The sequence below is a fragment of the Chiloscyllium punctatum genome, chromosome 32, assembly GCF_047496795.1.
Source record: "Chiloscyllium punctatum isolate Juve2018m chromosome 32, sChiPun1.3, whole genome shotgun sequence".
Classification (NCBI taxonomy): domain Eukaryota; kingdom Metazoa; phylum Chordata; class Chondrichthyes; order Orectolobiformes; family Hemiscylliidae; genus Chiloscyllium; species Chiloscyllium punctatum.
Genome location: NC_092770.1, coordinates 10,900,612 through 11,044,790, shown reverse-complemented (window position 1 = coordinate 11,044,790; position 144,179 = coordinate 10,900,612). Strand labels below are relative to the sequence as shown.

The 144,179-nt window shown below is 40.2% G+C and overlaps 1 long non-coding RNA gene and 1 other non-coding gene across 3 annotated transcripts; one reads left to right on the top strand and one right to left on the bottom strand.

Moving 5' to 3' along the window:
• Window positions 1-59,605: 59,605 nt before the first annotated feature.
• Window positions 59,606-122,910, bottom strand: LOC140457892 (uncharacterized). Of its 2 annotated transcripts, none has more exons than XR_011953405.1 (3): window positions 122,525-122,910; window positions 112,598-112,727; window positions 59,606-60,350 (listed from the first exon to the last, which is right to left on the bottom strand). It is a non-coding gene; the product is annotated as an uncharacterized lncRNA (long non-coding RNA). The 2 variants fall into 2 exon arrangements; XR_011953406.1 differs by lacking the exon at window positions 59,606-60,350 and adding an exon at window positions 85,881-86,074.
• Window positions 101,397-101,469, top strand: trnam-cau (transfer RNA methionine (anticodon CAU)). Its single transcript has one exon. It is a non-coding gene; the product is annotated as a tRNA-Met (tRNA).
• Window positions 122,911-144,179: the final 21,269 nt, after the last annotated feature.

Sequence of the window (144,179 nt, the reverse complement as noted above, 5' to 3'; positions counted from 1 at the left end):
TCAACACTTCAGCTCCCCCTCCCACTCCACCAAGGACATGCAGGTCCTTGGACTCCTCCATCGCCAGACCATAGCAACATGACGGCTGGAGGAAGAGCGCCTCATCTTCCGCCTAGGAACCCTCCAACCACAAGGGATGAACTCCGATTTCTCCGGTTTCCTCATTTCCCCTCCCCCCACTATGTCTCACTCCCAACCCTCAAACTCAGCACCACCTTCCTAACCTGCAATCTTCTTCCTGACCTCTCTGCCCCCACCCCCACTCGGCCTATCACCCTCACCTTAACCTCCTTCCACCTATCGTATTTCCAACTCCCCTCCTCCCTACCTTTTATCTTAGCCTGCTTGGCACACTCTCCTCATTCCTGAAGAAGGGCTCATACCTGAAACGTCGATTCTCCTGCTCCTTGGATGCTGCCTGACCTGCTGCGCTTTTCCAGCAACACATTTTCAGCTCTGATCTCCAGCATCTGCAGTCCTCACTTTCTCCTGAATGCAATAAAATGCTATAATCATCAAGGAGAGTGCCCTGGGGTTTTAGATCAGCAGAGAAGGAATTATGCTCAATGTTGAAGGTCATTGAACTCAGTGGAGATTTCAAATAATCCAATATCACATCCACTACAGGCAATCTTGGCTGTGAGCAGACAAAAGGAAGAACAGTAACCCCCAATGAAATTGAAATATCCTCTCAGAGCAGGGACTAAAACAGGAAGTATAAAGCAAGTTACAAAGAAATATTAGTGCTGATTAGTGGAGTAGGTAGCACTGACAGCTCTGTACACTGGAAGACCAGCAGGTTTTTTTGCAGACTAAAGAGCCCCTTTCACTAAATCAATGGTCCTCTCGCAGTATTTGATATTTGGTTTGGTCTGCATCCCCGCAAACAGTACATTGAGAACAGAGTCTTGCATTACAGAACTGCTCAGAATGAAATTTGACAAAACATACTACATCACGTTCCAAACCTTCTGTGCATTGATTTCAGTTCTGAGTTTACTGGGGAGGACTCCAACAGCATGCATCATGTAGGAGTATATTAGCTACGGCAGCAACTTTGGGGTGTACACCGTAACTTGCAAACTACAGAGGTTGCTTTCAGATTTCCTTCATTAAACAAACAAGCAGCGACAAAATTCATGTAGGCTCCAAACAATAGATGTCAGCAGGGTTGGGGTCCCAGATGAGGGGTCACAGACTCAGAATAAAAGGTAGGTCATTTAGGACTGAAAGAAGAAACAGTATCTTCATTCCAGGGCAGGAGATGAATCCTTGGGATTCTCTGTCATGGAATGTGGAGATTCAGTCATGGAATAAATTCAAGACAAGAGATCAATCAAGTTCTTGCTATTAAAGAGACATTAGGGGATATTGGACTAGTGCAGGAAAATGGCATTCAGATATTTCCAGCCAGAATATCAGCCATTAGTTACATTACCGATTGCAGAGCAAGCTTGAGGGGCCAAAAGGATTCTTCCTGCTTCCATTTCTTACACGTGCATGGCAAATGTTGAAAGGCTAACAGTTATTCTCACCATAAAAACTGGGCACTTTTTCTTCATTCTTTTATTTGTATTTGGGCAATGGTACAACATTTCCCATAGGAGACACTGTAATCACTGATCACAGTAAGTGTTGCAACACCAGAATAGTCTAATGTCAATTGACAGTTCTTTGATTTGGATAACATTGGAGTTCTTTTTAAAAGGCATTGCAGTGAATGACATTGTTTCGATTATATTAATCTCTATCATATATTTTTTCTTTGTTGTAGCATGTTGGAAAGAAAACTGAAAAATCCTGCTCATGTTATGTCAGGGTCAGTTTCATTGTTTTCATATTTGAGCACAACTTAGAGGGTGTGGCTGAGAAATTCTAAGACTTTCTCCCAGTCTTCAGCTGAAACATGGAAACATAGAAAATAGGTGCAGAAGTAGGCCATTTGGCCCTTCAAGCCCACACTATCATTCATGGCTGATCAAGCAATTTCACTATCCTATTCCCGCTTTCTCTCCAAACCTTTTGATCCCTTTAGCCGCAAGGCCCACGTCCAGCTCCCTTTTGAACATATCGAACAAAGTGGCCCCAACAGCTTCCTGTGGGAGACAATTCCACAGATTCGCAACTCTCTGAGTGAAGAAATTCCTCCTCGTTGCTGTCCTGGCTGGCTTATCCCTTATTCTTAGACTGTGACCCCCTACTTCTGGATTTCCCTGACATCAGGAATATTCTTCCCATATCTAGTCTGTCCAGTCCCGTCAGGATTTTATATGTTTCCATGAAACTCCCCACTCATTCTTCTAAGTTCTAGTGAGTACAAGCCCAGTCAATCCGGTCTTTCCTCATATGTCAGTCCTGCCATCCCGGGGATCAGTCGGGTGAACCTTCGCTGGACTCCCTCAATAGCAAGAATTTCCTTCCTCGGAGTAGGAGACCAAAACTGCACGCAATATTCACCAAGGCCCTGTATAACTGCAGGAAGCTATCCCTACTCCGATACTCAGATCCTCTCACTATGAAGGCCCACGTGCCATTACCTTTCCTCATAGCCTGCTGCACCTACATGCCAACCTTCAGCAACTGTTCCACCATGACATCCAGGTCTTGCTGTACCTCACCTTTTCCTAAACCACCAACAGTCAGATAATAAGCTGTCTTCCTGTTCTTGTGACCAAAGTGGATGACCTCACACTTATTCACATTACATTGCATTAGCCAAGTATTTGTACATTAAGCAGCCTTCCCAAATCACCCTGCAGCCTCTTAACATCTTCCTACCAACACACACTGCCACCCAGCTTCATGTCATCTCAAAATTTGGAGATATTGCATTCAATTTCTGTATATTGTGAACAGCTAGGGGTCCTAGCACTGAACCCTGCAATACCCTACTCGTCATTGCCTGCCACTGTCTACCTCCTGAGTGCCAGCCACTTCTGTGTCCATGTCAATGCGTTACATCCTACACCATAAACTTTAATTTTCCTCACTAATGTCTGTGTAGGACCTTGCCAAAAGCCGTTTGAAAGTCCAGATGCATAACATCCACTGATTCACCTTTGTCCACTCTACTGGTCACACCCTCAAAAAATTCCAAAAGATTTGTCAAGCATGATTTCCCTTTAGTGAATCAATGCTGACCAAGACCAATTCTGTCACTGCTTTCCAAATGCTTAGTTATTACATCCTTAATGATTGACTCCAGCATTTTCCCCAATACTGATGTCAGGCTAACAGGCCTATAATTCCCTGTTTTTTCTCTCTGTCCTTTATTTTAGAAAGTAAGATTACATTAGCTACCCTGCAGTCCATTGGAACTCTTCCAAGTCTATAGAATTCTGGAAAATGATCACTATTGTGTCCTCTATTTCTAGGGCTACTTCTTAAATACTCTGGGAAGCAGAGCATCAGTACCCTGGAGACTTATTGGGTTTTAATCCCATCAATTTCCCCAATACCATTTTTTGACTAATGAGGATTTACTTCAGTTCTTCCTTCCTCTGTCCCTTAGCATTTCCTGAAGGTTTATCTATGTCCTCCTTCGTGAAGACAGATCCAAACCATTTGTTCAATCAGACCGTCATTCCTTTGTTGTCCATTATGAATTCACCTGATAATATCATTGAAATGTTGTTAGAGTCCATAAGACCACAGGCTGTAGGAGCACAAGTGTGCTGTTCATCCCATTGAGACTGCTCTGTCATTCAGTGAGATCATGGCCAATCTGATAATCTTCAACTTCATTTTTTTTTAGAAAAATACAGCACAGTACAGGCCCTTCGGCCCTCGATGTTGCGCCGACCGAAGTCTACCTAACCTACACTAGCCCAATAACCTCCATATGCTTATCCAATGCCCGCTTGAATGACCATAAAGAGGGAGAGTCCACCACTGATACTGGCAGGGCATTCCATGAACTCTCAACCCGCTGAGTAAAGAATCTACCCCTAACATCTGTCCTATAGCTACCACCCCTTAATTTAAAGCTGTGTCCCCTAGTAACAGCTGACTCCATACACGGAAAAAGGTTCTCACTGTCAACCCTATCTAAACCCCTAATCATCTTGTACACCTCGATCAAATCTCCCCTAAACCTTCTTTTCTCCAATGAAAACAGCCCCAAGTGCCTCAGCCTTTCCTCATATGATCTTCCTACCATGCCAGGCAACATCCTGGTAAACCTCCTCTGCACCCGTTCCAGTGCCTCCACATCCTTCCTATAGTATGGCGACCAAAACTGTACACAATACTCCAGATAAGGCCGCACGAGAGTCTTATACAACTGCAACATGACCTCAGGACTCCGGAACTCAATTCCTCTACCAATAAAGCCCAGTATGCCATATGCCTTCTTCACAGCACTATTTACCTGGGTAGCAACCTTCAGAGATCTGTGTACATGGACACCAAGATCCCTCTGCTCATCCACACTACCAAGTAGCCTACCATTAGCCCAGTAATCCATCTTCTTGTTACTCCTACCAAAGTGAATGACTTCACACTTAGCTACATTGAACTCCATTTGCCACCTTTCTGCCCAGCTCTGCAACTTATCTATATCCCGCTGTAACTTGCCACATCCTTCTTCGCTGTCCACCACTCCACCGACTTTCGTATCATCCGCAAACTTGCTCACCCAGCATTCAAGCTCCTCCTCCAGGTCATTTATAAAAATGACAAACAGCAATGGTCCCAAAACAGATCCTTGTGGAACACCGCTAGTAACTGCACTCCAAGATGAACCTTTACCATCAACTACTACCTTCTATCTCCTTCCAGCCAGCCAATTCCTAATCCAAACCTCTGATGCACCCTCAATGCCATACCTCCGTAATTTTTGCAGTAGCCTACCATGGGGTACCTTATCAAACGCCTTGCTAAAATCCATATACACCACATCTACTGCTTTACCCTCGTCCACTTCCTTGGTCACCTTCTCAAAGAATAAATTTTCTTGCCTATTCCTCCAAACCATTGATTCCCTTACTGATTAAAAATGTTTCCAACTCAGCATTGAATATACGTAATGCCACAACATCATCAGCTCCCTCAGTAAATAATTCCACAAATTCCTACTCTATGAGAATTTAAATTCATCCTCATTTGTTTTATGCGTGCAACCCTTTATTCTGATATAATGCCCTCTGGTCCCAGACTTTTGCAAGGAGAAACAACCTTTCCAAATCAATTCTGTCAAATACACTAAAAATCTTGTATGTTTCAATAAAGTCACCTCTTATTCTTCTAAATTCCAGTGAGTACAGGTTCAATCTACCCAGCCTCACATCATAAAACAGTCCATCCATAACTGGTATCAGTCTAGTGAACTTCCTCTGGACTATCTCTAATGCTTGTATTTGGGGCCCCAAATTGTGCAGTGTTCCAGCAATGGTCTGACTCGTACCTTGTACAGCCTCCCGATTTTTCTACCACATTTTCTTTGAAATAAAGGTCAACATTCCACTTCACTTCCCTATTACCTACTCAACTTGGACGCTAGCTTTCTGTGATTCTTGAACAAGGATTCCCAAATCCCTCTATTCCACTGCTTTCTCCATTTCTCCATTTTAATAATATTCAGGTCTCCTATTCTAACTGCTAAAGTGCATAACTTCATAGTTTTCCACATTATATCCTGTCTTCCAAGTTGTTACCTATTTGTGTAAACTGTCTGGATCCCTCTGCAGACTCTTTGCGTCATCTTACAGCTTGCCTTCCTATTTAGTTTTGTGTATTCTGCAAACTTGCCTGTAGGTACATTCATTATCCTATCCATCACCTGTAAATACATATATCATTTGCCTTTCTACTTGTTTGCTGCACTATATACTAGCATTTGATGATTCATGAACAAGAACATCCAGATCTCTTTGGTCACCCACATTTCCCAAACTTTTGCCATTTAAGAAATATTCTGCTGTTCTTTTTCTTTCTGTCAAAGTGATTAACTCCACAGCTGTTTACATAACATTTCATCTGCCTTACTCTAGCCCATTCACACAGCTTGCCCAAATCCTCTAGAAAATTCCTTGCACCATTCTCACAAAGTATACTTCCACTTATTAGCAAATTTGAAAGCTGTATATTCGTGTAGATTGTGAACACTAATCTCAACTCATAAAAAGGTGATCATTCTGCGAATGATTAGTTTAATATTATTTTCTGATATCTGTCTACTACCTCATTCTCAAACCATACTACTGTATTTACCAGCCGTCCCCCAGCCCTAACTCATCGGATGTGCTCTGGTTTTATTTACTAACTTCCTGAATGGGACCTTATCAAAAGCTTTCTGAAAATTCAAATACACAGCCGTATGTTTTATCTATATTACAAGTAACATCTGTCAAACGTTACTTTCCTTTTCATAAATCCACGTTGACTCTACCCAATTTTGCCATTTTTTTGTAAATGGTTAAAAATCACACAACACTACATTATAGTCCAACAGGATTAATTGGAAGCACTAGCTTTCGAAGTGCTGCTCCTTAATCAGGCGGTTGTGGAGGACACAATTGTAAATTTTGTAAATGTTTATTTATCACATCCCTTATTATAGATACTAGCCACTTTCCTCCATTTTCTCCATTATCCCTCTTGCTCCTTTCTTAAATAGTGTTCTTATATTCGCTATTTTTCAGTCAACAAGAACCTTTCCAGGATTTATTCAATTATGCATAATATGCATTATTATTTCTATTGCTACTTCCTTCAACCCTCAGTGATGAAGCTCATCTGGTTCAGGAAATGTGTTAAACTTCAATCAAATTAATCTTTCAAGAACTATCGCTTTATCAGTATGTATTTTATTTTATTTTAGTTTTTTAATTATACATGCCCCTTAGATTCCAAATTTTACTGATACATTTTCTGTGACGTCAGATGAAAATTAGCAGTTTAGTTTTTCTGCCATTTCTCTGTTCTCCACTAAAAAGTCTCCCAGCTCCACCAGTTATAGAATTGCAATTATCCTTGCTAATCTTTTTCTTTTTGCATATTAATAGGAGCTTTTGCAGTCCACCTTAATGCTCTTTGCCAGCCTTCAAGTAGATTGAAGACTACCTCTGAAGAATGGAGGAGATTAAAATTTTTGATTATGTCATTTATTCGATCAAATATTAAACAATATTTTGTTGAGTTTAATTTCAATGCTATGTTTAGAACACCATAATTTGATGTTACTGGGGCAAATTTCATTTTTAGTAACAATGTAAAATAGATAATATCAGATGTATCACTTATCACATGCCTCTTCGAATTTTCTGTTCCCTGTTTTCGGATTTCACAAAAAATTAGTTATAAGACCATAAGACCATAAGACATAGGAGTGGAAGTAAGGCCATTCGGCCCATCGAGTCCACTCCGCCATTCAATCATGGCTGATGCGCATTTCAGCTCCACTTGCCAGCGTTCTCCCCGTAGCCCTTAATTCCTCTAGACAACAAGAACCTATCAATCTCGGCCTTGAAGACATTTAGCGTCCCGGCTTCCACTGCACTCCGTGGCAATGAATTCCACAGGCCCACCACTCTCTGGCTGAAGAAATGTCTCCGCATTTCCGTTCTGAAATGACCCCCTCTAATTCTAAGGCTGTGTCCACGGGTCCTAGTCTCCTCGCCTAACAGAAACAATTTTCTAGCATCCACCTTTTCAAAGCCATGTATTATTTTGTACGTCTCTATTAGATCTCCCCTTAATCTTCTAAACTCCAACGAATACAATCCCAGTATCCTCAGCCGTTCCTCATATGCTAGACCTGTCATTCCAGGGATCATCCGTGTGAATCTCCGCTGGACACGTTCCAGTGCCAGTATGTCCTTCCTGAGGTGTGGGGACCAAAACTGGACACAGTACTCCAAATGGGGCCTAACCAGAGCTTTATAAAGTCTCAGTAGTACATCTCTGCTTTTATATTCCAACCCTCTTGAGATAAGAGACAACATTGCATTCGCTTTCTTAATCACAGACTCAACCTGCATGTTTACCTTTAGAGAATCCTCGACTAGCACTCCCAGATCCCTTTGTGCTTTGGCTTTATTAAGTTTCTCACCATTTAGAAAGTAGTCCATTCCTATATTCTTTTTGCCAAAGTGCAAGACCTCGCACTTGCTCACTTGCGCACTTATTCACACTATATTAATTCAGACTTGCCTCCACCTTGCAGAATCTTAAAGATGAATGTATTAGCCTGCACAAAGCAAACATTTAATCCATTGAAAAATTATAAATAATGCTGTCAGTACAATTATTTACAATGTATATCAATGACTTGGATGCTGGAAGTGAATGTACTATCACCAAGTTTGGGGGTGACACAAATATAGGTGGGAAGACAAGTAGTGAGGATGACACAGGTACCTATAGAGGGATACAATAAACACAGGTTATGTAAATGGGTGAAAATTAGCAGATGGAGCATGCTGGGAAAGGGTTATATCTGAATGGGTGCTAATGGGAAGTGTAAATAGTTGAAAATGTGTTGGCTATGTTGGGAGCAATGTATACAGAACAGACCTGGCGGTGTGGGGGTGGATAATGAACATGTAGGAAGGTATAAAATGTAGGAAATAGTTTAACCTAATGTTAAGGGATGTAAGGTATTGAGAGGGAAGATGAGGTATTGCTGAGCCTCTCCAGTACAAAACATAAACTACCATGCTGTTCTTAAGAATAACGATTGTTTATCATAAATTAGTAAATTTTAATCACAAGTAAACAGCGATGAACTATCAACATATGACTCTAATAGTTAAAATTCACAACCACATAAGGTGGAAGAGGACAACTCACTCCCGAGTAGGGTGATGAAACGTCCCAAAATGAACCTTCCAGCACAGCGAGCAAACCTACATCCAGAACTTTCCATTGTGCTGGAAATAAAACTATGCAAAGGCAAGGAAATAGCTGTGACCACATCTGCAGTGGATGGAGCAAGGTAACTTGATCTATGGAGGGGAGGAGTGGGTGCAGGCTCTGAGGGGCTGATGTGAGGCCATTTAGTCTGGAACCTGAGGCTGCTGAACCTGGTCAGGCTGATAGTCGCATGCTTCAGACAGCTATACTTTATTAAATATATGTAGTGAGTTGTCCTCCTCCACCTTATGTGGTTACAAATTTCACAAGTTTAACACTGAGTGAAAGAAATTCTTCTCATCTTAGTCCTGAATCATCTACCACATATTATGAAATCCTGACACCTAGCCAGAGAAGCATCATCCCTGCATTGAATCTATTCAGCCTCGTCAGAGTTTTAGAAATTTCATTCTCATTCTTCAAATTTCCAGTGAATTTAGGCCTGGATGACTAAATCTCTCTCAAATAAATGTATCAATCCAGGATGTCATTCAGGTCATTCTCTCTTTGGGGCAGCACAATGGCTCAGTGGTCAGCACTGCTGCTTCACCATGCCAGGGACCTGGGTTTGATTCCAGCCTCAGGTGACCGTCTGTGTGGAGTTTGCACGTTCTCCCTGTGTCTGCGTGGGTTTCCTCTAGATACTCAAGTTTCCTCCCATGGTCTAAAGATGTGCAGGTTAGGTGAATTGGCCATGCTAAATAGCCCATGGTGTTAGGTCCATTAGTCAGAGGGAAATGGGTCTGGGTGGCCTACTCTTCGGGGGGGTCAGTATGGATTTGTGGGGCTGAAGGGCCTGTTTCCACAGTGTCAGGAATCTAATCTATTTTTCTTTGAAAATGAAAAACAAATCTGTACACAATTATCACCAGGGCCCTGTACAGCTGGAGTAAAGCATTTTTTCCTCCTGTACTCAAATCCTCTTACAATGAAGGCTAATATACCTGTTACCTTCCCAACTCCTTGCTGCACCTGCATACTTGGCTTTCAATCTCTTTGTACATCAGCACTTCACAATCTCTCACCAATCATATAATACTCGAGCAAGCTGATTCTTCTACTGAAATAAACAACTTCACGCTAATCCATGCTATACTACACCCATTCATTCAACTTGGATAAGCTAGTTTGAAAGCTCAGTATCTCTTCCTCAGCATTTACAGTTTCTCCTTAGTTTTGTGTCATCAACAAACTTGAAATATCACCTTTGATTCCCTCATCCAAATTGTTGAGATATATTGCTAATAGCTGGGGCCAAACACAGGTTGCTATGGACCTCACTAGTCACTGGCTTTGACTCCAAAGAAGACTCATTTATTCTTACTCTCTAATACCTGCCTGCTAATCAATTTTCAATCCATCCAGTTTATTACTTCCAATCCTATATGCTTTTATCTTGTATGCTCACCTCCAATGCAGGATTTTATGAAAAGCTTTCTGAAAAATCCAAATACACCATGTCCACCAGTTCTCTCTTTTTAATTCTAATAATTTTTCCTCAAAAACCTGCAATGGGTTTGTTCAACATGGTTTCACTTGCATAAATCCATATCTAATCCCATTGATTATTTCTAAGTGTCCTGTTGTTATATTTATTAGACTAGACTGCAAAATTTTAATGCCTACTAATATTAGGTTAGCCAGTTTGTAATTGCCTATTTATTCCTTTCCTCATTTTATTTTGATAGTGGGGTTATATTTGTCATCCACCAGTCCTCCATTATTATTCCAGAATCTAAACGATTTTGGAAAATGACAACCAACATCTCCATTATATCCGTGGTCACCCTTCTTTCATACTTATGGATATTGATTATCAGGACTTTTATTTGCCTACATTAATTTTTTTACACATTTACTAACATTTTTACAAACCACTTCTATGTTTCTTGCAACTTTATTCTCATACTCCATTTCTCCCCCATTCAATCTCTTGGTCCTTCTTCGATAAATTCTAAGTTACTCCACTTAGCTCTAATTGTATCCTTAATTTTTTTTTAGCAATAGTTCAACTACTTTGCACTAGAGATAAATGTGTAACAGTTGCAATGCAAACATTCATTTCTTAAATATTATTCATTTCTTATCCACTGTCATGTCTTCTAATGGATTTCTCTAATCTATCTCAGTTAACTCATGCCTCATATCTTCGTAGATTCCTTAGTTTAGAGTTGAATCTGAGTTTTGGATTGAACCACTTGACTTTCTAACCCAACAAAGAATTCTCTCATGTTATGGTCACTTTCCTCAAAAGGACTTCATGCAACACAATTTTTAATTGTTATTTAAATTTTATTATTAAATGTTATTAAAAATTTTCATTGCATAATATTAAGCCTAGGATAGCCTATGCCCTAGTTGGTTCTTCAATGCACTCATCTAATAAACCATCCTGGAAACAAGCTAGGAATTTATCTGCCATCATACTATTGCTAATATGGTTTGTCCAATCTATATCAGCCTAAAATCACATATAATTACAATAGAATCCCTGTTATAATACCTGTTTTTGCTGTAGAATTTGAGAACAAGCATCTGAGAGAAAATATCCAGATTTTATCCCTCTTGCTACCCTCTCTCACCAACCCAGCTTGTTCGCTAACTCTACCAACTGTGACTATCCAGGTAGACACCTGTTGTGGGCAAAGTCATCTGAAAAAAATTCAACCTAGCACCATTGAATCTAGAAGAGCCATCAAATCAAGAATCTACATCTTTAAATCAAAGGCGTCAGGATCACAGTGGAAAACCCCAGGAAAACCAAATGTCGCCTGACACCGGCTAAGTCACTAACCTGCAAAAGTATATATTCATTTAGCTTTTTATGGACTCTAATTTAACCAACCTATCCTTCGCCACTCTGTAATCTGTTTCAAGTGTCAATAGCCATGTGTGTGTGTTATGTGTGTGTGTGTGTGTGAGAATCGAGTGGCTAAATGTCAATGTATTTATTACTTATTTTACTTGCATCAGTTTAAATATAATAAAGCTAACATATTTTATTGTATAGCTTGAGAAAACCTGACAATAAAGAAGAAAAACTGACAATTGGTGATATGATTATAATGTATAAACAGATAAGTATTCATTAAACTGTAACCTGTTTGAAATTAAAAGAACTCATTGCAGTCAAATGAGGAACAGGAAACAGTAGGGTGCCATTCATTTCCCCCAACCCTGAACATTACAATATTAATTAGCATTTCAAAGCACTTAAAATTGCAGTTTCAACCTTGATGTGGACTCACATGATGAAGGAGCAGCACTCCAAAAAGCCTGTGATTTCAAATAAACCTGTTGTACTATAACCTGGTGTTGTGTGACTTCTGACTTAATTACAACCTTCATTGTGGTAATACTGTTACCCACAAACATTGATTTTGAAATAGAAACTAAGTAAGTGCTGGAGAAACTCATTAGATCTGGCAGAAGCTTCAGGAGATTCTTCTTTTTCTGAGTTTCTCCGGTATGTGCAGTATTTTGCTTTCCAATGACCTTCCATCTAGATAATAAAGAGCTTACTGGGGTTTGCATCAACAGCAAGTTACCACCAGATGCAGATGCACACTTCTCATGTTGCAAACCTTGATGTTCCCTGGAGCTCTTGGTATCCCCGATCACAACCAACAAAAGTTTGGAATGTGATTATAAACAGAAGATGTGAACATAGGCAATTTGTCAGGCTTGCCAGCACATGGCTTAGAATGGTAGTGTTATTTCCAGACTTTTTATTTCTGGTGGTAAGGATAGCCAGGTAACCCACAAAACGCATCTACATAGTCTTTTTATTTGACACCATTTTTAACTGCAATGAAACTGCTGAAAAAAGGTTTTGACATTGAATGAAATATTAGCAAGGCATGCTTTGTCTTTATTAAGCTTAAGGCAACTTGTTAGTATGAATTACCAAAAATCTGATGACAATAAAGACAAAATTGAGGAAGAAAGCCTTAACCTTTATAAATCATTATTTAGTTTGCTGTATATTGTTCTGCCAAAATAAATGTTTCAGAACCCCTTAAACCTTTGGACATTTATCTGTGTTATGGTCTTTCTTGTCTTTTTGAGAAGTACTGTGATGTATTGCTGACACATTAAAAAAGCATTCTTATTTAACTGATAGCTTTTTTTGTTAATAAGACATTTTAATGTATTATTGAAATAGACATTTCATCGTGTTTAATTTAGTGATGAGAACTAATGTTTAACGACCATTAATTTTAAAAATACCAAAAATGGCATTTTAACAAATCAAATGTAATTCTGTATTTGATGGTGAAATAAAACATTCCATCATGTCTCAGAAAGGAGATTGCTGTATTGTATTTTAATGCTGTTTTAGGTAGACAGAACAATGCATTTGACAATAGTTAGCTTTGACAGGCACAAAGGATTCAATTTGAACTCTGCATAAGTGAATGAATTTTATATAGATTTAAATCTTGCCCTCAGCATTATTTGGCCCTAAAATAATGAGAAAAATGCCTGAAAGAGGGCAAAAAGCAATATTTATGTCCAGGGGAAGTTGCAAATTCCATTGTGTTTCATTTCGTTTGCTGTGCTTCTTTATGTATTTGTCATGCAGGGCAGGCAATAAATGCATCTGCCAGCTCTCTCATTCTATCAGCTCCTCCCCCTCAACCTCCACACCATCCACCCACACACATCAAGGGAAATCACAGTTTAACAAGGCCTCAGTGCAACTTGACAAAATGAGATTACAATTTATAACACTGGCCCACTCAGAAGCAAAAAATGAACTTATTCCTTACTTATATTCAACCATGGAAGATCTTTCTAAAGTAATGATCTGTTATCATGCCAATATCAGTCCATGGATCATACAAACACAGTTAAACAGCTTTTGCAGGAACACAAAAGCATTAAAAAAAACATTGGAGGCAGGATATGCCATACTGGGGTTTTAAGAGGTTCATATTGTCCTTTCTTTTTTGGAGAGGTTTTGAGCCATAAGTGTTGAGCTACCTCTTCCAAGCCAGTAAAGTAAATAATTTGTGAGTCCTTTTTTTTTAAAGTTGGAACAATAGAAGCAGCATGAATGGGTAGATTCAGGCTCCCACAGAACCAGGATTTTAGTTTAGCTTTCATTCCTTGTTGGAGTTTTGAAGTTGGCTGTGGAAGCTGCTATACCTCTACCTCTACTAAAATTTTCTCTCAATGTTCTTCCTTCCTGGATTGGAGAAACATTACACATGAGACAATCTATTTTACTGAATTTGCTTTTGCCAAGGGTGTGTTTCTGGGATATAATAATATTGGAACAGATGCTGTTTGGTAGTTAAATAATCTATTATTCCATTATGTTTTCCAATAGAGTTAAAGTTATACAAATTCTTCTTTCTTTTGTTTGTATTTTAGCCATAGAGAAGAATAAGTGTGTTTCACTTAAAGGTGAGTGGTGTAATTATCAAATTATATCTGGAACACGACACCATACACTTGTCTTTAAATAAGATAAATGTTAGGGTCGATGCTATCTCCTTGATAGATTTGACAATGTTTTGGATTGGTCCATAACACATCTGCAATTGTTTCATCATTCAATAATATCATGGCTCTTTTAATTATGGCTTCAACTTCATTTTCTTTATAATACTTAAAACTCTCAGTTCTATTGTAGATCAAAAATCTGTCAAACCCAGTCTTGGATGTATTCAATGACTCAAGCCCCACTTCTCTCTGGGGTGGAGAATTCCAATGACAAATGTTTCTCTGAAGGAAGAAATTTCTCCTCATCTCTGCCTTAAATGGAAAACTTCTAAATCTGAAGCTATGGGGTTTTTATGACTAGATTCCCTTAAAGGGAAACATTCTCTCAGCCCCTAGCTCCCTCAGAATTTTGTATGTTTCAAGAAGGTTACCTCTTTTACTTCCAACTCCTTTGAGTATAAACTTAATCTGCTCAACCTTTCCCCATAATGCAACCTCTCCAACCTAATCCATGTACTGTGCCTTCTTAAAAATATCTTCAGTGTACAGGGGAGGGACCAAAACTGTGGTAGTATGCTAATTGTGATCTCACTCATGCACTGGAGTAAGATTCCCTTACTTTTGTGTACCATTCTTGGTCCTATAAAGACTTATTTCATTTGCTCAGTTAAATACGTACTGGACTGCATGCTAATTTTACAGTAATTTGTGAATATAGACACCTAAATCCTCTAGACCATATCAGTCTTTCTCTATTTAAATATTTCTCTGTTTGTGCAACCAAAATGGATAACCTTGCATTTTGCCATCTTATACGATATCTGTCTTTTTTTTCTCGCAGACATAATTTGGCTGCAATCTAATGCAATTCTTCGTGTCTTCTTCAGAAGTCTTTCTGATGTACCTTTGTACTTCCACAATGCACTCAGTCCCTTCATCTAAGTCTTTATAATGATTTTCAAATAGTTGAGACCCCAGAGTTGATTTTTATGGTATTCTACTAGCTACATTATACCATCTATCCATGCAAGTATAGTTATTCTAAGACCATCAGTTCTTTTGTTGTAAGCTTTCCTGTGACACCTTGTTAACTGTGGGGAATTGTCTATCTTAGTTGGCTGCATGGCTTTCTTGTGATGTAGCGTGACTCCAATATTGTGGGTTCAATTCCTGTACTCACTGAGGTTGCATTTAGGGTTGTGTTTGTATGAGGTATGGTGAGCATCAAGTAAAGGCACCACTAGTTCTCTCTCTCTTCTTTAATTGGGGAGCAGTCCTATGGTCCAGTAGGACTGTGACAACTTTACGTTTATTGACTGTCTTTTCAAAATCCAAATGCACCAAAGTTACAGCTTCTTTTTTGTTCATCCCTGTTTGTTATGTTCTCAAAGTTATCAACAGAACTAGAACATTCAGCCCTTGGACCTGACCTGCCATTTGATTAGATTTTGATTGATCATCCACCTCAATGCTGCTTCCTTACACTCTCTCTCTTTCCCTTAATGGCCTTAGCCTCCAGAAATATATCGATTTCTGTCTTGAACATGCCTAATGATTGAGCCCTTTCCAAAGTTTCACACACTCACTGAGAGAAGAAATTCCTCCACATCTCAGTCTTTAATGATTATCCCTTACCCTCAGGTTCGGTTCACTGGGTTTTGCAGCTGGCAAACACGTGCAATACATCCACCTGACACGTCCTGTGAGGATTTTTGTTTTTAAGTTGCAATGAGGTCATCCCTCATTTTGTGAACTCTAGGGAATATGGAACCAGTTGCCTCAATCTCTCTTCATAAGGCAATCTCACTATTCCAAAAGAAAACAGTCTCAGAAAGCTATCACAGAAAGTGAAAGCAGAAAAATTTGTAGGCACATTGCTGAGAGGTAACAAGCAATAGGACAACAATAATAGAAAATTTTAACAATTCTAATGTGAACTTGGACAAATCAAAATAAAAAGTATTGCACACAGAATTCTTAAATAGCATCCAGGAAAAGATTGCTTTAGCCAGAACATGGCAATATAGAAGGGGCAATTAGATTAGATTAGATTAGATTACTTACAGTGTGGAAACAGGCCCTTCGGCCCAACAAGTCCACACCGCCCCGCCGAAGCGTAACCCACCCATACCCCTACATTTACCCCTTACCTAACACCACGGGCAATTTAGCATGGTCAATTCACCTGACGTGCACATCTTTGGACTGTGGGAGGAAACCGGAGCACCCGGAGGAAACCCACGCAGACACGGGGAGAACGTGCAAACTCCACACAGTCAGTCGCCTGAGTCGGGAATTGAACCCAGGTCTCTGGCGCTGTGAGGCAGCAGTGCTAACCACTGTGCCACCGTGCCGCCCATTCTGAACATAGTTTGAAGGAATGAAGCTGAGCTGTATCGTGATCATGGATCATATTCCTGGATCATCAACAGACATATCAAACTTCTAATTTCAACGTGTTTTTCTTTGAAAAAGAGAGCTGCTACAGACAAACAAATGAAAGCACAGAGGCTCAGTGGTTAGCATTACTGCCCCACAGTGCCAGGGACCCGGGTTTGATTCCACCCTCGAACGACTGTCTGTGTGGAGTTTGCAAATTCTCTCCATGTCTGTGTGGGTTTCCTCTGGGTGCTCTGGTTTCCTCCTTCAGTCCAAAGATGTGCAGGTTAAGTGGATTGGTCATGCTAAATAGTCCATAGTGTCCAGGGATGTGTAGACAAGGTGGATTAGCCATGGGAAATGCAGGATTACAATGGTAGGGTAGGGGAATGTGCCTGCATGGACTGCACTTCGGAGGGGTCTGTGTGTACTCAAAGGCCTGCTTCCACAATGTGAAGATTCTATGACCGTGAATATAAATTCAATGACTGTTTGGAGAAAGAGACCCTGGAATGTCATGTCTGATGAGTTGTCAAGGAAGCTTCAAAGGGATGGGGGGGCGGGGGGAGTCCATTTCAAACAGAACTGTAATCTCCCAAGTATTATCTTAAACTGTGCTCATGATGGGAGAAGAAACAGTAGTTTGGCTTCTTGCAAAAATACACAAGAGCATAGATTAAAAGCTAGATCAATCCTGGTCTGAATGCATTAATGAAAGGATATGTGTTAGGGAATTGATGTACTCATACAAGCCAGAGGGCAGAGGTAGTTGTGTGTTCTAGCCTCAGTTTGAACACTAATATAGTGTGAAGGGCACAGTTGAAGAACCACCCCCTAGTCACTATAAAACTCGAAGAGCTATATGCCAGCTAGCCAGCAAGCTAGCCACAAGGAAGTCGGACAAAAGAATTTCAGTCAACTTGCAAAGCCAAGAATCTAAATGTTGACTACTTGACAATCGGTGCTTCACTCTCTATTCTTCACAAATGACTTGGCGATTGAGGCAAATATCTCTTAACTTTTTTGTGTTTTTGATTCATTTCTCAATTCCATTACATGTATATGTTGCATTATTAGTTTTTCTTGTGTTTCGTGATTAATAAACTCACTTGTTAGTAATTACTATTCATTCACAAAAGCCTGATTAAAATGACTCATTTTAAAACATAAATTAACTTGTCTGTGAGAAAGGCAAATACAAAGAAAAACATTCTTTGTAAAATTAACCATCTAAGGGATGAATAAAGATGAGGACCTGATTCATTCCTGCTTATCTGATAATTTGGTAATTTAGAGAATCCTATCTGGGACTATAAAATCTTATGAAAACTCACCTGAATCTTGTCAAAACAGCAGATGGAAATATGTTTCAGGAGGGCCTTATTTAAATGGTGAATCATGATTTACTTAAGTATAGCATAATTATGGCACTCCATGAATAGACCAAGGCCTGTCTTGGGTGTTTTTGTCAAGATGAGTCTTGATTTGACAAAAGTTAATTGGTAACAATTACTCGAAGGAAATGAAGGAGGCGATAGAGATGGATCAGAACAAACATGTTCAGGTATTAGTGAATGCTTGCATCTTTTAAAAAGGACCATTGTGTTGTTTAAAAATTAATTGAATTCAGAATGGTTCTCTCAGTGATTGATACTGAGATAACTTACCAATCTGTCTGCCTTTGGCTGGCAACGAATCAACAGGGAATGGCGCCTGACATCATTTTTATATGCTGTACCTATTGTTTAAAAAGTCAATAAACCTACTTTTGAAAATATACAGTATTACAATTAAATGATCATTACAGAGCTCAAGAACAAATGTTAGCAAGTATATTCGAAGAAAAACCAAAGATGTTTAATAAGTACACTAAATTAAGGGCAAAGTTATAACCAAGGAAAGTGTAAGCTATTGGACACCAAAAAAGATACTTGTGTGCAGAGGAAATTGATTTTGCTAAGGGTATTAATGAGTTTTTCTTCTGTCTTCACAAAGAAACAGCATAGTTAAGAAAGGGTTTCTAGAATATCCAATCAAGTAACCATGGTGAGAGAGGAAATATGAGGGATTCGTACATGTGAATGCAGATAAATTGGAGGACTCAGAAGTACTGTATTCCAAATTGGTAAGTGAATCACAAAGGAGGAAAAAGTAAAAATTCCAACAATAATTTTCTGAATACACCATGATGCCATTGGACTGGAGAACAGCAAAAAATGAACCATTGTGCTTTTTTATAATATTCACTCATGGGTGTTGCTGGCTGGCCAGCATTTATTGCCAGACTCTAGCTGACGGTGAAGTAAGTGGCCATTTCAGAGAGCAGTTGAGAGTCAACCACAGTGACGCGGACCTGAAATCTCATGTAGGTCAGACCAGGTGTAAAAAGAGATTGTGTAAAAAAGGAAAGATGCAGGGACAGTCAAGCAATTTGCTACTTTCTCCCCACCCCCACCCTCCTCTAGCTTATCTCTCCACGCTTCAGGCCCACTGCCTTTATTCCTGAGGAAGGGCTTTTGCCCGAAACGTCGATTTCGAAGCTACTTGGATGCTGCCTGAACTCCTGTGCTCTTCCAGCACCACTAATCCAGAATCTGGTTTCCAGCATCTGCAGTCATTGTTTTTACCAAGCAATTATTGTCCAGTCAGCTGAACCTTCGTGGTAAGCAAGCATTTGGAAAAATCTCTGAGGGACAGAATACATCATTTTAATAGAAAGACACAAAATTATCAGTGACAATCAACATGGATTTATTAAGAGAGGGTTGGCTGTGACTGACAACTGAATTTTTTAGAGGCAGTAACAAGGAGTGTCAATTAAGCTAGCAAATTTAATGCAGACTAAATAAGCCTTAGCAAGGCTTTTATAAAGGTTCCAAATGGCAGACAGGTGAACATAGAACACAGAACCTTACAGGCCCTTTGGCCCTTGATGTTGCGGCGACCTTTGAAACCAATCTAAAACCCATCTAACCGACACCATTCGAATATCATCCATATTTTTATCCAATGACCATTTAAATGCCCATAATGTTGGCGAGTCCACTACCATTGCAGGCAGGGTATTCCACACTTTTACTACTCTCTGAGTAAAGAACCAATTTCTGACATCTGTCCTATATCTATCAGCCCTCAATTTAAAGTTATGTCCCCTCATGCTAGCCATCGCCTTCCGAGGAAAAAGGCTCTCACTGTCCACCCTATCTAATCTTCTGATCATTTTGTATGCCTCTATTAAGTCACCTCTTAACCTTCACCTCTGTAATGAAAACAACCTCAAGTCCCTCAGCCTTTCCTCATTAGACCTTCCCTCCATACCAGACAGCATCCTGGTAAATCTCTGCACCCTTTCGAATGCTTCCATATCCTTCCTATAATGCGGCGACCAGAAATGGATGCAATACTCCAAGTGTGGCCACACTTGAGTTTTATACAGCTGCAACATAACCTCATGACTCCAAAACTCAATCTTTCCACCAATAAAAGTTAACACACTGCCTTCTTAACAACCCTATCAACCTCGGTGGCAACTTACAAGGATCTACACACATGGACACCGAGTTCACTTTGTTCATCCACGCTACCAAGAATCTTACCATTAGTTAAATACTCTGTATTGCTGTTACTCCTTCCAAAGTGAATCACCCCTCACACTTTTCCACGTTAAACTCCATTTGCCACCTCCTAGCCCAGCTTTGCAGCTTATCTATGTCCCTCTTAACCTACAACATCCTTCCGCACTGTCCACAATTCCATTGACTTCAGTGTCATTTGCAAATTTACTAACCCTTCCTTCTATGCCCACATCCAGACCATTTATAAAAGTGACAAACAGGAGTGGCCCCAAAACCGATCCTTGCGGTACACCACTAGTAACTGAACTCCAAGATGAGCATCTCCCATTCATCACCATCCTCTGTGTTCTTACGGCTAGCCAATGTCTGATCCAAATGGCTAAATCACACCCAATCCCATGCCTCCATATTTTCTGCAATAGCCTACTGTGGAGAACCTTACCAGATGCTTTACTAAAATACATGTACACCACATTAACTGCTTTACCTTCATTCACCTTTTTGGTCACCTTCTCAAAGAACTCAACAATGTTTGTGTGGCAAAACCTACCCTTCACAAACTTGTGTTGACTATCCCTAGTCAAATTATTCCTTTCTAAATGATTATAAATCATATCTATTATAATCATTTCCAAAACTTTGTCCACAACCAAAGTAAGGCTCACTAGTCTACAGTTACCAGGGTTGTCTCTACTATCTTTCTTGAACAAGGGGACAACATTTACGATCCTCCAGTCTTCTGGCACTATTCTTGTAAACAATGTTGACATAAAGATCAAAGCTAAATTCTCTGCAATCTCCTCCCTGGCTTCCCAGAGAATCCTAGGATAAATCCGATCTGGCCCAGGTGATTTATCTATTTACACACTTTCCAGAATTGCTAATACCTCCATCTTATTAACCTCAATCCCTTCTAGTCTAATCTATCTCAGTATTCTCCTTCACACCATTGTCTTTCTCCTGTGTGAATACTAATGCAAAATATTCTTTTAGTGCTCCTCCAATCTCTTTGAACTCCATGCATAACTTCCCACCACTGTCCTTGACTGGCCCTAATCTTACCCTCATCATTCTTTTATTCCTGACATAGTCATAGAGTCATAGAGAAGTACAGCACAGAAACAGACCCTTCAGTGCATCTCGTCCATGCTGACCAGATATCCCAATACAATCTAAACCCATCTGCCAGCACCTGGCCCATATCTCTCCAAACCCTTCCTATACCCATTCAGATGCCTTGTAAATATTGCAATTGTACCAGCCGCCGCCATTTCCTCTGGCAGCTCATTCCATACACGTACCACCCCCTGCATGAAAACATTGCTCCTTAGGTCTCTTTTATATCTTCCCCTCTTGCCCTAAACCTATGCCCTCTAGTCCTGCACTAGTCTTTCTGTCTATTTATCCTATTTATCCTATCCATGACCCTCATGATTTTATAAACCTCTATAAAGTCACCCCTCAGCCTCCGACACTCCAGGGAAAACAGCCCTAGTCTAGTCAACTCTCCCTATAGCTCAAATCCTCCAACTCTAGCAACATCCTTGTAAATATTTTCTGAACCCTTTCAAGTTTCACAACATCTTTCCGATAAAAGAAGGAAACCAAAATTGCATGCGATATTCCAACATTGGCCTAACCAATCAATGTCCTGTACAGCCGCAACATGACCTCCCAACTCCTGTACTCAATACTTTGATCAATAAAGGGAAGCATACCAAACAACTTCTTCACTATCCTACCTACCTCTGATACCATTTTCAAGGAGTTATGAATGTGCACTCCAAGGTCTCTTTGTTCAGCAACACTCCCAAGGACCTTACAATTAAGTGTATAAGTCCTGCTAGGATTTGCTTTCCCAAAATGCAGCACCTCGCATTTATCTAAATTAAAATTCGTCTGGCACTTCTCAGTTCATTGGCCTATATGATCAAGATCCTGTTGGAACCTAAGGTAACCTTCTTCGCTATCCACTACACCTCCAATTTTGGTGTCATCTGCAAACTTACTAACTATACCTCTCCTGCTTGCCTCCAAATCATTTATATAAATGATGAAAAGTAGAGGACCCAGCACCAATCCTTATGGCACTCCATTGGTCACAGGCCTTCATTGTGAAAAACAACCCTCCACCACCACCCTCTGTCTTCTACCTTTGAGCGAGTTCTGTATCCAAATGACAAGTTCTCCCTGTATTCCATAAGATCTAACCTTGTTAATCAGTCTCCCATGGGGAACCTTGCCGAACGCCTTACTGAAATCCATAGAGATCACATCTGCCATTCTGCCCTCATCAATCCTCTTTGTTAGTTCTTCAAAAAACTCAATCAAGTTTGTGAGACATGATTTCCCACACGTAAAGCCATGGTGACTATCCCTAATCAGTCCTTGCCTTTCCAAGTACATGTACATCCTGTCCCTCAGGATTCCCTCCAACAACTTGCCCACAACCAATGTCAGGCTCACTGGTCTATAGTTCCCTTGCTTGTCCTTACCACCCTTCTTAAACAGTGGCACCACGTTAACCAAATTCCAGTCTTCCGGCACTTCACCTGTGACTATCGATGATAGAAATATTTCAGCAAGGGGCCCAGCAATCACTTCCCTAGCCTCCCACAGAGGTCTAGGGTACACCTGATCAGGTCCTGGGGATTTATTCACTTTTATGCATTTCAAGACATCCAGCACTTCCTCCTCTGTAATATGGATATTTTTCATGATGTCACCATCTATTTCCCTGCAGTCCATATCTTCCATATCCTTTTCCACAGTAAATACTGATGCTAAATACTCATTGAGCATCTCCACCATCTCCAATGGGTTCCTCACAAAAGCCGCCTTGCTGATCTTTGAGGGGCCCTATTGTCTTCCTAGTTGCCCTTTTGACCTTAATGTATTTGTAAAAACCCTTTGGATTCTCCTTAACTCTATTTGCCAAAGCTATCCCATGTCCCTTTTTTGCCATCCTGATTTCTCTCTTAAGTATATTCCTACTACCTTTATACTCTTCTAAGAATTCGTTCGATCTCTGCTGTCTATACCTGACATATGCTTCCTTCTTTTTCTTAACCAAAACCTCAATTTCTCTCGTCATCCAGCATTCCCTATAGCTACCAGCCTTTCCTTTCACCTTTACAGGAATATACTTTCTCTGGACTCTCGTTATCTCATTTCTGAAGGCTTCCCATTTTCCAGCCATCCCTTGACTTGTGAACATCTGCCCCCAATCAGCTTTTGAAAGTTCTTGCCTAATACAGTCAAAATTGGCCTTTCTCCAATTTAGAACTTCAACTTTTAGATCTGTTCTATCCTTTTCCATCACTATTTTAAATCTAATAGAATTATGGTCGCTGGCTCCAAAGTGCTCCCCCGCTGACACCTCAGTCATCTGCCCTGCCTTATTTCCCAAGAGTAGGTCAAGATTTGCACCTTCTCTAGTAGGTACATCCACATACTGAATCAAAAAATTGTCTTGTACACACTTAACAAATTCCTCTTCATCTAAACCCCTAACACCATGGCAGTCCCAGTCTATGTTTGGAAAATTAAAATCCCCAATCATAACCACCCTATTATTCTTACAAACAGCTGAGATCTCCTTACAAGTTTGTTTCTCAATTTCCCTCCGACTATTAGGGGGTCTATAATACAATCCCAATAAGGTGATCATCCCTTTCTCATTTCTCAGTTCTACGCAAATATCTTCCCTGGATGTATTTCCAGGAATATCCTCTCTCAGTACAGCTGTAATGCTATCCTTTATCAAAAATGCCACTCCCCCTCCTCTCTTGCTTCCCTTTCTGTCCTCCCTGTAGCGTTTGTATCCTGGAACATTAAGCTGCCAGTCCTGTCCATCCCTGGGCCATATTTCTGTAATTGCTATGATATCACAGTCCCATGATCCTAACTATGCCCTGAATTCATCTGCCTTCCCTGTTAGACCTCTTGCATTGAAATAAATGCAATGTAATTTACCGGTCACATGCCTCTAGAAAGCTTTAGGGTTTTCCTTGATCCTACCTGCCAAAGACTTCTCATGTCTCCCCCTGGCTCTTCTCTCTTTAGGTCCTTCCTGGCTAACTTGTAACTCTCAAGCACCCGAACTGAGCTTTCACACCTCATCTTTATATAAGCTTCTTTCTTCCTCTTGACAAGAGAATCAACTCCTTTAGTAAACCATGGTTCCCTTGTTCGACCATTCCCTCCCTGCTTGACAGGTACGTACTTATCAAGGACATGCAGTAGATCTTTTTGAACAAGCACCTTATTGGGATTGTATTATAGACCCCCCAAGCTCCACATTTCAATTGTGCTCATCCCCTAAACTTTCCTTCTCCATCGTATGCATCCTAAATCTTGCTGAATTGCATCATAATTTCCTTACACCCAGCTGTAACTCTTGCCCGACGGTATATACCTATGCCTTTCCATCTCTAACATAAACGTAACTGAATTGTGGTCACTCTCACCAAAGTGCTCACCTACCTCCAAATCTAACACCTGGTCGGGTTCATTACCCCGTATAAATCCAATGTGGCCTTGCCTCTTGTTGGTCTGTCTACATACTGTGTCATGAAACCCTCCTGCACATATTGGACAAAAACTGACCCATCTAAATACCAGTGAGGAAAGTGAGAGCCCATGGGACCCAAGGAAGAGTGGCAGGCTACGTCTCAGTTTAATAAGCAAAGGGTAATTGACATATGTTTTTGTGACAGTAAAACTATTTCTAATGGTTTCCCAGAATTTGAAAGTGATCCTTTGCTATATGTGGTATAAACTGGACTGTACATGGCACAATAAAGAACCTTACCAGTGGTACAAAAAACTGGTCATCTGGTTGGTGGTGAAGGAGAAATCTGCATAGGGCAGAAAGTCAGAATTGGACTAGTCAAGTGGCAACTATAACTCAGTTCAGAGAAATATGAGGTAATAGCGCTGAAATTCTGATGACCAGATCGACTTTTCTGCAGTTTAGATGGGAGTTACATGTCGGGACCATACCAAAGTCCTGACATAGCAGAGGCTGAGGGAATTGCCTAGGAAATTGAAAATTCTGATGAGTAGCTCCACTGTTTCTGGAACTGTTTGCAAAAGTCCTTCCAAGTCATAGAATTCAGTTGTTTCTGACTCACTAAGACTAAAGTTATCTGGGAAAGATTAGAGGATTAACAACCTGGTCTAACTCCTAGGTGACAAGTAAACTGACCCCTACTCACCACTGACCTACCCCACCCCCTCAATAATAAGGCCCCAACTCCTGCCACCACCATCGATCTGCCCCACCCTGACCCACCACTCCCTGACACCCACACCTTGACCAGCCTACTGCTGACCCAAACTGACAACCAGACTTGACTCCATCTCTGACCCTACCAATCACAACCCAATTTAACAAACCCATCTCCCTGACAGACCCCATCTGATCAGATATGGAACAGTCCCAAACCCAGCCTGACCTGAAAAACACCAGCTCACAATCTGGCCCAAAATGCCCCCAGTGACCCGACAGCAGCCCCTGCCTCAACTCTCTGATCGATTCTAAGGCATCATCCATTTACCTAGCAATCTGTATATTCCCCAACTGGAATCATTGTTCGTTACCTACCCGCCTCCATAATCCTTAATCCAACTAAATCTCATCCTATCCCATATGCACCTTACATCTTAACATTTAAATTGGGAAACGTGGCACTAATGCTGAAAAGTAGGGTGTGATTTGACAATGCTCATGTCCATAATTAGATTACAGGATTCCTGGCCAGCTCCATAAGAGAGGGTCCTTGTCTAGGAATCATCAGTGCACAAGTCATCAAAAGGTAAGTTGGATGTTTTAAAAATGTGATCAGACCAGCAGCAGGTTTTCAGAAATGGAGTATGCAAAGAAGGCAAGGAAATACTTTAAAAAGTCTTGGCTAATGAAAAATGTATAAGAACATGGGTCCAGAGATCCCTGAAGCTTGTCGGATACTAGATAAGGTGGTTAAGGAATAGTCAAAACTTCCTCTGATTAGTTGAGGTTTGAATTGTGAAAGCAGGAAGCATTTGCTGTTAGTCAATAGTTAGGCTACAGTTAGAGAACAGTGTACAGTTCTGTTCACTGATTCTACTGAAGAGGATGTAGAAGTGAGGTTTTGTGTTGAAAAGAGAGAGGAATATGGTTTTCAGTTTCTTTTTAGATTTGTTCTGTGAGTGGTAATATTTTCAATGATTGATTACCATGGTAAACAAATAGCAAAAGAAAACAAGTTGAGGTTCCATAAAGCCAGAGTTAATTATGAAATCTCATTGTCCAGCATTTCCATCAGTTGAGATCATACAAGAAATGACTTGAAGTGGAATATTTTAGCTATGAGGAAAGAACAGATAGGCTGGGGTTGTTTTGTTTGGAATGGAGGAGGCTGAAGAGAGGTGATAGGTTCACTTGAAGTGTTTGAAATCACATGGGACCAAGTTCAAGTCGATGGGAAGGACTATTTCTATTAGCAGAGCAGGAAATCAGGGGGTGTAGGGCGAGGGAAGATTTAAAGCAAATGGCAAAAGAATTAGAGAGGAATTGAGAAGAATGTTTTTTCAGTCACATGTTAGTAGGGTCTGGAACTCATTGCCTGAAAGGGTGGCACAAGCAGAAACCTTCATTTCTTTTCAGAAGTACTTGGATGTGCAATCTAAGTACAAAGCCAGGAAATACAAATGAGAAAGTGGGCTTAGAATGTATGGTTATTTTTCAATTGACTCAGACACAACATCATAAATTTCCCATGTATCTATGGCATGATAAAAGTTGGGATGATATTTTTTGCAACCCATCTTCGGTATCCCAAAAATGCCATATAAACTGTTTCTCTTCCTGAAATTTGTTTTGACTGCCTACTTCCATGCTGAGATGAAAAAGAGGGCTCCATGGAATTACTGCTCACATATTTTGCCAGACCCCAGTTAACAATTCTGCAAAGCATTACAAAGCATTTGGTACACTTATTGTTTTTGGAGAAACTGAAATATTGTGTAATGCAAGCTTTGTGCTAGTAGTTGCTGCTTGTGTGTTTTCTGCTTCTGAGTATTCACATCACACACAAACTTGCCAGTTTCGGTTTGTAGAGGTGCCAATATGCTTTATGCAAAGCATCTTTCTGCAGTGAACATGAACAGAGTCTATGAATAGAAAGTTTTCCCTGAATAGTATCTTAATTATCAAATAATAATCTGCTAATTGTACAATTAATCATTAGTTATATTTTTGCCACTTTCATAGCATTGCATTGCAGATCCTTAACCAGCTAAGTATTACAGATGGTTGGTTTGCTGATTACAGCTCAAATTGACTCACAATAATACCCAAGTTGTTCTATGCTCCTGTGTACAATTACCATTAATGGCTTCTATCCAGGGCTAATGTCCAAGGCTCAATATTACTAGAGTTTCAAATGCTGAAAATTACACACTCCTTTTCCGTACTTAAAATAGAGAAAGGATACATTTAAATTGGATTGAAAGTTTAGTATTGCGTTATCTTTAACAACCAAAGTGATGGAGGATGCACATGGATGGAATCCATTACTACAAATTGCAAGCCTTAAGTCAGGAAGGGGTTACCTTTCCTACAGTGGATTCATTAATCTTAATACAAAAATAAATGTGAGTAAAGAATGAAATCGTCGTTTTATAATCGTGCTCATTCTCTTCACTGAAATTTAGCAAATGGAGAAAAATAGACCTCATATTGCATCATGATCCAATAATTAACAATGTAATTGCACACAGATTTTAAAATTACATTCTTAATCTGCAATGAACATTGCTAAAGATCTATCGAGTTTATTTTTCCAGCATAAGTAATTACATTTGCTAATATTTTCAATCACAGCTCAAATCAGGTATTTTTCCAATATCCCCATATGATACAGAGGTCTGCACTGGCAAAGTCACAATATTTAGTCATGAAAGCAGCAGAATGCCAAGGCAAGTCCTCAATTAGCCATTCACATAGTTTTTCTTCAGGATCTTTCTTATCTATCGCCAGCTGGCTCAGTAATTTCTCAGTCCATGGAGCAAATTAGAAATATGACCTTTACAACAGTCTGCTGTGTTATTACTGTAATCATGATAACAAACAAGGGAAATGTGAGTCAGCAGGAAAATTATTTATTCAATAGGTTAAACACCAGCTGCAGTATTGTCGCCTATTCCAGACATCATATATTCAGAATGATGTCAAAGTCTTGGGGAGGGTGTATAGGAGGTTTACTCAAATGCTATCTGGGGTGAAGAATTTCAATTTATGTACCAAAGGCAAAAGAGGCTAAGGGGAGATTTGATAGATTAAATCAGTGGAGATGAGTCTGTAACCAGAGGATACCAATTTAATGGAACTGACAATGCAACCACTGCTGACTTAAAGTGGGGAAAAAATACAGAACAGGTTATGGTTATCTGGAATGCACCATCTAAAAGGATGAGTCTGTGGTTATCTACAAAGGGAAATTGGAAAAATACTTGGAGGGGCAAAATTTACAGCTTACTTAGGAAAAGATAGAGGAGTGGAATTGATTAAATTCGTTGGAATATTAGCAAATGTATTGGAAAGAACGGCATCTCCTTTTGTGCTCCCTCATGCAGTGATTCAATTGCACAATCGAATGCTCTAATTTTCATGATAAGACTGAAATAGAGGTGTGTCTATGTGAGGACAGTGATATGTGTGTGTGTCTATGTGAGGACAGTGATATGTGTGTGTGTCTATGTGAGGACAGTGATATGTGTGTGTGTCTATGTGAGGACAGTGATATGTGTGTGTCTATGTGAGGACAGTGATATGTGTGTGTGTCTATGTGAGGACAGTGATATGTGTATATGTCTGTATGAGAACAGTGATATGTGTATGTGTGTCTAAGTGAGGACAGTGATGTGTGTGTGTGTCTATGTGAGGACAGTGATGTGTGTGTGTGTCTATGTGAGGACAGTGATATGTGTATGTGAGGACAGTGATATGTGTGTGTCAGGACAGTGATATGTGTGTGTGTGTCTGTGTGAGGACAGTGATATGTGTATATGTCTATGTGAGAACAGTGATATGTGTATGTGAGGACAGTGATATGTGTGTGTCTATGTGAGGACAGTGATGTGTGTGTGTGTCTATGTGAGGACAGTGATATGTGTGTGTCTATGTGAGGACAGTGGTGTGTGTGTGTGTCTATGTGAGGACAGTGATATGTGTATATGTCTATGTGAGAACAGTGACATGTGTATGTGAGGACAGTGATGTGTGTGTGTGTCTATGTGAGGACAGTGATATGTGTGTGTCTAAGTGAGGACAGTGATGTGTGTGTGTGTCTATGTGAGGACAGTGGTGTGTGTGTGTGTCTATGTGAGGACAGTGATGTGTGTGTGTCTATGTGAGGACAGTGATGTGTGCGTGTGTGTGTGTCTATGTGAGGACAGTGGTGTGTGTGTGTCTACGTGAGGACAGTGGTGTGTGTGTGTCTACGTGAGGACAGTGGTATGTGTGTGTATGTGTGTCTATGTGAGGACAGTGATATGTGTATGTGTGTGTCTATGTGAGGACAGTGGTGCGTGTGTGTGTCTATGTGAGGACAGTGGTGTGTGTGTCTATGTGAGGACAGTGGTGTGTGTGTCTATGAGAGGACAGTGATGTGTGTGTGTGTGTGTGTGTTTGTGTGTGGTCAGTAATGAAATTTAATCTATTCATTAAGTACAAATTTCAAGTTAAGGTTGTGAAATACGTAGTAAAATTTAGTATGTAGCTATTAAAATGGGTGGAGGGGAACAATGTTGCAATTCTTGCCAATTGACTTGGCACAGAAATTGTTATGGTGGCACATACTCAGTAATTACACTCTAGACTTGCATTAAAAATGATTGAAAACACCTCAGGACTGGGTGATTCGTTTTGCAACTTAATGATTGGTAATTACTATTGAACAACTTTTCTTGTCCTGAAAAGTTAATCATACGAGCCTGAAACCTCATTCCTTTAGAAGAAATTGTGCAGGTTTTATTTTATTTTTTCCTGATTTCTCCTTTATGTCTTGCCCTTCATTCTATCTATTTCTCAATTTTTGCATAACTTCCTGTACAATAATTTGTGTGTGATTTGTACTGTTTCCAGTATCAGTCTGCACGTTTTAGTTTGGTCAACTGCAAAAAGTCAGTTTGGTTATAAATTCAACTAAGAATGCATTCAACAAAGCAAAGATGACTTATTTGCCTGCTCTGTGGGACAAGGTCAGTTGAATTTAAACAGGTGAATGTTCACGCTTAGTTGGATTTTCCTGTGCTTGGAACCACAAGTTTGTTCTGAAGTTCAGCATTGTGGTTGCTCCTTGGACTAATTTGTTGAAGAAAGACAGAAAGTTTTCATAGATGTCACAGTGTCAAAATGCCTTTGAAAATGTGAACACTGTGCTGACAACTGTAACAGTTTTAATGATGCTGTATTATGCAAAGCTATTCAAATTTGCCTTTGATGCCAGAAACACTGGTGTGGGAGCTGTTTGATGTGATATACATTTATGACTTATTTACTTTTATGTCACTTGCTTTATGTTTGGGTATTGAATTATTGATTAGTATCATATAGGTTTTCTTTGTGTCTGAAGTTAAGAATAGACTTGCAAGAATTTATGTACCCATGGTGATTTCATTTACAACAGTTTGCAAGAGTTTCTTCAGCAGGTTTTGTTTACTTATGACCTGAAAAGGTAGACGTTTGTACCACAAAGCTTTTTTCTTCCATATTTCTGCACTTAGGATTTTTTTTAGGTTTAGGGGAAACACCTATAGTTCAGAAAGAGAGGTTGCTGTTGTTTTTTACATTTGCTTAGGCAGTTGTTTGAAGTCCTTCTATGGAGATATGTGCATAAAGCAGCATTTCTGAGAAGGGTATATATTGAGGGAAAAAAAGATTACCCAGCAGAAAGCATTAGTCATAGTGCCAGAGTGGCAGTCTTGGGATAACACTTTGAAGAGAATTTGAAGCAGAGAATGTTTAAATTTGGGTGCATAATAGCTCCAGGAATAAGCTCTCGGAGGTCTTAGAGTTCAAGTGACAGTTACCTTAAACCTATCAAGGTGTGAGATAAATGGATTCTGGTGTATAAGATTTATTGCTTTCAAAAATCTGTTTTACTGACTTTTACTGTGTTCGCAACTCTGAATTTGTGCTATGACTAAATGGATACATTATTCTATTCTGCTTTATCTTCATTTCCTTTGCTTAATAGACTTTTGTTTTATTTCTGAAATTAAATCTGCCACACAGTGTGCTTTTGACTCAGTGACAGAGTACCTTGATAAAACCAAAACAAAGCAAAATATGACTTTTTTTATTCAGTCATAGGACATGGACATCATGGTTGGCTAAGAATTATTTCCTCGTTGTCCTTGAGAACATGAAGAGGCGCTACTTTTTTAAATAATAAGACTGAACATTTTCAGTCCATCTATGAGGCCAAATTTCAGTCTGAGAGCTAACTTTTTCAGTAATGACACCAGTTGAGATCATAACAGTTTGGGCTCTTGACACGATTATGAATCAATGGATTTAAGAGGGATCCATATCTTTCTTGTGAAATGAATGGCTATTTGATGGTTCCACATATAAAGTAGCCATGTTGTAGTGATGATTATGGCATGGAATTTAAAGAATGCTTTGGATGTTGCTAACAGCTTTCTGGATGCAAGAAATATATTAGTGGATTATTTAAAATCTTTGACTGGGGCTAAACTGGAAGAGTTTACATATGGTATAAAGGTAGATACGGAAACAGGATTTCAGGAGGATGGGGTATTTCAAGTGATCAAATGACATTTAGGAATGGAAAAATCAGCAAAACAGAGGAAATTACATACAGTAGAGAGAGAAAGGTACAAGCAGGAGGCTGGAAGAACACTCAGTCTGGTTGGCTGTCTTCTTCCAGCTTCCTGCTTGTCTATCTTGGATGTTAGATCTGCAGTTTTTATTGTCTCTAGTAGAGAGAGAAAAGCAGACAGAAATGCAAAAGATGACATATTTCAAAAAAACCTCAACTACAGTTAGAGAAATTAAAGACCATGAGTTGGGCATAAAACAATATAGTGAAAGGAGGAATGCAAAATTTGGAAAGAGATAAAGTAGTAGTTATGCAGAACAAATAGAAGGATACGTAAATCAAGTAATGAAGAAGAAAGATTGAACAAAAAGTAACGTAAAGAAATTGACATGCTCAAGAGAGTCAAGAACATTATTTTATTTGAATACTGACAAGGAACATGAAATTGTTTGAAATTTTGAGTAAATTATCGGAAAAACAGAGGTAGTTTTTTATGATTCAAAATAAGCAAGTAAATCAATTAAGCATGAGAAAGAGACACTAGAGCAAGTCAGTCACTGATATTAGCTTCTGATACTATTGTCTCCAGAAAGGTCAATGAAAGAGAAAGTATCACTTTAAGGTTTACTGAGGGTTACAAACCCATCAGATTATACACTGTTGGGTTAAAAAGAGACTTGATAAATAGGGATATAGTTGGATTGGTGAAACAAATTCCAATAAAAGGAATGACTTTATTTTGAGACATTAGTCAGCAAGTTCATGAATACTGACTTAACCAAGCATTGTAAGATAATCAATGAGATACAAGAAACTGAAATGTTACAGAAGGAATATTGTTTCCTGACAGTGTTGTGACTAGATCTCACGTCCACAGAAATAGACAGGAAGAGAAGAATTCCATGAAACAGGAAGATAATTTTGAAATTCAGTTATAAGATTTAAGTTTATGAAAATTTAACTTAAAAAGGGTGAAGTCAAAGAAAATAAGGCTGCAATGTTTAGCCATTCTTTTTAATAGAAATTCAACAAACCGATTTAGAGTTGAAGGATAATTTTAAAAAACGACAACACAGAAATTGTATCAAGATTAGTATCAAAATGTTATTATTTGAAAGACAAAGTACTAATGAGGTTGGAGACTACCTAAAATAGCAGCCAGTAAAGAATGGGCAGTGACTCATCAGGTGGTAGTTCCAGCTGAGTATTATGATGAAAGTTAATCAGTGTTTCATAAATTCCAATGGCAGTTCAGTTAGATATTTGGAAAACTCAGACTAAAATATTAAAACATTTTATTGAGCAAGATTACATAAAGTAGTAGTCAAGTTTTGCCCTTATACCATAAATATCAACCATAGGGAAAGCCCCATGAAGCAAATCTGCACATTTAATACTTTATTAGCTTTGAAGTACAATTTACCAGGATCTTAATAGTCTACATAGGACCACCACCTGAAATCAGGAATGGAACCAATACTTTTCAATGATTTTGGATGTTTCTAAAATACTTCCTGAAACAGCACCTTTAGGAAAAATCCATGCAAAAGTAATAGTGAAACATTAATTTGTTTTAATAGTATATGGATTACTCAAAGAAATACCATCGGATCAAGGATGATACTTTATGTCAAAATGTTTAAATAATGTCTTGTCATGTTGTGGATGTAGGGGATGCATTATCTGGAAAATAACAATCCAGAAAGATTAGCTCAGGGAAGGTTATCAAAGTTCTGTATTGATTATTGCAAAATCAACAGAGTGGTGAAAGTGGACATCATATGCCTTCTTAACAACCCTATCAACTGTGTGACAACTTTCAGGGATTTATGCGCCTGGATACTGAGATAACTCTGTTCATCTACAGTGCCAAGAATTTTACCATTAGCCCAGTACTCTGCATTCCTGTTATTTCTTTCAAAGTGAATTACCTCATACTATTCCACATTAAACTCTATTTGCCACTTCTCAGCCCAGCTCTGCATCTTATCTTTGTCCGTCTGTAATCCATAACATCCATCAGTACCATCCACAACTCTGCCTACATTAGTGTCGTCTGCAAATTTACTAACCCATCCTTCTACGCCCACATCCAGATCATTCATAAAAATGACAAACAGCAGTGGCCCAAAAACAGATCCTTGCAGCACACAACTGGTAACTGAGCTCCAGGATAAACATTTCCCATCAACCACCACCATCTGTCAGCTAGCCAATTTTTGATCCAATTTGCTAAATCACCTTCAATCCTGAAACTCCGTATTTTGTGCAATAACCTACAGTGTGGAACCTTATCAAATACCTTACTAAAGTCCATATACACCACATCAACCACTTTACTGTCATCTACCTGTTATGTCACCTTCTCAAAAAACTCAATAAGGTTAGTGCGGCACGACCTACCCTTCACAAAACCATGTTGACTATCTCTTATCAAATTATTCCTTTCCAGATGGTTATAAATCCTATCTTTTATAGCCTTTTCCAACACCTTACCTACAATTGAAGTAAGGCTCACTGGCCTATAATTACCAGGGCTATCTCGACTCCATTCGTAAACAAGTGAACAATATTTGCTATCCTCCAGTCTTCAAGCACTACTCCTGTTGACAGTGATGACATAAAGATCAAAACCAAAGGCTCTGCAATCTCCTTCCTGGCTTCCCAGAGAATCTTAGGATAAATCCCATCCGGCCCAGGGGTCTTATATATTTTCAGATCTTCCATATTTTCTATAACCGCCTCATTGTTAACCACAATCCCATCTAATCTAGTCGCCTGTATTCTCACTAAAGTTTCCCTTTTCCAATATGAATACTGATGAAACGTATTCATTAAACACTTTCCCTATGTCTGCAGATTCCCTGCACAGCTTTACACAACTATCTTTGATTGGCCCTAATTTTACTCTAGTCATCCCTTTATTCCTGATGTACCTATAGAAGGCCTTACGGTTTTCCTTGATCCTATCCACCAACAACTTCTCATGTCCCATCCTGGCTCTTCTTAGCCCTTTCTTTAGATCTTTTCTGGCTAACCTATAACTCTCAAGTCCCCTAAACTGAGCCTTCATTTCTCATCATCACATAAGCCGCCTTCTTCCTCTTGACAAGAGCTTCAACTTGTTTCGTAAACCATGGGTCCTTCTCTCAACAACTACCTCCCAACCTGATAGGTATATACTTATCAAGGATCTGCAATAGCTGTTCCTTGAATAAGCTCCACATTTCAAGTTTGTCCATCCCCTGCAGTTTCTTTCCCCAGCCTATGCACCCTAAATCTTGCCTAATAGCATCATAATTACCTTTCTCCCAGTTATACACGTTTACCTGCGGTATATACCTACCCCTGTCCATTGCTGTTGTAAACAGAATGGAATTGTGGTCAGTATTGCCAAAGTGCTCACCTACCTCTAAATCTAACACCTGGCTGGGTTCATTCCCTAGTACCAAATCCAATATAGTATCGTCCCTTTTTGGCCTGTCTACATGCTGTGTCAGCAAAGCCTCCTGCTTATACTGAATGAAAACTGACCCATCTAAGCTGCTTGGACTGTAGTATTCTCAATGTTGGGAAAGTTCCGATTCTGATTCAATTCAATTCCCTACAGTGTGGAAACAGGCCCTTCGGCCCAACAAGTCCACATCGACCCTCCAAAGAGCAACCCACCCAGACCCATTTACCCCTGACTAACGTATCTAACACTATGAGCAATTTAGCATGGCCAATTCACCTAGCCTGCACATTTTTGGTTTGTGGGAGGAAACTGGAGCACCCGGAGGAAACCCACGTGGACACGTGGAGAATGTACAAACTCCACACAGACAGTCAACCAAAGTGGGAATTGAACCCAGGTCCTTGGCAATGTGAGTCAGCAGTGCTAACCACTTACTCCTATTGAGAATCATCTTTGCTATCCTTTCCTCCATAACCCTAGAACAATTCAGAAGCCTATAGAAAACTCCCAACAGGGTGACATCTTCTTTCCTGTTTCTAACCTCAGTCCAAACCACCTCAATGGATGAATCCTCACATGTTAACTCAGTTGCTGTAATACTTCCCTTGATTAACAATGCCACACCCACTCCCTTTTACCATTTTCTCTGTTCTTACTGAAACATCTAAATCCCGGAATCTGCAACAACCATCCCTGTCCCACCTCCAGCCATGTCTCTGAAATGGCCACAACATCAAAATCACAGGTACCACCCATGCTGCAAGTTCAACCACCTTATTCCAGTTGCTCTTGACATTAAAGTACACACATTTCAAACCAACATCCTGATTGCCAGTGTCTTCTCGCGGCCTTGTAAACCTATCCCTGACCTCACTACCCTCAACCTCCTGTACACTGGAACTACAATTTAGGTTCCCATCCCGCTGATGCATTCGTTTAACCCCCCTCCCCCCCTGCCCTGCCGAAGTTAGGGGTACTGGGTGGTAGTCATTGAGACATGCTGCATGAGCCTTCTTAGGCACAGGGATGGCTCTCTTGAAGCTGACAGGGACAGTAGCCTGCTGCAGGGAGAGATTGAAGGTGTCCGAGATGATCTCTGCCAGTTGATTTGCGCATGCCTGGTACTTGGTCTAGTCCCATCACTTGCCTTGGATTCACATGAAGGAAAACTGATCTGACCTCTGATGCAGTGACTGTTGGGTTAGGTTCGTCAGGACTTGTCGAAATAGATGTTATCTCTCCACCGAAATACTGCTTAAGGCGAGCATAGAAGGCGTTGTGACGATCTGGGAGGGATGTGTCATTGTCTGCTATCTTACACTGTCTCTTTCTAGAACCTGTGATGTCATTCAGTCCTTGCCATAGTTGCTGGGTGTCTGTCTGGGTCTCTAGTTTGAATCGGTATTGGTCCTTGGCTATCTTAATGGCGCCATGAAGGTCATATTTGGATTCCTTATATTTTAATAGGTCTCCTGATCTGAAGGCCGCACACCTGGTTTTTAGCAGGTTCTGTATGTCCTGATTCATCCAGGATTTCCTGTTGGGCAACACCTCAATTGAATTTCTCAGTATGCAGTCACCCACACACTTGCTGACAAGTCTTTGACAGTGCCGGCGTACACGTCCAAGGTACCTGCAGACTATGTGGACTATGACTTGGGGCTGCTCCCCTCCCCCTCAAAGATTCCATAAACATGATCAGAGACATCACAAACCCTGGCACCTCAGAGGAAACACATCTCAGCAACACAATCTCTCTTGTTCCCACAAAACCTCCTATCTGTCCCCCAGCGGTGGAGTTTCCAATAACTAAATCTCTGCTGTTCTTCCCCCTTTCATTCTGAGCAGCAGGGCGACTCTGCACCAGAGATCTGCCTCATTGCTTACCCCTGGTAAAACTCACCCCACCACCCCAACACCCAACAGTATCCAAAACAGTATACTTGTTGAGGAGAACCACCACTGGAGATCCCTGTACTGCCTGCTGGTTCCCTTTCCTATCCCTGTCGGGAACCCATCTATCTTCTTCATGTGGCTATGGAGTAACTACGTCCTAGTAGCTCCTCTCAATAATCCCCTCTGCCTCCCGAATGATCCAAAGTTCATCCGGCTTCAGCTCCAGCTCCCTAACATGGTTCTCGAGGAGCTGGAGTAGGGTGCCTTTCCTACAAATGAGGTCAGCAGGGACACTAGAGGTGACCCTAACTTCCCATATACTGCAGCAGGAACATTCAACTGCCCTAACCTCCATTTCCACTATTCTAAATTCCCAATTAAGCCACTGAAAAATGAAACATGAAACAAAACACTTGTCACTTTACCAACCGATGTTCAGAACTTGTTTTCGATTAGAGGAGAATGGGTGGGATACACTATCCAAGTAGTTTGTTGTAGTTTCTTTGGCAGTCTAATGGATATTTGTTTACTTTAGAGCTTTAGGATATAGCAGAGCAGACATTTATAACTCAGTTTTCTGTTAGAAACATCTAGACATAGATAAAATGTTTTAAGTTGAGGAGAAACACTTAGCTTAGAGGGAAAAATGTTTCTATTATTTTTTCTTTGCTTTAGGTAGTTGTGTGAAATAACTGCATGAGGATGAATGCCTAAAGAAGTGCTCCTGAAGAAGGGACAATATACTGAAATTAGATAAACTTAGAGTAAGGAGTTATTGAAAGTCCCAGACTGGAATTGTTCAGGAAAACCCCAAAGAAGAATGGAAGTTGAGTCTGTTTGAACTCAGGTATATGATAGCTCCAGGAATAAGCTATCAGAGGCTCCAAGCTCAAAGTTAAAGCAACAGGCATCTTAAATATATTGAGCTGTTGCAGAAAGCGTTCTGGCATGACTACTGTACATAGGTGGCTATTAGGTGCTGTGTGCAAAAAGGGGATAGTTTTATTTTTGAATTAATTAATTAATTTCACTTTTAATGTATGTTTCAAACTCTTTAATTTAGGCTATGAGCATGTTGATTTGCTTGTTCTATTTAATCTTCATTTCTTTTCAGAACAATAACTTTAGTTGTTTTGGTGGAGTTTAATTCTCCAGCAGCATTGTTTAAAGTCATGCATGTGCCTAGAAAAGAAAATATGTTTTATAAAGCTCAGTTGAAGGACATCAGTGCCTATGAACTGAAATAAAATTTGGTTTATGTGTAGCTCATTGTCTGTTCAATGTCATTACGTTGCTACTCTTACTGTGATGTAGAGATATTGTTAAGATAGTTTTTGGTGAATAATGAAAATGTCATTTAAAGATACATTTTCATTTTTCTTTAGGAATGTGTGATTAATATAATTTAATATAATTTATATTGGATTTTTGCATTTTGAACTAGCGGCATATGGTTTTCAATGCGTCTGTAGTGTATTAATGATTTACTTAGACGTATTTATTGAGTCATAGAGTCATAGAGATGTACAGCATGGAAGCAGACCCTTCGGTCCAACCCGTCCATGCTGACCAGATATCCCAACCCAATCTAGTCCCACCTGCCAACACCCGGCCCACATCCCAAACCCTTCCTATCCATATACCCATTCAAATGCCTTTTAAATGTTGCAATTGTACCAGCCTCCACCACTTCCTCTGGCAGCTCATTCCATATACTTACCACCCTCTGTGTGAAAAAGTTGCCCCATAGGTCCCTCTTATATGTTTCCCCTCTCACCCTAAATCTATCCCCTTTGGTTCTGGACTCCCCGACCTCAGGGAAAAGACTTTGTCTATTTATCCTATCCATACCCTTCTATAAGGTCACCCCTCAGCCTCCAACACTCCAGGAAAAACAGCCCCAGCCTGTTCAGCCTCTCCCTACAGCTCAGATCCTCCAACCCTAGCACGTTTTCGTAAATCTTTTCTGAACCCTTTCAAATTTCACAACTTCTTTCCGATAGAAAGGAGATCAGAAGTGCAGGTAATATTCCAACAGTGGTTTAATCAATGTCCTGTACACCCACAACATGACCTCCAACTCCTGTACTCAATACTCAGACCAATAAAGGAAAGCATACCAAACACCTTCTTCACTATTCTATCTACCTGCGACTCCACTTTCAAAGAGTTATGAACCTGCAAAGGTCTCTTTGTTCAGTAACACTCCTGAGGACCTTACCATTTAGTGTATAAGTCCTGCTAAGATTTGCTTTCCCAAAATGCAGCACCTCATATTTATCTAAATTAAACTCCATCTGCCACTTCTCAGCCCATTGACCTATCTGATCAAGATCCTATTGTAATCTGAGGTAACCTTCTTCGCTGTCCACTACACCTCCAATTTTGGTCTTATCTGCAAACTTACTAACTCTACCTCTTATGCTTGCATCCAAATCATTTATATAAATGACAAAAGTAGAGGACTCAGCACCAATCCTTGTGTCACTCCACTGGTCACAGGCCTCCAGTCTGAAAAACAACCCTCTACCACCATTCGCTGTCTTCTACCTTTGAGCCAGTTCTGTATCCAAATGGCAAGTTCTCCCCATATTTCATGAGATTTAGCCTTGTTAACCAGTCTCCCATGGGGAACCTTGTCGAACACTTTGCTGGAGTCCATATAGATCACATCTGCCGCTCTTCCCTCATCAATCCTCTTTGTTAGTTCTTCAAAAAACTCAATCAAGTTTGTGAGCCATGATTTCCTTCACATAAAGCCGTGTTGACTATCCCTAATCAGTTCTTGCTTTTCCAAATATATGTACATCCTGTCCCTCAGGATTCCTTCCAACACTTGCCCATCACCAACGTCAGGATCACTGGTCTATAGTTCCCTGGCTTGTCCTTACTACCTTTCTAAAACAGTGGCACCATGTTAGCCAACACCCAGTCTTCTGGCACCTCACCTGTGACTATCAATGATACAAATATCTCAGCAAAAAACCCGGCAATCACTTCTATAGCTTCCCACAGAGCTCTAGAGTACACAGAGTTCTAGGGTACACCTGATCAGGTCCTGGATATTTCACTTCCAAAAAACAATCTGAGCAAGAGATTTCAGGGAGACTACTGCGAATTTGTTTTCATTGTGGAGTTTTTAATGAGTGAACAAAGTAAACAGTTGCACGTTAGATTTGGAGATAGAAGATTCAGGATCTCTTTCAGGGTCGGATAAATGTCCACTGCTTGGAGAAAAGCTTTTTAGTTTATCATTTAGGGATTGCAGAAGATTTGGCTGAAGCTGGATGTGTAAAACCTGAGAAAGAGAAATAGTGTAAGACTATTAGTTAGAAAAGTTACCTCATTCTAAGGAGATTAATTTAAACGTTTCAGGCCCCAAGTGTTTGGTTACAACACTGAATAGGTTATTTGAAGCTGAGAAAGTCTAAGCTCAGTTGTGCGTAGGTTCCAGGAAGAGGTAAGCAGATTTTCAAGACTTGAAGAATTGAAGCTACAGTTAAATTGAGTTCTATAGATGTGAAAGAGGAGGAAGTTCTCCTGGGTGTGAGTACCCTACAAGAGTATATTTTGAGATTAATGGGAGTCTCTTTATTGTATTTTGTAATGATTGTATTATTATTATATATAAATAGATTTATTTTATTTTAATTTTATCTTCATCTATTTTGTATACTGAAATTTTATTTTATCATTAAACATAAATCTGAAGCAGTGCATTTTTGTGTTCTAATGAAAGACCATTTTGATAAAACTAAAATAATAAAACAAAACATAATCAATCATGCTAGATTTCAGTCTGGATTCTGACTTGTCCAGTAATAACATCAGCTGAGATCATAACATAGTCCAAAATTATATTAAAAGCCATATTCTGACTTTCTTTTTTGATTTTCATTCATGGGATTTTTCGCCAGCTAGGCCAATATTTATTACCCACATTGCCTTAGTGAGTTACAATCTTGAGATGCAGTTGTATATTTGGTTACATTTATTAATGAATCTCTATTACATTGTTCACAATTTTTGTTCAAATGTATTTAGTCTATTTTCATTTCTCTAATTTGATTTTTTTTATGACAATAATTAGGCAGCGTTATTGCATGATGTGTAATTATTACTTGCATGGACACAGTTTAACAATAAGCAACAGAAAGGAAAAAGGCTTGAATGTGTTTAGTGCTTTTCATGACCTCAGAATGTCCCAGAGTAGCTTACTACTTCCTTTAGTATGGAGACTGCTGTAATATTTAAACATAGCAGTCAATTCATACATAGCAAGCTTCCACAAAGAACACTGTAGTAGTTACCAAATAATTTGTTTTGTAATGTCAAATGATTGATAAATATTATCCAGGATACTGGAGAGATGGTCACTGTTCTTTCTCCAGGAAAATGCTATGCGATCTTCCATTTTAACTGATGCAGGCATATGGAACCTTGGTTTAATGTGTCATCCAAAATATGCCACTTCCAACAGTGTACCAATTCTCCCAATACTGCACTAGAGTCAGCATTAACCTTTGTGCCAAGAAGTCTTTGGATTGAAAGTTAAAACCAGGGTCTTCTGATTCAATGACAAATGGGTACTAACTGAACCACAACATTATCACAATTTATTGTTCTAATTATATATTATGAAATGAAGCCTTAAAATTCTGTACATATAGTGTGGACTTGCTTCTGATGGAGATTAACCTGCCCTTCTGCCCAAAGTTTTATGCAGATGGCTTAAACAAACGTTGTTAACCAATTTGAGGCAGATGGTTCCATTTGTGGAAGTCACACAAGTATGCCAAGTATGCCAATAAAATGTACAAGATATAGATTAAGCTCAGCTAAATAAGAACTTTAATAAATCTAAAATATTTATCAGTAATTAACAGAACAAAAGAAAACACTCAAAATGAGATACTCTCACAGTAGTGAGAGACTTGTGCTGTGCTGAGAGTTTTCTGAATCCTTACAAACAGTCAGTGAAGAGGGTCAGTAACCTAAACATTTTGAGGAAGTCGTTTCCTATAATAACAGAAAACAATGTTTAGTTCAGACATTTTACAAGGAAATGTGAACTTTGAATGGGTCACTGTTAGGATAACTTCTTCAAGCCCAGACATTACAAACTTCATTTGTATTGTTCCTCAAAGAACAGGCTATACGCAGTGGAAGTAAAATCTGAGAGCGTAACATCTAGTGTATTACTTGAATTGATGTACAAGTCACAGCAATAACCAATGACAAACTACTGTGTAAGTCACATCTCAGATTTTTAGATCATTAAAAACCTGCCTAACGGTATTTGTTGTGCGCTGGTATTTACCAGTAATCCCTGTTTGAGAAAATAATTTTTCATATGCTGGTAAAGTAAAGCAATTAATGATTAGATTTTGTGAAAATACTGCCCAAGTACTTATTAATACCCCTATATTTAATCAGACATGTAGTAGTCTCTTTTTACTTTTAGATGAGAAAAGAAAAAGGTTTTTATTATTATTCCATGTTTAACAGCTACAGGAGAATCATATACAAATGCTGTTGTGGATTAATTCAAGATTTCTCTTTGCACTGCAATAGACCTCACTTTTAATTAATATTGTAAAACTCGAAACAGCAAATAACCTGAGTTATAGTTTCAATCCATTCTCAACTTGACCAAACTATATTGCTAAGTTTATTTCCAAGGTTAAATCATTGACGTATGTTAAGTTAGCTGATCTTAGCCTGGATAACAATAAAATACCACATTTAGATTGACATGACTAAAACTCAGAAGTAGAATGAGTTCTGAGGAAGGGTCACTCGACCCAAAATGTTCACTCTGATTTCTCTCCACAGATGCTGCCAGACCTGCTGAGCTTTCCCCGCCATTTGGCCCATTTAACTATTCAATGAGGGCATGACTGATCCAATTGTGCTCTGGTATGCACTTTCCCATTTGCCCTCGTAGTCCTTGACTTTTTTTAAATCAAAAATCTATCAATCTCTGCATTTAATAAAATCAATCACACAACTTCTATTGCTTTCTGGGGAAGAGAATTCCATAGATTAACAACCACTGGAGAGAAAATAAAATCTCCTTATCTCCTTAAAAAGGAGTTCTTTTATTCTTAAACTGTGTCCCCGAATTGAGGAAACATCTTCCCAGTATCAGTCCTATAAAGTACCCAAGAGTCTTATATATTTCAAAATGGAGCAAATCAAAAATCAGCTAATATTACTATTTATTATCTAGTGGACATCTCTCCCAACCTACACCTGCACAGAGTCCCTTCTCCCCACCCACCCCTACTCAACACCACTCAGCAGCTGCCATTTCATTTGGTCACACACACGCGATTATTAAAGAATTATCCTTGACTGTTATTGTCCTGCCAGGTCAAATAGACTGTTAACATAATTCAGACTATCTGATGAAGAAACTGCTATCTTTTGGCACTCATGGATCCAAACTCAAGGTGAGCCACTGCCTTCAGTATAGATCAAGGCAGCAAAATACCACTTTACAGTTGTCATTGAAAATGAGTGTTTATTTGAGCTATTTAAAAAGCATTAGAGACAAAAAAGTCTGCAGATCCTGGAATCCAAGGTGAACAAGCAGGAGGCTGGAAGAACACAGCAAACCAGGCAGCATCAGGAGGTGAGGAAGTCTATGTTTCAGGTGTAACCTTCTTCAGGACTGGCAATGGGAATATGTATTGACACATCGGGCTGATACTCACTGGAAATCAGATAAGACTTTTGGTGAGTTTCATGGAGGGCTTCTCTCTGCAAGGCCCAGAGACTGTTCTCTTACTATCATCATAGACTTGCCTCATGAATGATGCACCAAGCCCCTATGACAGTCCATTTGTCCTAGTCTCTACTCACCATATATGGAAGGACTCTCCACTGCCAGGTTCTCTGGGGATTCCTGGCCCCAGTGTTATAAGTAAAAGGCAATTGTGTACCTGGTCAATGGCTGTCACCCCAGAGCTGCATTAGGGAGTTCCCAACCTTTACCTTGAACATGGCAATTAAGGGAAAATTGACAGTCTCCAAGGGAAAGAGAAATACCCAGTAATACCTGAGAAGGTCAATGACTAAGACATTACTGGGATTTCTCTTTCCCTTAGAGACGTGCTAGCCCAGGTGACAGCCTGAGACCAGGCTGTAATGTACTGGCGTCGTGCTTTCTCCCCCAATTCTGGGGAAGTAGACATCCCCCTCTACATCTAACAGAACTTCCAGGTCTCTGTCTGCACAACAAGGTGCAATTTTCCCTTAACTGCAATGTTCAGGGTAAAGGTTGGGGACTGCTGAACGCAGCTCTGGGGTGATAGCCATTGATCAGGTACACAATTGCCTTTTAAGTATAACTCTGGGGCCAGGAATTCCCAGAGCTTCTGGCAGTGGAGAGTCCTTCCATCTATAGCGAGTGGGAGACTAGGACAAGACTAGGCCTCTGCTCTCTCATGGTAAATACTGCCATCCTCTCTCTGCAACATTGCACTCATTCCATCTCTGTGACTGTGTCCACTTTCCACAAAGGTTCATGACCTATCAGTATCACTAGTGCATGCAAATTCATCCATCATTTACACTTACCCACTCCAAACCCCACCTACTAGCCCTGCATGGCCTCTGTTCTTTCCTTCACTCGGGACACCACAACAACTTTCAATACCTGCACCAGCATGAATAGCTGTGCCACCCACTTTCATTTCACTTAATCCTTCCCTTTATCTCAATTCAGGAGAAATGGCACACAACAGAGTGGAGGGAGCCAGGATTGGCAGCAGAGAGCCTGACATTTATCTCCACATGCCAATGAAAGGATGATCTTGGCTGGTGAGAATCAGGACTGATTCTGTAGAGATGCCAAAACCTACATGGTCCAGCAACCAAACGAGAAGTGTTGCTGACTGCTGTGCCACTCTCCTGTTTCCTGTTGCCTTCACTGTGAACATATCCCTGACCTGCCAGAACTGTGACCTTTTTTTCACAACATGCTCTGTTTAAAGTATGAGCAGCATCAGCACCAGCCAAGAGGCAATATAATGCAGTTGAATGCCCTTCAATCTACCAAGCCTTGGTATTCCTGATCATTGATGATACCACTGCCCTATTTCCAACCAATCCACACACACACACACTCCCCTGTATTACCACATTCCCTTCAAAAGTCCGTTGCCTCCCCATCTTTACATGTTGGACTGCCCCTCCACAATTGTTATCTCCACTGCATCCTGGCATTCTGCCTCTAGTACCCAACAGTGTTCGTGCTTCGCTCCTGCAGCAGTTCTCCTGATAACTATCTGCTTGGCTTTTAATGGACTGATACTTAGGACTAATTGACTGACCTAGACAGACATCTCTAAATGATGACTGACCAAATCCCTGACTAAATATCTGTATAGTTCCTCGACAATCCCCACACGACTGACTATGGCCCACTCCCTGGGCTAGAATTACTGACTCCCTGATCCTGAACCTGACCATCCCAAGCAGTTGACTGACCTTGTTCAAGTCCCTGGTTTAATATTGGTAACTACCGTTGCCACATTGTACCAAAACACCCCTGACTGAAGGGTGTCTCCCTGGATGTGGCTGAAGGCTGCTCTGCTTAGACTTTGAGACATGGCCGTTTGGCTGGAGCACATATAGTGTGTTTGCCTCATACATTGCTGTCACATGGTGCAGATGTGAGATTGACATAGCATGGTGGTATACACCAAGATGACCGTCCTGTTGATTGACAACTGCTGGTAAACATGGCAAGCTGCCTGTCTTTGTGACTGCACTAAAAGTCAAGGAAAGATAGAAGTACTGTGAGCCTTTCAGCTCTGACTTAGGAGGCAAACATTAAAAGGTAAGGCAACATAGAGAAGTTGTGAGCATCCAGGTTAGCACAAAGCGAATGAGTACTATGAATCCAGCAAACAGTTCTGAGATGCAGCCTGGGTCCAATCCATGACATAGATGCCCATCCATGCCCACAAAGTGTCCTGACAGCAATGTTGCAGTGAAAAGTGCCGTGCACTGATTGCACTATCAGTGAACAGAAATGTACCATAGTGATATAGTCAGGTTCGATATACATGAGGTGCCAATGTCCATGGACAGGGTTGTGCATGGAGTCACTGCCCACTGCCCATTTGTCCTGACATGTTGCTGCCCAGTGTCTATGATGGAGGTGCAGATGGGCAAGCGGTGAACTGAATTGTCAGGTAATGTCTCTGACTTTCATCTCAGGAATACTTGGCTTCTATCCAGCTGGTGGCAGAAGCGGAAACTACATCTTAATGAGGTGAGATTAGACAATAATAAATAGGTAATACATGCTAATATATTCAAATAGACTTCTCACCACTCACTGGTAAGAATCTTGCAGTTCAACACGTCTTTGGAACATCTCATTGAGTGTCGAGATGTTTCTCACAGTCTCATGCATTTTCCCCAACTTTCTTTCCATGAACACATTATTCTGCGGTTGGGAAATTTCAGTTGATTGTGTTACCTCATGAAGACAGATGTATTGTTAAGTATATTATCAAAAGAAGTAACAATCTGAAATAATACTGGACCTTATGGTAGGTTGGACAGGTAAAAATATGCAAACTGTATCACGAGACTTGTTAGATGAATATTAGATGACCTGTACATTACATGAATACTTCAGTAATGAATAATTACACCAGGAATCATAGAAGTAGGTTCCAGATATAAGCAAATGTTTCAGATATGCTCAATTTGATTCAATTTGTTTTTTCTCTCTTGTGTGATTATTTTTAATAATCTTCATTCAATCTGTTTTCCTGTACCAGAAGTCTGGTATCAGATTTCTGTAGGAGGCCCTTATTGCCTGACAGTTAATATGTACACTGGCAGTGTAGCAGGTACAAGCTCCGTTACTGTCTGCTAAAACTTTAACTAATTGCATAACACAGGGCACAATTGATCTGAAGATTGTAAAGGTGAAAACCTACCTTGATGTTGTCTACTCAATTTTGTTGGCATGTCACCAACCCATCACATGCAGGAGACTAAAGGTTTACTGATGGTAGGTAGGTGGTCTTATGAGATCATCAAACAGCTGGATGCTTCAAGCTGTCACCAAGGGGAATTGTCTTCTTAGTTAATTAGTGTACTTCAAATGATTGATCACCTGGCTCCATCACCTAGGAATTTTCCACTGACACTGATTATCAAAACTTCAAGTTTCTGCATGCATGTGTACTGTTGATCAGGAGCAGGGGTGGTTGATGAGTCTAATGTTCAGCTTTATTGAACAAGACAAGCAATGCCATGGTACAGTGAAAGTGGAAAGGATGTAAGGGTCAACACATCAAAACATGGTGACATGGGAGTACAGCAGAAGATTAATGGTATAAAGCAGTGAAATGGAGGCATTTTAAAGAGAATAAATATTCTCTCTTTATCCCAAACCATAGGCTTTCTGAAGCCATCAAAGTTGAAATGCTCAAAATCAGCACCATATGATTAATGCCTAATATAGACTGTCGAAGGCAATAATTTTTGTGGCAGGAGAGGATGGCTGAATAAACTTAATACTTTGAGATGCTTTATAACAAAAGCCACTCATTCAAGGTATCTTATCCAATTTCTGGAAACTGAAGACTTATTTTATCCAACAGCAACTACACTGATCTCCCACTAAAATATTTAACATTTTTAATCTCATTTGAAAAAAAACAAATAGGAAGTCGTTTGTCATGTGAACTATGCTTATTTGTAAAGATTGAAACAGCCAACAGACTAAACAGGCACATTTTCCCCTCCCAGGTTCAGGGACTTAATGTCAATTATAGCCAGTTGTGTCACAGTCAATGGCTCGGATTGTCCGATGGTCAAATCGTTGCTTCTAAACTGTAGGTTGGACTTGCACATGGGGATCTTGCAGAAGTGCTGATATAGCAGACTCTGAAAGAATCACCCAGGAAATTGAAGATTTCTATCATGGAACCCTCTGAAAGTAACCATTTAAATTGGAGAATTTGGAATGTTTCTCTTGCAGTTAGATAAATAATTGCCCATGAAATCTTGGACTACTAAAAGCCAAACCTAATTCTTGGGTAATGAGTAAACACTCCCAACTATAAATCCCCCAGATTGTTGACAACTTCCAGGCAGAAGGGGATGGTTGAGAAGAGGAGACAAGAATGAGATGCAAAGCAGAAGTTCATGGTCACACCATCTACAACTTGTATTTCATTGAGTCATAGAATTTTATTGTACAGAAGGAGGCCATTTGACCCATAATTTCTGTACTAGCTCCGGAAAGAGCTATCCAGCTAATCCCATTCTCCAACACTATCTCCTCAGTCTTCTGAATTCATATATATTTTCAAACATACATATCCAATACAGCATGAAGGTGAAATGGAATTTGAGAAGATACATAAGATAGATTCCTACTGTCATTCTGAATGACTCTGAATGCAGCCACCTCACTGACTTACAGTATGCAGACTTCACCCCTAAAGCAATCAGAAAGTGCAGGTAAGCATGTCAATCATTAGTTTTTTAATGCTCCTTGTGGTAATATGTGACTGTGTATTGTAATCTGTGTTGGGCTGTGTCTCCTATGGCTAACTAGCTAGAAGACAGAATAGCTAGTCTAGTGTTGACCATCTGTCCATTGGCGATTGCTGTTAAAACTCATTTGGTTCACTAAAGTTCTTTTGTGAAGGAAATCTGACATCCTTACCTAACCTGACCTATAGGAAACTTGAGCGATAACTAGTCAGTATTGCACACATTCCATGCTAGAATGATTTTAAGAATGGATGTAGGTTGCTCGCTGAGCTGGAAGGTTCATTTCCAGACATTGTGCATGTATGTGGAGGACAGTTAGAGGTTGACAGCATTGAATACATGAGCATGAGGCTGAACATCTGATTTTTTTTTTAAAGTTAGTTACTGTTATGTGGGTGACACTGACTGCCCAGTTGTATTGCCTATTCCTAGTTGCCTTCTTGAATGACTGTAGTCTACTTGCTGTTATTGACCCACAAAGATTTTGACCCAGCAACAGAGAAGGTACAAGAATATACTTCCAAATCAAGATGGTGAGTGGCTTGGAGGAGAATTTGCAAATGGTAATGTGCCCATATATAACAACCACCTTATTCTTCTGGATGGTTGTGGTCATGGGTTTGCAAACAGCTGTCGAAGGAGTCTTGGTGAATTTCTATAGTACATCTTGTATATGTAGACACTGCTGCTACTGAACATTATGGGTGGAGAGAATAAATATTTGTGGATGTGACTCCAATCAAGTCAGCTGCATTGTCTTGTATGGTGTCAAGCTTCTTGAGTGCTGTTGAAGCTGTAATCATCCAGGAAGGTGAGGAATATTCCATCACAATCCCTGATTTATGCCTTGAAAATAGAAGTGAGGCTCTAGGGAGTTAGGAGGGGAGTTACTTGCTGTAGAATTCCTAGCTTCTGACCTGCTTACGTAGCCACTGTACTGAAAAGGTAAGTCCATTTCAATTTCTGGTCAATGATAACTTACAGGATGGTGATCATGGGGGACTGAGCTATGATAATACCAGATGATGATCAATTAGATTCTCTTTTGTTGGAGATAGCCATTGCCTGGCACTTGTGTAGTGTGAACGTTTATTCCTATCAGTCCAAGCATGGACACTGTCCAGAACATGTTGCACTTGGACATGGATTGTTTCAGTTCCTGAGGAGTTGCAAATGGTGCTGAATATTGTGCAATCATCAATGAACATGTTCACTTATGACTTTTTGATGGAAGGAAGATCATTGTTGAAACAATTGAGGGTGGTTAGGCCTCAGAGAGCAACCCTGAATAACCTCTTTAGAGACGTCGTGGAACTAAAATGTCTGACCTTCAACACCTAGCCAGGTGCATCTCCAACCAGCGGAGGGAGAGTTTTCCCTTTGATTTCCATCCAGTCAGATTTTATTGGGGCACTTTGATGCCATACTCCACAGAATGTGGACTTGATGTCTGGGTAGTCATTGTCATGTCATCTCAGGAATTCAGCTCCTTTGTTTATGTTTGATCTAAGGCTTCATGAGGTCAGTAGTAGAATGGCGCTGACAGAATTCAACCTGGGATTCAATGAACATGTTACTGCTAAGCAAATGCGGCTGATAGCATTATCAATCACCCCTTCCATCACTTTATTAATGATGGAGAGTAGACTAATTGGGGTGGTAATTGTCCATATTTGGCCAGTCCTGCTCTTTATCTACAGGACATACCTGGGCAATTTTATACTTTGTTGGACAGAAGTCAGTGTTGTAGCTGTACTGGAACAGCTTGACTATCTGTGTGGCCAATTTGGAGCTCAAGTTTTCAGTACTGATGCTGGAATGTTGACAGGACTCTTATGCTTTGTGGTATTCACAGTCTCCAGATATGTCTTAATGTCATGGGAATGAAATTGGCAGAAGACTGACATCTGTCATGCTGGAGATGTCAGAGCAAGGGGGAAATGGATTGTTGAATTGGTATTCTGACAGATAATTTTTTCCAAACAAATGGTCCCCATCATTGAAGATGCGGAAACTAGTAGATCTTCCTCCTCCATCGAGTTATTTAATTGTCACTACTCATGACTAGACGTGGCAGGCCTGCAGAGCCTAGAGCTAATCACTTGCTGCTTATGCTGTTTATTACACAAATATTTCTGTTTTGTAACTTCACCAAGTTGACATCTTATTTCATTCTGCTGTTGCCCCTGGTATGCCTTCCTGTATTCTTCATTGAACCATGCTTGATCTCTTGACTTGATGATATTGGTAGAGTGGGGGATATAACAATCCATGATGTTGCAGAGTATGTTGTAGTACAATTTGACTACTGCTGAAAGCCCACAGTGCCTTGTGGTTGCCCAGTTTTGAGATAATTGATCTGCTTTAAGTCTATCTGATTTAACATATTGATAGTGCTAACAACACAACAGAGAGTGCTCTGAATATGAAGACAGGAATTTATGTACTGGGTCGCTCTTATTTTGATACAGTCATGGGCAGATTGATGAGGATGAGATCAATTATGTTTCTCCCTCTTGTTGATTTCCTCCACAGAGGGAGCTATGTCTTTAGGACTCCATTATCTCAGTCAGTAGTTGCTCCTGTTGAGCCACTGTTGGTGGAGGATCTTGAATTCACCCACTTCGAGTACATTCTGCGCCCTTGCCCGCAATCGATGAGGGTCCCTCTGACAGTCTATCCCCATGCCACCACGTCTGCCAGGGATGGTGATGGTGTTGTCCAGAGTATTGTGTAAGGTATGATACAATCAGTATGACTATGTCAGGCTGTTATTAACTAGCCTGTGAGATAGCTGTCCCACTTTTAATACTTACCCCCAGGTTTTGGTAACAACAACTTTGTAGGGTCAATAGGTTTGGAATTGCCATTGTCATTTCCAGTGCCAGTCTGTCCTCAGCATGCATGCCTTGCCTCACCCTGCTCTGCCTTGCATTGGCAATGGCTACAATCAGACATCCAGATAGGAGGTTGTGCTGTGCAGTAGGCTTTAACCAAGGCTGTGTACATCTTGTCATACATCAAGGTGCCACAATACCGGCACCATGAGACCTCAGTATACACACCAAACGCTATCTACAGCAAGCAGTGGAATATGTCTGAATATTTTAGGGCAGGAATGAACAATGTGGTACATGGGGCCAGCTGTCAGTTGGTCGGGGCATCCAGCATGGTTATGTAAGGGCACCTTCTCATAGCAGCCTCGGGCTTGGCTATGGTCAGATGTCCACTCAGGGTGACATTGCATGGGGGAAACAGCTCTCCAGGGAGTGGATCATGGTCAGTCCTTTGCCTGTATAGGGGCTAGCTCAGAATGGAAGTCTGTGAGCTCAGGACCACGTGAGTTCACTAGCCAGGGGCCTGAGCAGGTGAGGGCCATTACTGGGAGGCCGGGTCACACAAAGTATATGGCTCTTTTGTCTCTTCCATACACAGAAATTAAAGGTGTAATGGGCTGGGGAAAAGGGGAGCCATGATATAGGAGGGCTGGGGTGAGGGAAGTACAGGCAAATATATAATATGGGTGAAGAGCTGGGGATCGCAAAGCCTGTGAGGTTAATGAAAGCCACATGCAGAGGACCACTCACTGTTATGCCAATCATAAAGCACATGGATAGAGAGCATTGTTAAGAAGGAACTCCTATTGAGTCGTACGGCATGGAAACAGATCCTTTGGTTCAACTCATCCAAATGACCAGGTTTCCCAAACAAGTCCCATTTGACTACTTTTGGCCCATATCGCTCTAAACCTTTTTTATTCATGTACTTGTCCAAATGTGTTTTAAATGGTGAGACTGTACCTACATCTACCACTTCTGGCAGTTGATTCTACATACACACCACCTTCAGTTGCCCCTCATGTTCCTTTTAAATCTTGCCCCTCTCACTTTAAACCTGTGCCCCCTAGTTTTGGACTCCCCACCCAAGGGAAAAAAACCTATGACATTCATCCTATCCATGCCCCTCATTTTATAAACCTCTATAAGCTCACCCCTCAATCTCTTGTACTCCAGTCAAACAAGTCCCAGCCTATCCAGCCTCTCCTCATAACTTAAACCCTCTAGTTCCAGCAACATCCTTGTAAAGCTTTTCTGAACCCCCTCCAATTTGGGAAGATCCTTTCTATAACAGGATGACCAGAACTCTTTTCTCTGGAAGGCCACTAGGTTTTCAGCAGCAGAAGGGATTATTTTACTGAGTTGATGGTCCTCCAGCAGCAGTTGATATTTGTCTTGGTGTGAGTCTCTGAGAACCGCCTAAAGAGTACAGAGAGCTGCCTAGGATCAGCCATGACAAAAACCACTACGTCTCTTCAGATACCTGTATTGAAAAGACACATTACAGAAGGAGTTGAGCAGCAGTCTCTTTCCCTCCAGAGCCACATCAAAGGCAGCATACAATGGGACTGAGATTCTGGGGTTGCATGAAGGGTATGTCTGGAAGGTCTCTGTTCACTACTGCCCAAACTATGTCTTGATGTTTATTTGAAAATTCTAGCCATGTGGCATTCCACCAAATTTCTGAGACAGTTTCTCAAGGAAGTATCCAAATGGATCTGCCATTTGCTCAAGGCAGTAGTGAGAGTGGCTGAGCATGATCCTTGGTGACAGGTGTGTACAATAGCAGAAACAGAGTGAGTGCAATGTCACAGAGAGAAGCATATGGCACTTACTCTGACAACACGAAAATTGACATTGACCATCTTGTGGGATTGCTAGTCGCTCCTCCACACCGTGGAGACTACGCTAACCTGGGTGACCATCAACCAGGGTCTGGCCATGTGGCCTTCTCTGCCAGACCAGTGGGAGACAATGCCCCTCTTCTGAACCCACACGTCCACCAGGACCTTCTGGTCGCAACATCGTGAGCCATCATCCCCTTCTCCAACACCTTCTGAATAGATATCTGTAAGTGAGCAGGGCAGCTCCACAATGCCAGTCACCTTGTCGGGTGTACAAAGGGCTTTTAAATACAGCACAGATGCCAGAGATGCTGGTCTGCCATTGGTTTCTGGTCAGTGACAGGTTTTTTCGGGCATGCCTTGTAGTAAGATGGGGCTACAATTAAATGCAAGGAGAGCCATAGAGATGGATTCGCTACTTAATGAGGTGAGTTTGGTTAAGATACAGTGAAAGGCTTTGCTAGGCATTGCAGTGAAAATCCCTCCAAGTATCTTGATGAAACTAGCTCTGAGCCTAAAGAATTAAAATCCAGTTAATCATATTCACAATGTAACAACTTTCCCAGTTTTCTGACAAACAGAAGGTGTGCGAAATTCCCTTGAAAGCAGCTCAAAGCACCGCACATAGTTTGAGTCACTCGTAAGAGCAGTTACGTTTGTTGTGGAGGTACATTTTGTTCTGCTATTGTGAATTAAATGAACAATCTGTTTTTTTTTGGTTCTGAAAATTTGAAGAACTGTTGACCAGGTAAAATGAAGAGAATACTTCATTGGTAACGAAATTTTGGCAGTGCATACATCAAGCAGCCAATAGGACCACAGTTATTTTATGCCACTAAGCATTTTGAAAGTCATTGGGGCATAACTTGCTCACTCAAAGGCAAAAGTGCTACCAACTGAATCAAACTGACATGTGCTGATATTATAACAGTTTACAGCTGTGTTAATGAAGGCACTGTATGTTGACAATCAGTTAAAACGTAGTCATCTGGGTGTCAATCTGCTTTCACTTGCCTTAAACTGTACCAGCAATTCGCAAATTGCAGCAATGCTTTGTATGTCACACAAAAAATTGTGCCAACGAAACATCTACGAAATCTGTTCTCTATGACTGAAATATTTAGTGCCAAAGGTATGTGCCTGTGAGGTTTAACTTTTGAGTAAGTTATTTTGGCCAGTACTGAAGGAGCCAGCACTTTACTCTGGTTCATTTTACACATTATCAGGTCAAACCAAATTACTGACGTGAACCTCAAGATGCACATAACTGATGGCATCCAAAAGAGGGTTTGAGTAAAAGTAAGAACTTTCATAGGCAGCAGATAGATGAAGGGGAAACCAGATTGTCATGGCACTGATTGAGTTGAAACCAGAAGAAAATTTGCTACAACTTTCATGCTGTGACTGCATAAGGAGATGAAGTGTGAGAAGGTAAACACTGATGTTCCTACTGAAACTGAAACCACATTTCTCCAGCTATTGTTGCAAATGAAATAATTCTCAGCTTTACTTACATCTGCTTAAAGTCAACTGTAGTTCATTTAGTTCAGGGCAACATCGGTGGAAAGCTGAACACAACAATGTCAATATTCTCGACATTCTGAGCAAAATACAAAGAAAAGCACAGAATGTTCTCACAATTCCCCTTTCACATTCTTTTCAGTCTTTCAACACGATCTGTGTGCCATATTGTGGCTTCTTAATCGCTAACCTAATGGTAACCCTTAGAAGCACCAAAACTATCCCACATCCAGTGTGAATGGACCTCACAGCAACCTCATTAGGTGCCAGTCATCTCAATGGATGAATTGACATTGTTGGGGCAAATAAAGCAGTTGCACACAGAAAGAAAAACCTGAGACAATCAATAGCAAGAAAGGAAAATAAAATTGATTGCCATGGAACAGCAAGGAAGAGATAGAGCAATAAAGGGCGATGGTTAACAATAGAAGGGTGGAGACATTGGGAGGGTAAAGGCCATGTTAGGAAAGGTGTATGTTTACAGCTTAAGTTGCAATGCTCATGTAATGTTTTGGCTTCTGTAGAGACTGTATCTTCTTATGTTTCTGTGCTTTTGATTGTGGAGTGAAATGGGAAAAGGACTGTTTTAAAAAACAAGGACATGGAAAGGATTACAGCGCTTTTTAAAATCAGATTACTGGTACTCATTGTAAGTTCTGTTTTCATGATGTTTTCTCAAGCATTGGAGGAGGTGGGTTTTGAGTGGTGGGGGAGGGCATGCTTAGTTGCTTCATTATATGTTGACAGTTTGTAATTGTTTACCTGTAGCTACAATCTATTTATTTGGGAAAAGTAGTAATTGTTCCTGTTCTCTGTTAAGCTGGGGCTAAAAGATAGGTATAAATTGAGGAATTTTGTGTACTTTGATAAAACGTTTAACTTTTATGATGAATACGGGAATAATGGGGCCTGATTTCCAGTATAGCCCAGTGAGGCATAACATTTTATATGTCACAATATTATAATCAAACCATTCTACCCATGTCACCGTTTTAGGGGGCTATGTGAGTACTTTTGGTGCTGTAGAGAACTGGTCATCCTTATAGGTACATTTGCATAAAATTTACACATATACAAAGTTAGACTTAACAGTGCTTTGCATAGGATCAGGTAAGTACTCAAGCAGTTTCTGCCCAACAGATTTATTTTTCTTTGAGCTAAGTAACAAAAATGTCATCAGTTTCCGATGAGTCCAAATGCCGTGGTTCACAATTGTCAATGGAATAATATAGAATTCTTCTTCCACACTATCTTTCATTGTCTTTGTTGTTTCATGCATTCCTCCCTAAGTTCTTCTGAACTTCCTCCTCTTGTTATTACAAAGGCCAAACTACTCTATCCACACATTTCTTTTCCTTTTACATTTGCTTTCAAAATATGTCGAAATCTAAGCCGATTATACCAATTAATAATTTCACTCTTTGCTACATTGGGCCTTTAAACTTACAAACTTCTTAACCAACCTTTGCGCCACCCCTCATCCTTTCCTCAAATAGGCTTTAAAAATCTAAGTTTTAACATTACCTAGGAACAGTTTTTGACATCATTTCTCCTATCCTTTTCAATGTTGGTACTGTCCTGCACTGTCAATAGATGGCATTTGACTTTTATCTCTCAATTTTAAAAGGTCTCAGGTCATTAAAGCTGCAGCTTCTACATATCTTATAAAAGAAGAAGGATGGAACAAGCTGGCATCCTGAAGAATGGTAACAGATCCAATATTACTCCTGGCAGATCACCAACTTTCAAGCTTAGCACAAATGCTTCCAACTTACATTGCATCATTTTTCTTTTTGCAATGAAAGGTTGTATTTAGCATCTCCGAGCCCCAGGGATTATAGTTATTACCTCTTCAAATTGAGTTTGAACTTCTTTTTTTTTTCTGAAGCAAAGGCACTGTTATCCCAAAGGTATACTTTCTGGAAGAGGTGATGTGAATGGAATGTTTGCTGACAGAAAATAAGGGAAATTGTAACTGCTTTATGCAAGCATGCATTAAAATACAATTAGAAAGGTTTTGGATTATGGTGGTAGGAGAGATAGAGAAATAAATACATTGCTCAAAACTTACAAATTATTTCATCATGCTGAGTTAGGAGAGAGGTTATATAAACATCCAAGTCACTGGAGTTACCTATGGCCTCTATTAGTCTTAATCATAAACCTTTTCTGAAGTGTCTCCACTTGGAATAGGGAGATCGATCCAATGCCTCCAGCTGTACATTGTCTGTGACAGTGTTAATCCATTATGAAAACATTCCTATGCATTTCACTCCATAACAGGCAGATTTTTAAAAAAACATTCCAAATTAACCATGAGCTGAGGTGTGAGTGGAAACTGACAAATAAAATTACTGTCACTTTTCCCATTGTATTTTGTACATCTGTTTCTATAAAGCAAGCTAGGTGACTAAATTTGGGGAAAAGAAAAGTTGTTGTAATCTCCAGCTGCATGGGAACGCAGAATGGGTCCTCAAGGGAAATCAGTCATTAGTTTCCATCATGTCATTTGACACGTGTTTAACCTTTCTGATGGAATGTCCCCAGTATCCCAGTCAGGTTTTAATAGCCACAATAAGAGCTTCTTTTTGATCTCAGAAGCAGGAACACATTGTCTCTGGCATTATGATATCCAAAGCTAGCACCTCCTTGACTCGTCTTTGCAAAGCAGTCATGGATAACGCACAGGTCATTGCTGTCTGAGTGCCAGGCTTGCTTTCTGATCCATTGCAGCTGCTAGTAAGCTTGAATTGTACATATGCTGAACAAGGACATTCATCAATTACCATTTCCTTAGAATTCAGCTTTGGATAATACCAGCATATCATTTAGACAAATAAAACTGACATAAAAATATGTTTTTTGGCCAAGGAGTAAAAGCAAAAAACACTAGAAGAGCATTTCTAGCACTATCATTGGTGGATCACTGAACAATGATGTTAGTTATTTATACCATGTAGTCTAACAAAGCCTTCAACTGACAAGTATAAAATAGCACCTGTACTATAAATCTACCGTATGTGGCTATCTATTACAAAGAAATCACAAATTACTTTCAGTTTTGTGGGCAGTGACTGAAAGGTCCACTATGCCAATTTTGAAATATCCAATGTTGTCATCGATGCTAGTGAAATGTAAATATACTTCAATCAGCAGACAATCTATCCATTCAAGAAAGATCAATAATTATCCTAATCAGTCACATTTTAAACACTATAAATTAATACATTAACATAAAGTGGTACCATTTAGAGGCTTGTCTTAGTTGAAAATCCTAGTTTACTGCTGAAATGAAAAATGAGAAAAGGAATTTTTGAAGTTCTTATGAAACTGAAGCAGTTCTTGGTGTCCATTTCACTTACTGTTTGAATGATGGATCAGTACTTGTGTTGAAAAGTTATTTAGTCTTTAATGACAATGTAAAAACAAAAATTCAGTCTTTTTTAATCAGTTGTTAACCATATTGTCAATAGTCTCCTGCTTTATTCTGGATAGATTTTCCAAACTGATGGTGGCAGGTTAGGGCAGGTTAGGGGGCAGGGGATGCCATGAAAATCAAGGTCAAAATAAAATTGGTACAGTTGCATTTTTACCATTGAGACAGCTTCTAGGGACGACCTCAGAAATCCTAAATGGAGACAAGCCATCAATTATGCATCTACAACTCAAATTAAGGACAGTTTTGTGGCAGTGCCAATGTTTTCCCAGCAGTGAAGTGGCAGAACAAGCCCTGGCCATGTTCAGAGACGGTCAGCTTCAAGGGTGTGGCTTTCTGAAGAGGGAAAACTCAGTAAAGGCCCCCAATGCAACAAGTGGAGGTGTTTCCTGGAACTTATGTGGCACACATGTTATTTGCCACTTAAAAGCCAAAGACTGAATGTTGGTCTGAATGGGTTGCTTCAGTACCTAAGCAGTTGCAAATGGTGCGGAACATTTGCAGTCATCAGTAAATATCCCCACCTACGACCTTATGATATAGGGAAGATTATTGATGAAGCAGTGAAGATGGTGGGCCATGAACATGACCTTGAGAAACTCTTGTAGTGATGTCCTGTGGCTAAACTGGATGAAACTAAAAATTACACACACCATATTATAGTCCAACAGGTTTATTTGGAAGTACTAGCTTTCAAAGCGCTGCTCCTTCATCAGGAAACCAGTGGGGCAGGATCATAAGAGACAGAATTTACAGCAAAAGATCAGTGTCATGCAATGAAGATAATATTTTGAATAAACCTAGATTGCTGTTAAGTCTTTCATTTTTTAGAAGGGGTTGCAGGTTTTGGTTCATTAATATGTAAATCATCAAAGTCACATTCTTGATATAAGAAGGTTTTATTAAAAAAGGTGACATCTCAGCTCAGACAATGCATCAAAGGTGTGAGGTTAGAGGCTGTCTGTATTCCAATCTTGAGTCAGACTGGTTCTATTTTCAAAGTAAAAATTTATAAAATGTTATATGGATTGACTGCCTGGATTGTTTTCATACAGATTGTGTGCTTTTTGAGCAAAAATATAATGTATCTGTAAATACAATTCTGCAAATGCAAATTGACCTCATAGACTTATATATGTGTGAGTGTGTGAGTGTGCGCGCGCGCGCGCGTGCATATGTAAGGGAGAGAGAAAGAGAGAGAGAGAGTGTGGATGTGTGTATGTGAGTGTGTGTAAGTGTGAGTGTATATGAGAGAGTGTGTGTTTGTGTGCTTGGAAGATAAGCCTGTGAGAGGGTGTGTGCATGGATGTGAATGTAGGGTGTGTATGTGTGTGTCTGAGAGAGAGCGTGTGTATGAGAGAGGGTCTGTGTGAGTACGTGAGTATGAAAGAGTGTGTGTGTGTGTGTGTGTGTGTGTGCTTGTGTGCGAGAGACTATAGAGTAGCGGGGTCACCTGTTGTGTGACATGAACCCAAGGTCCCCGTTGAGGCCATCCTCATGGGTACTGAACTTGGCTATCAGCCTTTTCTTGGCCACTTTGCATTGTTGGCTGTCCTGAGTTCCACCTTGGAGGATGGCCACCCGAAAATCCAAGGCCAAATGTCCTTGACTGCTGAAGTGTTCTCTGAGTGGGAGGGAACATCCCTGTCTGGCGATTGTTGTGCAGTGTCCATTCATCAGTTGTCGTAACGTCTGCTTGATCTCGCCAATGTACCATGTTTTGGGGCATCCTTTCCTGCAGTGTATGAGATAGACAATGTTGGCTGAGTTCCACCATTGACACTCATCTTTCGATATGACATAGTAGTGGAAAGTATCCGCCCCCAACCCCCAGTTCTCATTGATTTCAGTTTTGCAAGGCTGCTTGATGTACACTTGGACAAATGCTGCCCTGTTATCAAATGTTGTCACCCTCACTTCCCTTTGAGTTCAGCCTTTTTGTCCATGTTTTGACCAAATTTGTAATGAGATTACAAGCTGAATGGGGCCAGCAACCCAAACTGAGCATTAGAGAGCAGGTTCTTTTGGAATATATGTATGACAGCACTGGCAACAACATCTTCCATCACTTTGTTGATGATTGAAACTAGATTGAAAGGGTGATAATAGGCCGTCTTGAATGTTTCTGCTTTTTGTGCACAGGATACACTGGGGTCATTTTCTAAATTACTGGGTACATGCCAGTGTTGTAGCTGTGCTGGAACAGTTTCTCCAAGGGCATATCTAGTTCTGAAGCACAAGTCTGTAGTACAGTTGGAATATTGTCAGGGACTGTATGTTTTTCAATCCCAGTGCCTTCAGCTGTTTCTAGAGATCACATGGAGTAAACTGAATTAGTTGAAGTCTGGCATCTGTGATGCTGTAATCCTTGGAGGAAGCCAGGATGGATCATCCACTTGGCAATTTTGGCTGAAAATGGATATAATTACTTCTGTTTAGTCCTGATGTGTTGAGCTCCCTGACAAATGAGGGGAAGGACATTTATGGATCCTCCATCTACTGTTAGTTATTAATCGTCTATCGCCAATCATAACTGATGTGGCAGACTGCAGAGCTTAGATCTGATTCTTTGGTTTTCAGATTGTTTAGCTCTGTCTGGACTCACTAATCCATTAACTGAACATTCCACCATCTTTAATCGGATAGCATGGACAGGAGAAAATGATCAGGAAGGTGCTCCTGGAATGATTGATTGTTCAGACAGTGTCTCTCTTATCAACTTCATTCTGACATCACAAAAAATAAGTTAAAATAAACGAGGAAAGAAAGAGATCTGGATGTTCTCATACATGGATCACTAAATCTCATGTAAACGTCTTAAAGCAATAGTTAGAAATAAATTGGATATTAGGGTGTATTTATTAGAATAATTCACCCCAGGACTGATTAAAACCTGCACTGGTACAATGGGATTTATGGCAGTAAACAGATATAATTGCTTTCCTTTACTGTTAATGAATAAACATTTTTGCGGCATGACTGCCTTAGGATATACTTCAAAACCAAAGACTAATCTCCTAAGTTTTATTTTCATATTTTATTCAGATCTTTCATAAGTAACTCATATCTGAAATTTCATCTGTTAGTTTGGTAAAATGTGATATGAAAGATTAATGATTCCTGAAATAAAGAATAATAGTGAATTGCTGAAATTAAACTCTGAAATCCTTTCTTCAAAGGAAAGCAAATGTAATGGAAAACATTGCTTGAGAGTAGTCACAGAATGGATTTTACAATCAACTTAAGGTATTTTACACAAATAGAATCAAGATGAATTGCCACGTCAAAAGCAGTCACCATCTAAGCCAAAATCCGTTTCTAAGAAACTGTAAAGAATCATATTTTAAACTATTGTGTTTATGGTATGTTCTTCATGTAGTTTTTGTTCCAGTCATCACTGGTAATTGTGACCCATGTTTTGTAAATAATAAAAGTAATTTCAAAAACGTTTCATTTTATGGAAATACCAGCTTGATTTGATCTCACTGTTTTCATGAAGGTATTGGATCTTATCATTATCATAATAAATGTCTTCAGATTTGTTTTAGTTCTGTGGGTAAGTTCCTTTCAATTTAACTACAGGTCACAAAGATTTTTTTTTAAATCTAGATACAGTTGAAAATTTGTTTCATGTTTAACTTGATACAAGTGTTGCTAGTTATTTTTTTGTCGACAAAGCTTGATGGAGAAGATTAGCTACTTTGGAACAAATATGTACGGGGTTGTTTAAATACATGCACAACAGCCAGTTACTTTCAAATTTGATTAACAATGATGTAAAACCAGGAAAAGTATCTTCTGAGGGCTGCTTAAGGACCAGCAGTGGAATCTAAGAGGCTGTAGAATTTCCAGGATATGTAGTTCAGACTAGCAAAAAATTCCACTGGTAAAATGTACCAGAAACTAAACAAAATGTAACATTTTGTATAAGTTATTTACAAAAAAAATTTGCTTCGCATTCAGATTGCAAATTTCCATTGCTTTGTTTTTGAGGAACAGGTAGATTTATACTGTAAATGTAAATATATCATGTGATTTCGCTTTGTTTCTTCACCTTTTTTGTAAATAATTTCACTTAATAAGGTTACACAAAAAATCAGTGCTGAAAGTTATGATGATTTACAGTTTGGGAAAGAAAGCATTTTAAGGTATAAGGTAAATCTGGTAGCCACTGCAATAAAGGCAAGTTTGTTAGCATTTCTAGATATGCTATTGAAAACCTAGACATAAATATTTTATTTCTCTTATATATTGGAACTAGAGCTTTAAAATGAAAATAATAATAAAATTAAAATCATCAGAGTAAAAGGAACCAAAATATTTACCATGCACAAAATGTGCATGCATAATGCATTTTTAGATGCTACTGACAGGCTATAAAGTCCAAAATGGTTTCTGAGGTACATGCACATAACTCTGCTGAGAGTTTTGTTGGATGTTGCTTTTGGTGAGGGAATAGGATGAGGGATTTCAAGGCTAGGGGGCAATTTTTAAGGTGAGAGGAAAGAGATTTTAAAAGACACGAGGGGCTCTTTTTTGCACAGAGGGTACTTCACATGTGGAATGAACTTCCTGAGGAAGTGGTGGATGTGGATACAATTACAACATTTAAAAGATGTTTGTTTAAGTGCATGAATAAGAAAGCTTTGGAAGGATATGTGCCAGGAGCAGGCAGTTGGGACTAGTTTAGTGTGGGATTATGCTCGGCATGGACTGGTTGGATTGAAGGGTCTGTTTAGAACATAGAACATAGAACATTGCAGCGCAGTACACGCCCTTCAACCCTCGATATTGCGCCGACCTGTCCTACCAATCTGAAGCCTATCTAACCTACACTATTCCATGTACGGCTATATGCTTGTCCAATGACGACTTAAATGTACTTAAAGTTGGCGAATCTACTACCGTAGCAGGCAAAGCATTCCATACCCTTACTACTCTCTGAGTAAAGAAACTACCTCTGACATCTGTCCTATATCTGTCACCCCTCAATTTAAAGCTATGCCCCCTCGTGCTCACCGTCACCCATACTTGGAAAAAGGCTCTCCCTCTCCACCCTATCTAACCCTCTGATTATCTTATATGTCTCTATTAAGTCACCTCTCAACCTTCTTCTCTCTAACGAAAACAGCCTCAAGTCCCTCAGTCTTTCCTTGTAAGACCTTCCCTCCATACCAGGCAATGTCCTAGTAAATCTCCTCTGCACCTTTTCCAAAGCATCCACATCCTTCTTATAATGTGGTGACCAGAACTGTACACAATACTCCAAGTGCAGCTGCACCAGAGTTTTGTACAGCTGTAGCATAACCTCATGGTTCCGGAACTCGATCCCTCTATTAATAAAAGCTAAAACACTGTGTGCCTTCCTAACAACCCTGTTAACCTGGGTGGCAACTTTCAAGGATCTGTGTACATGGACACCGAGATCTCTCTGCTCATCTACACTACCAAGAATCTTACCATTAGGCCAGTACTTCGCATTCTGGTTACTCCGATCAAAGTGAATCACCTCACACTTGTCCACTTAAACTCCATTTGCCACGTCTCTGCCCAGCTCTGCAGCTTATCTATGTCTCTCTGTAACCTACAACATCCTTCATCACTATCCATAATTCCACCGACCTTAGTGTCATCTGCAAATTTACTAACCCACCCTTCTACGCCCTCATCCAGGTCATTTATAAAAATGACGAACAGCAGTGGACCCAACAGCGACCCTTGCAGTACACCATTGGTAACTGGACTCCAGGATGAACATTTCCCATCAACTTCCACCCTCTGTCTTCTTTCAGCAAGCCAATTACTGATCCAAACTGCTACATCTCCCACAATCCCATTCTTCTGCATTTTGTACAATAGCCTACTGTGGGGAACCTTATTGAAAGCCTTGCTGAAATCCATATACACCACTTCAACCAGTTTACTCTCATCTACCTGTTTGGTCACCTTCTCAAAGAACTCAATAAGGTTTGTGAGACAGGACCTACCCTCTACAAAACTGTGCTGACTATCCCTAATCAAATTATTCTTTTCTAGATGATTATAAATCCTATCTCTTATAACTTTTTCCAACACTTTATCTGTGCTGTATGGCTCTATGACTTGATTAGTGGGTGAAATGTGTTGCCTCTTACAGCCACAACTGCAACCAAGCTGCAACATGAAAGCTACATTATTATTGCATTAATGGTGACTATGACCATAAACGTTTATGTGTCAAGCTTCATCTCAGCTGGAACTCGAGCTAGTTGCAACGTCTCACTGTTTGTCATCCACTGTTTTAAAGAGGAAGCCACTATTGGCAGAGTGGTGACTAACTGTCCCTATCCTTTGCCAGACAGCAGCAGATAGAGTGGGAAGTATGCCATTAACTGCATGTTTGTTGCTTTGCACATGCAGCATGACAAGTCTGTCATTGAGATAACTGAGAGAGGTTTCACGTCCTCAAAACCCAAATGGTATGTAGCCTTCGACAGCAAATTGTTGAATTCATTACTCGATATTCCTAGAGTAGTCATGATGCCTTCATGTTGCGGCAGTTTGCTGTGTCTATGGTGTTTCAGCTACCATGAGAGACTAAAAGCTGTCTGTTGTGGTACATGGGCTATCCTCTGACCATGTGGCTGATGGCTGCAATGCAATATCTATGCACAAGGGCAGTAGGCATAGTATGAAAATCCTGCTGACATATGAAATTGACACACCTGACCATTGGCTGACAAGATAATGGTGAAAACTTCCACTCTTGAGTATAGTAAGTTCAGTAGCATGCACAAAAGTGAGCAACAGTTTCACTTGGGGGGGGTGACTCAGATTTTGTCATTACATTATTGTCAGCTCATTAAGTATGCACACACAAAAGGTCACTCCATGGGGAGGAAGAAGCATCAGTAACTCACTTCAGCAATTACGGTATTTCACCTCGTATATGCACTTTCATTAAGCCATAGCTGGAGGATTGTATGCAGTTTTGGTCACCGCACTATAGGATGCACTGGAGAGGGTGCAGAGGATGTTGGCTGGGAGGGAGCATTTCAGCTATGAAGATAGGCTGAATAAGCTTATGCTTCATTTCTTTGGAGCAGTGAAGGGTGGGGGGTTGGTAGAAATCTGGTGCCTATAGCATTGTAAGTGGCATGGACAGAATGAGTAGAAAGCACCTATTCCCCTTAATTGAAGAGTCAATAACAAGGGGATATATTTTAAAAGCAGGAGGTTTAGAGGAGATTTGAGGAAAAGTGTTTTCATCCAAAGAGTGGTGGTGATCTGGAATGCACTGCTGGGAGAGCAGTTGACATGGAAAACCTCATAACTTTCACAAAGTACTTGGATGAGTACTGAAGTGTCAATACATCCAATGCTATGGGCCTTGCGTGGCAAAGTGGGACTGGTGTAAGTCTTAGTAGATTTTTGGTGATACCGACTTGGTAGGCCGAAGGGCCTCTTCTGTATGATTGTCTGATTTCCTGTAGTCAAGAATTGCGAGACTTATCATGAAGAATCCAGTTGGAAAGAGGAATTTGATGCTGATATGGATCCTTTTATGGATCCTGATTGACACATAAATGTATGCGAAAGGGCTTTCCACTGCTTGTTGTCAGAGAGGTCTTTCCACCAGCAATATGTTGAACCAAGAGAAAGAGAGGAGGGAACCTGAACAGTTTATTTCTAATAGGGCTGTTTGTGAAAAACCCATTCAACTGCAATACCAATGCAGCACAATTGTCCATTCATTAATGGTCTCACACTTTACCTTCTCTCTTTACTGATGCACATTTAACAACAGTGCAAAAAACAAAAAATAAACATTGTAACCCAAGTTTATAAATCAAACTGTGTCATATTGCATACAGCTAATTGCCTTTGCTTAATCCCCTGGTGCCTGTCTTCTGGATCATTTGCTTCTCTGCAGTGCTACAATGGCTCGGGTAGGTCTGGAGGAAGGCTGCTGACTTGCAGGAGAGGAGACTGGACTTGGCTTTGGAACCCAGCCTCAAGCAGGTCTGGCACAGAAAGTCAAATTTTAGTCGACACCATATTGGCATGTGCAGCGTGGTCTGGTTTGTGAAGAGGCATCAGCAAGGGCACAGCCCAGACTGGCAGTGATGGGTGGACGAATTCTGCAAGACCGTGAGCTGACTGCAGATCTGTGCTCCACAGAATCAGTTGCATCACCAGGAAATGACTCAGCAATCCTGCTAACCACCATGCCCCTTGGCAGCAAATGGACCTTGCATGATAGCGCCCTGAGTTTTGAGTACAGTACCAAGATAATGGGGGCTTTCTCCTTCTCTGGAAATGGAATTATCTGCCATCAGATCACTGTATCATGATTGGGTCCACAAATGTGTGAATAGAATTGGATACCATTCCAACTGGAGATGATAGGCCTCAAGCTGTGTGAAACGTTGGTACCAACCTCCTCCATTCTCTTGACATTAACCATAGGTTTCTTGGCTGGTCTGTCAATGTAAAAAGTATTTAATTGTGCATTCGTACCAATCTTCTTCTGTAGGCTCCCCAGTGAAAATCTCATTTAAGTTATCCACTGCAGAATTTGTGTAGCATTGCTTTTAAGGATCCGAGCACCTATCTTTGCATTCCCTTCCACTGAGCCTCACTGCTAGCAGGTATTTTATCCTCTATGTCAGTTAGTGGAGTTACAGAGTCATAGAGATGTACAGCATGGAAACAGACCCTTCCAACTCATCCATGCTGACCAGATATGCCAACCCAATCTAGTCCCATCTGCCAGCACCCAGCCCATACCCCTCCAAACCCTTCCTATTCATATACCCAACCAGATACCTTTTAAATGCTGTAATTGTACCAGCCTCCACTACATCCTCTGGTAGTTCATTCCATACACATACCACCCTCTGTGTGAAAACATTGCCCCCTAGGTCCCTTTTATATATTTCCCCTCTCACCCTAAACCTATGCTCGCTAGTTCTGGACTCGCCCATCTCAGGGAAAAGACCTTGTCTACTTGTCCTATCTATGCCCCTCATGATTTTATAAACCTCTATAAGGTCAAACCTCAGTCTCTGACATGCTAGGGAAAACAGCCCTATTCTTATTAAATTAGATTACTTACAGTGTGGAAACAGGCCCTTCGGCCCAACAAGTCCACACCGCCCCACCGAAGCGTAACCCACCCATACCCCTACATCTACATCTACCCCTTACCTAACACTACGGGCAATTTAGCATGGCCAATTCACCTGGCCTGCACATCTTTGGACTGTGGGAGGAAACCGGAGCACCCGGAGGAAACCCACGCAGACACGGGGAGAACGTGCAAACTCCACACAGTCAGTCGCCTGAGGCGGGAATTGAACCCGGGTCTCTGGCGCTGTGAGGCAGCAGTGCTAACCACTGTGCCACCGTGCCACCCTGAAGGGAATTCAGCCTGTCCCTATAGCACAAATCCTCCAACCCTGGCAACATCCTTGTAAATAGTTTCTGAACTCTTTCACATTTCACAGCATCCTTTCAAAAGGAAGGAGACCAGAATTGCACATAATACTCCATAAGTGGCCTAACCAATGCCCTGTACAACCGCAACATGAACCCCAAATCCTGTACTCAATGTTCTGACCAATAAAGGAAAGCATTGCATTCTTCACTATCTTATCTACATGTGATTCTATTTTCAAGGAGCTATGAACCTGCACTCCAAGGTGGCAGATCCAGTTAAATTTACATAAATGTGAGGAGCTGCATTTTGGAAAAGCAAATTAATGGAAAGGTCCTGGGGAGTGTTGCTGAACAAAGAGACCAAGTACATCCTCTAAATCATGTGCAGTGTCAATATCTGAGTTGATTGCTGCAAGAATGTTCTTTAGTAATGGCATTCCTTGATCATGTTACAATCTTGGACTAGACTGCCAATTTAATGTTACAATTTGGCTAGATCCAGTAACTTTACTTTTAAAATAGGCAAAGTATGTGATCCAGGAAAATCTTGAAGAGAATAAAGCCACAAGATTCTATTGAACAAATGATAAATTTTACCTCACAACATTAAAATATTAATACAGTTCATAACGCATATATTCTTACACTCAGAATTAATATTGGTAAATATAGGGAATAGATGATGCCTATACCTCCAGGATGTACATCAAATAGCAAATATGATCAGGGCAATACTATGGATTTCACAATAACTTCTTCCAAACATTGATGATTGTTATCAAATCACATTAAAATTCACAAGGAAATACATTTTTTTTAATTTGTGGGAAGAGGACATCGCTGGCTAGGGCAGCATTTATTGCCTCGAGTTAAGGGTCAACCACATTGCTGTGGGTCTGGAGTCAGGTGAGGATGGCAGTTTCCTTCCCTAAAGGACATTAGTGAACCAGATGGATTTTTCCAACAATCAACAATGGATTCATGGTCATCATTAGATTCTTCATTCCAGATTTTTGTTGAATTTGAAATTCCACCATCTACCATGGCAGGATTCAAACCCCAATCCCCAGAACATTACCTGGGTCTCAGGATTAACAGTCCACTGATAATACCACTCGGCCATCTCTTCCCCCAAGGATTCTTCAGCTTTGTTAATGTTACCTTGAAACTCCCTGTCAGGAACAGTCCACCATGAATTGCCTCAGCAACTGTTCTGTTCTGATTGACGACCCTCCAATCCCATGTCATTGCTGTCATGCGCTCTAATACTGCATTCCAGTACTTCATCACAGGTGTGACTCCAGCCCTTCACCAACAGCGATCCACACCAAGCCAGTCCTGTCCCTGTGTTTTCCTTCCTGAGCTCCATTCTTGCTCAGTTGCTGGTGAGCTTTCAACTTCGTTCTTTCAACCACACTGAAGGATTAATGCTTGTAGGCTTCTCCCAAAACTCTCCTGGCATTCCCCCAACACAGAGCCAGTGACTTCCCAACTTGCTGTCTCCCCATTATTTCCTTTGAATCCTGACTCCAATACTGAGCTGTCTACTAATTTCTAGAAGTTTTCTCTGAGTTTTAACAGCATAAAGCTATTCAATACATCAATAAATCCCCTCCACAGAATTTGTTAGCAATCTTCCCAACAGTAAAGCTATTTGCAGCACACCTAACATGGAATCTGCTTCTGTCTCTCTTTTGTGCTTAATGCCCATAACCTTTGAACTCCTCTTTAGTGACCCTGAAGTTCTCTTGAGTGGTTCATAGAAATCAGTGCAATAAGTCTCTCCATATTGGCAGGAAGAATTGATTGTAGTCACCCAACAACTCTTGGAACTGTTTTCCATAAACCTTACCAGTCACTGATTTCCAGCTTGCTCAGTACTGAAAATGAATACAAACAGAAGATTTCGACACAATTATCACTGTCTTCAAAGTCTTTCATCACTGTCAGGCCATCTGATAATAGTTATGTAACTAAAAGCAGAAAGGCATAAATGTGGGGAAGTAGTAAGGGAACAGGGAAAGTATGAGGTGCATGCTCACAGCATTTTCGGTTTGTAAATCAGAAAGGATTGTGGTGTAAAGAAGGAATGAGATGCGAGAAGGAAGATTTATTGTGAAAATGCCAGCCTTTTCTCTAGTCTCAGGGTCCTTGCTAACCATAGCCTCAGGGGACCACCCCAATGATGGTGATGTCCATTTCTTCCATGGGATTAAGGCCAGGCAAATCCAAATGCTTCTATCCAAATAGCCTCTGGTGCCTGGGATTTGTGCATCACTCAGCCCAACAAGACAGCAGAAAGTAGGTCATTGCATGTGGCACAATGTATTGTGTAAAGTGGCTTTCATGGATGAATAGCTGGCAATGTGTACAAATTGTGAAGTGTAAATGTGAGATTTTCAGTAGAACGAAATGTATGTGCTGTAGGACCTATGAATGTTAGGTCTGATTCTGGATAAATATTGTTGTAGGTGAATGATGGGTTGTGGTGTATTGAGTTGTGTGTGACACTAATGGTGTAATGCAATTTGAGGATACACACACAGACACTACAAATGAATATTTCTGACACTGTTCTGGGTCCCCAGACTTTGAATCTTGGTGTTAACCTGCATGGCTATCCACTCTCACACTATTGTGAGTGTTTGGCTAAAGGACTTCCTGTCAGTAGAATGTATCTCTCCCCTTCTACATCCATTCATTGGAAAGCCTCTAGTGCAACAGTGGATAATGCTGGAGTCAGCTTCTCTCTCCTGATATTGAGTGTTGTATAAGTAAGAATCAGCTGTGGAATGACTTTCAGCACTGACTCCAGCCAAAAAAGAACTCCTGTCCTTTACATTGACCAGATTTAACCCAGCTTTAACTAGCCTGTCTCAGTTTGGATCCCGTCACTGAAGAATGTGGGCTGTCCAACAGTGCAGTCAGCACTGACTGTATACTATGGCCAGTCAGCAAAAATTGGCATACTGGCAGCATTTGGTGCAGTAAGCATGGATTAATCCCGCAACACAATTTTAAGAGCTATCACATTTTACAATCCTAGAGTGAGAAGAGAATAATCAAATATCTAACAATGCTGTCATGATCTTGTCAGATATAGTAATGACTCACAAGCATTGTCTATTAAAATAAAGATTTATCTCAATTAAAATAATATTCAATAGCTTTGGATCAATTTTAGAGCCTGCTTTCTGCCTGACCACATTACAAGCCACAGGTAAGCTGTTTATCATGTTCCACTGAAGGGAGAGCCTTGAACTTCATGCGTCAATAGCTGTGACGTGGAAATTTTATATTCAACCCATATTATTGCAGTAAATAGTGTACTCAACAAAAGTGGGAATGTATTTTTAAAATCCTATTATAGACTTAAAAAAAAATACCAATCTCTCTGTCCAATAAGAGACAGAAGACTTTGCTTCATTGCTTTTCATTTAATTCCATGGTTTGCCTAATGGTGTCATTTATTATTCACATTTGGTTTTGAATATAAAGGTATGCTATTTCTATCATTCCTAAATAAACTTTACTTTTTGAACAGCAGGCTGCAAACAAAAAGCACTGAAGAACAAATGATGCATAAGATGGTAACTTAATCTTGAACAAACTCTCAGCATGATGAATGGAGATGCCCTATAGTTCTAAAATAACATTATTTTCCATTAAAATCCATCGAGCATACCTTCCAGTATTTGCTTACACTTTACATTGCTGTTAAATGCTTAGCTGCTTGTTCAGACTATAAGGAATCAAAGCAGTTGAATAAGTAGTCAAGCTTCAGACTTAGAAATGCCTTTGCTGGCCCTAACATTTCTGAGTGGACAGAATTTATTAAAAGCTAATCCATGCAGTGAGACCAATTGGAAACCATAGCACACAACGTATGAATCCACTTGAAGGAAAATTGGCGAAGAGAAGTAAACTAGAATGGGTAGCCAGTATTTCCAAACCTGAAACAAAAGTGAACATTTTTAAAAAAGATACAATGAGATATCAGTAGCTTAATACAACATGTACCACACGTTAAGGAAACAGCAGTGGTTGCACTCAATGGTTAATAAGCTTTGCATACCACTGCTGGAACTACTTTAAAACATTTGTCCACATATTTCCCACTCCCTTATTTACAGTATAATTTATCCTCCATCTCTCTTTCTGTCTTGTTCTCGTCGGCTATTTTTCCTTCCTCAGTTTATTTTTATAGTCTGTCTGCGATGCTGCTCTCATTGCAAGTCCACCAACATCTTTGAAAGAGATTGTTGTTTTTCTTTCAGTTACAGTTCAGATAATAGCAGTGATTTCTGATGCCCAGTGTTATTCTTTGGCATCTCTTGCAATGCATGAACAGATATGCAGAATAATTCCACCAATTTTTGTCAAATTGGCAATTTGGCCCCAGAGCCTATAACTGTCCTACATCTGTTTCATGATAGTCATAAGTATACATCTGTTTCAGTATAACTATAATCAGTGCCAAGCTGACAATTCAAATGTTAAAATACTTGGACACCCACTGTACTACAGTTAACTCTCTAATATCAAAAAGAATTGACTACCTCATTGAATTTTTTAAAATCTATTGGAAATCTCAGTTGTCAGATGGGTGAGAAGAGCGCTGGAATTGAGGAAGCACACTTAAAGCTCAAACATTGTACTACAAGTTTGCAACATAAACACAACCAGCTATTCACAATGCACCATAAAGTGCAGCATTACTAGCTGCAATAAAAGCAAAGTATGGAGTTGGATGAGCCACGATCTAATCAAAGGACAGAATTAGCTAAATAGTCTACTCAATCCTCTTCCTATATTCATCTGAAACACTTCTTCCTTTTAATCGTGACGATGATTCCTTTAAATTGGTTAAAGAACACAAAGAGTTAAAAACCAAAATTGTGCTCAACCTAGATTGCTTTGAGGGCAGTCTGGTTTGGTCTCTGTGGAGATACTTAAAATGGAAGCCAAACCACATAATTCAAACAAAAATAAAAAGTGCAATTTGTTCAGATTTGTGAATGACTGACAGCTGCCTTTACCTTTAACTGACAGTTAGCCGAATTTACAAAGCCCAGAGACAACTTCAGATGCATTTCATTAGCTAAGGTTGTTCAAATAAAATGTAGTTGGTCTGCATCTTTCAATGAGACCAGACAGATCCCATACTTGGCAAGAATATTAGGAAAGAAGAATTAAATAAACTAGTTAGCTAATTATAAAATATTGTTTAAGACTGCAGGTGCAGACTATTATTTTCATGATCTGTTTCACATCAGTTCTGGTCCACTTCTCACTTCCGAATTAGAAGTTCGAGAGTTTAAATTCAACATCACAAATGTGAGTGCAACATCCTGGATGACTTTCCAGTGGGGATTGAAGAAGTGCTGCCAACTACCAGAGGTTGGTCTTTTTGATGAGATATGTCCTGAGACTCGATCAGCTCTCTTAGGAGAAAGCAAAAGATCCATAGCACTATTTCAAGAAGAACAGGGAACTCCTCATGTCTTGGCCAATATTTACCATTGAAGAAATGTCAGCATAACAAATTATCTGTCATATTTCTCATTGCTGTTTCTTGGAGCTTGCCTATTTCCCTATGATACTAAAATGACTGCATGACATTGCCTAAAAAGGAATGTATCAGCTGTAAAATGCAACATTCTGAGGGTATGAATAGTCCTTTCTCTCTGATTCTAAGTATTACATTATCATTAGTTACTCACTTGCTTATCAATTATTCGTTCAATTTGTTCAGCAGAAAATCATCAGAAAGAAAATCAGGAATCTTGTGCCACCTCCGAGCATGCTTCATGTCAGTGGAGCATTTATTCAGGTTGGAGAACAGCAAGCAGAACACTGCCATCTTCTCACCTGCACCTGCCAGTCTTAACCCACCAGTGTGTGGGGAATTTACCATGCAGAGGTAAGCAATCCCAAAGAGCTTTGCTTGCGGTCTCCTGGGAGATGAAGAATTGGGAAAGAGTTGTCCTTCATTCAAAGTGTTTGATCGAGGAACTTATCATTGGGGAGTAAGAAATTCTAGTTGAGAGGCATTCCTCTAGCCTTGATATCAAAACCCTTCCCTGCTGCTGCCAGCACTTCATAAACTTAGTCCCTCCCAAACCATTCACCTCTGGCCTGGGATCCAGTGTCAATCCTAGATATCATGCTGAAGGCAATTTCTCCAATGGAAACTGCTGTGCAAGTCAGCTTTTCTACCTCTGATTCACAGGCAACATTTTGTAGGGGTAACCTACAGGAAAATGGGGGAAAGTCCCCTCATGGTATAAACAATGACTGCAGATGCTGGAAACCAGATTCTGGATTAGTGGTGCTGGAAGAGCACAGCAGTTCGGGCAGCATCCAAGAAGCTCCTTGGATGCTGCCTGAACTGCTGTGCTCTTCCAGCACCACTAATCCAGAAAGTCCACTCATGGCCTGTCAAGTACCTGGGTGGACAAAGATATGGTGAAGTTTTCCGAAAAGGAATTCTCTCCAGCTGGCAGCTGAGGGTCTCTTCATTCCAAAAGATTCTATGCTACAACCCAGGGACAGTCAGCCAGAACAAATCACCCACACTCTCCCTGTATTCACAACATAGTAAAATTAAAGCATTCAAGGGCCATTAAAATTGGCCCGGCTGTTCCCAACCAGACTTTTCGAATAACCAGTATTGGACACCAAATTTATAGCATAAATAGAAGAGCCACAATGTATTATTAATATAGTAGCTTCAGCTAAACAAAGTTAAGCAAAGTAATCTAATTAATGTCTATGATTTAAATCCAATCTTCTTTGATACTAGCTCTCACACACATAGATACATACTGAAAATAAAAAGCATGTAACTATCCAATTCACTTAAGCAGTTTTAACAATACATAGTATCATGTGGGATTATTCCTTACTTTACGTCTGAAGGCATTGGTCAATGCTAGCAGTTTTCAGTAGGCCTGAGGAATATTCACATAACTCTTATAACTGAGATTCTATTCTTAGAACTTCAATCAATTGATAATTGGAGGATAATCAGGATGCAGTTAAACCTCCAACCTATAGCTTTGGCAGCTATGATCCTTCTCACAACAAAAAAAAAGAAGTTCCAAACCAGCTTGAACATTGGTTTTTCTTTCTTTTTATTTCCAATAAATTCTTTGTTAGACTGGCAAGCACCAGCACCCCTCTGATGGCTCCTGTCAACATCCCGCCATCTGCCAACACTTGAGCATAGTATATCTCTGGAGCCGAAATATCTACAGTGTTCTTTGAACAAGAATCAACCTGCACTTAACTTCCAGTCTAGATCCTATAAACAAATACCAATTTGTTTGCAACAAAACAGAAATTGCTGGATAAACTCAACAGTTTTGATGAAAGATCGCTGGACCTAAATCTTTGACTTGGTTTTCTCTATACAAATGTTGCCAGACCTGCTGAGTTTCTATAGCAATTTGTGGATTTTTTTTTCAGATTTCCAGTTTTCACACTTCTTTGTTTTATATCACTTTGTTTGGTCTCTTATTAAAAACAAAGCGCTGCTCACAGTCCAAAGATCACAGAGTCATAGATTCAACCAAACATAAAAGGTGTCCTAACAATGGTTTTAGCATTATTTTTCCATTGACAATTTTTGAAATGAAACAAAAGACGGATTCACTGGCTAAAGTAATTTGTTAATTATCTTGTGATAGACTACAAAAACTTGCCAAAATATTAGGGTTAATGAAGATATTTAAGTTGTACAGAACTAAGAATCACCTAAAAGCAGTGTAAACTTTGGAAATTGAAAAATCCAGCACAATGGCAGAAAAGACACTCAAAAAAACATATATTTCATCTTCATTACTCACAAAGGGTTCCTGTTTTCTAATCATTTATCCCATTCTATATTTCTTTCTAATTTACATCTGCCTATTCCTGTTTCTGTAAATCTATTACACCTTATTATTTTGATCATAGAATTATCTGAGTAGCATGAAAAACATTAACATAAACCAAAAGTCTAATATTTTAAGATAATTCCCCCACAATGTCAAATTTTACTTTGATAGAAAAATATTGAATTAATGTAAAAATGCATTTTAAGTTCAAATGTATGACATTAAAGGAAACCAAATGCTGGATGTGATAAATTATTGGGCGTAAACCATTTGTGACAAACCTTTCATAATTCATTTATCTCTACAGTACAAGTGAATCAGGTAAACTGTGCCAGTGCAATTACATTGCATAATGCACTGGTTGTGCCCACAATCGACAACATTAGAATTTATTGAAGTACTTATTTCAGATGACATCAGATTTTCCATCTGTTGAAATGGAAGACATTATTATTGCACATTCTAGGAGGGTGACTGAGCCAAAATCTGACAAGATGCTCTCACTGAGGCAATTGATTTTGAGTGACAGTCAACTCTGGGATTGATCCTTATGGCCTTTTGTGCTGTTGTCAAATCTTTATACCCCTTGAGTTGCTGGGCTGCTGGAGTACAGCATTTTTGCACGCTATTAAGATGACAGTTCAGATTTCAATTTATTCAAATAATGCTATTCATAAAGAAACCATTTTTCTTTTCCAGTATTGAATTTCTTCCCTTGGAGGATGCTTTGCACCATTTATCCTGCTGCAGCTTGACTGGTTTGGCCTGTAGACTTCTACACAGGCTGTATTAATGATGATCATCGAGCAAAATCATAGCCTCTTTCAGATTGCTTGATTCATTTCTCTCTTCCTTCCAAAGGCAAAATGTTCACTGTGCATAACTCACTATTTAGTAGTCTAGTGAAATGCTTTCTTCTTTATTATGTAAGAACTGGTGATCTTGATTTAGAAGGTAAGTGTTAATGGATTGAAAAAGACAGGTTTGTCAGATGTTCTTCATTTTTCACTGCTTTTATTCTTATTTTACTTTCAAATATTTAAGTGGTGTGTCATGATTTTTATCAAATGTTGGAGATGTCAGAAAATTCATGGCTCACTTTATGGAGGAAATCAGTATGTTTCAGAATTAACAAGAAGGGACAGCAATTAAAAAAAAAACAGGTGGAAGAGAATAATTCTGCCGCTGAAACAGACAGCATTACTGTCACAGGGGTTTGTGAAACCAGAGGTGTTATAGTAGCAATCAGAACCAAAGTGCAAAATGGTCTCATTGCTAATGTCTGGCGACAATCCAAAATTACAATTTCACATGCAAGGTCATCGTAATGTCATAGAGGTTCTTTCATCTCACATTTAATAGGCTAAGCATAATATGTACATTGCACCAATGTGATCAGTTCTTCAGAGCAAGTATGAAAATGAATTTTTATGACAGGCATACCAGCAGTAAATCTGCTAGCGTTCAAAATATGCATTTTACTTTCCTTTATGGGTTGAGAACAATTAAAAAGTTCACGTCACCTAAGTCAATTTTTCCACTCTGTTCATTCTTTTTCTCAGTCCCATCCAGCATCCTGCAGACAGAACCCCAAGCTATCAACATTGACTCATAAACTGGCAACCAATGCCACAACCTCTGGATTCCTCAACTCGGCAGTATAAGCAGCAAGTAGTTAAATAGGTTTTCATGGAGATTCTGAGCAGTACTGATATAGGGAACAGAGGGACTCCATAAGAGAACTGGCGGTTCATATTGGAGAATGAGTCAATTTTCACCTTTTGTTAGAACATTGTATGATAAATTTCATCCTTGTCAGGGCTGCAAATCTAATCATTTGTTACACTTATATTAAATATTTAATAATTACTTATTTTTATTACAGTCTGGAATTTGCCTCTCCTTAAAAGGACAAGCTGCAGATATCCTTCTACAAACATTCACATAAATGGAGGGAAGCGACACTGCGTCATTAGCGTAAGACACATTGTCGTGATACTTTCAGTTAGGGTGTTCATCTTGTTAAAATCATGGTAAATATATGGAAGCAAATTTTAACTTCATCATCTGATTGTTACACCTGAGACCTTCCTTGGATTAAATGTGTTTTATGATAAGGACAAATACTGACCTAAATATCACCTGAGCACAGATGAAGCAAGTCAAGTTGTACAAAACATGAAACTACCTACACCCTGAAATTAATTCACATCTCCTGTTTAAATTCTCACATATCTGATCATTTCACATATTGAGAAATAAAGGTGCACCTGCTAGTTAGCCAGTGTGGGAAGATGATAAAGACAGACTCAAGAATACATAAGAATGACTTCAAGGGAGATGAGCAGTTTTTTTAATATATTTTTTCTCACAGAGATTCATATATTTTGGAACTGTCTTCCTCAAAAGGTGGTTGAAGGAATCAATTGAATATTTTTAAACCAAACATCGATAAATTCCTCATAAAAATGAGAATGAAGGGTTATCAGTGGTAGATAGGGTTGTAGGGTAGTCAGATCAGCCATGCTTTTACTGGATAGGAGTAGCAGGCTGAGGGGCCTACTACCACTCCTACTTGAAATACTCAAATCTAGCAGCTGTTTCCAGAACAGACAGAGTTAATGGGTTTGTATGAAAGACCTGGAATGCTTTCTCTCTCCCTCTCTCTCCCTGGCCTTTTCTCATCATCTTGTGCTCCAAGGACTTTTAAACTGCAAATCCTTTATTCTGCTTCTCTGTCCCAAACAGTTTCTCTTTTACACTTGGTACCTGTCTTTGTGTGCATCTCTAATGCTGCTTTTTTGTTTAGTTTCATTCAAGCTTCACTGTGATCTAGTTAATCATAGAATTACTACAGTGCAGAAAGAGGCCCATCATCTCATCGAGTCTGCATCAACGCTTCAAAGAGCATCCCACCCATTCCCACAACTCAACCTATCTCCTTAAGCTCATATGGGGCTTTTTTTACCTGGTGAACCTGTAAATCTCTGGATAATACAAGGCAATTTAGCATGGCCAATCCAACAAATCTGTATATCTTTGGATTGTGGGAAGAAATTGCAGCACCCAGCAAAAATCCATGTGGACTCAAGGAGAATGTGCAAACTTCACACAAACAGTCACCCAAGGCTGGAATCAAACCTGGTTCCCTGGCACTGTGAAGTTGTAGTGCCAACCACTGAACCACCGTACACTTTTAATTGCTGTGCAATAGCTGAGTACTAAAATAAATGAAAATGTTTGTTATGACCAACCAAGAGATCTTTACAAAGGCAGGTGTCAAGTCCCCCTCCTCACCCCGTCATAACAATCTGTTCATTTTCATCTATTTTAAATGATTTGCCCAACAGTCTCCCTATATAGCAATCAATGTATTTTGAAAAATGAAATGTTTATAAACAAAAGATAAATTGAACTTGTGGAAAATTTTAATTTTCTACTTCACTGCCATGTTCTGAATTTTTACTTTTGCATACATGAGGAAGAAATATCAGAGTAAAGATGAAAAATGCATAAAGGATGAATTACTCTTCGAACAAGTTATTTTGGTCACACCAGGAAATGAACTTCTACTGAACTTTGTCCTTTTAAAGGAGGAAAACAACACTTAATTATTGAACCTCAAGAGAACATCAGTTTAAGGTTAGAGGGGAAAGAATAAAAGAGAATCTGAGGGGCAGCTTTTTTACATAAGGGAGGTACCCATATGGAATGAGCTGCCAGCAGAAGTGGTTGAGGCAGTTATATTAACAACATTTAAAAGGCATTTGGACATATATATGGATAGGAAAGGTTTAGAAGGATATGGGCCAAGGGCAAGGAAATGGGGTTAGCCTTGATGGACATTTTGGTCGGCATGGACTAGTTTGGATAATGGGGCTGCCTCCAGGCTGCAGGACTCCATAACTCTATGAGAAGATGCAAAATAGAGAGATTCAGTATTACAGTTGGCATTTGGGAATGATCAGAGGCCAAATTTTTAGCAAGCTGGTAGATTTGGGCAATTTCTTGCCACATTAGAAATTAATTTGATGTTTTTTATTTATTGTCCTGTGTATCCCTTGATACAAAATATAGTGACAAATATTGTACAGTGTTGCCCATCTCCTGTGCCATCTTAAAACACAGAAAAACAAACCAAAACACAGAATATAAACACAGAAAAATAAAGAAATTTTTAAAAGCATTTATTTTTGCAGTCCTTTTTGTTAAGTCCATCAGTATGGGCCTGGTGGTCAGGCACAAATCCCCTTCACCACACCACTGAAGAGATAAGGCAGTAGAAAGTAGTAACATCAACCTAAAACAGTGAAATTGAAGCATGTTTGAGAATTCTATGTGGTGCTCACAAGTCATAGTACTCCTATGAATCATTATTTTGCATGCTACTAGTAAAATTGAACTAGGTTCAATTTGCAATCAGAATTTCATTTCAAAGTTAGTCACAAGAAACAATCGTACATAAAGAAACCTTATCTTTTGATGGTTATTGATTTTTAGTTAAAAATGTTAACATTTCAGATTGAGATCTGCAACTCCTAAAGCCTCAGTGAGCCCACCTTGGAAATTACACAAATTTTGATTCTCCCATTTAAGGTGTTCCAAAACTAGAAGTGATTTTTCGGTCTTTTAGTTTTGCTGTTCATCACATGATTGAGTGAAGTTGCTGGCTCCAACAGTATGAGAGATACCAGATTAAAATATATACAAATGACAAGATCCTTGAAACAGGTTAGGCAGAATTTAATAATATTAATTTAGTTTCCAAATATCATTACGCACAAAAACTTGCCTCAGCTAGTTTCTCAAATGATATCACTAACACTGATGTGCAAAACTCAACAGAGAATAATGAAGAACAAATAACGCAATATTCTATTTAATTTTATTTCTACTTTATGATTTGATTTTTAAGCAGGATACCAATTGTGAAACTTTTCTTGAAAATAGGTTAATCATCCTGTTATGACCTTGGCAAATCATTAAAGAATTCAGTTGAATTGGGTCAGCATTAACACCTCATTATTCTTCAACTAGTAGACTTTAAGGAGTACAGATATACTTCAAAGGTCTTTCATCAGCTTCTTACTGCAAGACCATAATAACATATTTTTAAATATGTTTTATATGTGCTAACTCCAACACCATTTTCTTTTGAAGAGATTATCATGTGAAAATACTGGAGAAGCCATTGTCAAATTGATTGACAAAAATGGATTATTTGTATTCGCATTACATTTTGCACTTAGAACGATTGACAATGAAGGAGATTCAGCCTGTAGCTTATGATTGTTAACAATGAACGTTGTTCTCGGTTTTCATCAATGAAACCTGGTTTACTCCCAAAAAGATAATAAAGGATATCTGATATAAAGTATCCTCATTGAAATTTTTAACAGGTCACATCGATTCTTATTGTCAAACTACTGTATAAGAAATTGATTGTGTTAGCATGCCATTTAGGGCCAAACCAATAAGTAATAATTCTGTCTGCTCCACCATTTTAGAGGGCGCCTAGATTTTTATTTTAAAAATGGATCTTTGCCAAACAATTTTCTAAAGTGGCAATAAAAATGAGACAATCTCCCAGATGTTTCCATAAAAAGTTCTCTGTTGAAAGTTGCTTGGTATTCAAACCAGACTGAAATGTTTCAGTTCAATTTTGGTAGCTAATGGAATGGGTACCATAGTATGTTTAATAAAGGAAATGTAAAACTTTCATAGATTTATTGTTAATACAAACTGGCTTTGTTACAAATTAAGGATACCTTAAATAAACATTTAAAATATTTCTTGTTGGTTTATCCAATTGCATAGACAATGAAATATAAACCCGTTGTATGTTGTGATCTGAAGAAGCCGCTAATGTTTTAAAGTGACTTACTAAAATAAGTACATTTGATTTTTGTTACAACCAATTAAGGTAAAATTAAAGACAAAAAAAAAGAAAGATGCAAGATTTTGACATTAAAAGAATTAGATTATTATTTGACACACAATAAAACAATGATAAAGTTATTCTAAAAATAATCAATTAAATGCAGAATCTGAAAATGCTTCACCCCCAATGTGATCTAATTATAAACTGGTGAAAATTCAATTGCTTAAGATCACATATAATTAAATTGACATTCCTGATGCAATGTCAAATCAACTATTAAATAGATAGGGCAGTGAAATCTTGAAAAATAAAGGAGTTTCAAACTCATGTCTGGTTAAGAAACCTGAAATTGAAAGCATTCTTGCAAGTCAGCAGCAGGTTACTGAGTTACACCTTCATCTCATGCAGGAAAGCCCCCAAAGTGGGGGTGGCTTGGCAATAGACTTTAGAAGAATGAAGATGACCTTATTGACTTATCTAAGATCTTCAGAGGAATTTACTAGACAGATGATGAGAGGTCATAACTTCTTTTGTGGTTCAAATTTAGAATTAAGGGCACAATTTTAAGTTACAGGATCTTGCATTCAATTCAAAGATGAAGATAATCTCTTCTCTTGGATGAAGATTAGTCTTTGACCTGTCCTCCTCAGGCAGCAGTGAAGATTGGGCCATTGAATATATTCAAGGACAAATACTCAAATTCTGATCAGCAAGGGAGTTGATGGATGTGGAGAGTTGGCTGGAATGTGGAGTTAAGGTTGCAAACAGATTGGGCAAGATATTATTTAATAGTAGAGCAAATTTGATCGCCCAAATAGCCTTCCAATGCTTCTATTTCTTGTGATCGTAGTATGCAACTGTCTCAATAGAGATTTTAGAATTTAGCTGTGTGCTAATTGATTTCTGGGTTTCATGGAACACCCAGGAGAATTAAGTGGGTCTTGAAAGCTGAACAAATAGCAGGAAAAACAAAACTCAATTCTTACACCTGCTTCTTTGCCTGGATGCAATATCTTAAAATATTAAGGTTCGCTTGGATCTACAATATCTGAAACACCCTTAAGCATGCTGATCTGCACGAGCTTCCCATTTGTCAATGTATCTGTTCCTTTTCACAGACGGCCATGCCACAATACAATCATTGCAGAGGAAGAGATTGACTGCTAACTGCAGCACTGTAGACACCAACGTGTAGATCATAATCAACTGGTCAATCTCAGAATCTCAGACAAACTCAACCCCTGCTCACATTCCCGATGGTAGATGCTGCCACGTCTGTGTTAAAAATAATCCTTATAGTGTGGAAGCAGGCCATTTGGCCCATTGAATCAGCACCCACCTTCTGAAGAGCATCCCACCCAGACTACCCTCTCTACCCTATCCCCAGAACTAAATTTATCATGTCCACCTAGTCTGCACAGCACTGGACACTATGCACAATTTAGCATAGCCAATCCACTTAACTTGCACATATTTGGACTGTGGGAGGAAACGCATGCAAAAAGAAGGAGATTGTGCAAATTCCATACAGTCGCCCAAGGGTAGGATTGAATCCAGATCCCTGATGCTGTAAGGCAGCAATGCTAACCACTGAGCCATCATGCCACTCATAAGTAACCCAAGCAAACCAGAGGCCCCAGAAACAAATTCTGACCACGAAAGTGACACCATATGCTTCTACAGGAGCTGCCAGCAACATATTGAATGTTCCAGAGGTGAAGATCAAGAGGTCTATTTGCAATGTGACCAGTAGCAGAGTAACATCACCAGCTACAGGGTGGAACAATAATGATGAGAAGTGAATCTGAGCCATCTAAATAGTACAACCTCTGCACAGAGTGGAATAATGCATTTCTGACCATAACTGTGAAAACAAAAGAGTAGTTGCCTTACATGTGATGACTTACAAATTGCCTTACAGATGCAATGGAACTTATAATGGAGAACAAAGAAATCACAGAAGAACTGAGCACATACTTTGCTGTTCATCTTTTAAAATTCTACAGATTCATGTACAGCTTCTACACATTAGAGTGTGGCCAATGTTACCTCACTATTTAAAAAATGTAGGAGAGAAAAGAAAAGAGAATTACAGACCAGTTAGCCTAACATCAGCAGTGGGGTAAATACTGAAGTCTATTACAAAACACATGGTGGCAGAATATTGGAAAGCATTAATTGGATTGCGCAAAGTTAGGATGGGTTTATGAAAACTACATTGTGTTAAACAAATCTAGTGGAGTTTTTTGAGGATGCAAATAGTAGAATAGGTTAGGGAGAACCTGTGGATACCATGTATTTGGATTTTCAGAAGGGTTTTGATAGGTTCCCTCATAAAAAGTTAATGGACAAAGTTAAAGCACGTTCTTAGGGGGTGAACTATTGACATGAATTGAGAATTGTCTGAAAGACAGGAAATAGAGTGGTAATAAATGGGATTTTTCTTCCAAGTGGCAAGCAGTGACAGATGGGTTAGTGTTTGAGCACCAAAATATATTTATAATATCTATAAATGACCTGGATGACAGAACTAAATTCAACATTTCCAAGTTTACTGAGAAGACAAAACTAAGCAAGCTTGTGAGTTATGAGGAGGATGGAAGGAGACTTCAATGTAATTTAGGCAAGCCAAGTGAGTGGAGTTGATGTAGAGATAATTACTGCCCATACTGATGTGGAGCTAAAAGTCAAATCAAGGGATAATAATTTTGGGGGTCTTGCACAGTAAAATACTCACTTCAAATCATCCTGTGCTTTTATAGTGAAAGCTTACTTTGACACTACAATGAGATAGTATTCTCCCAAATGAGGATAATCAAGTCCAAGTATCACATCCAGCTCACAGTTGGTGACTGTACAGGACTAGCAACTCAAACTACAACCCAGGTCTTAAGGCACCGGCAGAAAAGTTTTAGCCACAAGTCTTCACTGAGACTTGGATGAGTAGAGGACAAATGAATCAATTATATATACTTGGATTTGATGTTAATATATCATTAAAATTACTTATTCTGTGTTTTCTTTGGGGTAGGTCCTTGGGTTACATATAACTTCAAAAAGAGATCTGTGTTTAAAACTGTGGAAAACCTGTATCTTCTTCTCATGTAAAGAAAACAATAACATTTGTTAAAATTTGTCTTTGTTTCCTCTTTCTGATTAAATTAATGATGCAAGTAAGTGTACATAACAAGATTAGCTGCTTATAAGTAAAGAAAGAAAGCAGATTATCACTTATTGGCATTTCATTGTACTCCATGAATATACAATTACTAATGTGCATTGCATATACTTTCTATGGCTATTAGGCTGGTCTGATGGGGGTGTATCAGAGATCTAGTAGCAGCTGGACCAGTATTTAACATTCCTGATTTTTACTGAAACAGATGGAAAATTGATTTTCCCAAACTTCTCATCATTTCTTTTTCTGAGAAGTGTGGTTGCCAAGATAGGACAAACTGCAGTGTTACAATATTGTTGATTTTAACTAACATTCTGTCCCCTCTTGGCTGCAGATGTTAGATACAAAGTCCCATTAAGAACTTTAAAAAACTGTAACATGGATTATTGAGTTAAATATAGTCCACCATCTCCAAACTCAAATAAATAATTGAACGGTACAGTACAGAAGGAGACCATTCATTCTGATCTATCCAAACTGGCTCTCTGTAAAATCTCAGCAAGAAAAATTTCTTGTGAGTTCCAAGAATAGAAATTTTGATTTATGTGAATAAAAAGTTTAAAATTAATTCTTCTACTGGGTGAATATAAGCTTTAAACCTACTTTTCAGAGATTTTAAAAGTTCTGGGATTTATATAATAATCAATGCATCCCCATTCTAAATGATTAAAGCACTGGATTAACAACAATCCAGGTTTGTTTGATACATCCATTAGGTGTATGACACATTGATGTTTTGCTATAAATTCTGTGTCCTATGATCCTGCCCCGCTACCTACCTGATGAAGGAACAGCGGTTCGAAAGCTTGTACTTTAGGATAGCGAGGGATTCAGCGATCTTAACACCATTGAAAGTCAAGGGGGCCTGATTAGATTTTCTCTCACTGGTGATGGTCATAGCCTGACACTTGTGTGGCGCGAAAGTGACTCGGCACTTGTCAGCCCAGGTCTGCGTATTGTCCAGATCTTGTTGCATTTGGACATGGACTGCTTTGGTGTCTGTGGAGTCACGAATGGTGCTGAACATTGTGCAAGCTACTCAATTCATGAGCCATTAAGGATGAGGAAGAAGTGGTGCCCTTGTCAGCAATGCTCATACCCTATGAAAGAATAAAGCATTTTTAAAAACATTTTTAAAAGTTCACTTTGTATCTGAATTATCTCTGCAAATTATTGATTGAAACTGACTACAGTAGTCAGTTTTCCTGCTGGGGATACGTTCCAAGACCTACCGTGGAAGTCCGAAACCGCAGATAGGAACAAACCCATTTATTAAATGGGAAATGTACTTTCTTGGCAGCCCCATTGGTGCCTGGTTCTGAAACATTCCCTTTTATATGTTCGGACTGCAGTAAACCATGGGTAACTGAAACCCACAGTAACCGGGCCCCTGGATACAGGGTGCCTTGTATATGAAATCTCTTATTTTTTTCAAAAAACAAAGTAAAAGCTCGTAAGTTTTTTTATTACACAATGCAATAATCCTGCCTTTTATAGTCCATCCAATAATTCCAAAAAATGTGTATGATTTACCAAGTAATCTTTCTATTTGGCAACTGTAGAAAATCGTTCAGATTTAGAGATCGATAAATACCCTTTAATCTTCCAGCATGTTGTGCTGCAATGCTGACTTCTTGAGTTCAGTAATTTCTGCAAAACTGCACAATTCTTAGAGTCATAGAGTCATAGAGATGTACAGCATGGAAACAGACCCTTCAATCCAACCCATCCATGCCGACCAGATATCCCAACCCAATCTAGTCCCACCTGCCAGCACACGGCCCATATCCCTCCAAACCCTTCCTATTCATATACCCATCCAAATGCCACTTAATTGTTGCAATTGTACCAGCCTCCACCACATCCTCTGGCAGCTCATTCCATACATGTACTACCCTCTGCGTGAAAAAGTTGCCCCTTTGGTCTCTTTATATCTTTCCCCTCTCACCCTAAATCTATGCCCTCTAGTTCTGGACTCCCCGACCCCAGGGAAAAGGCTTTGTCTATTTATCCTATCCATGCCCCTCATAATTTCGTAAACCTCTATAAGGTCACCCCTCAGCCTCCGACGCTCGAGGGAAAACAGCCCCAGCCTGTTCAGCCTCTCCCTGTAGCTCAGATCCTCCAACCGTGGCAACATCCTTGTAAATCTTTTCTGAACCCTTTCAAGTTTCACAATATCGTTCCGATAGGAAGAGACCAGAATTGCATATAATAGTCCAACAGTGGCCTAACCAATGTCCTGTACAGCCGCAACATGACCCCCCAACTCCTGTATTCAATACTCTGACCAATAAAGGAAAGCATACCAAACGCCTTCTTCACTACCATATCAACCTGCAACTTAAAGGAGCTATGAACGTGCACTCCAAGGTCTCTTTTTATTCAGCAACACTCCCTAGGACTTTACCATTATGTGTATAAGTCCTGCTAAGATTTGCTTTCCCAAAATGCAGCACCTCGCATTTATCTGAATTAAACTCCGTCTGCCACTTCTCAGCCCATTGGCCCATCTGGTCCAGATCCTGTTTTAATCTTTGCTGTCCACCACACCTCCAATTTTGGTGTCATCTGCAAACTTACTAACTGCACCTCTTATGCTTGCATCCAAATCATTTATATAAATGGCAAAAAGTAAAGGGCCCAACACCGATCCTTGTGGCACTCCACTGGTCACAGGCCTCCAGTCTGAAAAACAACCCTCCACCACCACCCTCTGTCTTCTACCTTTGAGCCAGTTCTGTATCCAAATGGCTAGTTCTCCCTGTATTCCATGAGATCTAACCTTGCTAGTCAGTCTCCCATGGGGAGCCTTGTCGAATGTCTTACTGAAATCCATATAGATCACATCTACTGCTCTGCCCTCATCAATCTTCTTTGTTACTTCTTCAAAAAACTCAATCAAGTTTGTGAGACATGATTTCCCATGCACAAAACCATGTTGACTATCCTTAATCAGTCCCTGCCTTTCCAAATACATGTACATCCTGTCCCTCAGGATTCCCTCCAACAACTTGCCCACCACTGAGGTCAGGCTCACCGGTCTATAGTTCCCTGGCTTGTCTTTACTGCCCTTCTTAAACAGTGGCACCACGTTTGCCAACCTCCAGTCTTCCGGCACCTCACCTGTGATTATTGATGATACAAATATCTCAGCAAGAGGCTCAGCAATCACTTCTCTAGCTTCCCACAGAGTTCTTGGGAACACCTGATCAGGTCCTGGGGATTTATCCACTTTTAGCCGTTTCAAGACATCCAGCACTTCCTCCTCTGTAATCTGGACATTTTGCAAGTTGTCACCATTTATTTCCATACAGCCTATATCTTCCATATCCTTTTCCACAGTAAATACTGATGCAAAAAAATAAATTTTCAAAACTTGGAGGGTCAATTTAACATTCTCATGGGTTGAAGTCCTTTTCCAGTTCGGTAACTAAGTGATAGTTGAGTTTGTATATCATCTACATTTGATTGAGGTCGTTGTTTAACAGCTTTTTATTACTTTTAATTCACTTGTGGGATGTGGCATTGTTTATTGCCCATCACTAGTCACCCTTTGAATAGGTGGTGGTGAGCTGCCAGCTTGAATCCCTGTAGTCTCTGTGCTGTAGGTTGACCTACAATGGCACAGGGGAGGGAATTCCAGGATTTAGACTCAACAACACTGAAGGAGTGGTAATATTTTTCCAAGTCAGGGTGGTGACGGGCTTGGAGGTGAACTTTAATATTCTCCTGCTAAAGTTTCTTTGTGGAGCTATTTTTACACTGATAATCAACTTTGTGATGATCAACATCCTGTCCGAACCAGGATGGTCTAAGTTAATTAACTGAATAATATAGAGGAAGTTCTGGTATCATGTAAACAATTGTGTCCTGCCTAGGGCAGCTTTCTGTTGTTTTCCTCCCTTTGATCTTCCACTTATGAGTCATCTAAAACTGTGTTAAGCAAACAGATGGGGACACTTGATGTGCAGATGACAAATTAAAAACTTTCCAGTGTGCAACTGTGGTAACCCATACCAGACAGTGGAAGACATAACTACCAACTGGCTGATTCCCAGATGCAGGTTAATGCTGTCCATTAATGCTGATGCAATTATCTAGTTTAACCATGTGAATATAAGATTGCAGCTTGTTGCTCTGCATTTACAACTTCCAAATGAAAGATGTGAATTTTTGATTTCCCCCAGCAGCCTTTACAAAGTATGCCCCAGAATGTGGTGAATATCATTTATTGTAAACACTGGCTAGGGTTTTTCACCTGAAGAGTGAATGGGGAACCCAGCTGCTGATACCACCTACCTCAGAGCTGTCCGTTTAAAACTCAAGGGCATTAAGTGGCTGGAGATGGGACTTACAACACTCACAGGGGAGGAAGTTCCAGCTCAGAGGACTGCAAGCCCATGAGATTGGACAACAACTGTCCAGTTCCAGCAATGCCTGAGGACGCAGTGGACAAGTATGAAACTGCAAGGAGGTCCTCGGGTCCGAAACCCGAATCCAAAACCACGGCCTGGATTTTATAGTCTGCATGTTCTCAGTATGAGAGTGTCATGCAAAATATGTCAGGGTAGCTAGCCCACCACCTTCCTGCCCACCCTGAACATCATAATAAGCTAATAGGCTGCTTGTCCTACTTAAATAAATAATTAAAGTTCTATTTCACCTGACAAGCCTGTTGCTCAGAAGATTAGAGTCTCCTCATCACAATACAGATGGAAATCGCAGAGAGTAGTCCATTTTTTTTGTGGCCTCATTGACAGAGGAAGAAGGTGGACCTAATTTGGGGGTGTATCAGAGATAACACAAAGCTATCATGCCTGCAACCCTCCCATCTCCATTTCCTAATGCTGTTGTGTCCCACGATGCCAGAGATGGGAGGGAGTATTATGGTGGAGGTCCTCTTATGAGGTGTTCAGTTTTGAAAAATGTCTCTTGATGACCCTAACACCTCATTCCCATCAGCTGGTGGGGTCACTTTCTGGACCATCCCTGCTGCTGATTCCTTTCTGCCAGTCTGACAATTGATGCTCACCACGAAGTGCCCCTTTAAATGGCCATTTATTCGCCATTTAAGGGTCTTGACTGGGCGGACAGACTGGTCTAGGCCGCACCTGTCCTACCATAGAGCTAGAAAGAGGTCGGTGCACACAGGGTTCACTCTGGGATGGCCACCCAGAGCTCTGATGAAGAGTCATCTAGACTTAAAATGTTAGCTTGCTTTCTCTCCATGAATAGTGTCTCCATCAACCTGCTGTGATCTCTAGTATTTTTTGTTCTCATCTTGACCAGTATGGCTGATAAAAAAAATTCTTCTGCTCTGATCATTCAACATCAAGGATATTGCAAGGACTTACAGGCTGATAACCCTTTTTTGATCACTTTCTGAAGTACTTTCCATTGTTATAATTCCTGAAGTGCGATTTCAATCTGGAACCTCTAACCCAGAGGTAAGGACACAACAACTGCGCCACAAGTATTTCCCACTATGTAAATAATTTGGGCAAGACACCTACAGGAATTTAGAAACATTATGATTAACCATTAATGTTATCCTTTGGGAACATTCAGAAAGTACATTTGCAGCAACTCTATCTGGTGCTGGACTCACACTTTGCTGACTGTAATTCATTAATGTAGAGCATTTTGGAATGTTCTGAAGTTGTAAAGAGTGCCATGTAAATTTAAGTTGCTTATTTACATGCGATGCCTGTGAAAGTCAAAGTGGCAAGGTGTGACTTTTGAATGAATCCTTGTCAGGGCGATGGTTGGGAAAGGAATTTACAATTGAATGATGGAACTAGAAACAATCTAATATTACCATATTAAAGAAAATATAAACAATGAAATAACAGTTGCACAGGAATCCAAAATAATTCTGAGAGAAATGCATTTCATTGCCTTGTGTTTGAGAAGTTGAAGACGAGGAAACGAATGGGAGCAGCAGTGTTCCAACATCCAGTGGGTAGAACACTAATAAAAATAGCACAGGAGAAAGGTCAGACTGCTCCTCCTCTGAAAAAGAGCCTGAGGGACAGTATAAATTAGTGTATTCACATGTTGCATAAGAAACTAGCAATGCTTATTGAGAAAGGTAATTATGTGGTAAATATTTTTGAATGATACGTGGACTGATGTATTCCAGGTGTTCTTTTTTAAAAAAATTAAACTATAGTTCCTGAATTAGTATCAGAATCATTCCTATTTAAGCCCAGAAGCCATCCATTTCTGGCAAATCTATCAGCATTGAATAGGAATAGATAATGGACTTGATAAATAATAGCAACACTGTTCATACATTTACAAACGTTTTGATGGTTAGGCAAGAGCCGAAGAGAACAGTCTAATGTGTGAAATTTTTATTTGACCACAGATCATTGGTAGGCCTATGAATAAAGCCATGAAGGGATAGTGCTCCAATTTCATCAAGTATTGCATTCTCTGTAGACTGTCTTCCCCAACGTTTGTATGATTAGCAACTTGGGCAGAGATTAAATTTGAAACCAATTACCATACGAGGAAAGTTTGAGGACTCTGCATTTATATTCAACAGAGTTTAGAAGGAAGGGAGGGGATCTAATGGAAATATATAGAATACTGAATGGCCTGGAGAGAGTAGATATTGTAAAGATGTTTCCATTGGTAAGAGAGACAAGGACCCAAGGGCACAGCCTAAAAGTAAATAGAAGCCCTTTTAGAAGGGAAATAAGGAGAAATTTCTTCAGCCAGAGAATGGTGAATCTATGAAATTCATTGCCACAGAAGGCTGTGGAGGCCAGGTCATTGAATATATTTAAGACTGAGATAGATAGCTATAAAGTATCAAGGGAATGAGCTATACAGGGAGAAAGTGAAAGAACGTGGTTGAGAAACTTATCAGCCATGATTGAATGACAAAGCAGACTCCATGGGCTGCATGGCCTAATTTCTGCTCCTATGTCTTATGGTTCTAGAGTCATAGAGCCATAGAGATGTACAGCATGGAAACAGATCCTTCAGTCCAACTCCTCTATGCCGACCAGACATCCTAAGCTAATCTAGTCCCATTTGCTAGCACTTGGACCATATCCCTCCAAACCCTTCCTATTCATATATCCAACCAGATGGCCTTTAAATGTTGTAATTGTCTCAACCTCCACCAGTTCCTCTGGCAGCTCATTCCATATACGCACCACTATCTGCATATAAAAAAGTTGCCCCTTAGGTCTCTTTTGTATCTTCCCCATTTTACCCTAAACCAATGCCTCTAGTTATGGATTTTCCTCACCTCAGGGAAAAGACATTCTATTTATCCTAGCCATGCCCCTCATGATTTTATAAACCTCTATAAGGTCACTCCACAGCCTCCGACACTCCAGGCAAAACAGTCCCAGTCTATTCAGCATCTCACTGTAGCTCAAATCCTTGAACCCTGGCAACATCCTTGTAGGTCTTTTTTGAACCCTTTCAAGTTTCACAACATCCTTCTGATAGAAAGGAGACCAGAATTGCACACAATATTTCAAAAGTGGCCTAACCAATGTCCTGTACAGTTGCAAGATGACCCCCCCAACTCCTATAGTCAAGGCTCTGACCAATAAAGGAAAGCATACCAAATGCCTTCTTCATTATCCTATCCACCTGAGAGTCTACTTTAAAGGAAAACTGCACTCCAAGGTCACTTTGTTAAGCAACACTCCATAGGACCTCACCATTAAGTGCATAAGTCCTGCTAAGATTTGCTTTTCCAAAATGCAGCACCTTACATTTACATAAATTAAACTCTATCTGCACTCCTCAATCCATTGGCCCATCTGATCAAGATCCCATTGTAATCTGAGGTAACCTTCTTCGCTGTCCACAACACCTGCAAACGTATCATCTGCAGACTTAATAACTACACTTCCTATGTTAATTTATGTAAATGATGCAAGGAAGTGGACTCAGCACCGATCCTTGTGGCACTCCACTGGTCACAGGCCTCTAGTCTGAAAAGCAACCCTCCACCATCACCATTCGAGCGAGTTCTGTATCCAAATGGCTAGTTCTTCCTGTATTCTATGAGATCTAACCTTGCTAATCAGTCTCCCATGGGGAACCTTGTCAAACGCCTTACTAAAGTCCATATAGATTAGATCTACCACTCTCCCCTCATCAATACTCTTTGCTACTTCTTCAAAAAACTCAGTCAAGTTTGTGAGACATGATTTCCCTGGTCTTATGGTCTTAAATGGTTACAAGCAGTTCACAGATCTCAGCTCTAGGTTTTATCAGGAAACCTTTAGAAGAGGAACAGATTTTCTCATTCCAGCTTTGTGCTGCCACCCTCACACCCAAACCTCAATCTGGGGGCATGTTGTACACTATTAAAAGCAAGAATTCATTGCAGCACGTGACTGGAGCATTAAATATGGTTGGTACCCAAATGGTGGGAATAAGCTCAATAACATTATTTACTTTATTTACTTGGAATCTTGAAACTGACTGCTGTTTGAAGATAGGAATTCTTGTATGTGAAGAAATGGGCAGTAGCCCAGTATAACATTTCCATACTTCTATTCTCTAGCCATCCAGGTTTCACACAAATCTCAGGTCTCAAAATGTGTTTGAAACGGCAACTAAATGACATTACCATTTTTCATATTTCATTTCCATGCTATTTTTGACGACAGATTGAAATATTTAATATCAATAAGAATATTTATGATGGGTTGTATATTTTGGCTTATCTTCAAACAAACTAAGAATCCTTCGAAAAGATAACTCTAAAGACCACTTCATACATTAAAAATGCTTCTAGATTGTATCTGTTAAATCAGATCAGTTGTCAATTCAATACCTTCATTAATTTCAAGTTATTTCAAGCTGCTTCAAAATATATAAAATAAACTGAGATAAGATAGCACATAATTAAATGTGTTTAAACAAAGTTAAGATGTCAAAACATTATTCGATACCTGCTGAATAATGTCACCCCTCGATAAATGGCTTTCAGAGATATCCTGTAATATTTTCAACTTTAAAGTATTCAACTGAATTGGTCAATATCAGGAACTTGCAGTGAGACATCTGCAAATATACTGTACATAATTTAACAAACTTATTTTTGAAATATTCCAACGGTTGTTCATAAAAATGTGCGATATAATTGATATTATTGTTGCTGCTGCTGTTGAGGCAAATATAGTCCAAAGATCACAATGTAGGCAGTGAGCACTCACGAACACATGGCCTTCATGACAGATTATCACAACTCACAGTAGGTGGAAAATGTAACAACCCCGCTTGTTTCCAAAGACAACATCTGTTCTATCAGAATCAGATGTCATATTAATGTTAAAATCAATAGCCATAGCAGGTAAAAAAAAACCATTAAAATGGATATAGGATTTACTGGGTCGGTACTATTTTTGAATAAAAGTGTCTTGTTCGTTTTGCCACTAGTCTCATGCACAAGAAAGTAAGAGTGACATAAAAATGTGAATAATGTGTCATATGTAGCATCTTAAACCATTACCTAGTATCTCTTTCAAGTGTAAGAAAGCTCATCTGGTTTCCAGATACTAACATAATAATGTTATGATATCATAATTATTAACACACCGTGACACCGGTACATTTCAGAATTGGGAAATTTCACTCACAAATCAAATCTGAAGGATACATCCTACATTCCACGTCTTGAAGTGTTTGAATTTTCAATCATTTAATTTGTTAACTAATAGCTTTCACTGATTATGCTACATGATTTGTCAGTAGAGATTTTAAGACTTGAATCATCACCAGTCCATTGTGTTGCTGACCAGGCTAATGAAAAGGTACACATTTTCCAAACATCTTTGGCAATAGTTTTACAGATAAAAATCAGCACGAAGACAATCAAGAATTTTGATTGCATGTTCGTGTAATAATTTCACAAAAATAAATAATATGTTTCTTAATTTATGCCAAGAAATTCAAATTGATCCAAAACAAGTATGAAATACTAGAGGATATCGCTGAGCCTATGCATCAACAGAATAACAGGAAAGACTAAAATCAGATTTTTACATCATTTAGCAATGTCAGCTTATCAGTGTTTGTGAGGGAGGAGGGTGAAAAGCCATGTAAGGCAATAGCAATCAAAGGAAGACAACTTCTCTTAAAGGGCCATTTATTTTGCTTATGCTGCATGCTTTATACTTGAAAATTGAAACAGAGAAGATGGTCAGGAATTCAGAAATGCCAAGGAAGTCCATGCAGAGGAAGCTACCAGGGAAGAAGTTGTCCCGTTTCAACTCTCAGAATATGGAGTTCAAGCCAAGCCCTGGCCAGAGATAGCTGAACAGTTGAATGCTCATAATGTATAGCTGCAATATGAAAAATGCTGTATAATCTGACCAGCTGTAATAAAGTAAAACTCCTAAAAGCTCCTGATCTGTTAGTGTAGAAACCATATATTTTTAGTTTTCTTTAGTTTAGAACCAAAATTGGGAAAGAATGTGAAATGAGTGCTGCACTTTTATAAGCAAGTTGCTGGAACTCATTGCAAGTTGTGTTTACATTGTTGCTTCATTCAAGCAGTCAGGGTTCAAGACCAAAGAAGACCATGGGTGTGGTCATAATAAGCTTCACCTGGATGCAGACTTATGATTGAGTTTTCAGTTAGGACCAGTTATGCAGGCCAGGAGTCATCAGTATGACAACAGCTCAGACTGGCTCCTGGACAGGTGGCCAACTTATGCATGAACAACACAGAAGGAGAAGGTCTACAGATTGCAAAATAGAGCATTGCTTTCTCTCTCTTTTTTTTAAGTGAATAATTTTTGTGGGATGTGGGCATTGCTGGCTGGCCAGCATTTTTTACCCATCCCTAGTCGCCTTTGAGAAGGTGATGGTGAGCTGTGTTCATGAACTGCTGCAGTCCACCTGCTGTGGGTTCACCCACAATGCCATTACAGAGACAATTCCAGGATTTTGACCCAGCAAGTGAAGGGCAATATATTTCCAAGTAGAATGTTGAGTGGCTTGGAGGGGATCCTGAAAGTGGTGGTGTTTCCATATATCTGCAGCCCTTGTCCTAGATGAAAGTGGTCATGGGTTTGGAAGGTACTGTCTGATGATCTTTGATGAATTTCTGCAGGACAAACTGCTGCTATTGTGCATCAGTTGTGGAGGGTGTGGCTGCTTGTGGAGTTGGTGCCAGTGAGGCGGGCTACTTTGTCCTGGATAGTGTCAAGCTTCTTGAGTGCTGTTGGGGCTGCACTCATCCAAGCAGGTGGGGAGCATTCCATCACACTCCTGACTTGTCCTTTGTAGATGATGGGCAGGTTTTCGGGAGTCAGCAGGTGAGTTAGTTGCTGTAGTATTCCTAGCCTCTGACCTGCTCTTGTAGCCACTGCATTTATGTTATAAGTTCAGTTAAATTTCCGATGAATGATAACTCCCAGAATATTGATTGTAGGGGATTCAATGATGGTAACACCATTGAATATCAAGGTGCAGTGGTCAGATTGTCTCTTGTTGGTGATTGTCATAGCCTGGCATTTGTATGGCATGAAAGTTACTTGTTACTTGTCAGCCTAAGTCTGGATATTATCTAGATCTTGTCACATTTGAACACAGACTGCTTCAGTGTCTGAGGAGTCAAGAATGGTGCTGAACATTGTGCAATCATCAGTAAACATCCCCACTTCTAACCTTTTGATGGAGGAAAGGTTGTTGATGAAGCAGCTGAAGGTGGTTGAGCTTAGGACACTACCATGAGGGACTCCTGTGGAGATGTCCTAGCACTGATATGACTGACCTCCATCAACCATGACATCTTCCTGTGTGTCAAGTATGACTCTAACTACCAGAGAGTTTTGCTAGGGCTCCTTCGTCAGTCTCAGTCAAATACAGGAGAAAGTGAGAACTGCAGCTGCTGGAGATCAGAGTCGAGAGTGTCGTACTAGAAAAGCGCAGCAGGTCAGGCAGCATCCAAGGAGCAGGAGAATCAACGTTTTGGACATAAGACCTTCATCAGGAATGAGGAGCAAGAGAATTGACATTTCAGGCATAAGCCCTTCCTGATGAAGGGCTTTTGCCCGAAACATTGATTCTCTTGTTGCTCAGATGCTGCTTGACCTGCTGTGCTTTTCCAGCACCACACTCTCAACTCAGTCAAATGCAGCCTTGATGTCAAGGGCTGACACTCTCACCTCACCTCTGGAATTCAGCTGTTTTTCCATGTTAGAACCAAGGCTGTAATGAGGTCAGGAGCTGAGTGGCTCTGGTAGAACTCAAACTGGGTATCACTACATAGGTTATTGCTGAGCAGGTGCTGTTCGATAGCGCTGATGATGACACTTTCCATCACTTTACTGATGATGGAGAGTAGACCAATGGGGCGGTAGTTGGCTGGACTGGATTTGTCCTGCGTTTTATATACAGGACATTTTGAGCATTATCAGGTAGATGTCAGTGTTGTAACTGTATTGGAAAAACTTGGCTAGGGGAACACCAAGTTCTGGACCACAAGTCTTCAGTACCATTGCCAGAATGTTGTCAGGACCTGTAGCCTTTGCAGTATCCAGTGCCTCAAACTGTTTCTTGATATCAGGTGGAGTGAATTGAATTGGCTGAAGGTTGGCATCTGTAATGCTGGGGACCACTGGAGGAGGCCGGGAGGGATCATCCACCCGGCACTTCTAGCTAAAACTTGCTGCAAATGCTTCAGCCTTATCTTTTGCACTGATGTGCTAGGCTCTTCCACTACGGGGACTGAGGATATTTTTGGAGCCTCCTCCTCCAATGAGTTGTTTAATTGTCCACCACCATTCATGACTGGATGTGGCATGACTGCAGGTCTGATCCATTGATTGTGTGATCGCTTAACTATGTCTAACACTTGATACCTATGCTTAGATTAGATTACTTACAGTGTGGAAACAGGCCCTTCGGCCCAACAAGTCCACACCGCCCCGCCGAAGCGCAACCCACCCATACCCCTACATTTACCCCTTACCTAACATTACGGGCAATTTAGCATGGCCAATGCACCTGACCTGCACATCTTTGGACTGTGGGAGGAAACCGGAGCACCCGGAGGAAACCAACGCAGACACGGAGAGAATGTGCAAACTCCACACAGTCAGTCGCCTGTGGAGGGAATTGAACCCGGGTCTCTGGCGCTGTGAGGTGGCAGTGCTAACCACTGTGCCACCATGCCGCCGTGCTGTTTGACAAGTAGTCCTATTTGGTGGCTTCACCAGGATGGGACCTCAACTTTGCAATGTAGTAACCAAGATCAGAAAGACAGCTAGTCTCTCCCATCATTAAAGCTAAGCTGTTGCTGCTAACCATTAACTGAAAAACTGAAGGGTAAACTGTCCTGTGTTTTCAGCAAACAACAAAAGAATCTGGTGACAAAGAAGATAAGAAGCTTTGTTTGTTTCTGACCCAAGTTAGGTTTCCTTCAAAACTTTCAATCTCTTGATTTTTATAAGATAAAATCAATCCTTGATCATTCTAAACTTAAGGTAAGCTAATGACTTTCAATGTTTACTCCTGTAATAAACTTACCCATATAGACAAACAATCTTCCATTAACATCCCGGAAGATTGAACCATACTGAATGACTGAAAATGATTTTCTGACCTTATTTTCATTGCACAAAGGTAAACAGCATCCACATTTACATCACACACCTTTCATCATACAATTTTAACAATTCAGCAATTTTTAGCAATCTCTTCATTCAAAGATAAGTCCACCTCGTAAGAGTGCTGACAAAATGCAATCTGTAATTATCTGAGCTGTTGGAGAGATTGAACACTCTTAGAGCTCTTACAGAAATGAATTTAGACAATTGGCAATTAGCAAATGGAGCAGAGAAGCACAGATGTAGTTGGATTATCGACAAATCTGCACAGATCCAAACTTTAATAATATGTAAAGTAGTATTATGTTTGAGATAATCATGTTATTTCCCAATCCTTATCACAAAAACAGATCAAAGAATCAGAAAAGATATAATCTCACGTGAATTATCCCATCACTTTTGTCATCAATGTCTCATAAAAAAGTCTGTTATTGCAAAAGCAGGGGAGTATCTCTTGTCTTGTATTGTGGCTTACAAAGTGAAACCATTTATTTTCTTTAATGGAGCTTTAATCTGAAACCAGATCAGGCCTCCACTAAATTCGTTCATTTGAAGATTTTTAAATTATAACAGAGTGGGAAGTTTTACAAAAATGTGCAATTTATATTTAAACACAAGGGATGAGAGAGACCTGCATGCCATATTTAAAGAAATGGTCGAATGTAAAATACCATCAGCAGTATGATTGAGCACAGAAAATAAATGGGATGCTTGTGAAGTTTCACCAGAGAGAAGCAAAAGTGCTTTAATGGCTTAGTTTCTAAAGAGAGTTGAATCAAAGTCTGTCTGACTGACTGTCACATGCTAATGAGTTAAAAGAAAATTCATACATAAAATATCCATCATGCCACCTGAGACTGTTGGAGTAGTTGGGAAGTGGCCAGTTAAGTCTCAGTCTGGAAGTTTCCTTTCATCTGAAACATCCTTGAGCTGAAGTAGTGGTAATAATTAGATGGTGGGAACTAATGGAATAATTTATTTCAGGAAATCAATTGGCTAAGAGTTTAGAGGAAAATGGATTGTGGCTGAGTGTTAATTTTGCTGAGAAAGACAATGGTTCAGAGCATTTGGAAAAGAATGGACTTATTTGGGATAGACAACATGGTTTTATGTGGGGTGGGGGGGGGAGGCAGTGGTGTTGTCTCACAAACTTGACTGAGTTTTTTGAGGAAGTGATGAGCATGACTGCTAAGAGCAGGTCAACAGATGAAAGTTACTAAAGCATTCCACAAGGTAGGTTGGTCTAAAATATTAAGCCACATGGGGTTGGCAAATTGGATACAAAATCGGTTTGGAGGGGTGTGTCTGCAGGGATTAGTGCTGGGATATTTGTTGTTTGTATGTATAATATATATATTATAAACACTTAAATGAAAATGTAGGTGGTTTCATTAGTAATATCGTGGACAACCCGAACATCGGTGGAATTGTGGATAGTGAGGAAGGTTATCAAATGAGATCAGCTGGAAAGTTGAGCAGTGAGATGGCAGATGAAGTTTAATGTGGACAAGTGTGAGGTGATGCATTTTGAGAGGTCAAATGCAAGAGGAAAGTCTACAGTTAATGGCAGGACTCTTAAAAGCATTGATACACATGGGGATCTTGGGGTCATGCCCATTACTCCCTGAAAGTGGCCTTCATCAGTTAGAGCATTGAGTGTAAAAGTTGGCAAGTCATTTTGCAGCTGTATAAAACTTTCGTTAGGTTGCATTTAGAGTCCTGTGTGCAGTTCTAGTCATTGTACTGTAGGAAGGATGTGGAGGCTTTGGAGAATGTGCAAAAGAGGTTTACTGGGATGTTGCCTGGATTGAAATGTAATAGCTATAAGGAGAGATTGAACAAACTTAGTTTATTTACACACGAGCATCAGAGATTGAGGGGTGACCTGACAGAAATATATAAAATGGGGAGGGACAGATAGGGTGGATAGTTGGAGTCTTTTCCCCAGGGTGGAAATGTCAAATACTAGGGAGCAGAAGTTTAAGGTAAGAAGGGAAAAGTTTTAAAGGAGATGTGTGAGATAAGTTCTTTACACAGAGTGTGCTTGGAATGCACTGCCAGGCAAGGTGGTAGAAGCAGATACAGTAACAAAGTTTGAGGCATTTAAACATAGACACGAGTAGGCAGAAAATAGAGGGATACAGACCATGTGCAAGCAGATGGGATTACAAGAGCATCACGGTTGGCATAGACATGGTGGGCCAAAGGGACTGCTCCTGTGCTGTGCTATTCTATATGTGGTGTTCTGCAATGCGGAGAGTTTTGGTGCATGCTGTAAATTTCAGCATCAGGTGCACCTATTTCACTGCTAGCAACTTATACAAAATGCATTTCTAATTAAATGCGCTACAGTGAGTTTATCAGAGGATCAGAAACAGTATGGCCATTGGTCATTGAACTTCCTGTCTCTCCATAGACAAATCCTGATATCTTCATTTAAAACTGACCTAAAAGTGTGCCTGTTGTAAGATGCAATTTTTGAATTCATGTTTTATTTAACTTTTTTGTATAAACAAATTTATGATTTAGGAAATCAGCAACATAAGAAAGGAAATGATTGAATAAATTAAAACAAAAGAATAATTTTATTGACAGGAAAATGTAATGTTTAAGAGGCTATCTTTCATTAAATCTTAATCAGCAAACACATTAGTACATCATGTCAAGAGCAGCAAACATACAATTCCTCAATTACCATGTAATATAAATGTAATCAGAAAATACATGGAATGTTAATTAATCAATGTTAATTTCTTTGATATTAAGAAATGGCTGAAGGTGCTGGATACTGAAAAAGCTATGGACCTTGAAGGCTCGGCTGGCCTTCTTAGCGCAGTAGGCAGCGCGTCAGTCTCATAATCTGAAGGTCCTGAGTTCAATCCTCAGAGAAGGCAAGACTGTGGCCTTTGTCACCGGACGTGTTTTCTTTGTGGGCGGCACGGTGGCACAGTGGTTACCACTGCTGCCTCACAGCGCCAGAGACCCGGGTTCAATTCCCGCCTCAGGCGACTGACTGTGTGGAGTTTGCACGTTCTCCCCGTGTCTGCATGGGTTTCCTCCGGGTGCTCCGGTTTCCTCCCACACTCCAAAGATGTGCAGGTCAGGTGAATTGGCCATGCTAAATTGCCCGTAGTGTTAGGTAAGGGGTAGATATAGATGTAGGGGTATGGGTGGGTTACGCTTCGGCGGGGCGGTGTGGACTTGTTGGGCCGAAGGGCCTGTTTCCACACTGTAAGTAATCTAATCTAATCTAATCTTGACAATATTGTAGCAATAGCCCAGGAGACTTGTGCTCTAGAATTTGCCACATGCCGAACTAGGCTGTGACAGTTTAGCTACAATAGTGGTTTCCAAAAGACAATGCAGAACATTGTCTGGGTATTACAAGTTCACAAAAAGCAAGGCAAATCCAAACTGGCTGGTTACCATCGTATCCACCTACTCTTGCCTATTAATTAAGTGTTAAAAGGGCTCATTAACAGTGCTATTAAACAACACTTGCTCAGCAATAACCTATTCATTTATACTCAGTTTGAGCTTCACAAGGCCAGTCAACTTCTGGCTTCATTACAGCTTTGGTCAAAACATGGACAAAGCGTTGAATTCCAGGGGGGAGGTAAGAGTAACTACATTTGACATCAAGGTTACATTTGACTGTGAGCTCCAGAAAAACTGGAGTCTATCAGAATTGGGGGAAAAAAAATCACCATGGACTGGAGTCATATCTGATACAAAGCTCCAGAACTTCTCCGCATGAGCTCCTCAGGGTGGTGATCAAATATCTTCAGCTGCTTCATCAATGCTGTTCCCTTCATAACAAGGTCAGAAGCAGAAATGGTCATTGTATAATTTTCAGCACATTTTACAACTCCTCTGAGGTAGCAGTCCATCTTCAAATGAAGCAACACCTGGACAGTAGTCAGGCTTGCACTGATAAGAAGGAAACAGCGTTCATGACACACGATTCCCAGGTAATGTTCTTCAACAAGAGAGAATTTAACTTTTGCCCCTTGACATTCATTAGCATTACTATCACTGAATACCTCACCATCAACATTCTGGAGTTGCACTTGATCAGAAACTCAACAGGACTTTTTTTTAAAATTCACAGCATGAGGCAAACATTTATTGTCCATCACTAATTGCCTAGAGCGCACTTAAGAGTCAAGCGTATTGCTGTGGTTCTGGAGTCACATGTAGAACAAACTAGCTAAGGATGGCAGTTTCTTTCCCAAAAGGGCATTAGTGAATCAAATGGGCTTTTCCAACCATGGACAATGGATTCCTTGTCATCATTAGATTCTCAATTCCAGATTTTTATTGAATTCAAATTTCTGCAGTGGCAGGATTTGAACTGAGAACATTATCTATGTCTCTGGATTAAGCAATCCAGCGATAGCACCACTAAGCTGTCATCTCCCCTCGCCACAACAGTACAGTGGTCAGAAGAACAGGCCAGATTCTATGAATCCTGTGAGTAAATCATCTCCTGACTCCTGAAAGCCTGTCCACCGTCTACAATGCACAAGTCAGGAGTGTAAGAATTATTCCCACTTTCCTGCAGCTCCAATAACACTGTCGAAGCTTGCCACCATCGAGGACAAAGCAGTACACTTGCTTAGCAATACAAACACAAGCATTCACTCCTTCCACCACCAAAGCAGAATAGCATACATGTGTGCCATTTATAAGATGCAAGCAGCAGTTGATCAAGGCTGTGAAAATACCATCTTCCAAGTGAAAGACCATTGCCATCAAGAAGGGCAAGAATAGCAGGTGTGAGTGAACACAACCAGCTTATGTTCCCCTCCAAGTCACTGTCCACCTTGATTTGGAAGCATGTGGTCTTTGATCTTCATGGATCAAATTGCTGGAACTCCCTCCCTCACAGCTTTATGGGTATACCTACATCAAATGGAATGCAACAGATCAAAGAAGCAGCTCACCTCCACCTTTCCAAAGGCAACTGGGAATGAGCAGGAAACACTGGCCTGGCAAGTGATACCCAGGTCAAATCAATGAATTCAAATTTGGCCATAAGCAATCCTGACTATGTCACAGGTCAAAACAGCTAGATTATAATCAAGACATTGAAGCAGGAGTCTTCAAAGTTGACCTTTAAAGGGTCACCTGTGGATCACATTTCACAAAGATAATCCAATGTCTCATAATCTACCCGAGGGCACAGAGCTGATCTCTTCTTTTCCCTCTCCCTTTGAATTGTATTCATCAACATTCTCTTGTATGAAATGCTGCCTATGATTTCTTCAGTAATCTTTTGATTGTATTTGTAAGGCATGGCTTGTGCTGCACACACAAGGTCCACAATGTCAAATGTTCATGTGGAAGCATTCCATGGCCCTTCAGGTCAGAGTCCTGCATGGCCCTCGTATCAAGGATTGCATTTTATTTGTCAATTACTAAGCAGCTATACAGTTATTCGTTGGATTCAGGCACAGTAAAGACCACCATTATTGTGGTTGCAGTGCAATAGAGGAATGGAGGCATTGACAAGGATCCAAGTGAGCCAGAAACCCCTACAACATTCTCCAGTGCTGCTGACCATCCTCCACATGAAAAGATTACAGCAGATCGTCCCCTCAGGATGTGCAGGAGATACACACAGGAAGCCCAGGGATTATCATCCTCGATGCCATTGCCTCTAGATGAGTATGAATTGTTGCCACAAACAGAACCTCCTAGAACACTGTCACTGAGCTGTGCCAATGATGGTGGGTGGTCATGTGATCATATTGGTCCTCAAGTTAACATCTGTGCTAAATTGTTATGCAATTATTCCACTGGGGATCTGTGTGGGAATCTCTTAATCTTCAACAACGACAAATATACTAAGGCTGTTAAAGGTGAAATGTAAGCCAAATCACACCCTTCATTTTGTTTCCCCAGGATGCGATCTGTGCTGCAGCTCAGGTGGTATGCTTTACCAGCATAGATGGTTTTACCCAGGTGCAAGGTTGTACACACAATACTGTGAGAGTGCCTCTTCATAATACAACTTCATCAATGGAAAAGGCTTCCGTTCACTAAATGTACAAGTTAGCTATGGTGATCAGTCCCTTATCCTGGAGGCAGCATTCCCACGAATTTCCTTTTTCTTCTGTATGGACCTCATTTGACTTCATTCACAACTGGGCTTTAAATGCAATGCCACTAACCCAAATCCTAGAAGGTTTCACCAGTGCAAGGAACCAGGCAGCAGTGAAATCCTATCTGACATGTTGCACCCAAATTCTGCTACTGGAGAGTGCATATTTGTTTGCCTAATTAATTTACATCCAATGAATAGAGAGGTCACAGCCAATTTGCATACATGTTTCCACAAAGAGAGAGGTTAAAAAAAGATACAATCTAATTGCTGCTTTTGGAACTTGGCTAGGCACAAAATTTCTTACCCCCACATTTTGAATGTGACCACAGAAATTAAACAACAAGTCACTTGCTCCATTGTTTCATTTCTCTTTTGCTGCCTATTTGAGAATTTGTTCGCGATAGATCTGCCATTACTGTGATGCAAGTCTCAGGAAAATTTGAGTCAACGTTGTGTGATAACTTTTTAAAGCTTCTAATGTTGTCCATGCTTTGGACACTTCGGCTAATCTTCCATCACAAGTCTAGTAGTGAATCTCCACTGAGTCTTCCAGGTGCATGTTCTTATCCCCTTCACCCTGGACCTTCTGGAATGATCTGTGGCCTTTGGCTAATGAGAGGGTTAAAAGCATCCAAAGGGTAACACCAACACTCTTCACTGTTCCCATGCCAGGAAGTTTAAAGTGCACATCCTCAGGCTCCAGATGAAAGTCGAGGTGCCAGAAAGTCTGACTGATACTTCTCCAACACATACCATTGGGCTGGTTGTGACTGGTTCCCCTGATCCTTTGAGATGTCTTTGACCTTGGTTTCCACTGTTCTCTGCAGCTGATAATTGCTGGCTGCGGTTTTAATTTAGTTTGGTCAATTTTCAGTCAGGCCTGATTTCTCCAGCTATTGGTCAATTTAGAATGCCCAATTTTGTACCTGTGATTGCTTGACCATATCAAGGTAAACTGATGTATTTACCAATAAAACGAAAAAGATTTTTTTAATTCATGGAATTTTCCATCAACAGTTGGATATTTTCTACTTTTCTTTAATTCTTTCACGGGATACAAGTGTTGGTAGCAAGGTGAACATTTAGTGGTCATCCTTAAAAGTAAGCCACATTGCTATAGGCTGGAGTTAAATAAGGGCCAGACAAAGGAAGGGTGGAACATTTCCTTCTCAAAAGAATGTTGGATGGATTTTTACAACAAACCAATGGCCGCCATCAATGAGACAAGTTTTCAATTTCAGATTTTTAATAATTAAACCTGAAGTCCATCAGTTGCAAGATTTGAATCAATCTTCTCAGAGCATAGCCTGGTGCTCTGGAATATTATTTTAATTGTGACTGAAATAGTAAAGAAAAACTGGCAAAAAGTGGAAATCAACTGAAGAAACTGTCCTAATTTTTTTTGCCTTATTATTTCAGGTTTTCAGATTGAGAAAAGTCACAACAAGAAAATGATAATTTTTTTGATGCTCACTTAAAATTTTGCTACAGTCCTCTCAAAGAAAATGTAATTTTTTAAACTTTGAATTATATTGAAATGCTAGGAAATTATTCATTACTGAAACAAGAAATGTTGCAACGAAGCTTACACTCCAGGGAAAGCATTTAATACTGTTGCAATGTTCCAGGAACTGTCTCAACGTCGAAGTGTAAGTTCCATTGAAAAATATGCACCTAACTCATCAACTACCATGGGGTTATCAGACTGTCTACTTGGCTAAACTCACTGACACTTCAAAATCGGTGCTGGCCTCAGATGCAAGATTCTGCCAGTTCAGCTGCTAAGCTATGTGTTCCATCCATGCTCTTGGGACTTCTAAAACCTAAACGTTTCAGATGTAAATCATTGACAGAAAATCCAGAACTTCCCAAATTATTAATGGAAACCACACGAATATATAATTAAATGTTTTACCTCTCAAGTGCGACTCAATGTAATTTATTCCCCTTTTTGGTCTCAAATATCAGCAATTATTTTGGTTTCAATGCAGTTGATCTTTAAACGAGTTTTTCAAAATCCAAAATTGACCATTTTAGCAATCATGTTTGTAACCATCGCAATTTGTAGTTCTGCTGAATTAACTTGACATTACCTGAATTAACATTGAAACTCCATGGAGCTGGATTAGTAAATTTTGTTTTATAATTAACAAAATCCTACGTAATGAACTTAAGACAAGGCAAAACTTAAACTTAGTCTGATGGCCAGGGACATTATGGCTCTAAAATTGGACTATCACCAATTTGTTTCTATATTCAATCCTTTCGACTGCCAATTATCTGAGGACTTTTACAAGATGGCTCTCACACTTCTACATTGAGACAGTTACTGCAACATTGCAACTAAATTAGATGCTTTCTCTGGAGTGTTGTGTCATTTCTTGTTTAAGCGATGAATAATTTCCTAGCATTGCAGTTTAATTTTAAAAGGTTAAACATTGCATTGTCTTTGAGAGAACTGCAACAAAACTTTAAATAAGCATCAAAGAAGTATTTGAATAAGCTGGGGGCTCAAACAATGCCAGCCAAAGTCCCTTTACACAGAAATTTCACTTGTAATTTTGACAACATCTCTAACCACCACCACCTGCAGAAATTACATTTCTAATCTCTCACAATTCCCCTTTTTTCTTTTTCTCTAACTGTTGTTTCTGCACTTATTAAGTCTCCTTTAATTCATTTTCTTATGTTCTGCCCTCTTACGCCTTTTGGCGATGAGGTTTACAATCTTATACACAGTATTATTTTACTGTTGTGTTTTTCGTCTCTCGAACTCTAGGAGCATTCTTTGACTTTCCCGTTGTTGCATATCACCTGTAAAAGCATCTGATGATGTATTTGGGTTCCTTCCCCAAGGGATGTCATCAGTCGGCTCATTACCCATTTTAGGACATTGAACCTTACCACCAGACCCACTAATATCAATAATCCATAGATAGCTAGATTGACTAACCACCTTCCCCAATTAGTGGGCAGGTACCACCTTTCTCTGCCAGAATATAATCTCGAGCCATCCTGTTCTGAAGTGTTGTTAGCCTAGTGGCATCATTTCGGTCGTATGGCTGCTACTTGGGATTGGGTTTCGGCCAATGCATCAGCAGTAGTGTTGGCCAACTCTTCTAGGGAAGCCGCCAACTTTTGTATTTCTACTCCTGCTCGAGTAGTCCCATACATAGGTACCAAAGTCCAGAGGAGGCAATCTCCTTCGGTTACTTTCCGGGATACTCGCTTTCCTCCCTGTTTATTCCGAAGTATTTTTGGGGCTCTTTTTAACAGCCTCAAATGGGGAATTATGTAGGCAAGGTAGCAGCAGCCACTCCAACCTTTCTGGCTTTGAGGCAGTGTTTGATCAATCTCATAACATGCATGCATTCCTATACATTCGGTCACGCGAATGTATTTTTCCCCGGGAATAAATGAATAGGCCTTCAGGCCGCATACCCAATATGTTCCATTTAATATTGGGGGAATGGTCGTGGCAGGGGCTTGGCTGGTGTAGACACAAGATGATTATCCTAATCGGAAGGGTGCGGTATCATTCTGATTACAGAAACAAGTGGTAATTACTGCTCCTTTCGGTGGAGAAATTCTAAGGCCATCGATAGCACCCAGAGTTTTCGGGGCTGGTCGAGGGAACCATTCCACAAAGTTATAATTACCCCTGTCAGATCTTCATTTTGTATTGTTTGAGCCCGAGTCAAATTGTTGTACATCATACACTTCTCTTTTGGTAAGTGGTATTACCGTGAGAGGAATTCTGGATTCCCCATGGTGTGGGATCTCCGCACATACCCAACAGTCAGTATGCCCCTTTAGTTTAGCATAATTCTGACATAAAGCAATAAAACGATTTTTCCCACCCCCCACCCCCCCCCCCCCCACCTTGGTAGCTAACGCCAATATTATCATGACAATATAAAGCTGACCACTCATTTCAGCTCACAACCCTATCTGTCTATTCCCTAACCCTTTGTATGCCAGGGAGGAGTGAGTCCATACAACACTTATAATTGTTTTGGGATATGGTTTTTTAACCAATACTTAATAGTCTCTTATCTCAGTCCATTCTTTTTGCTCAGCTTGACTTTCAGGGGGTTGTCTGTAGGATGAGCTTGCCACTCTGCCGAAGTGGAAGGAGTGTCCACGGGGCATTCAACAGGAGTGTGATGACTCCCCCCTTTGTCAGCAGTTCGGATGGCGGTTTCAGTAGTCAGGAGGGTTAGGAACGGTCCCTACCAGCTTGGGTGCAGTTTGGTATCTTTCCAGGTTTTGATCAGGGCCCAATCACCCGGTCGTTTCCGATGTACTGCAAACTCAAGTGGAGGTGTCTGGGTCAACACACCCTTCTTCCGAAGGACAGACAATGAAGAGCCAAGTGCCACAATATAGTTTTTTTTTAAAACTTATCATTAAACTCTACAGTTGGTAATTGCCCTGTCACTTCCTCATCATTTCTTCTAATTAGGGTTGGCTCAAAAATAGGCACCAAGAATTCTTCACCTTTTACTCCAGAAACCCTGAGATTCTTATTGGTCAATTTAACATCGGTAGATCTAAAACTTAGGGATGATCGTGCCGCTCCCGTGTCCACCAAAAATACTGCCTCCTCCCCTTCAGGTCCCACCTTTAGATTTATCAAGGGTTCCCAGTGGGTTTCAGGAGGAAGGAATCCCTGACTCCCCTATTCCTCATCGAAGGTCATTAGGGAAACAGTTTCCCTTTCTCGTGCTAATCCTGGGCATTCCCATTTAAAATGCCCCACTTTTCCACAATGGTAACATCCTGCCTGTTGCCTCCTTCCCTGGATGTCCGACCTTTGTCTTTCGTGTCCTCCCCTACCCTTCCTGTTATCCCCTGATCCCAGTCTCCTTTTTGTTATTTCTTCTACTGCCGTCACATTCATTTTGGTTTTCTGTTTCTGCTTCTCGTCTTCCCTTTTCACATACACTTTCTGTGCCTCACATAACAGCTCTTCCATCTGTCTTTCACTCCATCCATCTAATTTCTGTAATTTCTTTTGTATATCTGGCCATGATTTAGTCACAAACTGGACCTTTAAGAGTCCCTGAGCTACCGGATCATCGGGATCCATTCCTGAATATTTCCTTGCGGACTCCTTGAGCCTTTGAAAAAATGCAGAAGGGGTTTCATCCTTCTCTTATCATACTTCAAAAGATCTAGGTGCCGCCTCTTTAATTCCCAATTTTACCATTTCCCTTAGATCCCACCAGATCCTCTATCAGACTTTTCATTTCCTTCTTAAAAGCCCTAACTTCACTACTAGTTAAGGGAGTGTTTAAGTATCCTATTTCTCTGTCCCCAATTGGGACCTCTCTTAAGGGACATAATTTTATATTTTCCATTATCTCTGCGCCTCCCTTACATGTGGTGGCTTGAGTGACTCTGGGCCCCCTAGTTTCTGCATCTTTTAGCTCAGAGTTTGTTTCTCTTTCAGTTACTGGAATTGCTTTTGGTTCTGGGACCGTAGGCTGGCTGTAGAGACGTGATAGACATGTCTCTAGAGGAGGGTATGGGGGCGGTAAACAGGTTAAGGGATCCCATTGTGGTTTCCCTTCTTCATTATTTTCTTGCTCTTTCCCTGATTCTTCCACCTTCATGAGATATAATTTTACCCCCGCACCCCCTGTCCAGCAAGCTGCATATTCTGACTCTTCCTGACTGTATGTTTCTTTCTGATTGACGTATGTATTTAGATCTTGGCACAGTCAAACTTCATCGGACCCATATTTGGGCCAAAAAAATACCAGACTCCTTAATGCTTTCTCGAGTCCAGACAAAACAACAATAGTTTATCATTATAGCCTTATCTTTCCCCCGCATCCGGGAGTTGTGTTCCCAATTTCCCAACATTTTCCCCAAAGGACTGTCGGGCGGAATATATTCCCCTTTAACGTTATTTGCAGATCGATTGTTACACAGGCAACTCCCATGCCTCCCATTGTTGCTAATTTAATTAATCTTAACGAGGCCCGGTGTCACTTTCTTCCACACCCCCTTCAAGGTCCTGACTAGACACCTTACTCGTCCAATTAATCTGACCAATTATATGCTTTTTTTTTGAGACTTTAACTGTTCTCCATAAATCACTTTTATGTAAGGATAAAAGAGATTAGTTAGAAAACTGATAGTAAGGCAGTCATGACCTGTAAAAAGAACAGGAGTTAACATTTTATTTCATAATCTGTAAAATCCTTAACGTTAAGAGAAATTATGTTAAAATTTCCATTGTAGAAATTAGATTCAAAACAGTCCCAGATCTCAAGCTCCAGGGAACAAAGCACAAACGTTCAATCACCAACAAACAAATGTGCATTCAAACCGAATCACAAAGGGTTAAACTTTCTATTAGCTGTACAGCTCTTTTCTCTCTCTCTCTCTCTCACACACCCAGACACCGTATCTCACAGACACTTTGAGCTTTCTGCAACGACTCCTCTAGCTTTTGAATATTTTTCAGGATGTCTGGCCATAAGTTAGTTACTAAGTGTACCCTCAGTAGCCCTTCAGCTACTAGCCCTTCTGACACGAAGCATAATCTGATTCCTCCTGACTGTAAGGCTGTTTTCCATTGACATATGCTTTATTTTATATCTTGCCAATTCCCTGTACTTTTCGTACATTGCCGACCACCAAAGCAATACTTAAAGGTCTATTTTCTTACCTTGGTCTGTGCACAGAGTTACCTGGTCGTTTCAGCGCACCCCGTCCTGCGGCAATACCTGCAGCAACTACCGCTGCCTACCCCGGTCGCCCGGATATATCTTTTAAGACCTTTCCTTACCCGGGTCTTGTGCACAAAAGTTGCCCAGCCGAACCCGCCGCGTCTGCCCATCTTGTTTCCAGGTTCTCCCAGTCCGGATCACACTCACCCAAACCGCAAATGACACGCAAGGGAGTCAGAGATCACCGAAATCGGTGAGGTGCATCTTCCCCATCATTCCAAGAGTGTCAAGCGGTCAGAGTTTTGGATCCCGGACGAGCCCCCAACTGTGAGAAACAAAACTCACTCACAATTCAGCCTGAGACAAAGCCTTGGAAACAAGAACATTTTATTCTGTACAGCCTTGCAAGAACGGGCACCTGTGCCTGCAATCAGCCAAGCAAAAGCGCAAATTACAAAGCATGTAAACATTCTTTATTCAGTTTGCAAGTTGCAGAATCACGCCTCCCTTTTCCCATTAGTCTAGTCTTATCCTATCATAAGCCGATTACTTCACTTATTTTTCTCTAATTTTCCTTATCTGACTACCCTAATGTCCTTGTCCTTGTTTGTTACAGCCTGCCTGTTATTTTATCCAGTTCCCCTTATCATACTATAAGCTTATTGCAAAATGCCCCTACTGCTTCTTTTGTGGTCAGCTACAACATTTTAAAGTTATTTCTTAGTTTAAAACTATTTCTTAAACAAAAACCTCTATATTTGTTAAAATCTTAACCTTATGTATGCTGCAAGAATCCCGCGACCATTTGTGTAATGTTCCCCTTCCCCTCCCCCAACAACACCCCCTCACCCATCTGCAAAAACAACATCTCTAACCACCACCACCTGCAGAAACTACATTTCTAATCTCCTACAAATCTAGCTATCTTCTCCCCATATACAAATGAGTACCTCATGTCTGCACCATGTCTTTGCACTATGTAGTGAATGGCATTAAATGTCCATAAAGAGATGACTGGAAACCATTCAACACTACGAACCAAGAGAAACAGTTACTGTCTGAGGGTGCATTGTAAGGAAAGAGTGTATTGTCGCCTGAGAGAGAGCAAAGGTTGCTCATCTGATAACAGACTCAACTGGCCTACATTTTATCAATCTCACCAAGCTAACAGAGAGCAGATAATAAGAGAGGAGTCCTGCCTTGAAAAGTGAGACCCATAGTATGACCTACCAATTGATATATCCGGTGCATTAATCTTTCCAATGTGAAGCTGATCTTTCGACCTTGAGTCTGAATGGCAGTCATTTTGCTGTTGCTGTGGTCCTGGTGGTGGCCATATACTCGTGGATTGATTGCAGAACTGAAATGCCATGTTACAGAAAAATACACATTTTAGCAGACACCTTGATATTTTCAGGCATTCAGCTCATAGTTTTTGACAAATCTTCCAAAAGACATCATGCAATTGCAATTTGCTTCTATCTTTATTTTTATGGTCAATCTCAAAGGTTGGCTTCTCTTTTCAATTCAACAGAGCAAGGAGAGGATAGCATCTTTCAGCTCGTTACATTCCTTTCATCGCAGTCCCTTGAATATGTTCCTGCTTTCTTCTATTGTGTGTCTCACTGGTTGCAAGCCTCTCTAAAGCACCAGCTAATCTCTGTGGTACTTGACAAAATGATACATGTTGGGGCTTCTCTCCTGTTGTAAGTGTTTTCTTCAGAAAGCTCTAGCTGCTAAGAAGGACAAAGTCAAAATACAAATAATGAACAAGACATCTGCCTGACAGAGCCAGCACATAATGTTTGCAAATGTGACTTATTCTGGTATTGGATTAACACAGTAACTCACGAGAGTACAGGACCCCATATCCAGAATTACATTAATCATTGTTGAGGCTAGAACTAAATTAAAACAATTGCAATTGTCAAAAATCTTCTAATTGTGATGAGATAAAAGTTACATTTGCTAATTACTGTGAAGCCTTAAATTTAAAATGTATCTGTGAACCAATTATAAAGGCCTATTTTAAGAAAGAGATTCCACATTAAAAGCATCGTTAAATATGCTAAAAACTCTACTGACATACAACTTTAAGCACAGTTCATCAACTCCCTAGAGATATGCCCTGCATCTTTGAAAAATAATCAGCACCAGATTGTACATTAATTAACCATTGCAAAGATCCAATGTTGGGTTTGGACAAGTAACAGATAGAGGAACATTAAATGGCCTTGAAAAGCAATTAATCTATCAGAACCCTTCACTTGAATAAAAAGACCTCTAATATATGCTCAATAACCAATCACTTGCAATTAACTGTCTAAACCAATGTCTGCTGCAACAGAACACATTAGATGCACCATTCTCCCGGGTGTCCTTGGAGAAGGAGCACGCGGGTGTCCACTGACACCCTGGAGTTGTGACTGGCCACTTGAGTAAGAAAAAAAAAAAAGAAAAAAAAATATAGGGTGAAGTCCCGGGAAAAAAAAATAGATGCACCATTCTCCCGGGTGTCCTTGGAGAAGGAGCACGCGGGTGTCCACTGACACCCTGGAGTTGTGACTGGCCACTCGAGTGTTTCCTTCCAAAAGAAAAAAAAAGGAAAAAAAAATATAAACAGGGGATTCACATTAAAACACAATATTGTGCAAAAAAAAAAAAAAAAGATGCACCATTCTTTAACTATATCACTGCTCTATTCCATGCAATGTTACTTAGCCCAAAAGCAGTATGTTGCCTACATTGATCAAGTGTAACTAAAGCACCTTGATCCAGATATTCCAACAGGCACAGAGTCACTTCTGAAGCACTGAATGCAGTTGTACAATAGGACCATGCGGAATCCAAGACTTGTTTGACTGGGTGGGATTCCCATGAAGGTTCCAATGGGCAATTCCCCTGGAACTGGAACATTCCAAAACAGTCCATTAAAGATGGAGAATTCTGAGGATTCTGACACAGTGAAGGAATAGTCAAAAAGTGTGGTGCTGGAAAAGCACAGCCGATTCGGCAGCATGCAAGTTTAACAGTTAAACTAAGGTAAAAACAATGACTGCAGATGCTGAAAACCAAATACTGGATTAGTGGTGCTGGAAGAGCACAGCAGTTCAGGCAGCATCCAACGAGATGCTGCCTGAACTGCTGTGCTCTTCCAGCACCACTAATCCAGTTAAACTAATAGTTAATCTAACTCTACACCCCTTCAACTACACCTCATCCCATTCTAGACACCCCCTCACTCAACATGATTTTATACATGTTCACAGGCTCTGCCCTATCTCAGCCACCAGCCTGACCCTCCACAGACCCAACATTACCTCCCAGACCTGAAACTGCCAGTTTGATACCCCCAAACCCTGCTGACTGGAACCTCCCAGTCCTGACACTTTATGGCCACTGGCTTAACCTCGCAGACCTGACACCCAGCTCCACAATACCATGTCCCCAAACCCTGGCCTGACCGCCTACGGTAATGACAGGTCTCCACTGGATCCAACAACCACCATCACAACATGCTGACCTGAATTCCTCCACCAAACTGACAACTCGCCCTCTACCTTCCGAAAACAGACAGCATCCCCATCCTGCTGGAATGACTGTCCATACCATCCTGAACCTGACACATTTCCAACTTACTGACCTGACACTCCTGGAGATTGGCATTATTGCCTACCCTACCACCACACCTGAGACATTGCCAGTCCAGTAGTTTGCCACATTGGCGCACCGCCAGATGACAACCTTCCCCAACCCCCAACAATTTGTTGGCCTGACTCTTCCTTGGGCAGCAATCCCCCTCCACAGTTAGATGCAAAGCCACCCTGTTCCCCCCTACCCAATGAATGCTAATCACTCCACAATACTTACCTGGCATCCTACCCACCTGGTATCATAAGCTGTTAACAAATTGACACCTTAATTCTACACTTACTTGTCATAGAACATAGATAGAGGATAGAACATTATAGCACAGCACAGGCCCTTCAGCCCTTGATGTTGTGCTGACCTGTGGAACTAATCTGAAGCCTATCTATCTTACACTATTCCATTTTCATCCATTTGTTTATCCAATGACCATTTAAATGCCCTTAAAGTTGGTGAGTCTACTACTGTTGCAGGCAGTGCGTTCCGCCCTTGTACTACTCTCTGATTAAAGAAACTACCTCAATTTAAAGCTACATCCCCTTGTGCTAGCCATCACCATCTGAGGAAAAAGGTTCTCCCTGTCCACCCTATCTGACCCTCTGATTATCTTATGTTTCAATTAAGTCACCTCTCAACCTTCTTCTCTCGAATGAAAACAGCTTCAAGTCCCTCAGCCTTTCCTCATAAGACCTTCCCTCCATACCAAGCATCATCCTAGTAAATCTCTTCTGTATCCTTTCCAAAGCTTCCACATCCTTCCTATAATGTGGTGACCAGAACTGTACGCAATACTCCAAGTGCGGTCGTACCAGAGTTTTGTACAGTTGCAGTATGACCCTGTGGCTCCAAAATGCAATCCCTCTACCAATAAAAGCTAACACACTGTATGCCTTCTTAACAATCCTATTAACCTGGGTAGCAACTTTCAGAGACCTATGTAAATGGACACCAAGATCTCTCTGCTCATTTACACTACCAAGAATCTTACCATTAGCCCAGTACTCTTTATTCCTGTTGCTCCTTTCAAAGTGATTCACCTCACACTTTTCCACATTAAACTCCATTTGCCAACTCTCATCCCAGCTCTGCAGCTTATCTATCTCCCCCGTAACCTGCAACATCCTTCAGCACTATCCACAACTCCACCCAACTTCGTGTCATTCGTAAACTTACTAATACATCTTTCTAAGCCCTCATCCAGATCATTTATAAAAAGGACAAACAGCAGTAGCTTCAAACCAGATCCTTGCAGTACACCATGAGTAACTGAACTCCAGAATGAACATTTCCCATCAATCATGACCATCTGCCTTCTTTCAGCTAGCCAAGTTCTGATCCAAATTACTAAGCCACCCTCAATCTCATGCCTTCATATTTTAAGCAATAGCCTACCATGGGGCACCCAATCAATGCCTTACTGAAATCCATATACACCACAATAACCACTTTACCCTCATCCCCCTGTTTGGTCACCATCTCAAAGAACTCAATAAGTTTTGTGAGGCACGACCTACCCTTCTCAAAACCATGTTGACTATCCCTAATCAACTTATTCCTCTCTTGATGATTATAAATCCTATCTCTTATAAGCTTTTCCAACACTTTACCCACAACTGAAGTAAGGCTCACTTCAGTTTATAATTCAGGTGATTTATAATTACCAGGGTTGTCTATACTCCCCTTCTTGAACAAAGGGACAACATTTGCTATCCTCTAGTCTTCTGGCACTATTCCTGTAGACAATGACAACTTAAAGATCAAAGACAAAGGCTCTGCAATCTCCTCCCTGGCTTCCCAGAGAATCCTCAGATAAATCCCATCTGGCCCATGGAACTTATCTATTTTCAGAATTCCAGAACTGCTAACACCTTCTCCTTGTGAACCTCAATCTCATCTAGTCTTGTAGCCTGTATCTCAGTATTCTCCTCGACAACATTGTCTTTTTCCTGTGTGAATTCTGACAAAAAATATTCATTTAGCGCTTCCCCATCTCCTCAGACTCCATACACAACTTCCCACCACTATCCTTGTTTGGCCCTAATGTTTCTCTAATCAATCTTTTATTCCTGATACACCTATAGAAATCTTTAGGGTTTTCCTTGATCCTATCTGCCAATGACTTCTCATGTTCCCTCCTGGCTCTTCCCAGCTCTCGCTCCAGGTCTTTCCTAACTAACTTGTAACTCGCAAGTGCCCTAACTGAGTCTTCATGTCTCATCCTTACATAAGCTTTCTTCTTCTTTTTGACAAGAGATTCAACTTCTTTAGCAAACCACACCTCCCTCACTCAACCACTTCCTCCCTAACTGAAAGCTACATACTTATCAAGTTCATTGGATAAAGAAATGGATGAAATGGAATAGTGTAGGATAGACGGACTTCAGATTGGTTCCACAGGTTGGTGCAACATCAAGGTCCGAAATGCCTGCACTGTGTTGTAATGTTCTATGTTCTATGTTCTATGACATGCAGTAGCTGTTCCTTGAATAAGCTACACATTTCAGTTGTGCCCATCCCCTGCAGTTTCCTTCCCCATCCTATGCATCCTAAATCTTGCCTAATCACATCAGAATTGCCTTTCCCCCAGCAATAACGCTTGCCCTGCAGTATATACCTATGGAAAAAGTGAGGACTGCAGATGTTGGAGATCAGAGATGAAAAATATGTTGCTGGCAATGCACAGCAGGTCAGGAAGCATCCAAGGAGCAGGAGAATCGACGTTTCAGGCATAAGCCCTTCTTCAGGAATGAAGAGGGTGTGCCAAGCAGGCTAAGATAAAAGGTAGGGAGGAGGGACTTGGGGGACGGGCGTTGGGAATGCGATAGGTGGAAGGAGGTTAAGGTGAGGGTGATAGGCTGGAGAGGTGGTAGGGCAGAGAGGTCGGGAAGAAGATTGCAGGTCAAGAAGGCAGTGCTGACTCCGAGGGTTGGGACTGAGATAAGGTGGGGGGAGGGGAAATGAGGAAGCTGAAGAAATCTGCATTCATCCCTTCTGGTTGGAGGGATCCTAGGCAGGAGATGAGGCGTTCTTCCTCCAGGCGTCATGTTGCCATGGTCTGGCGATGGAGGAGGCCAAGGACCTGTGTGTCCTTGGCAGAGTGGGAGGGGGAGTTAAAGTGTTCAGCTACAGGGCGGTTGGGTTGGTTGGTCCGGGTGTCCCAGAGGTGTTCTCTGAAACATTCCGCAAGTAGGTGGCCTGTCTCCCCAATATAGGGGAGGCCACATCGGGTGCAGCGGATGCAGTAAATGATGTGTGTGGAGGTGCAGGTGAATTTGTGACAGGTATGGAAGGATCCCTTGGGGCCGTGGAGGGAAGTGACGGGGGAGATGTGGGTGCAAGTTTTGCGTTTCTTGCGGTTGCGGGGGAAAGTGCCGGGAGTTGGTGGGGGGTGTGGACCTGACGAGGGATTCACGGAGGGGGTGGTCTTTCCAGAATGCTGATAGGGGTGGGGAGGGAAATATATCCTTGGTGGCGGGGTCTGTTTGGAGGTGGCGGAAATGACAGAGTATACACCTATCCCTTCCCATTGCCAAATTAAACATAACCAAATTGTGGTCACTACCACCAAAGTGCTCACCTACCTCCAAATCTAACACCTGGCCTGGTTCATTACCCAGTATCAAATCCAATGTGGCCTCGCCCCTTGTTGGCTTGTCTACATACTGTGTCAGGAAACCATCCTGTACACATTGGACAAAAACTGGCCCATCTAAAGTACTCAGACTATAGCATTTCCAGTTAATACTTGGAAAATTAAAGACCCCATAACAAATACCCTCTACTCTCGCTCCTATCCAGAATTATCTTTGCTATCCTCTCCGCTACATCTCTGGAACTATTCGGAGGCCTATAGAAACCTCGCTACAAGGTGACTTCTCCTTTCCTGCTTCTAACCTCAGCCCTTACTACCTCAGTAGATGAGTCCTCAAAAGTCCTTTTTGCCACCATAATACTGTCCTTGACTAACAACACGACATCTCCCCCTCTTTTACTATCTTTTCTGTCTTACTGAAACATATAAATTCTGGAACATGCATCAAGCATTGCTGTCCCTGTTCTATCCATGTCTCCAAAATGGCCACAACATCAAAGTCCCAGGTACCAACCCATGCTGCAAGTTCACCCATCTTATTCCAGATGCCCCTGACATTGAAGAAGACACACTTCAAACTACCTTCCTTCTTGTCGGTGAACTCTTGCGACCTTGACCTCACTACTCTCAACCTCCTGTACACTGAAACTACAATTTTGGTTCCCATCCTCCTGCTGAATTAGTTTAAACTTTCCTGAAGAGCATTAGCAAATTCCACCCCCACCCCCACCCCCCCCCCCCCCCCAGGATATTGGTACCCCTCCAGTTCAGGTGTAGACTAGCCTGTTTGTAGAGGTCCCACCTACCCCAGAATAAGCACCTAAGCCCCAATTATCCAGGTATCCAAAACCCTCCCTCCTGCACCATCCCTGTAGCCACGTGTTCAACTCCTCTCTCTCCCTACTCCTCACCTCGCTAGTCATGTTTACCCTTGCAACATTATCAAAGTGGCTGGCTGTGCTTCTGGTCCATTAAATCACAGAATGTTCCATAACTGAGTGTGGTTCCATGCTGATTCTTATAGCGGCTGGATATATGGATTCCTGAACAGGTTTGTATTAGAACCCTCTGTCCTGAATTCTCCAGTATAGAAATCAACTTTGGTAATTGGGTAAGTTTTAATTGAATTAGGGACAGAAAAAAAGGTTTCTAACCCTGATCAAAATATCCAGACCAATGTTGTGTAAACAAACTAACATTTAGTGGTAAAAATTGGAATGCTTTGTACCTGTTTGTCAATTGCAGTGTATACAAACCTTGCAGTGGGATGGCCTATCCCCAAACTGATTGGCCTCTTGTAGCCCTTTCCAATCCTCTTCCTCCCAGGATTTGAAGGCTGCAGCTAAAGAGGCAAGGCTGCCAATATTAATCTTTTCACTTGAGCAAGCTGCTTGTGGAGTTGCAGCTCAGATGGCTATTTCAATCAATCCTCAATTTCTTAGTTCAGTCACATACCCAGATTAAGTTCTTTCAGTAAATCATAAAGAAAACCATTTCAAATGAAAGACAGAAAGAAAAGATCCGAGCTCAGTTTAAGATTTGAGTTCAATTTAACTCTTGAAACTAATCTATTATACACTTATCAAAGCTGACATTGTCAAGCTTGAAAGCAAGAATAATCCCTGCTCAGGCCTTTAAGCTATTTTTAAGATACTGAAAGACTGACCAAAGTGGCTGTCATATGGCTTGTATATACTATGTCTACTTGTGCCAGAAAATTGCAATCAGGACCCAGATTTAAACATTAAGAGATTCATGTCGAACATGTATCTAAAATAAGCAAAAGGACTTGTTGAATAATGAAGAGTTGTGATTGGATTACAAAAGTAATAAAGTGATACAGTGTGTATATATAGAAAGCTGATCCCATTGTTCTGTTTTCTCAAACTCCATAAGCAGTAATACTGCACCAACTTTGGAGGAGGTAGAATGCACTTTTACCAGAATGAAACCCGGTTTAAAGAGTTGAATGAGTGGATCATTTTTCTTATTTTGGTTTGAATATAGAAGTTTGAATGGTGGCTCAAATGAGGAATTTAGAATGATGAAAGATAGATATACAGTGCAGAACCTGAAAGGAGCCCAAACGATGCGGACTACAGCAAGATTTGTGGCAGAATCAAGAGGCATGTCCAGTGAAGCCAATGTCAACATTGCAAGCAAGTTGCTGCATCAGGTGAGGGAGGTACCACAGGGTTGTGGTTGTAGTTAATGAGGCAAATTTGGATAAGTTGCAATGAGAAATATTGCGTGGTCTCATTGCAACACATGCTCCAAAATCTCAACACAACTAACACTTAGCCAAAAAAAAACCCCATAAGATTCAACCCAGAAAAGAACAAGACTTGATAATCTTAAAATTAAACTGAACCATTACAAGATGAAATCAGAAAGTAATTATTCACGCAGAGCTGAAATTTTCAAGATTATGATCAATAGTATCTTTTCATTGGATCAAGAAATATGGGCAGTGAAAGTTAGAGTTAAAGTAAAGATCAACCATGATCTCATTAAATATTGGAATAGGTTCATCAAGCTGAATGAGCTGCTTTTGTTCTCATGTTTTCCTTGCAGATCCAACTGCTGCCTTGTCCATCCAGGTTGCCATTGTAACTGCCTGGTGTAGTATTGCACTGATCCCAGAAGGGCAGTGTACCTTTAGATCAGATGACATGTAAAGTTGCACTATAAAGGACCACACTTCACCTTCATTGTGAAATAGAGTCAGTGCAGTATGTAGTCAGCTACAAAATTAGATAATGCTCGAAAAGCTCAGCAGATTTAGCAGCATTTGTGGAGACAAATCAGAGTTAACCTTCCTCAGAACCAGGGAAGAATCACTCAACATGAAACATTAACTCTGATTTCTCTCCACGGCTGCTGCCAGACCTGCTGAGCTTTTCCGGCAATTTCTGTTTCTGTTTCTGATTTACAGCATCCGCAGTTCTTTTGGTTTTTATACAGTCAGCTACGTGTGATGTTACAGCCATGGAATGTAATCATAATAACTGTAAGTGTAGAACACAGACTGTGTGCAAGTTTGAGACTTTTAACAATGTAAATCATTCATCTCATTAATAAACTTCAATATATCTGTCTCAGCACAAGTGTCTTTGTGGTTTATTTTCTACGGGCTAATATTTAGTCAAGCACTCAGACCACATCATTAATGGTAGTGGGTTTGACTCAAGGAACAGTATCCCCTCCAGTTATAGGAGGACACTTCATTAATGTTTGGAAATGTTATTCTCGTACGGCACATTGTGTTCACAAGTACACCAAGACCATAATGACTAATCACGTAATGACGACTAGCAACTGAACTCGCCAAACCCCTGTCCTAGGCTGTTAGCCTAAGCTCCATCACTGTCTTATTATGACCAGACAATGGGGAGCCCAGTTCTAACTGCAAGAATATAAATAAGATCACTTCAGGAAGGTACAATAATCCTCCACTATGTCTAAATAAATACAGTAATCTATTGCTAGTAGTTATTTTAGGATTAAATGATGCATTTGTCTTCAATTTATTTTAGTTTTCAAATGCAACGTTGGGAAAACCATTCAAGTCAGTTTGATATTATACAAGTTGACCACCATTTAAGCCTCACTGATTGCTATTGCTCAGCAAAGCCTGTACATTCTTTCATATTTATTGAAAGCCTAACTCTGCAGTACCAACGAGACATAATTTTTTTTTTGAGTTATGATTATGTTTAGCTCCAATTAAGCAAATGTAATTTGCTCCAAAGAAACAATATGGTACATCTCAATAAGCTTGAGCTATCAGCCCAATTAAGCTATCATCTTATTCACGTGACTGCATGGACATTATTATTCTTTCCTGTTTACTGAATTCGATTCTGCTGGCAGTGCTGTAACAAAATGCAAAGCACAAATGAATATTTTATACTCACCTTCTCACATACAACATCCACTGCTGAACTATCTAGCCGAGATAGGTAAATTTGAGGTTGATTTGGCCTGGCATCCTGGACTCAATTCTTGTGAAGTATGTCCTCTATTGTTAAATCTTCCCGTAATTCCAGATTCATTTTAACTAAGCTAGATTTATTGCCAATGAGAAGGAATAGTTCAATCAAAATGAACCCAGGCCCAATCTTCTCTTTGGTGACCTAAATTTAAAGGAACTTGGCTCCAACAATTAGTTATAAAGCAGGTTGGACAGAAAGCCAAAAGATGCATTAGCGATCAGATTGTCATTTAGGCTGATGTGAAGAATGAGATTGGACATACACAGAGGGTAGCCCATTCCCTTCTGATTCCAATTCAAGTCATTCTGAGAAAATATGGCAATGAGAAATGAAATGGCTTTTGTTCCTTTTTACATCGACTAAAGCACCACAGGCTTAGCACTCCCTTGGTATAAAGCAGGAGTAGATCAGCTCTGCAGTATTCTCCACTAAAGGATGCAGAATGAAATTGTGTCTCCATGACAGCAGAGTTGCTAGGAGAGAGAGAAAAAAGCTTAAAGCAATCTAAAGCAAACAATAATAAGTTCAATTTAGAAAGCTCACTTTGTGTAGCATTTGGAATCATTAAAACAAAAGGAATGATTTCAGTGTTGCGCATTGCATTTTCAAATGATCATTTTTTAACTTATGAAAATGAAGTTTTTCACATAGAGGCTGGTGTGTGTATAGAATGAGCTGCCAGAGGAAATGATGAAGGCTGATACAATTGACTCTATGACTCTATAAAAGGCATCTGGATGGATATATGAATAAGAAGGGTTTAAAGGGATATGAGCCAAGTGCTGGCAAATGGGACTAGATTGGCTTGGGATATCTGTTCAGCCTGGAGGAGTTGGACTGAAGGGTTTGTTTCCGTGCTGTACTTTTCTATGACTCTATGACTCTAAGTAATTTTCACGCCAGGAAGAAACCATACATGCAACTTATTGCAGTGACTGCCCTTCATTTAATTAAGTGAAATCTCAATGTCATGCAGCTTCAAAAAACACTTCAGTACTTTAGCACTTTAGCAAGGCCAACAAATCTATCACACTCAAAACTTGCCATTTATTAGTCAAAATGATATTTTTCAATGTTAAATAAAGTAGAAAATGTTAATTATTGTGTTAGTTATGCTCACTGTAAGAATTTCGAAGATTAACTGAATACCACAAACAAGCCTTTCCAAATAATCCCCCTGACAGATAAAGTATCTCAAAAGTGGTGAAAAATGAACTTGTCAACACATATAAAGAATGTTATGTGAAAATAATGATGGTGTATTGTGACAAGATCATGCCTTTGTAACATTTTGTGCTGAGCTATGAAATTGTCCTTCAACACCAAATTCATTTTTATCTTGAAAGAATTCAAAGGAATATGAGATGAAACATTCATGTTCAGGTAGAATGGTTATGATAAGAAGGGATCACGTTGTCCCAGGAGGAGGTTATTTCTTTAACTGGGTTAGTGGTTGCAAAAAGGCAGAGCATGTAATGGAGCTGGCGATGTCCTAGACATGACCTCTTTTTATCATGTTCACTGATTTCTATTTGGAAGAAAGACACATTTATTAACACATTGTGATAGAACCCTGTCAAGCATTTCTGCTTCACCCAGAAGCACCTGGTAGAAATTTAGTTCAGTCCTTAAAGCATCAGAAGCTGTCCGCTTGCCTTGATTTATTCTCATCATAAGAGCCACAGTTAAAAAAGTGAAAAAATTTTAGCAAGTGATGCAGCATCATTAAGGGATTTGTTATGATTGAATCTCGACAGCAGCCAACCATCCAAAACTCTAATCCAAGCTTGTCATATCTGATAGATTTTTAGCTGTATTTAAGTTCTATTAAGTTTTAACTTAAACAGGGTGAAAATTCTGTCTCCAACTTAGGTTGAGTATTTCTTTGTAAGTTCATGAAGAAAGCTATTAGGAGATTATTCTTTAGCAATTGTATGGAGCTCAGCTAAGTGGGCTTGAAGCATTTTATTTTGAATGCTTCTGGGAAAGATAAGAAACCATCCATGCTGGAAAGTATATCACTTCACAGCAAAAACATTTCCTGAATATTGATCAATTGAAGCACTTGATTTACAGTTAAGGAAATCACAAAGATTTAATACAAATTTTGGGTCCAAATTTCCACTAGAAGTTGACTGTTCACCCATCTTAAACTTGGCAGAAGAGATACAGAAAATTTTGGAGGACTGTAGGAAAATCAGATTATGTTTCTGTGGTTCCTGCAGCTCTTCTGCTGGGGAGAGATTCCATTAAGATCTATCATCAAATATCACATGTCTAATTTAGGCACCTAGGTGAATGATCAAGCCTTACTATGTAGAATATTATTCAGAATTAAGAAAGTAAAAGAGCTGAATGAAGAATCAGTGACTCAGTGAGATTAAATTTGAGGTTTACAACTCTCAACATGCAAAGAAACAACTGAGGGGTTGGAAAATTCCATGGTATTGAGGTCCGAAGAAGGAATGAGTCACATCGAGCATCAGTTTATCTGAGTGGCAACACTTACACCTTTGACTTCAGATGTTAATTGTGGTGGACAATTAAGCAATTCACAGGAGGAGAAGGCTCCATAAATATCTGAATTCTTAATTTTGGAGGAGCCTAGTAAATCAATGCAACAAATATGGCTGAGGCATTTACAAGCATCATCAGCTACAAGTATCAAGTGGATGAACCATGTTGGCCTCCTCCTGAGGTCTCCAACATTACCAAATTTTGAACAATTTCATTTCAATACATGTGATATCAAGAAACAACTGAAACCGTCGGATACTGCAAAGGCTAGGAGTGATGTTCCAGCATTAGTACTGAGGATTTGTGCTGCAGAACTTGCTGTGCCCATGTCCAAGCTGTTTCAATACACTTACCACGCTGGCATCTACCATGCAGAAATTGTTCAGCTACGTCCTGCCCACAAAAAGGAAGGCAAATCAAACCCAGTCAATTACCATCCTATCAATCTGCTCTCAATAACCAAAAAAGTGGTGGAGGGTGTTGTCGCTCCCTGGTGCTTCATTTGATTTTCACCAGGCCCACTCATCGCCTGACCTCATCACAGTTTGTGTCAAACAAAAAGAAAGAGCTGAACTTATGGGGGAAAATGGGGTATATTATCCTGTTATTAAGGCAGTTTTTTTTATGAGTATGGCATCAAAAAGTTCGAACAATAATGGAATCAATGAGAACTGGGAGAAAATTCTTTACTACTTTGAGTCATACTTAACACAAGGAAGATGGTTGCCTTTATTGGAAGTCAATTATCTCAGGCATTGAATGTTCAGTGCAGGAGTTCCACAGCTTAAGTGTCTTCATTTGCTTTACCTTCCACCTTTCATAATGTCAGAATTGAGGATGTTTGCTGATGACTATAGTATTCAGCACCATTTGCAACTTCTCAAATACTGAAGGATGACCAAACACAGAAAAGGTTATGACTCTTATCCAACAGCGGTGAAGTTACGATAACATTTATGGGTCGGGTGCTGGCAGGAGGGACTAGATTGGGTTGGGATATCTGGTCGGCATGGACGGGTTGGACCGAAGGGTCTGTTTCCATGCTGTATATCTCTATTACTCTATATAAATCCTGATGGCACTTGACTTGGAGGCAAATATGCAGGTGCTGATGTTCCCCTGCATCTGCTGTCTTGTTACTACAGCTAGTAGAGTTGTGAGTTTGGAAAATGTTATTGAAGGAGGCTTCGTACTGATACAGTGTGGTTATTAGAAGAATTTCTGTTCTTTAGTCCCTGTGTCTATTACTGGGGTGAGTTATTGCAGTGTTCCTTGTAAAAAGAATGCATAACTTTTACCATCCACCAATGCTAGAGGGAGGAAATGTTTATAGTGGTAGATGGAGAGTCAGTTAAGTAGGTTGCTTTGGTTTGATTGGTAATTAGTTTTTTTGGGTTTGTTTGCATTGCATGTGGAAAGTATTCCACCACACTGTTGAGCCAGTTGGTGAGTTACTCACTGCAGAACTTCCAGCCTCTCACCTCTTCTGCCTTCATATTCCTGGTCTAGTTCAGTTCCTGATCATTGATAATTATGGGGTACTGCGCAAACATCTGCAGTCCTCACTTTCTCCTAATTATGTTGAATGTCAAGATAGTTGGATTTAAGCCCTGAGGTGAGAAGAAATAAGAAAACCAGTTCTGCTTAAAATGGACACTGAAAACTGCAGCTAGTGTTGTGGATTTAAGGCCATCACTGAGTGATTTTACAGCACTTTTATTGAACTGAAGAGAAGGTCAGATTTAGAATTATATTGAATTATTATGCTACAGAGATGCCACACTAGAGTTAGAGGATCACAGGCTTCTTAAGGATTCTTCTAAACCATAACACAAAAATATTACATCAGTAGTTTGTCCCTTTAATAAGAGATTACAATTGCCTCATAATTGGGTAAAGATCTGGTAGCATCTGATATATTGATATGCATATTGAATTGCTTGAACAATCACATTGCAAATTTCAAGTAATTAGAACTCCATCATGTGTTTTCCGCAGGCTGTTTAAAAATAAATTTGAGAAAATAGACAGATCTTTAATTAGTGACAGGTTAAAGTGTTATGGAGAGTGGGTGGAAAAGTGGAGTTGAGCCTGAGATGAGATCAGCCATGATTGTATTAAATGACAGAGCAGGCTTGAGGGATTGAATTGCCTGTTCCTGCTTTTAGTTCCTATGTTCTTATGTTTTTATAAGCCAGCCACATCTGCAATGGTAGTGAAGACTAATCTCATTTTCACCTTCAAATATAACTTCTATCCTTATACACATTCAATCTTTGTATCTGTGTTTTGTATCATAATTTGTCACGTTTACAAGAGTAATTTCCATCAATAGCTGTGTAATGAATTAACGTTTTTGTCTTTTTTAAAGAATCAAACTGTGCTACTAGTTACTTTTAGAATTGAAACACTTGAAATCTAAAAGTGGAACGTATGCAATTGTGCAAAAATTCTTTGTTCTCAAACCATTCTGACAATGCACCTGGAATGTGGTCTCAACACGAATACAAGTAAACACAGGTGAAACGTTGCTCCTATCATCAGCAGCAGTGACCATCCATTGGTTTGAGGATGATGCTTATTCAAGGTCACATGTGTCTGCATGATCCTTCATGTGATTGAACAGTCCAATTCTTGACAGATCTTTGTGCTCATTTTGCTGAATGACCCACAAGTTAGTGAAGCTGGAGTGCAGGATTTGCTTCCTTTCCTTTGCTATGCTTCCAATTCTCTGCCTCATCATTAAGGTATTCTAACTCAAAAGCATGAAGCACCTAATGACAAGTTGTTGCTATTTAGAATTATTGTTAGTAAGCTCCTCCTAGTCTTTAATGTCTGGGCACTTGAGGAGAGCTTCAGAGCATATTTGAACTTTTTCTGTGATCCTTTAATAAATGACCATTTGAGAGTTTGTAAAACAGGACCTGGCAGGGAAGATGCATTTTGGCCATCTTAGCATGATGCACACCATCAAATTTGATGGTTCAAGAGCTTTTCTTGAACTCTTGTTAAATTGACTTCATTAAGAACATTAGCCATTGGTCCTCCCCATGACTCTGAAGAATGCTGGTGAAAATTCTCCAGCTCTCTGATCAGAGTGCGGCACAGGAGTATGGTGACAATAACTGCTCTGACTTGCAGATGCCTTTCTGCAGTAGTTTGTAAAAAGCTAAAATCGCACATATCGGTGCAGTTAGGAAGCCAAATGCAATGTTAGTAATCATTTCAGTATAGAATACAAGAGCAGAGATGTACAGCTGTGTAAGGCTTTGGTCAAACTGCATTTAGAATATTCTGAACAGTTTTTTTGGCTTCGTATCCAAGGGAGGATGTGCTGTAGTTGGAGGGAGCCCAGAGAGGTCTTATAAGAATGACTCCAGGATGAAGAGATTGTCACATGAGGAGCAGTTGAGGACATTGGGTGTGTACTTGATGGAGTTTAGAAGGATAGAGGAGTATTCGATTGAAACTTCGAGAATACTGAAAGGCCTGGAGGAGAGGTTGTTTCCATGAGTAGGAGGGACTAGGACTTGAGGGCACTGCCTCTGAGTGAAGGGATGATGCTTTTCGCATCAGAGAGTGGCAGGAGCTGGGCGGAAGTGAAGGCAGAGCGCAAAGCCGGTCGGGAAGGGAAGTGATTGTTATTTGAGTGGGTGTGTTCAGACTCCAGGTCCTACAAAGTAGGGCCTCTCTCCCTCCCCACTCCTCTAACCTAAATTAAAATGCAACAGACTTGCCCCAAAAAGAGGGTCCAAGGAAGTTCCTGTGGATTGAAGAGTGAGGCTTTAGCACCAGAGTCTTTGACAAGGAGGTTGAGTGAAGTGATTACGCCACAGTTGAAGAGGGTGAAGACATGACTGCCAAGTTGATTCAGTGTCCTATGTGCTTGCTGTGGGAGGTCAACGACTCTGGTGTGTCTGGCTCGTATAAGTGTGGAAAGTGTGTGCACGTTCAGCTACTGACAGAGCATATTGCAGCACTGATGAAAGAACTCGAGGAACTTAGGCTCATCCAAGAGAACAAGATCTTTCTGGACAAGACCTTCAGCTAGGTACCTTCAGCTAGGTACTAGATACCAATCGTACCAGAAGAGAGCAGACGATGAGGAAGGCAGAGAGGAGTCAGGTGCAAAAGACACCGGGGGAAGTACCTGTCAGGAACAAGTTGAATCTTTTGGAAACAGTAGAGACAGATGACACTGCCAGTCCTTGAGGCGGCCAGGTCTGTCAATTAAAAGTTGGCGTGGAGGCATAGTGGAAGAGTCGGACATCGCACAGAGCCGTGGTAATAGGGGACTCCATAGTGAGAGGAACTGACCGGGGTTTTTGTGGCAGCAGACAGGACTTAAGGATGGTGTGTTGCCTTCCTGGTACCAGATTTAAAGACATCACAGACAGAGTGCAGGAAATCCTCAAGGAGGAAGGTGAAGAGCCAGAGATGGTGGTACATGTCAGCACAAATGATGTCGGGAAGAAGAGGAGGAACATACTACAGCGGGACTTCGGAGAACTAGGAAGAAGGCTGAAAAGCAGGACGTCCAAGGTGGTTATCACCAGTTTGCTTCCAGTTCCTTGGGCTGGTGAGGTCAGAAACAGGGCGTTAATGGACTTGAAAGTGTGGCTGGAGAACTGGTGCAGGAAGCAAGGATTTAAATTCTTGGATCACTGAGGTATGTTTTGTTGTAAGCGTAAATTCTACAAGAGAGATGGTTTGCACCTTAATAGGTTCGGGACCAGCATTCTGGCAGGCAGGTTTGCTACTTCAACACAGCTACATTTAAACTAAGTAGCGGGGAGGAGGGGACAAACTGGATGTTTAAGAAGGAAATTGAAGGGAAAGTTAGAAAAAGGGAAGTCAAGAAAGAAAACTGTATCAATGAGGCAGAAAACTCAGAAAGGGATCATGCTGTATGGTTGAGTAAAATAGGAGTTGATGGGAAGGGTGAGGGCAGTAACAAATTAAAAATACTATATATGAATGCACGAAGCATTAGAAATAAGATGGATGAGCTTGAGGCTCTTTTGGAAATTGGCAGATACGATATTGTGGGGATACGATATTGTGGCTTCAAGTGGACAGGGCCTGGGAAATGAATATTCAAGGCTACACGTGCTATTGTAAGGACAGACAGATGGGCAGAGGGAGTGGGGTGGCCATGTTGGTAAGGGATGATATTCAGTCCCTTGCGTGGGGGGATCTAGAATCAGGGGATGTAGAGTCAGTATGGATAGAGCTGAGAAATTCTAAGGGTAAAAAGACCCTCTTGGGAATTATCTACAGGACCCCAAACAGTAGTCTGGATGTCGGATGTAAGTTAAATTACTATGTGAAAGGCAAAAAAATGGTTAAGACTAAAATTGGGCCCTTGAAGACAGAAACAGGGAATATATTAAAGGGAACAAAGAAATGCCAAAAGAGTTGAATTGGTACTTCAGACCTGTCTTCACTGGGGAAGACACAAGCAATCTCCCTGAGGTAACAGTGGCTGAAGGACCTGAACTGAAGGAAATTTATATTTGCCAGGAATTGGTGTTGGAGAGACTGTTAGGTCTGAAGGTTGATAAGTCCCCGGGGCCTGATGGTCTACATTCCAGGGTACTGAAGGAGGTGGCTGGAGAAATTGTGGATGCGTTGTGATTATTTTCCAGAGTTCGATAGATTCAGGATCAGTTCCTGCGGATTGGAGGGTGGCTAACACCACTTTTTAAGAAAGGTGGGAGAGAGAAAGCAGGAAATTATAGACCAGTTAGTCTGACCTTAGTGGTGGGAAAGATGCTGGAGTCTATTATAAAGGATGGATAGTAGGAACAGGATAGGTCAGAGTCAGCATGGATTTATGAAGGGGAAATCATGCTTGACTAATCTTCTGGAATTTTTTGAGGACATAACTCTGAAGATGGATGAGGGAGATCCAGTAGATGTAGTGTACCTGGACTTTCAGAAAGCTTTTGATAAAGTCCCACATAGGAGGTTAGTAAGCAAAATTAGGGCACATGGTATTGGGGGCAAAGTACTAACTTGGATTGAAAGTTGGTTGGCTGATAGGAAACAAAGAGTAGTGATAAACGGCTCCATTTCGGAATGGCAGGCAGTGGCCAGTGGGGTACCGCAGGGATCAGTACTGGGACCGCAGCTTTTTACAATATATGTTAATGATATAGAAGATGATATTAGTAATAACATTAGCAAATTTGCTGATGATACTAAGCTGGGTGGCAGGGGGAAAGGTGATGAGGATGTTAGGAGATTACAGGGTGACCTGGACAAGTTAGGTGAGTGGTCAGATGCATGGCAGATGCAGTTTAATGTGGATAAATGTCTGGTTATCCACTTTGGTGGCAAGAACAGGAAGGCAGATTACTCCCTAAGTGGAATCAATTTAGGTAAAGGGGCAGTACAGAGAGTCTGGGTGTTCTTGTACACCAGTCAATGAAGATAAGCATGCAGGTACAGTAGATAGTGAACAAGGCTAATAGCATGCTGGCCTTCATAACAGGAGGGATTGAGTATAGAACCAAAAAGGTTCTTCTGCAGCTGTACAGGGCACTGGTGAGACCACACCTGAGTACTGTGTGCAGTTCTGGTCTCCAAATTTGAGGAAAGACATTCTGGCTATTGAGGGAGTGCAGCGTAGGTTCATGAGGTCAATTCCTGGAATGGCGGCATTACCTTACACTGAAAGACTGGAGCAACTGGGCTTATATACCCTTGAGTTTAGAAGACTGAGAGGGGATATGATTGAGACATTGAGACATATAAGATTATTAAAGGATTGGACACTCTGGAGGCAGGAAACATGTTTCTGCTGATGGGTGAGTGCTGAACCAGAGGACACGGCTTAAAAATATGGGGTAGACCATTTAGGACAGAGATGAGGAGAAACTTCTTCACCCAGAGAGTGGTGGGTGTGTGGAATGCTCTGTCCCAGAGGGCAGTGGAGGCCCAGTCTCTGGATTCATTTAAGAAAGAGTTGGATAGGGCTCTCGAAGATTGTGGAATCAAGGGTTATGGAGATAAGGCAGGAGCAGGATACTGATTAATGATGATCAGCCATGATCATATTGAATGGTGGTGCAGGCTCGAAGGGCAGAATGGCCTACTCCTGCACCTATTGTCTATTGACCCTTTAGAACTGAGACAAGGAGGAATTTCTTCAGCCAGAGAGTGATTAAACTGTGGAGCTCATTGCTGCAGAGGAATGTGGAGGCCAAGTCATTAAGTGTATTTAAGGTAGAGATGGATAAGTTCGTGATTGGGAAGGTGATCAAGGGTTACAGTGAGAAGGCAGGAGAATGGGGTTGAGAAACATTATCAGCTATGATTAAATCATGGAGCAGACTCAATAGGCTGAATAGCCTATTTCTGCTCCTATATCTTATAGTTTTATGTTCTTATTTTACACTTTTGAAATCCCTTTAATCTATTTATTGATTTTAATACCAGAATCAATCTAACAATTGGAGTTGATTTTAACTGACACAGAAAGTCTTTCCAATATCTTCCATCTCTTTTCCTTTAAGATGCTCCTTGCAATGTATCTCTTTGACCATGCCTTTGGTCATCTAACATTTATGTGAAGCATCTTGGGATGACCTATTTTTAATTCAGTCAAGGGATGTGGGCTTCACTGGCTGGACCATCAGTTATTGCTCCTACCTTGTTGTCATGAGAAGGTGGTGAGCTCCCTTCTTGAACTGCAGTAGTCCCTATATTCTAGGTAGACCTAAAATGTCCTTGTGGGGAATTTCCAGGATTTTGACACATTGGCGCTGAAGGAATGGTGAAACATTTCCAAGTCAGGATGGTGAGTGGCTTAGAGGGGAACTTACAGGTGATGGTGATCCCTTGTATCTGCTGCCCCTTGTCCTTCTCAATGGATGTGATTCTCAATTTAAAGCAGACTGTCTAAGAAGTTTTGATGAATTTCTCCAGTGTATTGTATAGGTGATATTTATTATTGCTGCTGATCATCAGTGTTTCGGGGGTAGGTGTTCGTGGCAAGCAAACTGTTTTGTCTTGGATTGATAAGTTAAAAGTGCTGTTTAAATATTGTTAAGAAATGAGTCCTACTGAGAGATGCAAAAAGAAAAACATGCACATGTTTATAGGTGGCAGCGGAGACACTTAATCCTAACTGGTGACCAGCGGTCAACAGTGTCCTTATGCAATGGATAGACCTCATTACAGCTGTGTGGTCTGCTGAAGAGAAACAGAAAGGAGATACCGCATCAGAGTCACTAATCTGTTCATGTGGAAAAATGTCAGTTGTTTATGATTCCAGAAACTCAAGATGACTTGTGGATTATAGAAGGCACACATAAAGTCAGCTTCTTGAAAGTTTTTTTTAACAATTGTTCTGTGTGCTTAATGATGCAACCTGTCTTTAAATACTGATTCCTTCATTCTGAATTGAAGATTATCCAGACAGTTGATTATCATAACTGATGTCAGGCAAGATGTAACACAAAAAAAACAAGATAACTCATCAGTAAGGATAATCTCCACGCACAGTTTTTAATAAACTTTGATATATCTCACAAAGTTTTATAGGAAAAGTAATGAGCCAAATTGCAGATATGTTCATAAAATGCTCTAAACTAATGGAGACTGAAATCTAGAAACAGAAGTGTACTAAACGTATCATTAAAGAGAGTTAGGACCATTGTGAAGGCAATAGAAAATTATTTCAAGGAACTTGCGGGCGCTGAACTCAAAAATGAGTAGTTATTTGGGAAATAATCATAACAGGTTAGAATTTAAAAGAAAATGGTCATTGTTAAAGTCATTGAAAAATATTGAAACCCTACTATTATGTACTAACAAAATAATTATCACTGAAATATGTGTTGGCATTAGGATTTATATACAATGGATATTTAGGAATTAACTTATAAGATTTCTGTTTCATGCCAGTTAATGCAAACATTTCATTTACTCAAAGAAGACTAAGAGGAGATTGAAAAGATGTTAATTCTTAACTCCGTTTTTAAGTTAATCAATAAAACAACAACTTCCAAAATTGAGCCAGTAACTTTAGAGGACAAAAAGTTATGATCACGTTCAGAAATGACATGAAAATTAGAGCATTTTGTTTTCGCTGAGGCATCATAGAATTCGATTGCTGAATATTCTGTTAGAAAATCTCATAAATTAAGAAACACAACCACTTCTAAAATGTAGATAAACAGACAAAGACAAAGAAAAAAGAAATGAAAGAAAACAAGCAAGTGCAAAAAAGAAATGGAAGATGGTAAAGAGCTAAGCAAAGTGACTAAATGGACTTAATCTTCAGAGAGCTGGTGCAGGCATAATCAGCTGAATAAGTTTTCCTGATTTAATGATATTTAACTATTTTATCCACATGAAGGAATTGATAACAAGCTTCTAAATCATTTGTTACATGCTGAAAATAAAAATCAGCAAAGTTTGGAAACTGTTCTCTAAGCTGTCGTGGCGATTAAGAAACACGTCAGACTCGCTCTGTTCCTGGTCCTCATGGTCAGCAAAAATGATCTGGTAGACATTTCCTTCTGGCTGTGAACTCAAAATGATGAAATCAGAGGCAGAAACATAAGCAGTCTCTCCCAGATTTCAAACAGAAATCTGTAAGAACATGTTTTGTCCAAGCTATAAGGGATAATGCTAACTTTTATTTTGTGTAAATCAAACAACTGAACCCCAGGATGTGGGCAATGGTATTTCTCTATTAAAGCCAAGAGTAGTTAAACTAATTGGATTTAGTGAACATATTTTAATTGTTATCCTGTGTAATTAATTAGTATATAATAAAACACCTTTGAAAAGATTGAAGAAACATCATGTTAAAGACACAAATATCCAGTTCAGATCACTTTTAATGCTATTAAATAGTTAGATATTGGGCAGTCAGCTAATGTAAGACACTCAGATTTTACAGGACAAAGAAATACAATCATACAGCAAGAAAACGGCAAGATCCACTTGTAAAAATTCCCCATCTGTGTTTAATGAATTAAAATGAATCCTAATAGTGGCTCTGCTTTTGACAGGCTCCACCTGGTATGAATGGAATGGTATAACCCCTATAATTGCAATGCAGAAAACGCACTGATTCCACACACTCTGTGCCTTGTGAAGTTTTGCTAGGATCTTCACTGAGCAGACCAGCTAGCAGCATGTTTCAGGCAGAAGTCCCATTATAATAATTGCAGATTGGAATTCTATATTGGCTGTGGGACTCCAAAGCAATTTTGAGAGACAAGTGGGATACAGTGTGTACAGTGTATGCTCCATGCTTTGCCATACAGTGCACTGTGCCATAGACAGTAATTCAGAGGAATCATGCCAGTCAACAAGAAAACATACCAAAATGCTGCACCATTAATTTCCGTGGCTAATGTAATCTTTCTTGTTTATACAATTCCCTTCACACACAATATTAAATAAGGAGAAACAAACTATTGTTAACAATAGAATTTTAACATGAAGCGTTTTAGAAAATTATGCTGAATTTTGACGAGAAATATCCAAAAGTTCCTGTAATTCTTTTTATTTCATATAAAAATAGAGAATAAAAGCCAATATAAAAATAACAGATACATAAACAAAGCAGAATGGGCAGAAATCACAATGTGCTTTTGACAGTCATATCTGCCTCTAAATTCCACCTTGTTAACATTATTAACAGGTATTCTTACATAAACTGGAAATTGCATATATTGATGCGCAAGGCCACATTCTTTTCAGACAGAACAAACATATACACACTATGCCATTTCAACTCAATAAAATTTCCCAGGCAATGACTTAACCAATCAAAGTCAACTTGCCTGGTTTAAAATTAAATCAAAGCATGGCAATTAATTGTCAGCCATCATTAACTGGTACATTCTCCAGGATAATACCAATCAGTTCACTTGCCACCCACTCAGTACTGTTCATTCATACAATATAAAGGTTGTTTTCTCTTTACAGTCATATTCTTATGAATCGTTCTGATGAATACCAGATGAATAGTTTTGACAAAATGTGTCTTTTTTTCAGCAATAACTCAAGTTCTGTACTACCAAATGATGTTTAGTTAACCAAACATTAGGCATCATTTCACATTAGTATCTGCTCATGGAGCTTCAGAAACGAAGAACAGTTGTCTGTGAAAAACTGCACAAGGATTTATGAATCCTCTCTCGCATAAAGCTTAGTTTAGTGGCAGTGCTTTTCCTGAATCATAATGATATGAATTCATACCGTAGTCCGGAACTAAGCACATAATCTATGTTGCCACTTCAAAGCAGTACTCAGAAAATACTAAATTTCAAAAGCATTGGGAGATATTTGGCTCATGAAGTACCACTTCTAATGGTGCTACACAGATTTACATCAATTCCCCAGGAGCACTGTGGACATTTGCCCACACGGCATGCTTTAATTTCTCTCCCATTCTCTTTCAGATGCGACTTAAAGCAGATGAGGCTTTAAGCTAACTTTAGAGTGAACGAGAGTTTAGAACTTTCTTGTTTCATGGCCAACCTGCCCGTCCATCTATTATCTTTGCCCTAGGGGGTGGTACAAACATCAATGTTAACCACAGGATTCCTTAACCAGTTACTGGGTTATTTTCTCTTTGCTTTTTGCATGATTTAATTCAGAAAATTGAGGGCTTATTCTCTTGATGGGCTGAAAACATGGCTACATAATCACACCTGAACTTTTGGATGGGAGGCCAATCTTGCGCCATCAATCATAAGAAGACTGATAATGTAACAACTCAGCATTTTGGACCTGAATCTTCTGAATGATTCCTGATGAAGGGCTTTTGCCCAAAACATTGATTCTCCTGCTCCTCGGATGCTGCCTGACCGGCTGTGCTTTTCCAGCAATACACTCTCGACTCTATTCTCAATGTTGGACAACCTCTCTGTCACTGTGAAAATGGTGCTGGAGGCTGGAATCTGAAAGTCTCACTTCCGATCTGGCACCAATCTCATTTTACAATTTGATTTGTCGGCTCCTAGTTGTCATAGACTCTTTTGACATGGGACTACAAATTATAATGCCTGTTTTTTCAAATTAAAGGAAGTTAAATATAGGAGAAACTACTTCACCCAGAGAGTGGTGGCTGTGTGGAATGCTCTGCCCCAGAGGGCAGTGGAGGCCCAGTCTCTGGATGCTTTTAAGAAAGAATTGGATAGATCTCTTAAAGATAGTGGAGTCAAGGGGTATGGAGATAAGGCTGGAACAGGATACTGATTAGGAATGATCAGCCATGATCATATTGAATGGCGGTGCAGGCTCGAAGGGCAGAATGGCCTACTCCTGCATCTATTGTCTATTGTCTATTGTCTATTGTCTATTGTCTATTGAATGGGTTAATAGCTTTATGGTATCTAAACTTAGCATGGCCATAACACGTGACTATGCAGGATACTTGGTGAGTTATCATGTTGAGTGTAAAAACAAGATGTGGTGTATGTATGCATATGCTACTTTCGCCCCACCCCCACCTCATTTATCTCTCCACCCTGCAGGCACTCTGCTTCTATTCCTAATGAAGGGTTTTTGCCCAAAATGTCGATTTTCCTGCTCCTTGGATGCTGCCTGAACTGCTGTCCTTTTCCAGCACCACTCTAATCTAGAATCTGATTTCAAGCATCTGCAGTCCTTGTTTTCACCTGTATGTAGGGGTATCTGTTGGCATGAAGTGGCATTTACTTGGCCCAGTGGCTATAACGGCCAAAGGGATAGGGTGGAGGGTATCATTTGGAAAATAGGCTTAAAGTGGACAAAGTAATTTGACATAAAGTACTAGAGGGTGTGGGTTGAGGGAATAGGTTTGCCTTGGATCTATTAAGATGTTTAGATGTAAAAGCATAAGTTGGAATGACATGTAACAATGGTCATGGAATGAAAATAGGAGCCTACATTGGCACAGAGCATGCAAGGAGCCATGGAGAGTATGTACAAGGGATAAATAGGTTAACCTAGAGGATATCAAGGGCAATGAGGGGACGAGTGTGGGAAATAAGGTGGTATTCATGTCATGGATCAGCATAAGGAATGTGTGAGTGTGAGTGTGTGTGTGGAGTGGGGGCTGGAGAACTTTTTTTTGTTTTATTGATGTTTTTTTAAAAAAAACTCTTCTGCTAAGTGCTTGTGCAGTCCTTCCACCCAGCCCGTCTCTACACCCATCAGGCTGTCATTTTCACTCACTCAGCCAGAACCAAAATCCAATCTTTAATGACTCTTTCTCTTGAATTGGATTGTGAATTGTCCTGACTCTGCAATCCTGACCTGGCCCTTAAAATTCAGGCTATATTCACCAGCAACAACAGCTGAAAGCGTGGAACAATCAAAAACAGGACTGACAAAGGATAATGGGGAAGCCAATCTTAGTATGAATTCTAACCACTTTTGTGAATGTATATGCTTTAGATAGCATTTAGGATTTAATTTATCAATATAAGATAGGAATATTGGTTGTGTAGAAATATATCATACTGCTGAGAAGTTGTTGAACATTAAATGTATAGAGTCCTTCAATTCATAGTTTGATATTCTCTTATCACATGGAGACAAAACACATGGTATTAACCATTTTAGGGCAGAATAATCAAAGCAACCTCAACTGCCTGCCACTGCCCTACAAACAGTGCCAGGCCTTCCTTTATCATAACGTTACTTGTACCCTTTGAAATTCTGTGCTTCCAGTAAAATATATCCTAAATAAGCATTTATTAAATTTTAATTAACAAGAAAGCAGACATCATAAATTGTTCCTTGCTTCATCAGAAGATGTTCCATAAAGGTAATCTGATACAACAAAATGAATAGTTGAATAATGAGGTTATGTGGAATTAATAAGTCCACCAAACAAGGGAGATGGGTGCAAATATAGAGAGGTGATTCTGATTATGTAAATTGATAATTCCACCGAGAATACAAAATTGTTGTAAAGTATTTTTAAAAATTCATGCTTTATCTACTCCAGTATCAGAGTTAAAGTTCCTAATAGATCGTCAGTGTCTCTATGACCAGCAAGACAAATGCAAAAATCAAAATATTTGGACAAATTTAGGATGATTTTCCTTCTCCTGCTTCATTTCAGCAAAAGAAAATGAAGTGCTTTCCAAATGTGCCTAATTTGAACTTTTACCTCACCTTTGGTTCTCCAAGTTCAACTGGGCTGTGCAAGTACCCTTTACAATTACTTCCTCAGAATTAGCACTGATTTCGATTTTAAAAAGGATTTGTTTCTTAGATAGCTAAAATACAGTAAGACACAGCCATTTGGTGGTAAATCGTGAGATCTGAGTCAAAGAACTCATGACATTTAAAACTGGCCCAACGGATATGAAGCTTTCCTCTTCTCTAGTATTGTACAGTATTCATCAAGAATTATGAAACATTGAAGGGATAGGGAGGTGGAGACAGATGAGTGTGTAGGAAGGGTGAATATTTCTTTGTTTACTAATAGGTTTTCAGTGAGTATGGTTTCTCAAGCATCGACTGATTGGTTTTTGAGGTTTTTTTTCCCGAAAGACTGCCACTTTTCTTTATTGCCTTTACAGGTTTTCGCATTTCTAGCTACTGAAGTAGGTTGTGTAAGATGGCTTATCCTTGTACACACAAGTACGTTTCTAATAGCTAGAGATGGGAAGATTGGCTCCATCATCTGGATTGGTTTTAGCTCAACATTGCTAAGTGACAGTATACTGTATTTTGTTTAAGTAATCAAAAAGAAACTGCCTGTGGTTTAAAATTTTGCCAGGAGGAAATAGAAGAGAGAAAGGATAGAAGTTCTTGATCTGTAATGTGGGAGGATATCCTGGTACCATGGGAAATACATCTGTTTCTATTTTTATTTATGATCTTTTTGGAGGAGGCTGTTCTATGTGAGAGTCTGCAATAATGAAACAAGGACTCCAAATGCCAGCTCATGGAATCAGGTCTTTGGGCTAAGTTGACTTCAGAAAGGACTTCCAAGGAGAATATTTCATGCCTGATGAACAATCTGTCCAAAGTGTGTGTTCATTATTCTTGAAGAAATTGGCTTCGGAGATTTGTAAAGTTTGGAATAGCACAAACCAAAGTCTGGTGCTGATTATCACTTTGGGAAAATCTTCATACACTGGCAGAAAACATAGATTCATCCAACCCACCAGAGTATGAGCAAACACAGAGGCAGACCTCCCATGAGACTGCTAAAGAATTTCTACAGGGGACTCTCCAGCCACAAATAGCTTGCAATCTACAGCAGGACAGAATTTTAAAGCTCTTCATTGTAGTATGATATTTCACTGATTTGAACTGCAGAGTATGTCAGAATAGCATATAATTAGTTGCACAGGAATGAATAAATCAAAGCAAGTCAATACTATAACAAGAATTGATTTACCATATATTCATACAGCTCTGTATAGAAACATTTAAATAACAACTTTACTTCATCATGTTTCATTATTTTATATTTATGTTCAAAGATCAAATGACAACTGCAGGGTAACTATGGATACAGAAGGCTATTTAGACAATTTGATTAATCTATGCAGAGACATCCAACACTCAGTCTCTTTTCCACCATTGTAGCATCAAAATGAATTGTTAATTATTCCATTGCTTTTCCATGAAATATTCAGTCACAAAGATATTCCTGATGGTGATCTCTTTTGGTGGGAAGAGGAGCTTCCTGATACGCCCTCAAGGGTTAGATCTTGCATTTTTTTTGGCTAAGTCTGAGCTGTATTGAATTTTTTCACTGTGGAGCCTCATGAATTTTCTGGCTGTATCTTACGAAATTTGACTAATTAATTATGTATCATGCCCCAAGGCTATCTCTCACTTCTGATTTCCATCCCAACTTACCGCACACCATTTCTGCAACAACATGACAATCAGCAGATGTCCCAGAATTCACCAGCATTTCTTGCAGTGACACCATCTTTAATTGATTGCTGAGCACCCAGAAAAACACTGTCAGTCTGGAGCTGTCTTGTATAGTTGTTGTCTAAATAGACTAGCAGGACTTACCGTCTCTGACTGCCATGAGCAGGGCCTGGACTGGTATTGGAGGCTGCCCTTGTCTTACTATGCCATGAAACCTTGAGCGAAGACTAACCCCTTTTGTCTTGACTGAGGCCTGTTGACAAATATGGTACAATTCCTGGTTTTGTGCCAGACTTTGTGTCTGTGCTAAACTGCATGGCAAGACAGAGGTAACATCTTTCGCCAAGGAGGCAAAGGGCAAAAAGGCAAGGTGTGGCAATGCAATGCATGATGCCATGAGCATCCTGATATGGTATAAGTGAGTGAGCTCTATGAGAGCAAGTGAAAATCCCACACATATAGCCTGGTCCATACTTTGAACTAGAAGCACGTCCATGAGCATGCATGTCCCTGCAGCCTGATAGTACAGCCTGAGATGCAGTGTTGAAGTGCCAAAGGTATGAGGGTTCTTAAACGTTGGTACATCAGATGCCAATGTCTGTGGATGTGGAGTGTGTATGTAGCCAGTGTCAATGGAGCATGCCTGAGATGTCGGTACCAGGTTGCCAGTATGGAGATCATTGAGAGCAAGAAGTGAGCTGAATCCTCCAGGCGCTCACTCTGGTTTCCTTGTGGAATTTTCTTGACATCCATTTTCTTGGCAAGTTTGCTAAGATGGGAGTCTAAGTATTACTGAGGCAAGTTGTCATGGTAAAAGGTGTTTTACAAAGCATTAGTCCCTGTCAATAGGCATCTCGCCACTGCTTGCTGTGAATCTCGCCGCGCCACTTGTGATGTGAGCTGCTCATGACGTTGAAATGGACCTTGCCCTGATTCTGCCACATATCCTGCCAGAGGTCACATCCCTCAGACCCTCATAAGCTTTCACCCCCAAATACTCATCTCTACCGTGAACCTTTGACCACTAGTTCTATTCCCACAGTTTAGTTTGATGAAAAATCCAATTTAGCTTTTTTTTTTCTATGCTGTTAACAACCTCTAACAATTTACCTCCACATAGCCATCTTTCAGACACCTTTTCTAGTCTGGAAAGCATACCTTTTTCCAAAGGTATATGTGAGGTTCTAACAATGGCATCTTCCAAACCCACAATCATCATTATCTGGAAGGAAAAGGACAGCACATACATGAAAAGGTTATCATCTACAAATGCCCCTCCAAACCACTCAGCATCCCAACTTGGAAATATATTGCTGTTTCTTCAATGTTGCAGAGTCAAAATTCTGGAACTCACTTCATAACAGCATGTGGGTGTACCAACAGCACATTGACGGCAGTGTTTCAAGAAGGCAGCTCATCACCACCTTCTCAAGTGTACCTAAGGATAGGTAATAAATGCTGGCCCAGTCAGTGATGCCCAGACCTCATGAATGAACTTAAAAGCTCTATTTCTCTCCATTGATGCTGCCTGACCTAATAAGTTTGTTTTTATCTTCATTCAACCTGGGGTCTGCCTACAGCACCATAATCTTTGATCGTTTCACCTTCTGGCTTGTACTCAATGGTTTTGACTGTTCTTCAGTATTCTACTGGTTATTAATATTGCTCTGAACTTGCTGGACATGTGCCGCTTCAAATTGACTCATGGGTTTCAATTTTTCATTGAGAGAGAAAAACAGGAGCAGGTACTGTTTTGTGTACACCAGAGTGAAATTCTGACGGGTGCATTCCCATAGTTGGTGCAGAGATATGGTCCATGGCAAATCAAAGGGATATCCTGGGCATCCGAGCTGGAGGGACAATCAGAACCTAAACGACTGAGATGTCAATTCAACGAGGAACCTGCTGCAATTCAGTGATGTTTTAAAAACTTCCATCAAAAACATCATAAAAACAGCAAGGCCACAACTGCAGAAATTGAGGAATGGACAGGGGTAAGAGTTTTGGATTAGTGGTGCTGGAAGAGCACAGCAGTTCAGGCAGCATCCAAGTAGCTTCGAAATCGACGTTTCGGGCAAAAGCTCTTCATCAGGAATAAAGGCAGTGAGCCTGAAGCATGGAGAGATAAGCTAGAGGAGGGTGGGGGTGGGGATAAAGTAGCATAGAGTACAATGGGTGAGTGGGGAAGGGGATGAAGGTGATAGGTCAAGGAGGAGAGGGTGGGGTGGATAGGTGGAAAAGAAGATAGGCAGGTAGGACAAGTCCGGGCAAGTCATGGGGACAGTTACTGAGCTGGAAGTTTAGAACTAGGGTGAGGTGGGGGAAGGGGAAATGAGGAAACTGTTGAAGTCCACATTGATGCCCTGGGGTTGAAGTGTTCCGAGGCGGAAGATGAGGCGTTCTTCCTCCAGGCGTCTGGTGGTGAGGGAGCGGCAGAGAGTACACAATTTCCTTCTGCAACCTTTGATTACACTCCAGACAGAGAGGAATCTGTTGATCCTTTTCAGTTCGAAAGAGGAATTATAGCAAACTAGAAATGTTCACTCTGTTTCTCTCACCGCAGAAAGATATCAGACTTGTTGAGGTTTTCATGTACTTTTCATTTTTTAGTGCAGCATCCGCAATATTTTAATTAAACATGATTTGCCTTGAATAAATGCCTTTCCTCCATTAATTTGCTCTTGTTCAAGAGATCTTTAATTTTTTCTGAGATTATCATTTGTGAAAGCTTTCCCACTATTGATGTTAAACTGACTGGGTGGGTTTATCCTTATTCCCATTTTTTTGACAAGGATGTAACATTTCTTAAGGTTCTCGGGTCCCTTTTAATCTTATCCTTAACAAATTCAATCCCATTCATGGAATCTATGAAAGATTCAATTTTATCCTCACATACTGCACTTCAAATTTCGCCCAAACCAACCTGCTACAAGTCGCATTCGAACAAAGAGCCAAATTTGACTCAGACATTTTTTTATACCCTTCCAAAAATGCTGCCCGACTTCTCATGGGCTTTCAGTAATTTTGGTTTTCATTTCAGATTTCCAGCAATAAAAGTTTGCACTTATTCCAATGTAATCTGACATTGTTCTGCTCACTTACATAGCTTCTCCAAATCCATGGCTTCAGTTACCTCTTCTGACCAGTGACCCTGTGCCCTGCATCTCCAGACACTGCATTAGTTTGATGTCTTATGCAG